Genomic DNA, 144,179 nt, shown 5'->3' on the forward strand with positions numbered 1-144,179 from the left:
ATGATCACTTACATGTATAAGATGCCTTTAAATCATAAAACAAGTCATACTTTTTTGTGTGTTATGTGTTTTGTGAAGTATTGGATAAGAATTCTTGTGATCCCTACAGATATTCAGTAAGTTAGTTTTGAGATATAGATAAGTTTAGGTTTTTAGGTTTAGGTATAGAGTAATCTTTTAAAAGGTATTTTCATGTAAAATATTTGTCATTAGACTAACTGACATAGCTTGGGTTTCATATGTTCTAGTAAATAGTCCACTTGGGTCTATGTCAGAAGATGGAATGACCAGATTATCAAAATCAGGAAGGTCGAATCTTGTAACATCAAACTAGCTTTTCCTCTGGAAGATGGCATCACAAAAAACAGGGGTTTTGCCCTTTCCCCAACGTGGAGCATCAGAGTTGGTATATATAATAGGCAGGGGTATGGAGGAAACAGTCCCCCTCATGGAGGTTGGAGGTGTTCTTGCCCCCTGCAAAAACACTGTTCTTGTGATGCCAAATTCTAGAAGGGAAGCTGGTTCGATGTTCTGAGATTCAGTCTTCTCAGCGACAATAATGTGGTCGTTTGATCTGACAGAGATCCATCCATTTTCATGCAGAGGTCTCCAGTCCATCATTTCTACTAATACTTTGTTCTCCACATTGCTGACACTTTCTTGATTATGGCCTTTAAGGCGAAATACCTTATATTCAGATGTTCTACTAGTTAGCTAAATTCATTTTTGCCATATAATAGATGTGTCTAAATTATGACATTGTATTATAGAGATATCTGAATTATGATTTATTCATTTCATTATGATTCTAAATCATTTTATTTGCTTTGTTTGTACTATTTGGTATTTTTGCCACATGGCCTGATAAGTAGCTGAAAACGGTTTTGTGCCAGCCAGCCCACACAAGTTAACAAACAATAAATAAATAAATGATAGTTTACAGTGTATGTTAAGGTGTAAATTTGTAGTATAAGAGTAAAATGAACGTAGTTAGTTAAAGTACATAGTGGAGGGGAAGGAGCTAACAACAGCAAGCCAAATGTAACAGAACAATGTATGAAGAAGGAAGAACGTAGCTTCGTTAATTACCTACACTTCTGGTAAAGTCTCAGTTTCACACTCCGTGTGTTGTATGCTGGTTGGAAGACATTGTTACTCACTTCTCTGAATTTCATTTTGCTCATTACAGTCGCATGTCTCCCAGTATCTTAAAAGTTCACAGACACTCCTAGTTTCATTTACACTCTCTAAATGGATTTGATTTTGACATATTCAGGCTTTGCACCCAATGCAAAGTAAATGGTTGCTCTATCTTACTTGTGCTTTCATGTTCCTGTAGTGCATTTCACCACGTTTATGGTATGTTTTTTCAAAATATTTGGGTTTTTTTTGTTCCTATGAGCTCTCCTTCTATGTCCAAGTTTACCAAATGCATGTCATTTGTCTTGCTTTGCTATGCTTGTTTATTTGCTGTTCCCACAACACACTTATCATGCAATACTTGTCCTGCCTTTATTACATTTTTTAAAGTTCCACACCCCTTCACTGTCCTGTTCTTGCACTCTGCTGCATGCCTGTGTAATCTGTCATACATATATCCCTTGCACGTTTATTGTTTGCTGCTTTATCTCCTACAGCAGTCTTTAGGCCATTTTCAAAGTTTGAATTTGTTTCAGAAAGTAATCTTCTCTGTATGCAATAACTATTTAGTCTATGAACTGTCCAAACTCTCAACGTAATGTGATGCCTCTCTATTATAATACTGGGATCATTTTCTCAGTGTAATCAAACATTCAGGAAGCTTCCTTGCACAAGAAGCAAACTTACATCTTTGAACTATTTTACAAGGTTTAAGGTTAAAATGATTTTCTAACATAATTACACGCAGCATATATTTTTCCCAACTGATTTTCCCAGAGTTCAGTAGATTTTTTATTACCTCATTAAACTGTAGGTCTAGGCCACATATTTACTCATGCAGGAAAGGAAAGTTATCTTCTTCTTCATCTTCTTTCTCATTCTCACTGACAAAAATAAAAAGTTTTCAGGATTTCATAGGAATCATTTCATTCTGTTCCTGGATTTTTATATCATATGCATAAAACAGTCAAAATGTCTACAGTTCCTATTTTCTATATTTATTTCCACATCATTCAAATTTCTTGTAAATGCTGGACGTCTCATATACCATAGAAAATCCATTGCCAAAATGCCTTCATTCTATTTTAGATTAAAAGTCAAACACCTTAAAAAGTTAAAAGCTTTAGTAACTGTCAAGTTCTGTTTGGCACAGGAGATAAAGTCCTAACTACAATCAGGTGACAAGTTCAGCTTGTTGCTAATGTATCTCTTGGAATAGATATGAGGCAGGAGGAGCAAACAGATTCCATCTGCCTGCCTTTTTCATAGGGAAGGCGTAAAGAGCATGCTCAAGGCACCAATAAGGGCATGAGCCCCAGTGGCAATGCCAGGATCACTATAAGCATAAGTGCTAAAGTAGGGGAGGAGGCAAAAGACGAGTATGTCCCCACATAGGTGGAATGGACCATTCATGGCACCATTTCTTGTCACTTAGATGACCTATCCCAGTACAGGTCACAGTATCATGGCTTCTCACCTGGTACCATACTGCTCTGAAGTAAGCAGTGGACAGACCCCAAAAAACCTACACATGGGAAATGAGACTCTCATGTGCATGGCTGCCCTGCTATGGAGAACCTTTCCTGGTATTTTTCAAGCCAAGGTGCTTTACAGCATGCAAACCTATGCAAATGGGAACATCAGGGAGCTGAACACAGAGAAGTCTGATGTCAGTACCAGGTAGTATAAAAAACAGGCAAAACAAATGCTTCAATAATAATAATAAATCTAAACTCCATGACAAGCAGCAGCAACAAGCATAAATAGATCATCAAGCACAGCAATTTCAATAAACAAGAAATAGAACAGGATAAACTTGAGCTTTTCCAGTTTCAAGTACATCATTATTGAAATTGTATTCTACAGCTGAGGCATCATGTAGTGGCACAACACATGAATACATTAGATGCCACAGAAAGACAAAAAAGAAGGAAGAAAAGCCGAATGTCACTGAATACAGCTGTGGATAAGATGAAAGGGTGCTGACTGACTGAAAGAAAAATGTGGACAGTAAGTTATGGTAATGTGCTCTGGTAATATATGAAAAAAAGCTAATGGTAATAAGGCAGCCAACAAACACTAAGGCAAATATTAATATTTAGTGCAGAGAGTTAATGCAAATAGTAGCTATATTAGAAAGAAAGTAGTTTGGAGGAAATTGGTTTCTGTATAGGCTTCATCTAAACTGTGTTTTTTGCAGGAAGAAGGAAAGAACGGACTATGAAAATTGACTTGATAGGTATGATATTAGAGCTGAAGGTAAGGAAACTGACAAGCCTGCTTTTTAAAAAATGCAGCCATATTTAGATAGTTGACCAAAAAGCGCTGAGCCAAACCACCACGGCTGCAAAACCTTCAATGTAATGTATAAAACACACAGGAAGAGTAAGCGCTTTGATGATCACACTGACCGCTTCAGCAGACTAAATGCATCAAACATAACTTTCTTTTAAGCACAATTACTCACACATTAATCAATTAAACAATTAATAAAACCATCATGGGTATATGTACACATAAAATAAAATACTAAAGTATAAATAAATGCCTGTCTTCTATTAACCCTAGTACTGAAAATATATATTTAAATAATGCTTCTCTTACACTGGACCTAATGTTTAAGTGTCCTAGCTTAGAAAGGCTTAAGTGAGACAGTCTCATTAATCCCTGGTAATGTATGAGCATTTAGCTTAAGAATCCACCTCTGCTCTGCTAGCTCCATTCTGTTTTTAATATCCCCCCTCTTAAGCCTTCATCCAAAATTTCTAATACAAAGAATTTAAAGCAGTGTGACAATCCTTCAGCCTCAACGTGTTTAGCTAGACCACTGGTTACCTTCTTATTCTGGATGTCCCTAATGTGTTCCTGAATGCGTTCTTTTAGCATTCTGTTGATCTTCCCAACATAAAAAGCTTTACAAGCTTCACAGAATGCAAAATAAACGATATTCCTTGTTCTACAATCAGCATAATACCTAGCATGTATCTCCAAATGTAAATATGGATGCACAAAGATAATACAAGAGTAAGCATATTTGCAGGCAGTACAATTCCTGCAAATATATGTACCCTTTCTCTGAGATAGATCATTAAATCTACCCTCCAGGGCTCTGTAACAAAGCTGACGTTTTAAAGATTTCTTATTCTTAAAGGAGAAGCTAGGTGCATCATCTAGTATCCTCTCTAGTTCTTTAACTGTATTCAGGATATTCCAATTGATCTTAAAAACATCACAGAAGATGTTTATATCACTGCTATAGGTAAGTGGAAACCTAAGTTTATTCATTTCTTCTCTATCACTCTGGGGCGTACTATCTTCCCTCTGTGAGTAATGTGCTCTCCCCTTACCATCCCTTTCTCTAAGTAATTCAACTACATATTTATCAAACTTATGTGTGGGATACCCTCTCTCTATAAAATCGTCTCTAAGTGTATCCAGTGCCAATTTAATTTGTACTTCATCGTTATGTAATCTCATTACCCTTAGGATCTGTCCTTTCACTACATTTTTCCCAATAAAACTCGGGTGCATGCTCTTTCTATGAAGCAATGCATTTCTTCTAGTAGGTTTCCTATACAGACTAGTTTATATTCCTAGGATGTCTGATTTCTTCACCCTCACATCTAAAAACTCAATTTCATCTGTTGAAACTTTACAGGCAAACTTTAGAAACCTAGTAGTCGAATGTAGGTATTCCAGGAACACATCAAGTTCTCTTTGTGTACCCCCCCATAGAAAGAACATGTCATCCACAAAACGAGTATACCAAATCAAAATTTTTCTATATTCTTGATTCATTAGAAAAGTTTCACATTCCCACTCAACTAACACAAGATTGGCATAGCTGTTGGCACAAGGTGTGCCCATTGATATGCCAATCTTTTGAAGATAGTACTGTTCCCTGAAAATGAGGATGTTATTTTCTAAAATAATCTAGCATAGTAAATTCACTTTATCATTGGTATAACACCGTTTGGCATTCAATATACTTTGAATATTTTCAATACCCCAGATGTATGGGATAACAGTGAATAATGACACAATGTCTAAGGTAACAAACAAAAACTCACATTCAATACCCCTGGTCTTACTGTACAATTCCTGTAAAAATGACTTGGTGTCTTTAAGTATACTTTCACAGGTTTCTAGTACTGGTTGTAGACATTTTTCTACATAAATCAACAGGGGTTCAGTGGCCCATCCTTTACTAGAGACAATTGGTCTCATAGGTGGATTATTTAAATCTTTATGTACCTTAGGCAGTCCATAGATAGTCGGATATAAACGGGTATCCACAGTAAAATATCTAAATAGTTCCTCAGAAATCATTCCATTAACAAAGAGGTCAAATATCATGACAGAAATTCTATCTATAATGGCTTTTCCTTGCAATCGTGTTATCCTCTGGTAAGTGCCTTCATCATGCCACAATAAATGCAATTGAGTAACATAAAGATCTTTATCAAGGACCACAATGCCTCCCCCCTTATCCGCAGGCATAATCTCAATAGACTGTAGGGATTTTAACTAAACCAGTGCATCACTTTCATCTTTACTCATATTAAAATAATGAGGTGTTACACTTTCATCAAATATCTTTCTAATCTCATTATCACAGACAGCAATAAATGTTTCAACAGTCGGATGCATCTTAGGAACAAATGTACTAGGTTTTAGCAAAGTTAAAGCAATCAGTACTAGTATTTTTAAAATAGTTTTTAAAGTAAGAGTTCTACCAAACAATCTTAGTTCCTTCAAAATGTTTAATTAATTCAGTCTTTTGCGCTGGAATAAAAGACAAACCTTTGCCTAATAATGATACCTGTGTGTCAGTCAAAGGTATACTAGAGATGTTCAGGACCAAACCTTCGAATTTTGTCTCCTCGTGACCCTCTGCTGTGTTTCCATTGCTTCTTGTAATTGTGGAGCTCTGCCCCTTCTCCCTCGGCTCCTCTGTCTTTCTTTGATGGGTAGCGCTTTCTGCAATTGGAACGGTGCAATAGGTGTCCCCTTTTGCACTCGAACCCTCGGAAAAAGGAATCATTTGCATATTCTGTTCTAACTTATTTCTTACTTCTTTAGTATTAATAGCTTTATGCTGTCCCTTCTTAGCAGTACTAGGGTTAATAGAAGACAGGCATTTATTTATACTTTAGTATTTTATTTTATGTGTACATATACCCATGATGATTTTATTAATTGTTTAATTCATTAATGTGTGAACTCTTCTGTGTGGTTCCAGAGTGATAATTCCTTCCAAGCTATGAAGCAATGTCTTAGAGGTATTCACTAGGTATATCCAGGAAGAGCAAATATGAAGTCACTGACTTGTAGTTCTTAAGGTAGCCAGTTACAGGCAAGCAAATGAAGATAAAGCAACAATCTACTTTTGAATTGCAAATGTTCCAAGATGCTGTCATCACAGCTGCATTCTTTCTGATGGATAGCAGGTGACATTTTCCTCAAGGACCATTCATGGGCTGTATGTTTTTAATTGCAGTTGATCTACATTCCAAATGGCCAGGTGTTGTCTGTATGGAATCTTCTGCCTCTGAGAAGACAGTTGCGGGACAGTGGGCATAATTTGTGAGAAAAGGCTTGTCTGCAAACAATTGCAGTGATAATGCAAGTCACATCACACAAATTCAAAGCATTCACAAAGCAAAACATATTTGCACATGGTCCCCATCATCTAACTAAACACACAATAGCTGCCATGTCTGTGGAAGTTTTTAACAAAAACATTCACAGCCTAGTAGATTGTGCTGAGTGCCTTCCACAGATTCACAATACACACTATTTTTCCAGAAGGAGATGAATGACAGCCTTCTAGTATCAACACCCTTTTCATCTGTTTACAGTGCACTACCACCTGGCAAACTACTTTGGCTGTCCAAGAACACAAACTATTACTTACGCCTAAAATAATACCAACTTTTGAAAAGCTAAGTGGCTTCAGTAGATTCATCAGTAACCCTTTGGTGGGCAGATGCCCACAGTTTGTTGTACATCTCTTCAACAAGCATGCGTTTCAGCTAATGAAAAAATAAACCAGCAACATGCAGTTAAAATTAAATAATAAATTGTTTACTTAGAATAATTACACTTGAAAAGTAATTATGCAAATAGAAATATTATCTAATAAGGACGCTAAAACACATTTCAGACTGGTGACAGACTAGCTTTCAAGCTCAAAAATAGAATTTTATAGAACCCTTATAGACAATATAATGCAGAAGGCTATCATCCATCCTCTTCTAAAAGTATTGTGTATGTGTGTGAACATGTTTAATTTTAGATATGGTTCAGTCACTTTTGGTAAGATTGCACTGTTCAGTTGTGCATGTTCTAGCAAAAGATTTTCCTGGTGGCAAAGCAGTAACCCTCAATTAACAGTGGCCAGTATTGACTCCACTGATTGTTAAATTTCTTTTTAGCTGCCTTTTAGTATCATAAGCATGCCTCATGTAATAAAGGCTGTCATATATTTGTTGCAATAATTGAGGAAGTATTAATGATTACGTTTTATGCATTAGAGTATTAATAGCTGTGGGTTGTTTATGGATAGTAAAAGTCAAATGTGCTCATTGATACTTTTATATTGCAGAACAGACAGTGAGGGTTTCTAACTGTGAAGGAAGGGACATAGTAAAGAACACAGTCTATAAGTACTGATGGTGCAGTTAGCGTTGGAAGAATGTGAGATGAGTTGTAATAGATATACAGAGTAAGATAGGGAACTGGAGGGCAGATGGTATTTCATATCATCATGTTGGAGGCAGGGCCAATACAGTAAATAAAGATGGGACTGGGACATAGGTATGTGTAGGGCATGCTGACATACATGGTGGGGAGGTTTTTCTCTCTGATTGATAAGGGTTCCTATGGAAATTGAAGGTAGGACATGAAGCACTGTGGAAGCTCGTTAAAGGGCAGTAGATTGGTGGTTGACAGCAGGTGATAGCTGGGAGGATAAGATAAAAGAACTACTAAGGCTGGAGGAATGTTCTGTGGTGGCCAAGACTTATTTCTGCCAGGGAATGATACATTGAAGGGCCTGATGTTCTCACCCAAAAGGTCACTGGAGTCCAGCTATGTAGTAAGGAGGTCAGCTAGGTTGAGGGGAAGAAATGGTAGTAAAAACTGCAGCATGAAATATTCAAGAAATTAACAATCGGATCAAGACAGAGAGAGAGAGAGAACGTTATCATAAAGTTGGTTACAGAAAGGGTAGCTGTGGTACTGTTGCAGGAGTGTATGCCTAGAAATAGCAAGATATGGAAATTACAGACATAGGTTCATAGGTTCATAGGTTCATAGGTTCATAGGTAGGTACTAGGTTATCTGCCCGAAAACATTTATAAGCCTAGCCAGAGTGTGTCGGCTTTTGCCGCCCCATTGATTAACTGATCCTCTGTCAAGCAGAGCCAATGAAGTGATCCCAGGGGTGTATTTTTTGTTACCCATCCACTCGTCAAGGTTTATCTTGAAGAGTGTTAGTGAGGGGCTCTGCTTGATGTAATTTGGAATTTTGTTCCAAAGCATGGGGAGTCTCTGTGACAGGAATCTATCCCTCTAGCATGTTCTATTTATTGTTGTGGCGAGGTTTAGCTCACTAGAGCACGTGGCTCACAATGACTTGGATTTCTTTAGGTGTAGCATGTCCCTCAATTCTGAGTTGGACATGACTTTGTAAGTCAGGCAGAGATCACCTCTGAATAAGCGATATGCCATTGAGTACAGCTGGATTTTTTTCAGTTGGGCTGCATAGGACATATGTATAAAACCAGTAATCCTCTTGGTGAGGTACTTTTGTGGTCTTTCCAGCTGTTGGAAGTGTCTTGTGAGGTACATCCCAAATGGGGCATTGTACTCCATGATGGGTCTAATGAGTGACAAGTAGAGGGGCACTATAACCTCTTTATTTCTAGATGCAAACCCTTTAGTAATTAGATGGGCCACATAGCAGTATTTCCTAACTACTTTGGTGATATGATTGTCAAAGGAAAGATTACTATCTACCTGGGTCCCCAGATCTTTTATTACCTCTTCTGTATTAAGGGGGCTGCCATCTATGTGGTAATTCGTGGGTGTTTTGTTTTTCCGAAATGGGATGACTATGCATTTTTTGGCATTTAGCTTGAGGCCATGACTTTGACACCAGGTGTCCATCTCAGTAAGGTCCTTTTGGAGGATGTCCGTGTCAGCCGGAGAGTCAATTATGGCTCCCAGTTTGCAGTCATCGGTGAACTTGATTAGCCACAGTCCTCCTATGTTTGCTTGTACTTCTGAGAAGTATATGCTCAACAGTAGGGGTCCCAGGACCGAGCCTTGCAGGACACCACTTGTGACTGGTTTAGATTCGGACCTGGAGCCCGCTATTCTTACCATGTGAGTTCTGCCTGTAAGCCAGTTGGCAACCCATCTCATGATGTAGGGGTTTATGTTCAGGCTGGTGAGTTTTTCTGTAATACCTGAGTGGGGAAGGGTGTCGAAAGCCTTGGCGAGGTCAAGTTAGGCTGTGTGAACCACCTTTCCTTCGTCTATGGCCTTAGTGACTGTCTCAAAGAAATCAACCAGGTTTAGTAGGCATGATCTGCCCTTAATAAAGCTGAACTGGGTCGGGTCAAATGTTTGGAGGTTCCCAATGTCATTGTTAATAAATTCCATGATGATGCACTCCATAGCCTTGCAGACAAGGCTAGTCAGGATTATGGGGCGATAGTTACCAGGGTCAGTTGTGGCCCCTCCTTTGTAGAGAGGAATAACCATTGCTGTGCACCATTCTATGGGCGCGTAGCCTGTGGAGAGGCTGAGGTTGAACAGCGTGTTTAGGTGGGGGGTTACTTTGTTCTGTAGTTCGTGCAAGATGCAGCCTGGGACACCATCTGGTCCCACTGATGCTGTGTTTTTGGCTTTTGAAAGGACTGTTTTCACCTGTGCGTCTGTGATTTTTGGAACACTACACTTTTCTGGTACGGTTGTGGGCCATTTTGGAGGTGAGAAGGGGGTGAAGTTTGCACTGAATCTATCTGCCAGGATGTTGGCAATATCAGTAGGGATATAGGTCGGTGGAAGGCAATTTTCCAAGGTGAGGCAGGGGCTGTGGTGTTAACTACGGACAAATTAGGGGTCAGAAATGCAAAAGATGCAGAGCAGGGAGAATGGGAAGTGGATGGTGGGAGGGATCATCATAGAGTTAACAGTCATTGCTGTAGGATTTTACTAAGATCCAAATGAAGACAAGGAACAAATAATGGCAGCTTATTTAGATGCATTGAGAAAAGTGCTGGAGGGAGCTACTAGGGGGTGTTTTTAATATAACATAGGATCCAAAAACGGATAGGTTATTTGGGGCGGTTGAATTTTATTGATGGTGTTAGAACATGTTGAAGAGAAGGGTGAAGGAATTGAGGTTGTTAGATATCTGGAGGAAGAAGTGGGGAGAGAAGAAACAGTTTACTTTTTCTGGAGATTAATGTAAGCAAGTGAGCAAGTTGGATACAGAGCTGGATAAGGTGATGGTGTGGCAAGTGAATAGACCTGATATTTTAGACATAATAATTTCAAACCATGTGATGATACTGGTATTATATCAAATGGGAGAGCAGAATAGAGGAGTGCATAGCAAACCAGGTAAGTAAAAGTACTAGGATCAGATGAAGGTTTTAAAAGAAATGACAAAGTGTGAGCTAGTGGGTACTACAGTGAACACAGGATAGGGTCAAATGAAAGGGATGGAATTAAAGCACCTTAGAGAAGGAATTCGAGAGGAATTAATGGCACTGTAGTAACTAGGCTAGGGCAAAGGGGACAACTGCCCAGAGCACAATCTGTAGGATGGCATGATTGTCAATTGCCAATGGTAACAAAGTGCAGAAATGGAATTAATTTATGAAGATGAGAAAGCATTGTGGCTTTATAAATTAATCCAGATACTGCATCTGCTGTTACAGCGGAAACACTCCATGTGTTGTACTTTAACTGTGCTGCTTGTCTGCTGTTACAGCGGAAACACTCCATGTGTTGTACTGTAACTGTGCTGCTTGTCTGCTGCTACAGCTGAAACACTCCATGTGTTGTACTTTAACTGTGCTGCTTGTCTGCTGCTACAGCGGAAACAGTCCATGTGTTGTACTTTAACTGTGCTGCTTGTCTGCTGCTACAGCGGAAACACTCCATGTGTTGTACTGTAACTGTGCTGCTTGTCTGCTGCTACAGTGGAAACACTCCATGTGTTGTACTTTAACTGTGCTGCTTGTCTGCTGCTACAGTGGAAACACTCCATGTGTTGTACTTTAACTGTGCTGATTGTCTGCTGCTACAGCAGAAATACTCCATGTGTTGTACGTTAACTGTGCTGCTTGTCTGCTGCTACAGTGGAAACACTCCATGTGTTGTACTTTAACTGTGCTGCTTGTCTGCTGCTACAGTGGAAACACTCCATGTGTTGTACTTTAACTGTGCTGCTTGTCTGCTGCTACAGTGGAAACACTCCATGTGTTGTACGTTAACTGTGCTGCTTGTCTGCTGCTACAGTGGAAACACTCCATGTGTTGTACTTTAACTGTGCTGCTTGTCTGCTGCTACAGTGGAAACACTCCATGTGTTGTACTTTAACTGTGCTGCTTGTCTGCTGCTACAGTGGAAACACTCCATGTGGTGTACTTTAACTGTGCTGATTGTCTGCTGCTACAGCAGAAATACTCCATGTGTTGTACTTTAACTGTGCTGCTTGTCTGCTGCTACAGTGGAAACACTCCATGTGTTGTACTTTAACTGTGCTGCTTGTCTGCTGCTACAGTGGAAACACTCCATGTGGTGTACTTTAACTGTGCTGATTGTCTGCTGCTACAGCAGAAATACTCCATGTGTTGTACTTTAACTGTGCTGCTTGTCTGCTGCTACAGTGGAAACACTCCATGTGTTGTACTTTAACTGTGCTGCTTGCTACATGTTTTGCCTTTTTCTTTTCCATGGGGCACTACTTTAAGGAACTGCACAAGACATGCTAGATATGCTATATAAAGGGTTAATGAAAACAGAATTTCTGGAAGTTATTAAGGAAAAGGGTGAGATCTACAAAAATATTTAATATGAACTGGGAGAAGAAGAGGGAGTATGGAAAAGAGGAAACAGATTTTGGAGCTTAAAATTTGTTTAGGGGATTGAGGAGTCACAGACTGAATCTGAACTGGAAAGGAAGGAGACAAAATGGTATGCGAAGGGGAGTTGGAGAAAAAATGCTGCTGTGGAGGATTAAAGAACTGAAGAAACAGGCATGAGATAGTGTAAAAGAAAACCAAGGAGAAAGAATGGCGATGAGAAATTCAGTGCATGTTTAATGATTTTATAATAGTCTCTATATGGATTTCATGCTTAGGTGAGACATTTTTGAGGAATAACAGTGGTCTTTGGAAGCTCAGAAAGGCAGATTAGAATTGTATAAGGAGGTGTGGACTTTGAGAGGTTATTGCAGTGATTACATACATGACAAGAAACAAGGCAGGTGGGCAGTATGTTATCTCTATGCATTTTTACAAACAGGCATTAAAATCAGTGAACCACTGGTAGAGATATAAAATATTATACCATGCAGAACTCACTATGTCTCTGTGGTTGTACTGATAAAAGGCAGGTGTTAACCAGAAAACAAGGCAAATGTTTATCTAATTTTTCTCTGCAATGCTAATGCCAAAGTAGTGGAAAGGGTGCTAAGGGCTACATTAGAGGGAGTTCTCCCCAAACTAATTCCAGAGACTAAGGCAAGTTAGAGATCATCAATGGACCATTGTAAATTACTGGTGGATGTTGTGCAGTGAGCAGAGAAAGAAGGATATGATCAAGCAGAGAGAGAGTTTTGATGGTTATACAGTAGACCTCTGGTGCTGTTTATCAGTGATTTGTCTTTTATACATTAGAACAAATGGTAGGGGAAGTGTGATTTATTTAAGGAGTGCAAGATCTATATGATGGCCCATCGATAAAGGTTAGGCACAGTAGCAAAGGGTAGCACAGCAACAAAGGTGGCACAGTGGCACAGCATATAGCTTTGTTGCCATGCAGCAAAAGCTTTTTAGGTTCAATTCTTGCATGGGCTCTTTCTATGTGGAGTCTTTATGTCCTCCCTGTACTCACATGGGTTTTCTCCTGGTGTTTCGATTTCTCCCACATTCCAAAAACATGCAGTAGGTAGATTGGACACTCTAAATGAGCCATATGTGTGAATGCATGTGAGACTGTGTGGTATGGAAAAAGAACCACAGCAGGGCTAGCCGCCCAGTGTGTGAACCTTGGCTCTAGGTAATTGTTAATGGTGAAGTGATACCCAAATCCCATGTGCAAAATGGGAAAAGGGGTTGTGGATGGATGGATGGATGGATGGATGGATGGATGGATGGATGGATGGATGGATGGATGGAAACAAGTTAAAATAAATGAAAGTTCCTAAGAGAAGGTTAAGTTAGAAAGATAAATCTGACAAAGGAGCCTTTTGTCCTCCAATGCCTTTTTTGAGTCATAATGAAAAAGATGGCTCAGAGGATCCAAACTTTTCAGAAGGGGTGAGAAGAAATGGATACACAGCAGTCTAAGTATGCTTGTAGACAACTACATTGTTTTGTTAGAAGATGTTAACAGAATGCTGCTAGGATTCCTGAAGATTTTCAGCAAATGTGGGTAAGAGTCAAAGCCACTGTTTCATCCACAAAAGTCTATATTATTTGGAGTCAGGATGACTGTATTCAAAAGGCACCAGTAAGTATTTGAGGGGAGGATTTATTCTTTCAGTTATAGATAACAAGGAGCACAACTAATTTAAATTAAGAGAAGGAATAGTTCCAATGCTAAACAGATAGTCTAGGAAAATCAATTTACTGGGAGGAGAGACAGCAGTAATATGGGTACTGGTTTTACCAATGGTATTATATCTGCTAAGGCATGTTAGAATGAACCCTCATAAAAGAGTGCTAACATATATGCAAAAGCTATGTGATAAATGTATATGGAAAGGGAAGACAGGACACATATGTAAGTGGCAGATAAGGATAAGTGAACAGTTGGATGGCTGGGTATAAGTGACTTTAGAAGATATGCAACAACAATAAATATAGCTCAAATACTGAGAAGGATGGAAAATCCAATACTAAGATTTGTGGGATGGTAGACAGGTTATATAAGGATCAAACAGGGATGGAGGCGTTAGAAAAAACACTGATAAGGAAATGCACATGTGAATGAGATGGTGAATTGTAGATGGGAATGTACTAGATGGGTATAGTATAGGGGGTTAAGAGTGTGGGGGAAAGCTGAAAGAGAGGAAGGGTAAAGGGGGTTGGAGCATGTTGAGGAGTTTTTGGAGAAAATTAATCGGGCATTAAAAAATGTTTACTTTTAAAGGGAAACTAAGTTGTTTTATAAGGCAAGTTTGAATCATTTAACCATAGTGAATAAACTAGCTAAGGGGAAGAAAAGGTTGTGAAAGATCAGTATACAGATAAATAGCATCAGTTATAGATGAGGACAAGTTAGATTTAAGTTATCAGGCTTGGAACAGAAGGAAGGAATATATGAGGAGCCTCTTGGACAAGGGGCTTAATTTGGACATATGGCACAATATATAATGTGCACCTGGGATACTTACTTTAAGTGGGATGTGGTAGTGAGTGCATGATGTTGGATTATTTGGACAATTTTGCTGCTACAGGACCAACCACAAGGAAAAACAAGAAGAGAGATGCAAGAAGAAGATGTGTGTTGGAAGTGTGTGTTGGAGAACTTTATATATGTTTATATATGTTGTGGTTTCTGTGATGAGGTTAGGAGGCATTGAATCGAGACCAAGAAGGTTTAGTGTAAACCTAACACATTAGTAATAGGTGTCTCTATAGTCAGGCACACTGACGTCCCACTCACTAGGCTGGACAAGCAGAAGGTTACTGTTAGCTGCCTGTCGGGAGCCAGAATTGAATACCACATAACACACACTCAGGTCACTCCAGAACAAGTACCTAATATGACTCTGTCATTGTTCATGTGATGAAACCTGAGATCATGGAGCTCTCTGAAGAAGTGACTCCTGATGTAGAGCCCTGACCTGAGTCACATCACCCCTCACCTGACCCTCTGCCTCAGCATCTCTAAAAATTTCAAATTTCAGCAAAAGGCATAATAACCAACAACTGGCTAAGCTTCTCAGGTCAGCCTTGGGGTCATTCAAAGGCTCAGCCTGGGCGACATGTTCGACACATGAGAGGCGGCTTGCACCTATAGGCGGCTTTGGAATAGGTAGGCCTTTGAATACTGGCCCCGCCTCTTGTTGCTGCCATAGTGCCTTTTTTTTTAAGCAAGGCTCAAAAACCAAAGCCACATTAACAAACAGCAGGAAAAACAAACTCTGAGGGTAGGGCTACTCAACGCCAGGAATGCATGCACTCAAAGCATCAAAGCAAAGCACTCTCAGTGAGAGCATCTGTCAACATCTGTCCAGTAAACCGAAACCTGGTTCAAGCACCCCAGCACCCAGCACTACCGGGCTACAACTCGCACACGTTCGCCACAGAACACGGACAGAAACACAAAAGGAGGGTGTATCATATATTCATCAAGGATACCTACACTCCAGGTTAGTGGCGCCAGCATGTACCTCTGAGATCATCCATGTGCAACTAACATCGGGAAATCTGCAATGCAAATTATGGCCTGCGCATGAAGGTCCTACCAAACACCCTGATACTGGGTAATTTCAATTACCCTGCCATTCACTGGGAAAACTACTCACATGCAAATTCCCAGGCCTAGTGCTTCCTGGAATTCATCAACTCAAATGCCCTGGATCAGCTGGTAAACTCCCCTACCAGAGGTGAAAACATATTGGACCTGGTCATCACCATCATGGGTGAGAGGTGTTCCACACCAGAGATCAACCCATCACTGGTTAGAACAAACCATAAACTAATCACTCTGGATGTCCACACCCTAGCACCACCCCCAACTAAGGAAACCACAGTAAAAAACTTTTCTAAAGCAAACATCACCTTACTTAAGACAGAGGTGGTAGGTTTCACAGCCCCCACGCTAAAGGATAATGCTGCCCAAGATGCAGAAACCTTTACAAATGCACTCTATGAGCACCTACATGGATGCATGGATTGTGCAATCCCTAGCAAAACCAAGAGTCACTCCTCTAAGAGAAGGAAACCAGTTTGGTGGACCCCTGCAATAAACAGGCTATACAATAGAAGGAGGAAACTAATGCAGAAAAAAAGCAAATCCCAAGAAGGAAAGACATCCCTGATCAGTATCAGTAAGAAACTGATGTCCCTCATGAAATCATCCAAGGCTAACTTTGAAAGAAAAATAGCCAAGGATTCAAAAGATAACCACAAAGCCTTCTTTAGCTATGTTAAGAATCTAAGTGGCAACTCACAGATATGCACTGAACTAGTGCAAAATAGCACAAAATATACTAAACCTACTGATATTGCCAACATCTTGGCAGATAGATTCAGTGCAAAATTCACCCCCCTTTCACCTCCAAAAAGGCTCACAACAATACCAGAAAAGTGTAGTGTCCCAAAAAAATCACAGATGCACAGGTGAAAACAGCCCTTTCAAAAGCCAAAAACACAGCATCAATGGGACCAGATGGTGTCCCAGGCTGCGTCTTGCATGAACTACAGAATGAACTAACCCCCCCCCCACCTAAACACACTGTTCAACCTCAGCCTCTCCACATGCTATGTGTCCATAGAATGGCGCATAGCAATGTTTATTCCTCTCCACAAAGGAGTGGCCACAACTGACCCTGGTAACTATTGCCCCATAAGCCTGACTAGCCTGGTCTGCAAGGCTATGGAGTGCATCATCATGGAACTCATTATCAAAGACATTGGGAACCTCCAAACATTTGACCTGACCCAGTTTGGCTTTGTTAAGGGCAGATCATGCCTACTAAACCTGGTTGACTTCTTCGAGACAGTCACCAAGGCCATAGATGAGGGAAAGGTGGTTCACACAGCCTACCTTGACCTCGCCAAGTCTTTCAACACCATTGCCCACTCGGGTATTACAGAAAAACTCACCAGCCTGAACATAAACCCCTGTGTCACAAGATGGGTTGCCAACTGGCTTACAGACAGAACTCACACGGTAAGAATAGCAGGCTCCAGGTCCGACTCTAAACCAGTCACAAGTGGTGTCCCGCAAGGCTCAGTCCTGGGACCCCTACTCTTCAGTATATACTTCTCAGAAGTACAGACAAACACAGGAGGACTATAGCTAACCAAGTTCACCAATGACTGCAAACTGGGAGCCATAATTGACTCTCTGGCTGACATGGACATCCTCCAAAAGGGCCTTACTGAGACGGACACCTGGTGTCAAAGTCATGGCCTTAAGCTAAATGCCAAAAAGTGCATAGTCATCCCATTTTTGAAAAACAAAACACCCACGAATTACCACATAGGTGGCAGCCTCCTTTATACAGAAGAGGTAATAAGAGATCTGGGGACCCAGGTAGATAGTAATCTCTCCTTTGACAATCATATTGCCAAAGTAGTTAGGAAATCCTTCTATGTGGCCCATCTAATTACTAAAGGGTTCACATCTAGAAATAAAGAGGTTGTAGTGCCCCTCTACTCATCACTCATTAGGCCCATCACAGAGTACAATACCCCATTTGGGATGTACCTCACAAGACACTTCCAACAGCTGGAAAGACCACAAAAGTACCTCACCAAGAGGATTACTGGTCTCAAACATATGTCCTATGCAGCCCGACTGAAAAAACTCCGGCTGTACTTAGTGGCATATTGCTTACTCAGAGGTGACCTCTGCCTGACTTACAAAGCCATGTCCAACTCAGAATTGATGGACATGCTCCACCTAAAGAAATCCAAGTCACTGTGAGCCACGCGCTCTAGTGAGCTAAACCTTGCCACAACAATAAATAGAACATGCTGGAGGGATAGATTCCAGTCACAGACACTCCCCATGCTTTGGAACAAAATTCCTAATTACATCAGGCAGAGCCCCTCACTAACACTCTTCAAGAGAAACCTTAACGAGTAGATGGGTAACAGAAAATACACCCCTGGGATCAGTTCATTGGCTCTGCTTGACAGAGGATCAGTTAATTAATCAATGGGGTGGTAAAAGCTGACTCACTCTGGCTAGGCTTATAAATGCCCTCAGGCAGATAGCCTAGTACCTACCTATGAACCTATGAACCTATGAACATGAAGAATTTGCTTGTTTTTCTATTTGGGACAGAAGAGGCTAAAAGAGAGGAGTTACAACATCCAAAGAAGAGAGATTTTGCTGACAGTGGAGTAGGTGAAGAGGATGATGTGAAATTCTCGAAAAAATAATATTTAGATGTGATTAAAAAGTGTGATATAAAGAAGTGGACATGGAAGCTAATTTGGAGGGTGGGAGAGAAAAATGGGGAACAAGCCGGAGAAGTAGAGGATACTTTTAGGAGCAAGAACTTTAGGAGTGATAGGGTATTAGAAGAGCAAAGGGAGGTGTCAGTTGTCTTGGGTTAATGTCAAAAGATAAAGGGGGGCATAGAGTGAGCTGAAGGCCATACACTTATGAAGGTGTCAGTAAAAGGGCCACTACTACCAGAAGAGTTTGTGAAGGAGTGATGCTAGTTAGGGCTTAGTCTGTGTGGTGTAACAACAGAATGGTGTGTACCTAAAACTGATAATTAGCTACTAACAGCATATCAGGGAAAGAGGCATAATTAGTGATGAACACCCAGTAACAAGAATGTAAGGGCAGGAATATAAAGTGGTGGCTGTTATTATAAGGAGCCACAGGTATTTTAAGCAGGAGTGATCTAAATATGGGTATAGTAATGCCTGCTGTGGGACTAACGTAATGGATGAGGTTGGGAAGTTCCCTAGCTATGCATGATACTGGTCTGAGAGCTTGAACTGTCACAGTAGGAATCACAACCAAAGCAAAGGTGGGATGAAGGGGGCAGCCACTTCAGGTAGAAGGAGTTAGGGTGCATGCAGTTCTTGAATTCCTTTCTGGGGTTATCTTGTTTGGAGCACCAAAGTGGAGGAGCAAACCTGGAGGTGGGGAATATAATTTTGTAATGGAGTGCTAGACTGGAGGGCCAGACTTTTTTGGGAGGAGCAGGGTGCCAGATCAGGCAGCCTTCTATGGCTGTAGTAGGAGGCAATCCCAAGGTTTCATTCTTGCATATTGATTACTTCATCTCTTGTTCTGTAAGATGGTTCTGAAATTCACTTGTATTATATATGAACGATTTTGATGAGCCAGAGTTTATATCTATAGCCATGTTATGGTAATGTCATTGTATAGAACTGTTAATTCAGAAATATAAATGTTTTCTTTCATATCACCTGTGGTTGCAATTCTTAATGCAAAATAAATAAAAGGGATTTAGAAAAAAAATAATTTTTAAATACATGTTAATGAGCCAGGTAGATGTTCATCATATCAATCACTGCTGTAGTAGCCTTAGCTATATGGGTTATATTCTGCATAGGATATAACAGCCATCCAGCTTCTAAAGCTTCAGGGCACCTTCCATGTGCCCAAACCATCAGTCAGCTCAAGCTGAGCTGACTAAAACGACAGGTTTGAGGGACAATCCCTTCAGAGCTTTCCTGCCACATTACAGTATGCTCCTCTGAGGCCTCCAAGGATCGACGCTCACCTCGTCTTTTTCCTTTGCTGGGCAGATAAGTTCCCTTTGAGGAAAATCTTACATTAAAAAAATGTTTATTTATTAACACGTTTACATTCAGGAAAGTTATTTAAAGCTAGGACTATGTGTTTCAATAGACTATCACGAGACTGTATTCTACTTTTAAATGAGAGCTCTCTTTTTCCTGTCAGTTTTTAAGTTGTTTAAAGTAACTGAAAACTGTTTTTCTTTGGAAAAATTATGTTTATTTTACTTTTGGGGATTGTTTAACTGTTTCAAAGTGCTTTTACAGCATTTTTATGTTAAAAAGTGATGTTTAATGCCATTTAATTTTTACTGGCTTTTGCTGTATGTTTTCCATGGAGAAAGAGGCACTGTTTTTGGAGTGACCTTGGAACAAACTACTGGCCCCACAGTTGGTCCTTCTTTCAACCACAAAAAGAAGAAGGTAGGCTAACAACCCTTGTCACCACAGCAGGCTAGCAATTTTCTTTAGCTACAGATGGGTGACTTTGATGTGGCCATTAGTTGTACCTTACACCACTCATCTTTTACCCGGATCCCTCTGCTGAATCATCTACAGCCACTATAGACCAAGGGTTAGCCACGTCCTCTGCATCTGTTGGGGTCCATTCAGGGAGTAAGGGATGGACACTCTTGTCAGTCCTGGGAGAGAGAACAGGAAAGGCTTCCCTGTTTTATCAGAATGTTGTGCCCATCCCTGGGGAAGTTGCCACTGTCATTATTAACACTGTGGGAGTGATAGAACCAGTTTTGCCTTCCCTGGTGAGGAAAGGTTTTTATTTGAGAATGTTTTTAGTGCCAAAGAAAGGATCTTTCTTCCATAAACCTGTTTGTGATATTGCCCAAATTCAAAATTATATAACTTCACAATCTGTCACCTCTTCTTCCTCATTCAAGCCTCCTGGTAGATTTAAAAGATGCTTATCACATTCCTATTCATCCAGACTTCAAGTGTTTCTTAAGGTTTTGTGTGTCTGGATCACATTATCAGTGTTTTGCCTCTCCCTTTGTCCACTGTATTAAGCGTATTCACAGTTTGTCTATTTCCAGTTATAGCTCATTGCAGGCTATAGGGTAGCCACATTTTTCCATATTTAAATGACTTGCTTATATTTTGAAGTCTTTTTCAAAGTGTCAGGAATCTCTCAAGTTGGGATTCTAAGAGAACATTCAAAAATCTTTTTGACTCCATCACAGAGGATTGCCTTCCTGGGGTGTCAGCTAAATACCTCATTTCAAAGAACTTTTCTTCTACGTGAAAAAATAGATCTATATCTAAATCTATTGCTAAGGTTTTCCTCTCAGACTTCAGTCACTTCAAGGGAATAAGTCAAGATTGTGGGCCTCATGACATCTATGATTCTCATGAAACACCTGGCAAGATTCCACATGAGAAAGATACAATGGTATCTGAAGTCTCTTTGATCCCAGCACCAACATCCTTTGTTTTTTCAAATCCCAATGCTGGGGGGTTTCAGAAGAGAAATCACTTGGTGGAGACAGCAAATATCCTTAAATCCAGGTCTCCCCATTCCCCTCCCTGTTCCAAAGCAGTCCGTCACCACAGACGTCTTGGACTTTCCTTCAGGAACAGTTTCAGGAAGGATAAAAGTGTGAGGTGTGTAGGGCACAAAGAACAGATGCAAGCATATAAATAAAAAAGAGATGCTTGGTCCCTGGGACCTCTTCAAGTTGTTACATAAAATAAAACAGTGATTTGCTACATCAACAAGCAAGGGCAAAGCAGGTTGTACCCCCTTTGCAGACTAACCATATTAGCTTGGGATATAGATTTACAGCAGAATCTCACTCTACAGGCATCCTACATTCTTCCAAAGCAAAACTGTGTGTCAGACAAGTTGAGCAGGATGAAGGCAGACCCTCATGACTGGAAAATAGATTGGAAGGGTCTTCAAAGATTTGATCCATTTATGGGGAGTTCCTCAAGTAGACTTATTTGCTTCCAATATAAACAATCAGCTGGCAAGATTTTGCTCCATAATTTCATACAAGAAGGCATGGAAGACAGATGCCTTTTCTTTTCCTTGGACAGAATGTTCCTGTATGCTTTTCCACCCTTTCCAGTGATATCAAGGTACCTCTAAAATTTCAGGAGGAATCTCCAAGATCATTGTGGTGACTACCTTCTGGCCCAGGCAGCTGTGGTTCAACTTTCTTCTGGAAATGGTCAGAAACAATTACCACAAGCTTTCTAATAGACTTGATATACTCACAAAAGAACAGGGGTGGTTGATACACCGCGACCCCAATCAACTTCAATTAACTGCCTGGATGATATGGTCTTAATTCCCTTTAGGCACCTGTTTACTGGTGATGTGCAGCTGGTACTAACAGAGACAAGAGAGCCTGCTACTAGAAAATCATATATTAGTAAATGGAAATGGTTTTCTAGTTGGTGCCAACAACATGACTGCACCCATTCAGGGTTAGTTACTCACTGGTTTACTATATTTGTTATTAGCCATTTCAGCATGTCTGCTCATGGATCCTCCTCTTTAAATGCATTCTTATGTCAAAATGTTTTTGAAAGGGGTTTTGCATAAGAGGTCTTTAAGAAAACTGGCCGCCCCTCCATGTGATCTTAATTTTGTGTTAGAGAAACTAACATTTGCGCCATATGAGCCAGCTAATGTGGCTGATTTGAGGTTCTTAATATAGAAAATAGCTTTACTGATTGCTCTGACTTCTGCAAGAAGTGTATATGAGTTGCAAGCTCTTATGGTGAGTCAACCCTGTCTCATTTTCCACAAAGACAGGTTTATTTGAAAATTAATGTTTCTTTTATGCTTAAAGTGGTATTGAAGTTTACTTTAAGTCAGACTATTAATCTCCCTGTTTTCTTTCCTGAACCTAAAAATGAGGGAATAAGAATACCCCGTACCTTGGATGTCCACAGACAACTCAGGTTCTATCTTGACAGAACTAAATCTTTCAGATCTTTAAATCAGTTCTTCATTTCTTATGAAAGTAAGAAGAAGTGACAACCTGTGTCAAAACAGACTGTTTCCAAATGGCTGTCAAAGGCTATTACCTTCTGTTATACTCACCACTTTGAAACTATTCCAGGCAGGGTTATGGCCCACTACGACAGGGCCTTGGCTTCATCTATGACTTTTTGAAAATGGTTGGATTCTAGAAGTAGTCTAGAAGCTGCAACTTGGTCTTTTGTAGATACTATTACAAAATACTTGAACCTTGGGTTTTTCCAGTATTTATTTAATGTAGGTAGACCAGGATGGGGGCACCGGGTGGTGTGGTAGGGGACGCCGTGGAGCCCTTTTGCCTAGGGCACCAGTTGACCTAAGGCCACTCCTGCGTGCAGGATAACACCCATATAGCTAAGGCTACTGCAGCAGTGATCATTCGAACATCTACTGTTAGGGTAAGTTTGCTTACACAATTGTAATTGTAAAGTATCATGAATAAAATGTATTTTTTATAGAAACAGATGTAGCTTTAGCAAGATATACTTTATCAAATGTAACACTCTGTTTAACTTATTACAGTTCCTTTACTTCTTAGCTGTCTACACGGAGGCAGCTTCTTTGTAGAGAATTATTTTTCTCCCCCTTAAGTCATGGTTATACATTTGGTTTATTTAAAAAAAACTTCTTGCACTTCAGTGTCTTGCAAAGGATCGTAGGACTTACAACACAAAACCTTGTTGTCATAGTAACAGGGCGAAGTCTTTCTTTTTCACTGTCATCACCCCTGAATGCAGTCCAACTGAAGTGAAATGGATTAGTGGGCAAGTTGTTTAATGAATTTGCTGCAGAAAGTAGAACTGATGGATCATCACTGCCTTGCCCATCCCAAGAGGAGGGATGCAGCTAAGACCACTGCAGGTCTGACACCAATCACAGATTGGCTGTGCCAGCCATTAGTATACAGACCAAGGATGAATATCTACCAAGAATTGTACACACTACAGCCAGGGAACAGGCATGCTAAGGTTTACGAAAGTGCAGATTGCACTGTGGGTAATAAAGAGTCAGAGCAAGAGGAAAACCCTGAATGCTGCCTAGATGATTGGTCCATCCCCTGAAATAATTGGGTTTCCAAGCAGAAGCTCAAGGCTGTAAAACAAAGTAGAAAAAAAGGCCTAACAACATTGATTTTCACTATCCTCAGATCTTAACACAACTTACAACATTTTCAGATCAACAGTTATATCCTCTGGTAAGGCTAAAAAGGAGGGTTGTTATTTCACTCAGCTTAATTTCCTACTATATCATGTTTTCTTTACAGCAGATTCCTTTGTATCACTGTTCTATTTCATTTTATTTTAGGGCTCTTTAATAGTCATCATTCAGATGTGAACTATCTTGATTTTATCCCTGCTTTTGGTAAGTGCACTTGAGGTTTACATTTGCAACATTACAGTTAGAACTTATTAAAAATTAATTTGATTTATAAATGAATGTGATCTCAGCTAGTTTAAGCAAAAAGTAATTATTTTATACTGATTTTTTTGTTTCTCTCTTTTTATATCTCTAATCAATGTGAACAGATCAAAAGGGTTTTAATTCAGGTTCAGCTAACAGTCTGCACTTCAATTTTCTCATTATTGCACACAAGGAAGAACATGTTATTACAGATGAGTTGTGCAACATGTTCTGAATATCATGTAATTAAAATTACATAAGCATTTCCAGTGAAAGCCTAACATTTTTACAATATTCCAACACTCAAAATAATAACACTGCAGTGTTATTTTTACTGGTCATTGAAAAACATCTTGTAGTAGTAAATTATAAAGGGAGTACATGGACAACCTGATAAATGCATATTTGCTTATTTAAATTCATTCAAAAATAAAAGCTGACGTTCTGGATTAAACTCTGAAAACACCTGCACCACTGCAATTTGGCTAACTACACGGTCACACATCTGCGGGGAAAGAACACTCCAATTTAGTTACTTGCATGGTCACACAACTGTATGGAAAAAAGAAAAGAATGCACACAAACTGCACACAAACTGCACACAATCTGTAAAACAGTCAAGGGGTATTTTGTTTGGGAATTGTGATCGGGGAGATTGTACTTCACTAAGCAGTTTTGTTGACTGGTAGATGCCTTTTAAAATAAACTTAGGGTACCAAAACATGTCAAATATGGAATACATGCATATGGTCGAAGATGACATGCCCGATGGTTACATCCTCCGAATATAAATGTCGAAACTCGCAGGCGTATGTCATGCAAAACTGAGTTTGGCCTCTGAAAATTCGAGGTTTACCAAATTGTGGTCACTGCTTTCGGGTTTTGTAACGTCGGTATATTGACGTTCGACCATATGCATGTAAACCGTCAAATATATTTTGGAAACATGGCTAGGCTTGAAAAGGTCAGGTTATTAGCCTAGCATTCACCTACAAACCATGGTAAACCAAATAAAGTAGGTTATCTTGAGCTACATATTTAATTTACCATCATTCAAAAATGCATTTTAGGCTGTTTCTACAAATGTCTGAATTTTGTTTGAGGTAGTCATGTGGCATTAGGCTAATATTTGTTTAAGTATAAATAAAAATAAAATAAATGAAAGTATCTGTTTGATGAATCATGGCAAACATCTGATTTTGTTTCCACTATTAGCACTTCAATTGAATGGCCTTTTATTTCCATTTTGCATCAGATAAAGTTAACGCAATACCATTCCCTTTCAGCCTAGACTGGAGCTAAACAAGGGTGCAGGCTTTACAGTCAAACAGCTATGCTTATTTATTTATTTTGTAATAATTAGGCACTTATGCTGTCTTCTTCATTATGGTATATGTGGCAAAGTTTGGTTGCAAGACTACAATCTCTTTGTAAGACTGCTGTCTCACTGTAGGACTACCACTTCTCTGTAAGAGTACCATCTCTCTGTAAGACTGCTGTCTCTAATTTTACATATTGAGAAACAGAAATACAGCATTTGCCAGCCTGTAAAGGAGCACCTGGCCCACCTACCCCACTTCTTATCTTACCCAAGGGGGTTAGTGTCAAGTCCTTGCTAGCTGGTATCTTAATTTTTCTTATAACCCACTAGAACGGATTTGTGTCTATGCCATGAGACTATTGAATGCAATCATATTTTTATTCTGTTACTTCTTCAGTAAAGTCATTCACTGCCTTTGAAAAAAACATTTGTAATTATTTCTGTCCATGCCTCCATGCACATTCCACTCACCCTCTGAACATTAAACATCATGGAGAGCACTGACCTTTAAAAAAATCATAGCAGAGAGTCAGAAAGATAAAGTCTTTATTATTTGTCACTAAAGAAAGTCTTTATATAATAGTCACTATATAGTTTGTGATAAGGAATCTTTATATGGGCTTATTTTGTTTATTTAATAGCATATGCACTTATAAATAGCTCTAACTTTATGAGGAGCATTAGTAAATCTAGCAGGAGCAAGGCTAAATCTGAGGGCAAAAATCATTATGCTAAGCCAAAATAATTGCATTGAAGAGGTATGGCTCTGTATCTTTGTGTAGGTCTGCTCCTCCTATTTAGATGATCATCTGAATAATGATGCCTCATCATCTTTTTTAAGTTATTTAAGCATTTCCATCTAGTTCCATCTCATCTGTCATCTGCCCGTGATATATGAATGCTGGTGGTTGGCCTATACCATTGTTTTTACTTTCCTTTGCACAAGATCAGTATAGCCACCAGCTCATGATTCTACACAAATATATTTGCAGTAGTTGTCTATAAAAATGAAGACTGTCTTCTCTTTTCTATTGGTGGTACTGCTCAATTCTTCACTTTTCTTTGCTAGTACTGCTCATGTCTTCTCTTTTTTTTGGTGGTACTGCTTTTGTCTTCTCTTTTCTATTGGTGGTACTGCTCATGTGTTCTCTTTTCTATTGGTGGTACTGCTCATGTGTTCTCTTTTCTATTTGTGGTACTGCTCATGTGTTCTCTTTTCTGTTGGTGGTACTGCTCATGCCTTATCTTTTCTATTGGTGATACTGCTCATGTGTTCTCTTTTCTATTGATGGTACTGCTCATGTGTTCTCTTTTCTATTGGTGGTACTGCTCATGCCTTATCTTTTCTATTGGTGGTACTGCTCATGTGTTCTCTTTTCTATTGGTGGTACTGCTCATGTCTTCTCTTTTTTATTGGTAGTACTGCTCATGTCTTCTTTTTCCTACTGGTGGTATTACTCCCTTTGTGTCGCAGAATCTTTCCAATATTCCTCACTGCTCTTTCACACTGACTGAAACAGTTGCAGAAATCCCAGAGGTTCCTAACAAAGAGGATTACAGACTTAAAATAAGTGAGCTACCAGAAAAGATTAAAAGTACTGTCCCTCTTTCCTGTGTCTTATAGACTTCTCAGAGGAGACACATGCCTTGCCTTTTGAGCAATTGAGGACTGAATAGTCTAGGATTTCTTGTACTTTCAAAAATCAAAGTCTTACAAATACCAGAACAAGGGATCTAAATCTGCTTCAGTGGTTCAATAAAATAAGGTGGAAAGACAGAATTAACTACTTAGGGTCTCCCCTTGAAGAGCAAGCAGTGTGATAGTCTATCTTACTTCAAACAGGACCTGGATAATTGGATGGATATTCATAAATTCACCCCTTTCTTGACTGGCCTAGCCCTCCATGAGGGGGGTAGTACAGTACAGGGTGGTAAATGGTAAAGGGTAATGGTTGCATGATTCAGTAGCCTTGAACAGCCTATAAGTCGTATGATTACAAGAGAGAGATTATGCATTTGTTACTGTTAGTAGCTCACCTCTTTCTGTGTAATCTCCCTGTGGAGTTTTATTACTCAGGTACATATTAACCTGTATTTGCACTGAACTTAAGTTGTTAAACATTTGACCATTCATGTAACTCTGTGAGGTATCAGGTTATCATTTCCATCTACTATTCTCTACTGACTAGGCATATGTTTTTCTGTAGGTCATAGGTAGTGTTACTTATATCAATAATGAATATGATTAGTCTCAAAACAAAACAGTACTTCACTACATCACATGCAATTCCTGTTTCTTCCTAGCGGAATCCATTTAATTTCTGTTTGTAATCTGCTTTATTTATTTGCCAAACAAGAAAGTGAACCAGCCTCTCCTTATCATTTTTTTAACCACAACTCCAAACACAAGGGCAAAAGTAATATATAAAGACAGTTTAGAACATCTAATCAACCAGCAGGTTACTGAGAAGCAACCAGAGTACCTGGAGAAAACCCCCACAGACAGGTATCACAATGCATATTCCATACACACAGGTATCACAATGCATGCTCCGCTCTGACAGATACCACAGTGCATGCTCCATACACACAGGTATCACAATGCATGTTCCACACAGACAGGTATCACTATGCATGCTTCAAACAGACAGGTATCACAATGCATGTTCCACACAGACAGTGACCAGAGGTCAACACTGAACCTTAATCCCTAGGTTGTGTGTGAGGCAGAGGTCTTAACCAGTAAGTCAGTGTACAGATATGTATTATTACCTTCTGTATCCTGTTGACCACCCTTATTTTAAGGTATACCATACATATAGCAGGGCCCAATAAAACACTAGTATAATACAATACAAATAATTCACATAAACTATCAATGAGATAGCTATGTAAACAACATTACACAAATACATAACTGACAGTAATTATATAGCGTGTCAAGAGCTGCCCAGACAATGTCAGAGTAGCTAAACATCAAAACATCTTTAAGTATTAGGGATGCTGATGATAAAACTAAAGAAGCTAAAAGATCAAATGTATGTTACCATTCTACTCTGAAGCTGGAGGAACAGATACTGCCATTTATTATACCAAACAGACTCCCCGTTTTTTGTGAGTAAACTGCATTTACTTATTCTCAGAAGCCAGGAAGCCTTATTTTATTCCTTCTAGCAAATTTCCAGTTTCTAAAGATTGCCACTATAGAAAGCAATTAGCATTGTATGACCTAGTCAAGAGCTGTTCTATGGGCTTTGTAATTGTGGGCTGAGGTGCTTAGATGCTAGATCAGAAATAAGGTTACACAAAACCTTAGTATATTCAGAATTAAGATTGTCCCAAATGGGTCTAGCTGTATGGCATTTGCTGCCTGCCTTTACAATCATCAGTCCTGACTTAATTTCTAGAGTTCTGAAAGTTTAAGTCCTACATGAGGTGTTTGCCTTTGGTACACCCACCTGAACTGGGCATATTCTTGCAGAGGGTCAGTACTGTATAGTCACCAACTGGTCTGTATCTCAACCTTTCAACATTTGTCAAAGTTTGCTCTACAGACCTTTCCCAGAAATTTCACTGTGTAGCAAAAAGGGCATTTAGTTTAGGCATAAAAGAATTATTTAAAAAATGCATTTCTAGCTTTATCCAGTTTTCCAGTAAGAAACTCATGACTAAGGGGAGAATGAACAATTCCTAATGCATTTCCTTTTTATTTTTGTGGCAACATAACCAAAGCTAAAGTTTCCCAAAACTATAAACCTGTAGTTCAAAGCATTTCCTTAAGAATAGCTAATAAATCAATGTGCGTTATGCTTGCCAAGAGACTTGGAAAGTAAATATACCATTAGCTCAGCAATATTCCCAGTAAACTGTCATTTTGTCTTTTTCAACTTCTGGACTGTGCCAGATCCTAGAAAGATGGCCCCAACCCTTTCCTATCCTGAGACATTTGTTAATTTGACATTGGTCAGTCTTCCTGTAGTACAGACTACTCATGCCATCATTTTATTCCTGCTAGGCAGTCTCTGTTGGCCTTCAGCATGGTCTGCCCTCTGATCCTGCAAAAATGGGTATTTTTACTGATTTAAGAGTTTTATGCCACATGGAAAGGATGACCTCCCAGCTATAACACAACATGATGCACACCCTTCCCACCTTTTTCGTTCAAAGGTTGAAACTCTATTCTGACAATTCTGGATTTTTTACTGTCCCAAAAGAGCTAGAACATTAACTTCTGAAGCTTATCAATCAAAAAGACTGCAGTATCTGTGGAAAGTGCTACGAAGAAATTATTTTCAGAAAACATAACATTTTTGTTCAAAAGGAGAATTTTTGAATTGACTATTTTTGACATTCATCTGTTAATTAATGCTCTCCATTTTTCTTTTTTTTTTATTCACATTAATTTCAGAAAAGTTGTGCTTTGCTGCGATTCATCATTAAGACTGAGCAGTTATAACTGACATTCAAGTCTAAAGGTTTAGAGAGCAACGTGACTGTGGATTTAATTAAGGGCAGAACCATCACAGTATCATTTAGCAGCATCTCACACTTGTTTTCACTACACTTAAATATTAGCCAAGGGGTGAAGCATGGATATGTATTATTATCAAGGTTAAATTCATAGACAGGTTGTTCATATGTCATTGGCTCATATAGACAATGCAGGACTATATCCCAGGTCACTGAGAATATTTTGGAAAGCTCCATCTCCAACTATCAAGTTAGTCTTACTGTGTCCATTTTTCCATAGCCAGTATATAACTACCATGACTACATCAAATCAGAGCTCAAACATGGCACCATACTTTTTATTTGGTATGCACATCCAGGCCTTTCATTTTGCTTTTCTCATGACACTGAGTATGTGTCAGCTATATGTACTGCAACAGACCACGCTGCCTCCCTTCCTCCCACGGTAGGAGAGAAACATTAGCCATTCCTGTCCCCCATTGGCTTATCCAGTCCTGGATGAGACAGTGACCACAGCTCATCTAACTTTGGAAGAGCTTCAAACCTCTGTACTACAGAACTGAACGGTAAACATGTTATCGTCTTGTCATTTCCTTGGCCTGGAAAAGGGTGTAACTGAGATGAGAGAAATATAGCACCATTCTGGGGTCCTACTGAAAGTATGACTGTTTTGTGATCTGTCCCTATGCATGCAGTCACAAAGCAGCACAAATATTCAAGGGTGAACAAATGTCAAAAAACTGATAAAAAATGTTACTACCTTGTACTCCCCCAGCCCTGCCGTTTATATATACCAGGTGAGACTGCTGTACCTTTAGTGAGGGAAATCGCAGTGGTGCTACAATTTCAGTCTTTAAATGCCAGTGCTGTTCTTTGCACTTTAATGATCACACACAGGACTGCAGATTGCTATTGTGTAAAATACAAGCTTGGCACCTCGCCATTATATGCATACATATTGGACCATCTACTAGATGTATCCCAGCATGACAGAACAATAAGAAAATGTTTCACCTGCTTAGGCTCAAGGATATGTAAAATACTTGCAGTGAAATATGTAAATAAATTTCATGAAAAAAAGAAGCCGTATGAGCGAGTGTACAGTAATATGTAACAGGGCAGGCATTAACAATCAAGCAGCCTCTAACATCCAAAATATTTTCCAGTTTGCTTGTACCTTTGTTTCAAAGACACCTTCTACTGGACTGTGTTAACTAACAGTGAGATCTACCACTGTGTTACTGTTTATGTTGTCTAGTCTTTGAGTAACTAATGTAATTAATGTATGCAAAGGCACAGACATGCAGCTATGAGTCCAACTGATGAGCCAGCAAAGAATAAAAATAAAACCCTCTGACAGAGCTTGTGCAAATATTAGATTATAATAATGTAACAGAAGAGTTTGCTGTTTTCCATGACCTTAAAAACCACCAGATAGTATAAAATGTGCTTTTATTCTGCACATTAAATTATCTGTTGACAGTGCATCAGTGCAAGATTGACCTGATTTCTATTTCTGTTTATTCGTGGAGTACTTTGGAGATTGAATAGTTTCTGCCATCCATAACTTGATTTTAATGTGATTTTTAGAACTGCAGTAAAGAGTTTCTTGAGCACCTAACTTTTTGCAAATTTTTTTTATGACAGGTTAACATTTATTAATATAAGACACTGCAAATTTAACGGCAGGCTTGGTGTTCTCCTGGCTACATTTTCAGGAATGTTGCATACAAATAAAATGCACTTCCTCAAAGTTAATAAGAAATAAGAATGTGTTGTGTTATGTTACATTTTAAGTATAATTAAAGGGAGACCACCCTAAGGCACAGGAGAGATATAAGCCATTTGTAGTTAACAGTAGTATGTCAAAAACCTTTTTTTAGCCATTTGAATTGATTCTAATCATACTTTAGACCTATGAAGATGAGCTATTCTTTAGAACATGTTGTTCCAGGCATAGCTTGGGATTACAACTGCTGAATAGAGAGTGAATGCCCATTCTGACAGAAAAAGTGCATAATATAAGCTTCCAGATAATGACAGACTCAGAGATGGTGACAGAATTCAAGAATCCATGGGGAATAGGTAAGGCAGTTGTTATGCTGGATGGAAGACAAAAGAAGTAACCTTTTGGGAAAGCAGGATTTTCAGCTTATCCAAAAGGTAGAGAAAAAGATAAATGAAAAGTTGCAAACAATTCTATTTACCTGTATTTATAGTCTGACTTTGTATATCCTATTTTCTGTTACATGAAAGTCTCTTACCTATTTCTTATAAGGGCTTGGCAACAGAGGACTTCCATATCAGTGATTGTGTTTGTTAAAAGAGGAAAAAAGAAAACAAAAAGGACATCACGTTTCAGTGTTAAGAGATGTAATACCATCTGTAGAAGCCATTGCCAGTGTCTTTTTATAGTTGGGAAATAATAAAGAAAACGTACCAGGTAGCATTTAATGGTAGTTTAGTATAATTAACATGTAGTCTGGCTTGCCTTCACTCTCAGAAATTCTCATCTTAAGGATTAATAAAAAGTGCAAGCATAGTTAAATTAAAAACAAGAAAAACACTTTATTCACAATCCACTTCAAATCCTTCCTGAAAAAGTTACAAACTAGATTACTGTATGCTTACTCTTCCTTAGACAGTATGTACTTAGAAACATATTGGTAATTTGACAGCAAATTTCCCAAAGGCCTTTACCTTGAAGTTAACTCACTGAATCTAGTTACAACGAACTTCAGACTAAGGCTTTTTGTAGGGACCAAACATTCCTTCATCCCTCATGTGACAGGGCCACACATACCCCTGATCTTATATGTACTTAGTTGAAGACCAGACAACAGTGGAGAAAGGAAAAATTCCACTGCTGTTAAAGCAATTTCTTTCATCTATTGGCATTTGCATAAACAGTTCTCAATTAAGTGACACGCCACCCCTATACTTTTATCACATTGTGCCACAAGTCATGTACCAGAAGTTTATATTGGCTTTGCCATGTAAAATTAATGTAGAAGTGTGTCTATGAATCACATAGCTGCGTACTATAATGAAAAAAGTCAGACTTTAATATACAGCTGGCCATACTCTTAACAGGTTTTAGTTGAAGTGCAAGCTGTACGTAGTATATTAATTTATTTCTGAAGCTTCTCCATATTGTTTATTTCAACAACTTCTTTCACTTTGATATGTTTCAAGGGCTTACTGAACTTCAGAGACAAAGTAAAAATTATATTGTTTTCCTTATATTCCTTATATAGGGCCGCACTTCTTTTTTACTGGCATCAGATGTCAAAATCCACATATATCTACTTAACAGCATATACAATAGGTATTATCCTTCCTCTTTTTTTATAATTTATTTCTTGCCATTTCATTTTACTTGTTTTTGTAATAGTTATACACCCAGGAGATCTGCTGTATTTTAATTATTGCAGATATTTCTATTTCAATATGCCAGTTCATTTCATTTTTAACAGTTATTCATGATTTGAAACCATCATTATTTTATATCCCCACATGGCCTTTGTATTTACACTGTAACATGTTTATTACAGCAATAACCCATGTCTGGTTGTGGGTAATGCTGGATTTACCCATGCTTGGTGTGGTTTGGTCGTGAGAGTGAAGCCCGAGTGACAAAAGAAACCCAACCGTGGGTAAATCCAGCATTATACACACTCAGCCATGGGTTATTGCTATGACATTATTTAAGAAAAAACCTCACTTACTTTTCTTAAATAATGTCTTTGTATAATGGTGCTGTGGTGCTCTTCTACTTTTATCCCATATCATGAGGCTTTTTTGATGTAAGGCGCATGCATATGGGTCTCACATTCCCACACTTATGCACTACATCATTGCTTTGGAAAGGAAGCAATGGAAAAAAGAAGATCTCCATTGTTTTTTTTCCATTTTTTTTAATTTAAAAAAAATTAAATCTGGAACAGTTCAGACTTACAAGAGAGATAGAGATAGAGACAGGGCAGAGAAAATGCAAGGATAATCAGATACATTTCTTCAGTTTTGCATAATATATGGTGGTGGTGCTGCGGTAGCATTGTCACCTCACAGTAAGATGCTGTCCGGTTCAATTCTCAGCTCGAGTGTCTTCTGCGTGGAGACATGCGTGAATGGGTGTACCTTCGTTGAAGGTTGTGCATCAGGGCTGGTAACTTGGCACGTAAAAATCAACTGCCAATCATTAGTGGACCGGAGTTCCGCTGTGGCGACCCCTAACTGATTATTCTTCTATTTTCTCTGTCCTGTCTTTATCCTACCTGTTCAGATTTCAAAATTTATTTCATTTTTTTTTTTAATTAAGGAAACTGGAAATCTCCACAGCATATATTAATAAAGGAAGTCCAGGTGACCGGACTTTTTTCTATTGGTATATGTTTGATTTTACAACAGGCATGCAAGTTTTTGAATGTTAATGGCCAGTCATTGTATAACCTATCTTGCCAATGTTTATTTATGTTTTGTTTTCAGATTCCTTCACTAATTCATAAGTGACTACAAACTGAGCTAGTTTAAGCTGTAAGTGTATTAGTACTTTAGTTTTTGTCTTTTCTCCTCCTCCAAGGAACAAAAACTATCCTCTATCTTTGCTGCTAAATAACTGTAATGATTTTTTAAAGGGGTTCTTTATTCATCTCTTCTAAACTGTGATTAGTAACATAAAGTAATCTGCAAAATCTTACAAAACTGAGATGAAGGACATGTCAGTGTATGCAAGGATGCCATCTTGCTACAGGGTTATGACACACATTCTGAAAATGAGATTATTTTGACACTTTTTTTTATCTGAGGCCTTGCAGTAATAAAGGTAGGCATTTTAGTTTGCAGCTGGCAAAGTATCTTGTAGTAATGCATCTGTTTCATTACAGTAAAAAAAATAACAGGAAACAAGCTGCTACTGAGCGAAACAGCTGCATAATTATTTCCTCGCAAAGTTATAATTTTGCTGCTACTCACTGCTCAAATAAAAATATTGTGGTTCTGCTGTTTACTAGTTGTTAAAAAATATCTTTTCCCAGTAGATGACAAAGGAGGGAATTGGTAAGTAAAGTGGAAGCAGATTCAGTTTAGCAATATCCAGAAAAAGAACTCAGGATTTCCTATACAACAATTTTGCATTTTTCAAGTTTTTGTGTGACAACAAGATAGCACTTGTTTAAATATATGCTTGATACATGGTAAACATGGCTCATATGTTTAACATTGTGCCTGGGTTTAGTACTACCAGTGAATTCCCTTTCATTTGCATTTTCCATTAAACACTGCTGACACATATCTCTTCTTTTCTGAAATAAAAGGGAATAAAGTGTGCAAGCCATACTGGTAAACAGTCATAGATTTGTTAGAAACAGAATACTGCTGTGTTTCATTTGTTTCAGATGCATGAGGAAAGGTGACACAAGATCACTTTTCTTAAAGGTCACTGTCCTGCACTTAGCCTACTGAAACACCTGGTCTGCCCACAATTCTGCTTAATGGTGTCACAGCAGGTGCCAGCCTACTGTTTCTTTTGTTTCAGTAGAAGCACTTTATGTCTAGCCTGTGTAACATTGGAGCATCTATTAAAAGTGGATGAAATACAGTAGCACAAGTGACACTTACCTGATGAGTGGATGCTGTCACATTGTAAAATTATCAAACATCAGTTGGCTGTAAAGATCAAAACATCAACAATAAATTCATTGACTGCTAGGCTAATGTAATGTGAGTGTATGCCCCCTGCTATGTATAGGATGGTCGGCAAAGAGAAGCAACCCCCCAGCCTACATATATAACTAACATGTCACGTGAGTCTTGCCAAAGTCCAGGAAATCAATAATGAAAGGTGCCGATTTTTAATCTGACCGCACTGGTCTTACAGCAAATGCCCCTGGACAAAATCAGTGTATTCAATGGCAAAGAGCCAGCAAAAATAAGCCCATGTTTTTGGTGGATGATTACATGTTTCACCAAGAAAAGCAATGCATATGGTGAGCCTGGTTGGGCTCTGTATTGCAAAGAACATAAAGTTGTTATGGCAGGGCTGTCACAATTGAAGCGCAGCAGGGTGACAAATTCATTCCTGAGGTACACAGCCCACTGCTATGCACCATGGCCAGAGGAGGTGCTGGCAGCCAGAATAGCAGAAGCTCTGATAGAGTTGGCAACAATACCCACTGATGTCCATGCTGCAATAGTTTAGAGGTGTGTGCTGAGGAATCCTGAAGTTGATATGCAACAGATGCCCAGGAAACAAACATTACAGCAGTTGATAAGGAGAAACCACCACAAAAGAGCTCCCATTGAGAGAAGGGCATGCCATGCCATCATAGAAATCACTGAGAATTCCATCATGCTCAAAGCTGGTACCTGCACACTGAGGCATGATAAATGCATACGATGGTGGGGAACATCATCTCTGTGTGCTGACCACTGCAGCAAATATAGAAAATCTGTCAGCCAGTGTGATATGGCTCATGAATGGAACATTTGCAACAAGGAGAACAGTGTGTAGATGACAGTATATGATACATGCCATTATAGGGCTTGGTGAGGATGTTAGGAGGGCCCCCACTGATATATTGCTTCATGGGTACCAAACACCAGGCTGCATATTATGCAATGTTTAGTGTAATAGGGCATATCAAAACAGAAGATGGTTGAAAACTGCAACCTAGATTTGTAATGATGGACTTTGAGCAGACATCATACAATGCCCTGCATTTGGCATTCCCTCATGTAAAAGCACATGGCTGCCTATTTGATGTGGGCTAGATCTTATGATGGCATTTTCAATAGTTAGACCTACGCATTTATTATGTTGCCATGTCCTCCTTCAACACTGAAGTTATACAATTACTTGCACTAACATACTTCACACAAGCACACACAAGTCCTGTGTATGACAGATTCCATGAGCCCATCCCACTGTACAAGTAGTTCAATGACCCCACCACATGCATGGGAAGCCATGGCAGAATGTCACCTGCATCCTTCATGAACAGTGGTCTCCCCTATTTTCCCTCCAGTTTTCTGTTCTGTGCAGGAATTAATATCTCTGTCACTGCCATGTATGCAGAACCATGTTGGGGGGGGTAGCACCACCATCTTGGGGTACTGTGTAGATCACGTATGGTGGGTTTGAATGATTTGCTACATGTCCTAGTTATTGAACAGGACTGTGTTGACAGATCCCATGAGGCACTTGTGCATGGCTTATGCTATTGTCAAACAGAGATTGCTGGTTACAGTGGAGGGATGCCCATGACAGCTCATGGAAAGGAGGAGGGTCCACAGTGATATAAATTTCATCCATGCTTTAGTCCACCACTTGTAGGGCATTCATTGTTGTATGCTCTGTTAATGGCATACATTTTATGGTGCCATAGCATACAAAACATCATGGGTTTTGTACATTATGACAGGACATTTCACAGGGCAGCACTCTTCCTTTTATGTTAGCAGGACTTCTTTTAATTTTTCAAACCAACATGACTGTGTTTATCTCTACTGAACCGCAGCTGTGCACACTTTGTTTTACAGTGGTATATGTGGTCTTTCTACTAATTATTTACGTGGGATATATCTTTCCGTTGACCTCATTTGTGGATGACGAGGATTTCTTCTATCATCGGGGAAGTATTACCATATTATCATTGTGGCTGTGAGGGACTGCAGTGGTGGTGCTGCGGTAGCATTGTCGCCTCACAGTTAGACGTTGCCCGTTCGATTCTCAGTTAGAGCGTCTTCTGTGTGTCGACATGCATGAATGGGCGTTCCTTCATTGTAGGTTGTGCGTTAGGCCTGGCAAGTCAGCACGTAAAAATCTACTGCCAATCATTAGCGGACTGGAGTTCCACTGTGGTGACCCCTGACCGGGAAAAGCCGAAGGACACACACACACACCATTGTATGACTTTTGTTGCCATCATTTTGTTTCTCATAATTTGCTCATACACAGTATTGCCTACTGTGGATTAAACCTTTGTGCATCGGATATCACTTTGTAGAATGTGTTTTTCCTTTACATACATGTTTGCAACAGTAAGGAGGTAATTACCTGCTTTACTGCTGTTGGACTACCTGCTGACATCATACCTATTGTGAGTGTTTGCTCAGTCACAGTTTATATTTTCAAGTCTCGTTCATTTGTAGTTTTTTTGTTACCTCAACTGCTGGTGTTACAATCAGCTATGTTGATACATTCATGTACCTAAGGCATAATCTTCTGTTTGTGTTGTACAAATGCCATCAATATCTCAGTCATTATTTGGCTATGTCAGGTGCACACATAGCATTTACCTCATTGCACTTGGCTGCTACATAATAGTTTCCCTCTCTTTATGATTATGATTTTATGTTCCAATATCATATTTTGGTATATGTGACAACATATATTTGCTCTTTATTTATCCCTCTTTATTTTTTATGACATTCTTTATATTTTGTTGTGCTTTTATGCCCTTTGTTTTTGTGTTATGCCTGCCTGTTATTCAATTGCTTTCTTCTGCCTTCATTTTTGCCTTTGTTGTCTTGTCTACTTGCATAACTGCCTTTGTTTTTCTTTGTTTGTCTGCCCTACTACTCTGCCACCATACTATTCCTGTTTTATAATGTGTTCCTATCTTTTTATTATTTTGCTGAAAATGTTCTTAATTATTTTTAGATTTACAGTTTCAATCTGCTGTTTATTCCCCCAAGTGCAGTAGCAGGTGTGCTATAGATTTTCAATTGCTTCTTTTTCACTTCTTTTTCTGCTTTATGTGCTTAGCAAGTTCAATGTGTTCCACAAGCTAAGCAATGCTCACACATTGAGTATTTCAGGTTTTAGGCAGCTTACGACCATTCCATGTTTGTCCTATTGGCTTGGTCATCTTATTCATCATTGTGCACATTGCATGCACAGAATATCTTCTCACCTACTAGCAGGTCAACCAGTCTTCAATTACACCATGGTTTTTGATACCTACTTTCACAGGAAAGTCATACAGTGCATCTGCAAACTTCTGTCTGAACAAAAGTACTTACATCACCTCTGAGTAACCCTTCCTCTATCTTTAAATAGACCCTTTATTCTTGTATAGCACCTGTGTGTCCGCCACACCTTGAACTTAATTCTTTGAGGTAATAAAATATTGCTTTTCTGAAGTTTTCTATAAAGCATGCACAATTTCTGCTGCTCTCATTTACACAGGTTTCATTATTTCAATGTATTTCTAAAGGTGGAGTCCCCATAACATTGCACACTTGCATTGTGTGGGGTCTCAAGAACTCTGAATGTACACATATTTATCAACTGTTAGTATAAAAGAAGAATAACTTAATTTCTCCCAGAAAATTACTTTCATTATGAATGCTGAAGTCCTACCAGTTGTTTTTAATGCCTTCTCATGTTGTCTGCCTAGCTCTTCCCATAGGATTGTAGGAGATTACTAAGCTATAGACCTGGAGGTCATTTTAAGCCTAGCCATTTCATCCCAATGTAATACCAATGAAATGCTAGTCAATACCCAAGACTGCATTTAGTGATGACTACCCATGTCCAGGAGGGTTGTAGGCACTATCTCCGGTAAGAATTTATGGTGCCCCATCCACTCCTTTAGGTTCCTTTTAAACAGTGCTATAGACGTGCTCTGTTTCACATGAATTGGTAGCCTGTTCCAAAGACACTGCAGTCACTGGGAAATGAATCTGTCCCTCTAGCATGTCCTATTTAAGTCACAGATATATTTAGGTCCCTGGAATGGGTAGGCCTAGTCCCATTTGATTTATTGATATGTAACAAGTTCATTAGGTCTGGGTCTTGGATTGCTCTGTAGGCCAAGCATTAGTCTCCCCTAAGAAGTCTATATGATATGGAGTACAGTGACAGGGACTTTGGTCTCTGTAAGGCACATTCTGGAGCCCCTTGATCTTCTTTGTTAGAAACCTCTGAGTTTTCTAATTGCAGGTGCTTAGTACGGTACATTCCAAAGGGGGCATTATACTTAATTATGGGCCAGATAAGTGCCGAGTATAGGGGGGGGTTATAACTTCTTTTGCTCTCAAGGTGATGTCTTTACTAATCAAGTGTGCTACATAGAAAGCATTCCTTACTATAGTAGACACATGGTGGTTGATGTTAAAGTCGCAGTCAACTTGTGATCCCAGATCCCTTACCACTTCATGGGTACTTAGGGTATTGTTGTTGATTTGATAGTGTGAGAGGACATTGTGCTGAAGGAAATGATGATGCATTTCTTTGCATTCAGTTTGAGACCGTAATAATACACCAGTCATTGGTCTGCATGAGACCCTCCTGGAGTATGCTGACATCATTTTGGGATTCAATGACTGCACCTAGTTTGCAGTCATCTCCAATCTTGGTCAGCCACAACCCCTAAGTTTTGACATGAACTTCTGTGAAGTATATACCAAACAGTAGGGGGCCCAGCACTGACCCCTATGGCACTACACTGGTAACAGGTCTGTTGGCTGATGTGGAGTCACCCACTTTGATATTGTGTGTCCAGTTTGTGAGCCAGTTGGCAACCCATTTTACAACAAAGAGGTTTACTTTCAGTTGGCTAAATTTATCGGTGATGCCTGAATGTGGGATTGTGTCAAAAGCCTTTTCCAGGTTGAGGTATGCTGTGTACACAGATTTGCCCTCATCAATGGTCTTGGTCAAATTTTCAAAGAAATCCACCCAATTTAACAGGCAGGATCTGCCTTTCACAAAGCCGAATTTGTAGGATCCAGGGTTTGGAGGTCACCTATGTCTTTATTTATGAGGTCTATAAAGATACATTCCATGGCCTTACACATGAGACTGGTCAGGCTTATGGCTTATAGTTCTGTAATTCCACAGGTCTGTTGCTAGGCCACCTTTTTGGAGGGAAATAACTGTTGCTGTTCTCCTTTGCACAGGAACAAAGTCTGTGGTTAGGATATGATTGAAAAGGATACTTAGTGGTAATGCTAGTTCATGTTTTAGCCTGTTTAGAAGACAGCTTGGGGTGTCATCTGGTCCCAAAGAGGGTGTGTTTTTCCTTTGGGTAAGGCTTTGAGGACCTGCTCTTCAGATATGTAGGGTGGGGGGTAAATTTAGGGGAATGTTTATTTGTAAGTTAGGATGGGTTAAGGGGGTGAAATTTTCACCAAACCTATTTGCTAGCAGGTTTGCTATCTCTGTGAGGTCAGTGTGTGTGTCATACCGTTGACCGGCAGTTCTGCACATGGTTGCATTCTACCCTTTAGGTTATGTACATAGTGGTCAAATGCCTTATAGTTATCCTTGGCTGAACTTGCTAACTTTCTTTCAAAGGAGCCCTTGGAGGATTTTACAAGTTGTCTTATTTGCCTGTTGAGGCTAAGGAGGGTGCTTTTCCATTGCTGGGGCCCTTCACTTTGTTTTCTTGAACAGCAACTTTTTGCATTTATTGTAAAGTTTGTTGATGCTGTATGTCCACCTTGCAGCTTGTTTTTACTTGGACTTATGCAAGTGATTATACAGGGTTTAGTGTAAGCGTTGGCATAATTATCACTTCCAGCTTGGCATGGGGCTCAGAATGCATTTATACCTTCACCTTGGAGGGTATAGTTTGCCTTGGTGAAGTTTTTTAGTCTGATTTCATCATTTGTGAGTTCTGGTGTTATTGCCAGCTCAAAAGTAACTGATTTATGGTCAGTTTTAACTAATGAGGTTCTGACATTTGCATCAGCGCATCTGTTTTACATGTTGGTGAGGACCAGATCCAGAATGTCTGTTCCCTTTGTCAGGGTATGGACAATTATTCCAGGAAATTTGAGTTAACAAAGTCAAGGAACTTTTGGGCTAGTGGGTTAGGGCTAGTGTAGGTTTCCCAGTTGATGGGAGGATAATTAAAATCCCCCATGACCAAAGTGTTTGGTAATATTTGGATTATCTCCAGTGTGGTCAAGTAGGTCTCATAGGCATCATGACCCATGGAGGGGGATCTATATTGAGCTATGACTTGAATGGGGGTCTTACCCACTGTAACCTGGACCTGGAGTAATTCTATGGAATTGTCCAGTCTAACTGCATGGGAGGTGAATTTATCTCTAATATAGATTGAAATACCACCTCCTTTGGTTTTCACACATTCATTTTTCAGTCTATGGGTATGGAAGGCATTGTTGCCTTGTAAGGATGGGGCATTTTTTGAGGCCTTGAACCAGGTTTCTGTGACTGTACAGACACCTACATCTTCTAGTGATAGAAGTTCTTCCTGAGAGTGCAGTTTTTTTTGTTTAAGCTCCTAGCATTTAGCAATATGACCCTTATTTTGTTCTGATTGGTTAATTTCATATCAGTAATGTTGTTTTCAAGACCTTGCCTAAAAAAGGTACTATGGAGGAAGCAAGAGCCTTTGCCAGCAGCCAAAAGCCTAGAGGTGCCAGGTGCAAACCATCTCTGGCAAAGCAGTGAGATTTGTTGACCATGGCTTCCCAGGCTGACAAGAACCGGATCCCCTTTGAATGACACCAAAACCTAGGCCAATTATTGAAATTAATCACTTTTGTTTATACTGTGGCATCATTATAGGTGAGGGTAGCATGCTGCTCAAGGCTAGGGACATACCTGCCTGGGACATGTACTCAGAGAGCTCATTCATGTCTCTCTTCACATAGTCAACTGAGGTACGTCTCAGGTCGTTCACTCCAAATGAACTATGACAGAGTCATAATGGTACTTGGTGCTGAGAGACCTGACTGCATGTGTGATCTGATGAATTCTGGCACTGGACAGGCAGCTGACTGTAACTTTCTCCTTGTCCAACCTGGTGAGAGGGACATCTGTGTGTCTCACTGTTGAGTCTCCAATGACTAGAAAATATGTTTTTTTGGGTATTATAGACTTGGTAGGTGAGGCAGTGGCGTAGCTATGTGGCATGGGTGCTGTGGGAACTGTGTTAGTTGCAGCAGTCTTGTGTTTTGGAGGTCTCTGGTGTCTTGGTAGGCTTTTTGAGGGGAACCTCCATGTTTGTTGATTTTTGTCCTGAATGCATACTATGTGTATGATTTGTGGTACTATGTGCATGTGTAGTGGTGGGTGGGTTGACAACCTCTTCTATGCTACTGTTTTGAGTGCGAGAGAGCATGGATTCAAGATACTTGGTGTAGTCACATCTCTCACACTCTGTACTAGAGTGAGTTATTAGACCCAAGTCAACAAGGTTAGCAGTAGAAACAAGAGTGGTCCAGCTGTCTGTAATGCTAGGATGAAGACTGTTGTCACTGAGGGGAGGACTTTTCAATATCGATCAGGGAAGAGCTCAGTGGATGAATGTTTCTGCCTGGGGTTTTTTTTTGTTGGTAGTTTATGGGTTTAGCTCACTAGCAGTATTTGTTTGACTGGCAAAGTACTAAGGATGAGGACTACACTAATGTCCTACAGCTGTAACTAAAGGAAAAACTGTTGAATTAATCTGTCTAGTTATGGCGCACAATTGCATGGCAGTGCATGATGCTGGGCAACATTCAAACAAACAGAAACCTGCTCAAATGCAGGGCTTAAATAACAGAAGCTAAACTCTTGAAGAAAAAACATTAAAAGGTTCAAATGGACCAATGAGGATGCTTATTCCAAGCCCTAGACCAACCACCCCTCACTAGACAGTCAAGCAGCTATCACTAGAGGGCAGAAAGGCTCCTTCCAATCCAGGATGGCCTGTAAAACATGCTCAGAACAAACAGCCATTACAAACAGACCCAGATGCAGCAAACTTTGGACTTTGCTACAGATACTAGCTACCCTAGTTTCAGCAGGAACCACTAGAGAATGTAGAACACAGCAGAAAAATAGCAGTAAGACACTAAAAAAAACATTCAAAACAGCGGAAAATCAGCAGGACAGACTCTAAATAATGTTTTAAACATCTAACAAGTCAGTTATTATAAAACTGCTTGGCAAGAAAACCAGAACAAACAGAAGAGATTGCTTTGCAACAGTGAAAAAGACCAGCAAATACTTAACCAGTGAAAATAGCAAAAAGAGCTTCATAAACAGTGAAAACAGCAATAAAATCCAATTTAACAGGCAGAGTAAGGCATTGCAGTACAACAGTGTATATTACACAGTATATAAATACAGTATTAAAGTAGGCAGCAGGTAATAAGAAAGTGCAGTTAGTATAAATAGTCAAAAAAGCAGGCAACTTATGGCTTTTTAGAAGCTTAGAGGCCTCTAGCCATCTGGTATCTCAGTTTACAGTTGTGGCTGGTAGCCCACCTCAGTTTAGCCCACCTCAGTTCAACTAAAAAATAATATATATATATATATATATATATATATATATATATATATATATATGGGTACGTGTCACTTCACCTAAAACCCATTTCACCTAAACTCATTTCACTGAGACCCAATCATCTAAAGTTCATTTCACTTAAAACTCATTTCACCTAAAATTAATTTCACTGACAAGTAGTACTCTAACGCAATTGAAAGGTATATGTCCTTTTCCCCACTGGAGTTAGTATATATATTAAGGGGGCACAGCCCCTCACATTGGGGGGTGCAGGGCGTAGCCCCCCAAATAGTTGTCTTTTACCAAATAATGTAAAACAAAACCAGACAACATAACCCCCCCCCGTAATATATATATGTATATATATATATATATATATATATATATATATATATATATATATATATATATATATATATATATATATACATATATATATATATATATATATACTAACTCCGGGCTCTCACTACAGTGGGGAAAAGGACATATACCTTTGACTTGCCTTATTGTACTACTTGTCAATGAAATGAGTTTTAGGTGAAATGAGTTTTACGTGAAATGAACTATAGGTGATTTGGTCTCAGTGAAATGAGTTTAGGTGAAATGGGTTTTAGATGAAGTGACACGTACCCATATATATATATATATATATATATATATATATATATATATATATATATATATATATATATATGTATATATGTGTGTGTGTATATATAAAATGCATTTGACAGCACTCACTCCTCTTACACTTTACAATTGCCCAGTGTATACTTGTTTGTCATAAAATGTAACAACTAAAACAACTGAATAAGAATGATACAAAACAATTATGATTATCATACTCCTGATGTGTTGTAAAACTTTTATTCTACTTACATTGCTCTTACTGATTTATGCCTCAGACACTGATAGTACTCCCTTTAAAGTGTAGACAGAATGTAAACAGTAGGTTGTTTAGACAATATCATTGCAGTTAATTGCCCCTTATGTCTAATTCTATTGTAAATACGAATCTTCAGACATAAAATCTAAGCAAACAGTTGTAGTTACCTTTATAGACTCTGGCACAGTGCCTTTGAGCTGTCAATATGGCAGCACTTTAACACATACCTGCAGGTAATAAAGTGAATCTGCAGCAAACGGAAGCAGTCGCAGGCAGCAGTGTGTGTCAATAAATTGTACTAGCATAAGAAATCCATTGCAGACACTGTATAAAGAGTTCCAGTTACAGCCATCACAGATTGTCACGAACAAGATGGATACCTAGCCTAGCAAGAATAACTGTTTATGGAATAAATGTATTAATGTTGTTCATTTTTTGCAACAGATTATTAAATGAACAACTAGTTATCATACCCAAGACTCTGTCATCCATATATTATTAGTGATTGCTAATTATTAATAATGCATATGTTATCTACGGTAAGTTCATTGATGTGTAGCTTTTCTTACTGGGCATCCAATGAAAATGGGTCCTTTGTTGTTATAGTAACCCTAATAACAAATTAAACAAATGCATAAAGAAATAAACTGTTATAATTGTATTGTCAAGTATCTATGAACAACTTTTTATGATTAAATTTAAAATATCTTGTAAATGGAATTATGATAGCAAACGTAAGATACTTGTTGCCATCTGAAAATAGCACAGTTCAGCACAAGATACAGAGTACGTTTACTGAGATGTAAAATAATTGTAAAAGGAAGTACATCAAAAGAATTTACTGGACTCATTTCAAAATCATTTTTAAATCCCAGTCGGTGCAGATATAGTTTTACATCCCCCATGTGTCCTCTTTCTTCAACTGGCATCAACTCACACCTCCAAATATGCATACTGTCGCAATCTTCTGTTAGTAATCCAGCTATCAATCACTGTTTCAGGCATGCAATCGACACCAGAGTAGCAGATGAATTTTGTAAGCGGTGTCCCCAGTAACAGGTTCATACAGGAGGGAAGAAAAGTTTCTCTTTTTACCTCCAGATTAATTTGTTTTATAGACACAAACATATCCACTGGTATGGAATTCCAGGCTGATTTCATGCATTTTATATTACTGTATACAGAACATTCCCTCAGCATATGTGACTTCTAAACTCTCTTTAGAGAAGACTTCTATAGACACACTTCCACTCTTTATTCTAACAACATGAATTCTTAAGTCTGATTAGTTTAAGCTCTCCAGTCATCTGCATTTGCTGTTCTTATAAGAACAGTAAGTTAGGCAAGTAACTGCTTATCTGTATGCCACAGTCAGTCGATGTGAATGTTTTTCTTGCAGCTCAGCCATCTATCCACTCTGAAAAATGGTAAAGAAGCTTTCATCCTCACAGCACAAAGAGATTATATACAATAAGTGCATTTGTAACTTAGCTGCTCGTCCCATCAAGCCAAATTCCAGCTCCATCCCCTTCATCTAGATTCAGGAACTGAATCCAGGGGCAGACTGGACATCTGGTAGTTCTAGCGAATGCCAGAAGGGCCATAGCCAAAATGGGCTGGTGGGCCGATGCTCTTTGAAATTGTACTCATAAAAATGTTTAGTTAAATCAGTATCTACAAAATCACAACTATCATTGTCCATTGTCCAAATGCATCCAAAACGTTATTAGTTATAATCAAATGTAAGTCAGCAGCCTGTCACATAATCTAAGTATGTGTGCGATGTGGCTGCTAATTAGTCCTTTTACTTTCACATTCTCTTCCTGCGCTTTAGATGCGAGTGAGAGAGTGGAGAGACAAGCATCCAAAGAAGAGAAAATCAGCTATCTGAATAGCTTTCTTCTTCTTTTTTTTTTTTTTGCTGGCAGAGCCAACCAGATAATTTCTGCATTTTTTTTCTTGGCAGGCTCAACCAGATACTTTTTGTATTTTTTTTTTCCTGGTAGGGCCAACCAGATACTTTCTACAGATTTTTTCCTGGCAGAGTCGACCAGATAATTTCAGTATTTAATTATTTTCTGGCAGGGTCGACCAACTATTTCACAGTATACCTCGGTGTGATTTGTCTTAAAATCATATTCAATCCAGTATTTCAAGTGCATGATACAAAAAAATTCTTAATGGGCACACACATCTGCAAAGCTTCTAAAATGTTGATATTTTCTATAGTAATCTTTGTTTGCTGATACTATATTTGATTTTGTATATGTTTATAGGATTAGCCCACTGCTCTGCACCATTCCCTAAACCTGACATGCAATGTCTTAATAATATTGTCTGGAGTTCAAGTGCAAACCATACCAAATATTTAAGAAGGAACTGCAAACCCTTCAAACATTATCAGATTTTTTCCCTTTCTACCATTAAACTGTGACATCTTTGTATGTGCAAAAGGCTAAAATTGATGGTCCATTAGAAATGCAATACATTAATGCAGGTGTTAATCAACCAACTGAAGGTAGCTACCCTTTGCCAGTTCCAGGCCTGGACCCTTTTTTGATTTTGTGCTCCCAGGTTTTCCTTCTTCTTCTCTCTCTGTCCTCCTCCTCCCCAGCCAGTGAAGCCTCCTCCAGCAGCTCCGCTTTCACTGCACTGCAGCCAGGAATCGAGAGGAAATCATACACTCTGCAGGGTCCCAACACCCCTCCTCTATAGAACGTAGGGCACTATGGTAGTGCTTAGGCCCTTCTTGCTCAATATACGTCTGCAAGAGACAATGTATATGTAGCACAATATGTTTTATACACAGGCATCGCCCTCCTTAAGTGTAACAGCAACTGCAGTGAATGATAAATCTTTATAACTTCTTAACTTGCTTGATAATAGATTTGAATGTCATAAGTCCCACAATGGCTACACATATATTATTTCTGTTAAGAAGGGGTAAGATGGCTTAACCCATGTGCGCTGTAAGGTAGTATATTCCTTCTCATGCATAGTGATCCAGAGGGACTGCTTCCAAATGTAAATTCTAGGCACTTAGACCATTCATTGCATTTTGAGGAACAGAGTAACATTTCAACCCAACAAACCCTTGACAATTAAAATCAGTGAATTTTACACTACTGCCATACCCTTGGCTAGACTACAGTTATTCAGAAACACTAGTTAGTGAAAATGGGTAGGTGGTTCTGATGGTGCCAGAGCATAATTCTTGTCCCAGTCCACCCCTGGGTATATCATAACATTATATAAGGCCAAAGTTCCTTCAGCATTCCTTCTCCTTGCTGTCAGTGTATTCCTCCACTGCACACTGAACAGTGTGAATATAGCCATGATTTTCCTTCATCTCAGTGGGATCCAGTTCCTTACTTCCTCAGCCCTGTGCCTGTAAAACCTTCTATATACTACAGTTGTAAAGTTCCCCTACCTAATGGAGAAATGACAGAGAGCCCACATAAACATATGCAAAACAGTACCCTCCTTCAAGAACATCTCAGCCATGCATACATCCATTCATCCATTTTAAACTACTTTTCTTGGTGAGGGTCACTGTGATAGGAAGGTATGTAAGATAGACCAAAATCCTCTGTCCTCACAAAATATCTCCAGCTTATTCTGTAAGATTCACAGCTGCTCCCTGGCAGGCTTAAAACATATCATCCCTTCAGCACACCCTCTATCTTCTCTGAAGCACCTTCCCAGTGAACAATCCCTAGTACACCTATGGTGAGAGCCCAACAGTGGTAAATGATGTCACAAGTGTGTTTGTTCCATTGAAACTGAAGCTGTATTGTAAGATGCTCCAAAATTGCAAACCTCATAGAAAGTAAGCCCAACTTCCTCATCAAGGAATATTATTTGTGCCGCTTGCATGCGTGATCACATCCTTTCAGTTACTAACCAAACATAATAGCCATAGATGAGAATGGAGACACCGCCTTACATATATCCAGAATGATTTGCCCTAGAAAAAATGCTCTCACTTCACCACCACTGTCTGGTACAACTGTCACAGTACTGTTGCTGACACAGCCATTCACTGATCAGTTTTCCTGTCTCCATTCATGAACAAAGCAGCTGCATATAATAATCCTATTTATTAACAAGGTAGGACCACTGGACACAGTCCCTTTTTAGGGGCAACCTGGGAGCAATGGCTGGTGAAGTGCCTTGCTCAAGCTCACAAAGTAGGCAAATGAGGGCTGAAGGAATCAAACCTTTAACACTGGAACTATAACTTGCAAACGTTACTTCTGCACCAACTGCCAGGCTATCACAGCAGTGTTTTAAATACTGAATGCATCTGCCCTTTTCCTCACCAAGAACTATTTAAAAGCATAGTTGTCAGGAACTACATTCACATTATTCTGAATTATTTTTAGCAAAGTATTCCATTTGCAGCAGCATATGAAACCTCATACAAACAAAGATTTATTGCATAAACATATGCTATATGTCATGTTTCTTTAAAGTGGCAGCATAGATATTCTAATAATATGTGGGAGTATTGTTTGTTTGGAGTTTTTGTTTACAGAAACAGAAAATAATAGTTAAATTTTAACTTGTAATGCAACCCGCACAGCCATCTTTGTTTGTTTGCAAGCACTCTGCCATTTGCTCAGACATTGCTACAGAAGACCTTAGAAGAAATAACAACAGTTACATCTTTTGCTGTGATAGTTTAATGCAAGACCATAAATAGTAGTTGCAGAGCAAATAAAGCACACGCACGTGCCACACGTGCTCTGCACACGCTCACACACACACACACACACACACACACACACACACACACACACACACACACACACACACACAGCAAATTTTACATTATTTGTAAATACCTTAAGATCTGTACCATGAACATCATTCATATCCCAGACCACATGTGTAATTTAACAGCACAGGTGTTATTTAACAGCAGAGGTATAATTTAACAGAAGCACAACAAGTCTTTTTACTCACTTGTAAGAAATCTCTGAGTTTAATCATCTACTACATAAAACTAACAATATATGTTTACTAACCAAGGCAGAGCATTGATCCACTCAGAGCCATTCCAGGTTCATCTTGGGAGCATTATCTGTTAAGTGACTTGCTCAGAGTGCCACAGTAGCTAATGTCAGCAAGTTTTATAGTTGGGTAGAGTAACTTTCACTGATACCCAAACATACGAGAGAGGCAGTAATCTAACTCAAGCAATAGAGATTCTGCCCTAATGCCCCACCACACCTCTGTAAATAACTAGTGCAATTCCAGACTATTGTTCCTGGTTGCAAAGGAACCAGCTCAGCTGTTCATTGCCCTGCACTTACAAAACAAAGCATCCCGGCCATACCCAATGAGCAGACCATAATTATATCCACTAAATGATTTGAATGAAGTCATAAACAATTGCTGCAGAGTAGCAACAACCACTTCAGTACAGTGGCACTGACTTGTTACAGGTACCCATAAATAAATAGGTAAACTTTCAGAATTTCCAAATTCTTTCAGAATTACCAATATGGCTGCCTCATGCACTCAAGATTGTTACCACCATTCTAACAGAAGAAGTTTCAGTTTTATTGTGCAGATGTGTCTGTGGCGAAATTACTTTGTTGAACATTCTTATCAGTGGTCAAAAGTTTTCTTTATTAGCCTTAAACAGATATTATGAATGAGGAAACCATGTTCCTTACTTTCCAATCAATTATTCAGAAATAATACGCACATCCATTTTCGGTGTTACTAGTAGCTAATTCCTATCCTTTCAGTAATTACAAAATTAGAAGTTATGTACCTACCATAACGTTCCATGTTAGTTGTCTTCTCTTGCCTTCTTTCTTGCTTGATGGGTTCGGAGCCAATCTGCTAAGCTCGAGAGTCACTTTTACCAGCTCGAGGCAGCCCCATATCCCATGATGCACAGATCTCGTTTGGTATCTAGAGGAAAAACTGCCTACCAAAAAACTTTCCATTATGGAAAGAGGACAACTAACTTAAAAGGCTGTAAAGGGAAACCAGGTAATCAAGGCCAACTAACTGGTGTCCAAGGAAGAAGAATCTTCCAGAGAAAGAGAAATCAAGGTCTGTCCAGGCAAGCGGGACAGGAGGGACATCGAAGAAGGCGAGAAGACAACTAACATGGAACGTTATGGTAGGTACATAACTTCTAAATGTTAAGTTGTCAATCTCGCCTTCATTCTTGCTGGATGGGACCGTCCTAGCACCTCTATCCTGGGTGGCTCAATGGAACAGACTCTTGAGAACTGTGGAACCAAAGCTTGCCCTATCCCTGGAGGCCAAATCCAATTTGTAATGAGAAACAAAGGTATGAGGAGTGGCCCAAGTGGCTGCTGCACAAATAGTATCTAAGGGCAGCCTAGCCTGAAAAGCTGTAGAAGTGGCTAGGCCTCTTGTGGAATGTGCTTTAGGTTTTGAGCTGAGTTGTTTGCCCCTAAGTTGATAAATGTCAGAAATGGTGGAAGATAGCCATCTGGATAAGGTCACTTTAGAAACAGGGAGACCTTTTTATTTTCAGCATAAGAAAGGAAGAGTTGATCAGATTTCCTAAATTGCTTCGTTCTGTCCAAGTAATATCTAAGTTGGCGGTGAACATCAAGGTAATGCAATTTTGTTCCGCCTGTTAGAATAATTTGGAAAAAATACAGGAAGATCAATGGATTGGTTTAAATTTGTCTTAGAAGCAACCTTGGGCAAAAAGGATGGATTGGTTCTCAAGGATACCCTGTCCTTGTGGAAGACCAAATAAGGGGGACGAACAGATAGGGCATGAAGTTCCGACACTCTTCTAGCTGAGGTAATGGCGACAAGAAAGAGTGTCTTCCAAGAAAGAAACTTTAATGAACATGAAGCAGCCGGTTCGAAAGGGGGAAGTATCAAGGATGCCAGCACTAAATTTAGGTTCCACTGTGGTGGAGGATCCCTAACAGGGGGCTTTAAAAGGAACACCCCTTTAAGAAAGGCTTTACAAAGCTTGTGGGACATAATGTTGTGGTCTGCAAACCCGACATGAAAGTTGGAGATTGCTGCCAACTGAACTTTGACTGTGGAAGAGGAAGAACCTGAGTGAAAAATTTCCGCTAGAAAATCCAAGACTGACGGAACCGGGGCAGTAAAGGGATCTATGTTCTTATCTTTCGCCCAGAGGGAGAAGCGTTTCCACTTACTAGAGTAAATCCTCCTGGTAGAGGATTTAAGAGAAGCTACTATGATGTCTCTAACGGGGTTAGAGATCATAGGAAGCCTGGCTAAGGAAGGAAGTGGAGCAACCAAGCTCTGAGGTGGAGGGAAGGAACAGACCGGTGCAGTTGACCCGACTGGTGGGTCAGAAGATCTGGTACTGTGTCCAGATGCCAAGGCTGCACCAAGAGATGGCGATGAAGGAACGGGAACCAAATTTGTCGAGGCCAGTAAGGGACAATGAGAATCATTTTGGCTCTCAAAACGGACACTTTCTGGAGTACCTGTGGAATCAATGGAAAGGGGGGAAAAGCATAAAGACGTCCCTGGGGCCAATCTTGGGTAAGAGCATCTCTGGGGGGATGGCCCGGAAGTGGGAAGAGAGAAAAGAAGTCTGGGCATTTGCTGTTTAGAGGAGTAGCAAAAAGATCGCAGCATGGGCGGCCCCACTTCTGAAAGATCTCTTCCACTATGGATTGCTTGAGAGACCGCTCGTGAGGCATGAGTATAGCTCTGCTCAATCTGTCCGCTATTATGTTGGTTTTCCCAGGGATATGTGTTGCTACCAGAAACCGATGAGAGGAGATTGCCCATTGCCAAAGTCTGAGAGCCTCTCGACACAAGGGATAGGACTTGGTTCCGCCCTGCTTGTTGATGTACCGCACCACGGACATGTTGTCCGTGTGAACTGCAATAGTTCCTAAGGGAAGAAAGTCATTGAGGGCTTGCAACATTAAAAGCACTGCTCTCATCTCTAGGACATTTATGTGCAGGTGGTATTCGAACGATTGCCACATGCCATGAACCATCCTGCCCTGATAATGCCCCCCCACCCGATCAGGGAGGCATCTGAAGTGACCGTGGCTACCGGGGCCGGGGGAACAAATGGCCTGCCCTGCTGGACTAGAGGAGAGGAAATCCACCAGGATAGATGGTTCTTGCAGGTCTGTGTCACTAGGATCTTGTGACACATGGGAAGCTGCTGGAAGGACCATTGTGTGAACAACATCCATTGTAGAAGACACATGTAAAAACGGGCCAGAGGAAGGAGTGTGATGGCAGAAGCCATGAGGCCCAACACTTTCAAAACCAGCCTGGCTTGTACCTTTTTGCTGGCAAGGATGATCCGAACGTGGTTTTTGGATATCTAGGATTCTCTGACTTGTTAGGTTTGCTGACATCCGAGTAATGTCTAGATTTGCGCCTATAAAGGTAATAGATTGGCAGGGCGATAAGGAGGACTTTTCGAAGTTTACCGAAATTCCCAATTGACTGCCGAGATGTAGGGTGTAGTCTCTGGCTCGGATGAGTTGATGCCTGGTGGTGGCTGAGAGGAGCCAGTCGTCGAGATACGGAAACACCTGGAATCCTAGACATCTCAGGTGACCGCTGCCATGCATTTGGTGAACACTCTGGGGGCTGTAGTGAGACCAAAGGGCAGGGCTCTGAATTGAAAATGACTGGTCCCCAGCCAAAAGCGGAGAAACCTTCTGGAGCGTCTGTAGATTTTTATGTGATAGTACACATCCTGAAGGTCTATAGAGCACATCCAGTTGTCTTTGCCCAGAAAGGGCAAAATCGATTGAAGTGTGACCATCCAAATCTCGCCTTTTGACAGACTTGTTTAGTCTGCTGAGGTCTAATATTGGTCTCCAGTCTCCGGGACCAAAAGAACCTTGAGTAGATTCCGGACTCTAATTGATCTTTTGGTACTGCCTGGATAGCTTTTTTCCTTAGAAGATTTGACACCTCTAATCTTGCAATTTCCCTTAGACCGGGTGGTATGTCTGGAAGGGAACCTTTTTGAGGGAAGGGAAGGAATTTTGTAACCCTCGGATATGATCGGCTGTACCCATTTGTCTTGAGAAACGGAAAGCCAGGCCTCTGGGTACAGTGACAATCTTCCCCCGACTGCCACCAAGGGTGGGCAGTTGGGCAACACCTCAGAAATGCTGGAAGGGCTTGTCAGAGAGAGGCTCTCTGGAGCTCTGGTTATGCGGACCCCCTCTGCCCCAAGGGCGGCATCTGTTATTATTACCCCCTCTGCCTCTGGGGGTAAACTGACCACGTGCGTCAGGCGTGACTCCTTGTGATTTTTGGAACCACATTTTCCCTCCCTTCTGACCTTTGGAGTAAGGTCTAGAAGGAGTGGAGAAACGGACTCCTACGGCAGAAAGAGTCTTGCCGTCTTGCTCACACCTGGTCAACGTGTCCTTCACCTGAGGGCCAAACAAGGTTGACCCATCAAAGGGAGAGTTTGTGAAGGACTCCTTAAAAGGGTCTGCAAAATTACAGAGCCGCATCCAGGACTGGCGTCTGAGAGCCACTCATGTGCCTGCAGCTCATCGGCTGCATAAGAAATGAGCCGCATGGAGGAGTTGGTTATGGAGTTAAGGATTCCCAGCTGAGAGGCAATCTTTTCCTGAGCCCCTGCTGCTGAAGATCCTGTACCACTTCACCTAATTCTTTAAGGATGTCCCTTTGAAGTCTGGTGAAGTGACATAAATAATTCAGCATAGCAAAGGTCGCTGAGGAAAACATCCGTCCATAGTCCTGGACTCTTTGTTAGGAGGATGGACTGAAGGATCTGCAAGTTCCTTCTTAGTGGCGGCCACCACCACCATGGCATCAACCGGGACACCTTTAGTAAGAAACTGCTTTTCTGCGGGGGCCGTAATAAATTTTGAAGGTCTCCTAGGGACTGGTTCCACGAATCAGGAGATGCCCACGAGCTATAACCTCCATGAGAGGGTTGAAAGGCGGAGACACCCAGGAGGTGGAGGGTCGAGATCCAAACGCCTCCAGGTATACCGATTTATCCTCGGAGGGGTTAATGGAGGGCCAGTTCCCCCTCTGTTTCAGGAGCTCAAGGATGTCTGAAAAGGAGACATCCTCAGAGGATCTTGGGGACCCCTCCGACTCATCTAAATCAGTATCCGAGGTTGTAGACTCAGGAGTCTAAATGCTTCCTCTTACAAGTCCTCTTATTTCACCTGAAGGATCAGGAGAAACCTCGGAAGAGGAAGTTCTTCCCAATGGGGAGACCTGGGGCGAAGGATCTCTGGGTCCGGGAGCAAGAGAATGGGAAGAGGCATCTACAGGCACCGTAGAGGGAGGAGCTAAAGGAACCGACTGCTGGCTAAGCTCTGGGGCTAGCACACTCCTCATCACGGCTCCCTCCCAGGGAGGGCCGAGATCCCGCTCCGAAGAAACAGGGATTCCCGGTCCCACCGAAAGGGAAGGCTCTGAAGCAGATGTTGGGGCTGAGCTCACCAAGGCCGAAGCCCCGAGAGGGAGAATGGGGTCAGACAAGGGTCTGATGCCACTCGCCCCCTCGGAACCGACCAGGAAGCCCGCCCGGATCCCTCCAAGGAAGGTCTCAAGGAGGAGATAGGAGTTTGGCCGAAGGTGTGGCATCGGCTCAAGCAGCAACAGTCACGGTACCAATAATCGGCTCCGAGCTCTGTAGGAGAGTCAAGGAGGAATTTCAGGGGATGTAGAATAGCTGACGTCTGATGAGATGGGCTATGGAGCATCTGGGCTAGCGCCTGTGACTTTAATAGCCTACTTACCACTCTCTCTAAATCGTGGTCTGAAAGCCTGGAAGACCTCGATGATCGGCTCTGATGCCTCTGCTCCGAAAGCAAGGGAGAGGCTGGAGCTGAGTGAATAGATTCCAAAGAAGGAGATCTAGCCCTCTTTTTGGGCGGAGCCATTGGACAACTGTCAGCTCTGAGAGGAGACAAAGATACCTCGGCCCCAGCCGGAGCCGAGACCTTCTGTTGGAGCGGATGGAGCCGACACGGTGCCAAAGCCAAGGAATCGGTGCCGATGATGATCGGCGACATAGGGGCCTCCAACAAGGAAGGATCGGCCCGACGGGGGCCCCGTCGACTCCGGCAGAGTCGGAACCAAGACCACAGACTTGGACACCGAAGCCTGGGTCTTGGAAGGTTTAGAGGACTTCCCGGAGCTGAGTTTAGCCGAGGAGCTCTCTGGTTTAAGTAGACCCCTAAGGATCAACTTATTCCTATGTTCCTGCAGGACTCTCTGGCTAAAAGAATGACATATAGCACAGGAGTCCTGCAGGTGTAGGGGTCCTAGGCAATAAATACAAGAAGTGTGACCATCTGTCAGAGACATCTTCTGACAGCACGAGTCACACTTCTTGAAACCTGAGACCCTGGTATCCTTAGACATATCTCGGTGTTTAAAAATTGCACACACCAATCAGTCCAACCAAGATACTAACACTAAAAAATGTTAAACACAACTAACAAAATTAGTTATTAATTATAGAGATACAACACACACACACACCTGAGGGAAATCCTGACAGGAACTGTGAGGGTGGGAAAAGCCTAAGGCCCGAAAAAAATTAAGTAAGGGAACTAGTGAAAAAGGGGTATGGAGCTAAGTGAATACACTTAGGTAGACTAAAAGGAGCAAAAATTAGTTTTTTAAAGTTTTAAACCTGAGCAAAAGCTAGAAAATTATCACTTACCAGGAGCTGGTAAAAAAGATGACCTCATTAGCGAAGCGGCAAATGAGATCTGGGTAATTACCGCCTTGCATCATGGGATATGGGGCTGCCTCGAGCTGGTAAAAGTGACTCTCGAGCTTAGCAAGTGGAGGATCGGCTCTGAACCCATCCAGCAAGAATGAAGGCGAGATTGACAACTTAACATCAATACTTTCAGTCCAAATTATAAGACATCATAAAGTAAATATTTTTTTCAATCCAAACTATATCATAACACAAAACACAACATGCCTTCATCAGAAAGGTCCATAATATTATGAGACCAGTCCTAGTCATTAAAATAACACAGAATGAAAAGTATAGCATTACTAGAGAAGAAGAGCTTACCTGACCTGATTAGTTATTTCATTTCTGCAGGTGAAATGATTTTCACACTCCTGTCTCAGTTATGCTGTTCACATTTTAAAAAGTTGTTCCAGATGTTAAGCACAAAAGCTCCACAGAGGTAATATTCTACAGGCCACACCGAATGCTGTTCCCACAATGATAATCTACCAGACTAACTGATTTTTTTCAGTGTAGATGCTTCCATGTGATAGTGCTACATCCCTTTTCCTCTATTTCTCATCATTAATGGCACTGTCAACATTAACCAGACTGTCTTCTCTTTGGTATTATACTCTGCGTGCACCTATCCTCAGTGATTTACTCATGTCATATAATGTTTACTGATGCCAAACTTATATTAATAAAGCCATGACACATAACTGTTACTTTCGTCAAGAAATAATTCTTGATGTAAATATGAAAGCACTTTCATTAATGCTCTGAATATCATAGTCAGTAATTACTTTGTATCTCACATAACATAACGTTGTAGATAATTAAAATGTGAGCACTCATTAGGCAGTATATTGTTTTTATGTTGTAGACACTCTTATTATCCGTATGTACCATCAGTGATTTCCAGTTCTCTGGTATATTTCATATGTGACTGTGCATGTTTACAATCTGCAAACCCTGTTGACTATCAAGAAGGAACAAGCATTAACTTGTCTGTATACCTCTCATTTATAATGCATGTCCAGATTATAGATTCATAGACTCATAGGACCTTAGTATTGTTTTGATGCCAGAGATTGGCTTAGATATGTTCACATTATATGTGAACATTTTTCGTGCTTACTGACATTTTAGTTTGTAGGTAATATGATCTATTTTGATGCCAGTGATCGGCTTAGGTATATTTACATGATGGATGAATTGCTTCGTCCTAACTGAACATTTAGTTGTCTTGTATTATGTATTTCATTGGTTAGATTCTGATAGTGTAACCACCCATTTGGGTTTTCTTGATTTAAGCATTAAGCTTGTCTAAATGGCTTAGGTATTAAATGCTAACATATTTTGTTTCACTATAGCTGTGGTCATAATGCAGCATACTTTATATTGGTTGAAATGCGGTGATAATACAACCCACTAGGGCTCAACTGGTTAATTTAGAGTCTGTTCACATGAATATGCATGCTCTAGCTTTAAGTTACCATTGGTTAGGCTTATGGCCTTAGTATTTCCATATTCTATTTGAATATCCTATCAAATTGCTTCTGTGAATTGCATTTCTTTATGTGTTTTTTAGCTGTGAGTGGATAATGTGTTAACTGTGCTCTGTTCTGATTGGTTGGTATTTGTTATTTAAAGTTTTGTATACTATTTATTCGTCATGGTCTGATGAAGTGGTGTTATTACTGTGAAAGCGCTTACCAGTTTTTCTACATATAGTTATCCAACATTGTATTTTTAGCTGTATTTTTTATTCAATTCAAAGTTTAAATAACCCTGACGCTCACGGTTTTCTTTTTGTCATTATTTTGCTGAGTGTTTACCATGACCTATGTTCAATGGGTGCTTCGTTTTTGTCTACTTTAATAAACTAAAGTGCCCGTTCTAACTGGGGCATTACACACACACACACACACACACACACACACACACACACACACACACACACACACACACACACACACACACATCTGGTCATCCATAATGATGCTGCTTGTTCCTTTCCCTGCAACACTGAGCGAGCTGAAATCAAAGCATTACAGATGGGCACCATCTAAAATACTGGCAAGTCAGTTCCTAGCTGTTAAAATCAAATTGCTCTGCATGTGTCAGCTGGAAAATGTTAAGGTAACAGAGTGCCTAGAAAGCAGACACAACACAGCTGAGTTGGAATATTGTTTTAAAGCAGCAGGCAGTAGTAAAAGCAGGATTTTTTTTTAATTAATGTTATAGCTAGCCCCTACAGGCAACATCAAGCCTTAGGCAACTACCTAGGTTGCCTAGTGCTGGATCCGGCCATATGGCCAAGTGCATTCTTGAATTGATCAGCTGTGTTGATGGCTCCCAGGGGGGCAGCAATTAGCACATGCATCTCCCTTGCAATGTCTCATTAGCATTAAGCAAGGCCACAGGGTCAGCTCTTCATGGTGTTACACAACTTCATGTTGGAAGACCATGCAACACTGTGTAAGAGTGCTTGCTGAATACCAAAAAGGTACTGTGAAATGTATACAGCCATGCACATGTCCACGTACCTTTATGAATTCAGTCCTCTATCTATTTCCAACCTTAAATTCCCACTTTTATAAGTAAATTCTCTTTTTTCTCTGGCTATAATCTACAGTTTTCTTAATCTCTTTATTTTAATATCCTGCATCATGTTACCTTTTCTTTCCTTAAATAACAATTAAAATCACCTAACATAATTACATATAAGTTAATTATCACATTTTTTTATCTCCTCAAATATATTTTTCTCTCCCCCACAATTGTTTATACATATAGTACAAATCATCTTTCTGGCTTCATTTTTATTCTTAAATCACTTTACCTGCCAGCACTACTATGACATCCACGCGTTTCACTTCTTCAAGCACAGCAGTCATAAAACATATAGTGTTCTCTGTTGTCCACACTACTCTTCTCACCCACATCAATTCAAAGCTTTCCCCTTTAACTTGTATCAACACACCTTACATCCTGTAAACAAATTACATCCACATCAATCCTTTTACACCATTCAAACATGCAAATTCTTCTCATATCATTCTTCATGCTGTTTATGTTTAATGAAACTACAGTAATATTAACATTTAGTTTTTGCATTATTTACCCTTTTGTTTTCTTTTTCCTTCTTCTCACCCTAACTCCTATATACTTTGCTCAACTTGACCTTTTTCTTTTATCACCTTTCATTTGTTCTCTAATCCCTCCTTCATTTATAATTAAAGGGCAATCAGAACAAAATTGGTCACCCCCCCCAAATACACACACATTTTCTACAATTTGGTCTGCAATTCTTCTACGAATGCCCAAATTCTCCAGAACTGCTCACCCTGTATTGTGTTACATTTCTGTAGAACGTGACAAATCCATACAAAAATGTGCTTTGGTTTGTCCCCAATATTTTACATTTCCCCCTCTTTCCATTTACCAGTATCACTTTAGATACATGCTGCATTTTCCCCTCTTCTACATTCACAGTTATTCATACCTCCCAAGTACCAATCCACAATTATCTTTCATCCAACACTTTTTTAAGTTATGCACTTTCTGACATACTTTTGAAAAAGTGTTTTAATTTTCATATTTGCTTGAAGTTTCAAATTGTAATAGCATTTTCTTTTAATTTACATATTTAAGTTTTGGTAAACATACTCACCAATGACTTATAAAATATTTTTCACACTCAGTTATAATTTTTCAGCCAACATAAACGTTTCAAAAGCTACTTCACAAAACAATTAAGTTCCTAAATATATTAGGGCTCTAATGTCTATTAGTTTAAATCAACATTATGAGATTAATATTGTCAAAAATAAAGCACCTGTCAATGGATTTTTCTTACTTTTTAGTTTAATTCTTAACACCAGTCTTCTTCAGACTACTGGCCCCTGTTCCACATTCTCCTTTCTCCACTGTTTTGTACCTGTTGCCATTTGTTTGCTGCAACCACTGCTGCATATGTCAGTCTTTTATCTGCCATACTTCCTTCCTCATTATGTTCTTCTACTAGTTTTTTTCTACACTGCTTTTAGCCTCATACAGATCATACTCAAAGCCAGCTATTCCACCATTTGGATATACTCCCTCTTCATCTCTCCCATTCTCCTTGGCTGTTTCAGCTCCATTACTCAACTCTTCTTCTCCAAACAACCTCTTAAATGTCACATTTCAGTGCATCATTTCACCTTCTCTTGGCTTACTCTCCTCCATCGCTGACATTAATGCTGGCATTGCCAAGCTTCCTGAAGCTACATCTGTGACTTCTGTGACCCAGGTCTCCACAGAAACAGTTTTCTTCCACTACAGAGTCCTCCATGCCAACTGCAAAAACAGCATTGCCTTTCATCTCAGAGTGAACTGAAGCTCTGCCAGTAGCCCTTTGATATCATCTAGTGGCCCCAAAGAGTAGGGAAAATTTCTTGGTACTCTGGCCACATTTCTTCTGGTTACAATGGATCCCACCTCAGGTCTCTCCTGAAAAAGCCAATGACCTATGGAACTAACCTGATCAATAAAGTATAAATAAAAAATAAATAATTGCTTTTTCTCAAAAATATGAAATAGTTTTCAACTGCCAAAAACATTTGTCATTAGCTGCCTACAGGCTGAACATACAATGAATGTGTTATCATAAAATGTTGATTTCTCCACCTAATTTTAGACCCTTTCCATGTTTTTATTCTGTATTTCCCTTAAACTGTCCTATTTGGTAACTAGATATCAATAATCTGCTTTCTAATACATCCAGATAATTTACATTGCTTTCCATGCATACTTTCCTGACAAATATTTTTGAAAAACTATCTTTTTTGGATTGCTAAAAGATCATCTCCTTAATAAAGTCTTACAACAATGTTCTTTCGATGGGAATTGCTCTCTTCACTTAAACTTGTCGCTCGTCCAGTCAGGATAAAATAGATAAGCCTTCATGGGTTCTGTTCAAGCAGCTTTATTATGTACAAACAAACCAGGATTGAGGTTTAATAACTTCAACTTAGATAAACTTATAAACAAACTAGCTATCACCCTCATACATGCTCACTCTCTGGCTGCACTCTCAAAATGGTACTGAAGCTAACACGTGCTTGCTAGTTATATGCATGTGCTGTCCTTGAAATGATTCCTAAAAGTACAACACACACACACTATTCTACATCCTTCCTCATTGAGAAATGGGTCATGCAATATTGACGACATTAACTGACATGTAATTGTGACAAATAATTATTTGTCATGCAATTATACAGAGCTAAATACATATAGACAATTATGTCCAGGTTGCTGTGTATTTCACACTAAATCTGAAAATACAACCAAATCGTGTGACATAGAAATTAGAAATAGGTGAATATGAAGAAACTGCCAGGAACCACCATGGAAAGTATAAAACAGATTTATTGAACGAGCGCTTTCACGCACACACAGGTGCGCTTCATCAGGTTACATCAATTAGAAATAGGACTAGAAACTGGAACTGTCTCTGCTGAATGTTTAAACTCGGGGACATTAGGAACATCATCAGGAATGGAAGTAGAAGTTGACACATTCTACAACAGGAACATTGTCTGGATTGCTCTGAAATCTAGAGTCTGTATCACAGGAACAATGCTGTGATATCGATTCTGATACAGGAAGATGTTTGTGATTTCTCCTGTACTCCACACCCTCAGATTCTATGAAGTAGGATCTCAGATCAGCACATATACTTGTTACTTGACCAATCCGGTCGAAACCTTTTGCCGTTTGTATCCTCACTGTCTCTCCTTCTTTCAATGGACAAGGAAATCTACTCAATTTATCATTGCTGGACTTCTGGAAAGAACACTTTCTGAATAGTTGGGCTCTGATTGTTCTATTGTTCTTAGCTTTAGGCCTCAACAAACTGGAACTGATAGGCAATGTTGTTCTCATTTGCCTAGATAGAAATCTCTGAGCAGACAAGCCAAGTGTATCATCACACGTTATGTTTCTGAGATTGAGTAAATTGAAAAAGACAATGGTATTATCACACTTTGACTTCTCTAGCAATTGCTTTGCACTCTGTACTGCACATTCAGCTAGTCCATTTGACTGTGGGTATTCTGGACTACTAGTAACATGTGTGAAGTCCCATTCTTTTGAAAATTTCTGAAACAACTGACTGGTAAATTGGTCAGAAATAACTTTGTGTGGACTACCATAGACTGAGAAGTGATGTTTCAACTTAGTGATAACAGCAGTGGATGTTAGATTAGGTAGTAAATCAATCTCAAACCAGTTTGAATAAGAGTCTACCAATACCAAGTAATGCTGATTGTTCCACTCGAATACATCAGTAGCTACTGTTGACCAAGGTAGTTCAGGAACTTGACTTAGCTGAAGTGGCTCTTTTTGTAAATGTGGCTTAGTACTACTGCATACTGAGCAAGAAGAAAGTTCTTTATCAATGTCTTTTTCTAGAGAAGGCCAAAATACTAGTCTTCAAGCCCTTCTTATGGTAAATTCAGAACTTGGGTGACCACAATGCAAAATCTGGATATATTCACATTGTAAGGAAGCAGGAACAACAATTTTAGGACCTTTGAAACTAATGCCATCTTCCATCAACATTGCATCTCTGTAAGGAAAATAAGTTTGCACTTCAGATGGTACACTAGATTTCTTTGAAGGCCATCCATCAGTAACGCAGTGTTTGAGCTTTTGCAAAATAGGATAAGTCTTTGTATGATCTCTCAGCTCACTAAGTCTCGTGGTAGAAAAATTATGCACTTTCATGACATCAAAGTCAAAAGTCTCTGCATGAAACTGTTCCATTGTATTTCTGGGCAATCTGGATAAGGCATCAGCCAGATGAAGTCTGCCTTTTGTACAGACCATTTTGAAGTAGTACTTTTGCAATTTGAGCATCATTCTTTGTAATCGCAATGGAGCTTAATGCATGGGCTTCTTTAAAATAGTGACTAGAAATTGGTGATTAGTTTCAATCTGAATGGCTTGACCATAAATATAATCATGAAATTTTGAACATGCAAATAACTATTGCCAAAAGATCTTTCTCAGTTTGAGCATATTGCATTTCAGTTTGGGTAAGAGATCAAGATGCATAGGCTACTGGTCAGTTTTCTTGAAGAATAACTGCTCCAAGACCAAATTTTGAAGCATCAAAGAAAAGAGTTGCTGGTTTATTGACATAATGGTATCTTAATGTTGGTCGGGTGGTAATTTTCTACTTAAGGTCTTTAAATGCTGGTGCTGTTCCAACCAAGACCATATAACATTTTTGCGCATTAACTCTCTCAGAGGCACAGGCAGCCCACTGAAGTCTGGTATGAACTTGCCTAAATAGTTGACCATACCAAGAAAATATTGTAGAGCTTGAACATTATCTGGTGCTGGCTCTCAAGAATGACTGCTTGCTTGGATGGGTCTGGTCATAAGCCAGTGCTGGTTAATAAATATATTTAACTTCTGGTAGTCTGAATTTGCACTTTAGAGGATTGAGCTTTAAGTTCATTTCTTGCACTCTGTCTAGAACTCTCTTAAGTTTTCTGTCATGCTCTGCTTCACCATTGCATCCAACCAATAAAACTTATATTATTATAGTGCAAGTATAACCTGAAAAAATTTGCTCCATTGCATGCTAAAAGACTTCACTTTCAGAATTTATTTCAAATTGCTCCTGAGGAATTTGTATTTTCCAAATGGGTACTGAAGATGTGAGATCAAGCATCACTTTGCCAAAATTAACTTTTTGCATCTAAGACAGAAAACATGGGATGATGTGGTATCTTTAATGCTTTGCTCAAATCCCTTGGGTCAACACATTTTCTGATTTCATCTGAGCCTTGTTTATGGGCTGCTCCCATGGATGACACCCATTCAGTTGGTTCTGTAACTGGAAAAATTACACCTTGCTGCACCATTTTATCCAGCTGAGATTTGAATTTATACTGCATAGCTAGCAGAACTTTTCTTGCTGGTCTGACCACAGGACTGACTTCTGGGTCTAACTTCATAGCATATACAACTGGAAATTTACCCAACTTGTCATCGAAAACATCAGCATACTCTGAGAAAATAGCTTCAGTAAAATTGGAACTGAGACTTGTGCTTATATGATGAACTTCTTTGGTAAAGGAAAGCAGATTCATTTTCAAACTGTCTCAGAGACCCAATAGTGACTGCACAGGTTTTCAGACTACACAGAATAACAAGCTGTAGCAGTTTAGAGCCAAATAACATGAAAGCACTACTGAGCCTTTGGTTTGAATTTCTTCACTTCCATAAGCAACAAGTTTCACACAACTAGCCACATTAAGTTGCTCACCAGCTCTAACCTTAGCAAAAGTATCTGCTGACATAACATTACACTTTGAACCAGTGTCTACTTCGAGATTGATGGGCTTACCATTGATCTGGACAGTCCAAAACACTTCATTCCTTGCCAACAAATTTACTGCATCAACCTTTTCTCCAATTACTGACACAACATCTATGTAGAAAATAGAATTTCAGCTCTCTATATGATCAACTTGCTTTTTTGAGTGACCTTTGAACATGATTACATTTTTTACACTTGTGGCATTGCTGACCAAATGCTAAGCATTTTTATCTTGTAGACTCACAGTTGTGACAGTTAACAATAAAGCTTGATTTGGGTTTTGCTGACTCGCCCTTGTACTGCACTGAGCATGTCTTTCTCTTAGAACTTGCTGGAAAAATACATGTTTTACCTGCCATTCTTGCAGAGGTTACAGCTGCCATGTGCTTAGGTCTGCTTCTGCTAGTCATGTGTTGTATTCTGTCTACATTTGCTCTGAAGCCTGCTGAAACCATGCTCTTATCACTTCCAAGCATACTTGTGTGCCTTTCTGTAACTTCATGGATTTGGCAAATCTCAATAGCCTTGCTCAGTGTTAAATCACTGTCATGAAGCAAAATCTTTCTCACTGCAGCACTATTAATACCACACAAAAGCCTGCCCTTTATTAACTCATATTTTAAGTCACCAAACCTACATCTTTTAGCTTTGTTTTTCAGGTCAATAATATAAGCTGCAACATTTTCTCCTTGCTTTTGATCTCTTGTGTAAAACAAATGCCTCTCTAATGTAATATATGTCTGATAGTTACACATGTCCCTGAATTTGTGTTTCAAACACTTGGGGTCTTTCCTTGATTCAGTCTGTACAACAATATGATAGTTTTCTTTCAATGGCCTCTGACCCAGCAAAGTTTAGCAAAATGAATGCCCCAGTGCATGCATCTTTGCCAGAATAAGCTGCTTGTATAGAAATACCATACTCTTGCTCAAATATTCTCCAATTCTCTGCAATATTCTGATCAAATACAAGTGATCATTGCTTTCAAAATCCATCTGCCTTGCCAACAAATTACAGTAAAACACAATGTAGCCCAAGTCCACTTTTAACTGTAAGAACCTGCACACTTGCACATATGCCTGAACCTTATGCCAGTATTTGTAACTCTGCCCAATAGCACAACAAGCCTCCGAATAACTGAACTTTACAAACTAAGTCTCTCAGGCACAAGAATTCTCTTGAAATCACTGTACTATAGGAAATCACCTGTTATCAGTGTAAGAAACATTTCAAAATAACTGTAGTGTGTCAATAAACTGGGCAGAAGAAGCTCAGAATAAAAACATTTAGAAGTAATTGTACTTTGCGAATAAATAGTATACAACACACTGAACCTTTCCCAAAATGGCTGTATTTTGCTTATTAACTCTGTACAGTGCAAGAAACACTCTGTAATTGTGGCACCCTGTGAATAGACACACCGAGCACAAGAAACGTTTCGAAATGGCTGTATTTTGACTGCACTTTGCACACAAAAAACTCTTCAGAATAAATGCACAGTAATAAGCACACACTGTAAGCACTTTTACACAATTTGAGATACTTTGAATAACTCTAGTTATGCCCTAAAGAGCTTCAATCAATGCAAAATAGTAGTTTATGCCAAAACACAGTATCTTGCCAAAAAACATGCCGTCACCTTGCTTTATTTATTTAACGTGCCCTTTTTGCCCTTTATTATATTTATTTTGCTCATTTAATCTCTTTTCATGCCTATTATAGTTTTCTTGTGCTTGTTTTACTCTAAACATGCACGTTTTACTTTAAACATGCTTGTTTTACTTTAATCATGCTCATTTTGTAATTCTGAGGTAATTACAAACTCATAACAACTATCCACACACAATGCAGGAGTACTATTCCATGCAAGAACCAGACAACAGGCAGAGTAAGGTGATAAGTGCTTTTGTTCCCTTTATTCACAATTAAAAAAAACGGAACTTCATCAGATACAGTAACCTTACCCACTTCCTCCTTTTATACAATTCCCATGTGTTGTTTGAACCAATAAAAATAATTTACACTTAATTAGGTTTTACATTCCTCTTTATATATGTTTTCTTCACACATCTAAAAAATCATTTTTTCCAAAACAGACCAAGTTTCCAAATACTTATTTAAAAATCACATTATTACAAACCATCTAAAATTTGTAATTTGATGAAAAACTTCTTTAAAAATGTATATGTGCTTGTATATATTTAATTGTGTTATAAAAAAGGTATGTCCATTTCTTACTATCAGATCACTTCTGCCTTTAGGTGCAGCAAACTACTGATGGAGATTCTGTCATTGATTCCAGGGAATACATTGGAATTTAACAAAACCTGACAATATGTTTCCCTGTATTCCAAGAAGCAGGACCAACTACCCCCTCTCTTCTGTCTGCCCACCTTTTCCAATACACAGAAAAGGAACTTTCTGAAATCCTTACATCCTAAACTGTGTCTAAACAGGGTGTTGGTTTTGTCCTATCTCCTTATTGCATAAATATGCCGCTAAATTTTCTTTTTTAATTTATTTGCCGTTTTTCCTATATAGTATGCACAGTATGTCTGGCACAGGGCTATGCATACTACTCCATTCAGGTTACAGTTGTAGTTTCCTTGAACCAGAATGATCCTTTTGTAGCCTTCTATAACTATATTCCTGCTTTCATAAATGTACCTACACTCCCTACATCCATTACATTTCCTCATCCTTCTTGTGGGTGTCCTGTCCTTATCTTTTTTTCTTTCAAACAAGTTGTTGATATTGGGTCCCCTTCTATACACTATTTTTGGATTGTTACCCAATTTGTCCATTAATCCGAATGCCCCAAAAATACAGTTCCAGTACTTTTCCAGCATTTTGCATACTTCTGAACTGTACTGGTCAAATGTTAACACACAACAGGTAGCATCACATTCTGTTTTATTCATACCTATCACACTCTCTGGATTTCTCAACAACAGAGGGGTAACATTCATTTCTTTTACTCACTACATAGTTCTCTTGTCCTTCCAGTATACTCATATGGTAACCCCTTACTCTGAACATTTCCTTTAATTCTTCCAACTGTTCCCTGAACCTGTTCTCCTCAGTGGTTAATCCTGATATTCTAATCATCTGACCCTTTACCAAATTTCTTTTTTGCCAGAGGGGGTGATCACATTCAAAATGCAGGAAACTATTTGAGTAGGTGGGTTTCCTATATAGACAGGATTCATAACACCCCTCACTTCTATTTTTGTACAAGTTGATGTCCAAATAGTTAACTGCTTCACTCTCTATTTTACTAGTGTAGCTAAAAAATCCTGTAGAGGTGTTAATGCATTCTAGAAATTATTTTATCTTTACTGTCCCACCTTCCCATAGTACTAAGATGTCGTCCAGGAATCTATAGTATCTATAAATGTTTTTCCTAAACTTGGAACTCAACACATGTTTAGTTTCCCATTGTCATAGCATGATGTTGACAAAAACCGGTGCCACTGCTACACCCATTGCTACACCCCAAATTTGTTTAAAATATTCCCCCCTGGAACCATACAAAATTATTTTTCAAAACTAGTTCCATGAGGGTGGTCAGCACATAAATTGTATCATGTGAGAATCTAGTTCCTTCCTTCAAAGCTTTCTGAAAGTGCTTCATTCCTTCCTCATATGGTATACTCAAAAATAAGTCCCTGACATCTATGCTTAAAAAAAATATATTTTCTTTAAACTCATTTTCAGCCATACATTTTAATAAGTGCCAGGAATCCATTAACACATGGTTTTAATCTTCAAAGAATCCCTTTAAGTGTGGAAATCTAACATTTTTGCTAAGGGTTCTGTTTTACTCCCCCTTCCCGCCACTATGGGTCTCATTGGTGGATCCCCAAAGATTTATGTATTTTGGGTCTCCCAAAAAAGGAAAGAATTACAGGATTAGTGACTTTCATGTATTTTATTTCAGCTTCACTAAATGCGTATTCCTGAAAAAGCTTCTCCAAGGTCATAGCTAACCTTAAGTTGAAAATAATGAATTCATTCAATGATGCTGTACTAAAATAAGTACTGTCATTCAAATATTTCAACATTCGACTGATGTAGTCATGATGACCCATTATAATTACACCCCCCCCCCGGTCCGGCCTCATTATTCTTATTTCATAATTCCCCATTATCTCTGTTAATACTTTTTGTTCCTCCTTAGTCAAATTTTGATCAGTCTGTTTTGTTCTGTTACCCACTAAACTTCTATATTCAGTCTCATTCAGATTTTCAAATAGGGTTACTGGGGGCAGCAAAGGGGGATTATATATACTTCTTATTAGGGACAGTCTATTTTCTTCCCTCTCTTTGTCATTATCCATCAACAATTTCAAATTAATGGCCCTTGCAAACATCTTCATATCCAAAATTCTATTAACCATGTAAATCTCTTTTTAGGGATGAAATTGAACCCTTTTGCGAACAGCTCTCTGTGACTATCATTCAATGGAATTCCACTATAATTGTAGATTTTGAGCCCCTTATGTTCAAAAATAATACCACTTCTACAGTTGTTGTTAGAATTAATATTTTCCACATTTAAATCTACATTACTGAACATTTATTCCATACATTTGTTGTAGCTTGCATTGAGTAAATTTTCTACTTCTGAACTATTTAGTTCAAAAGAAACCATTTTGTTAACAACAACTTCATTTGTCACATTTAAACTGCATACCTGGTTCTTATTCCCCCAAAACCCATTGCAGAATGTCCCGTTCAGGGCTTCAGTAGAAACAAAGTCAAGATGTGGTTCAAAACAGTCAGTTATAACAAGTTTGAGTGACCTTACCACTGATAAAATGGTGCTGGTGGTCTCCTCTTTCTTCTGTTTTGGCCCTCTTGTTCCCAATACTCTTTCCAATTCTGTCCTTTGTTCCTGGGTGTCCATGAGCCATATTTGTTCTTTAATTATGCTGACCTCCTTGGCGATGGTCGAAAATCCTGTTTCAATGTCACTCTTTGCTCCCTAAACATCTCCGGTTCTTCGACTTCCTCCATGGGTTGCATTTCTGTTACCTCATCATCGGTTTCCACAAACAACACCCTCGAGTGGCCACTTTGACCTGGAATTGGGTAAGCTCTTTTTTTCTCATATTCCTCTTGGTCTCGCCTCAATTTCTTTTCCTTTTTCTTTTTGATGTTGTTCTCATGCTGCTCAATTAGTGGGAAAATGTTGTAAATCCCTACATTTGACTCGTACAACCCATGTGTAGTTATCTCTTTTTGCAGGACTATTATTTCTTCCTTAAGCATAGCCATGGTTTGTTGATTGTCCCTTATCAACAACCACATGAAGTCTAAACCTGTCCAGTCAAACAACTCAAAAAGTTCCTGGTGAAGGACCAAACCATTCTGGGTGTTGTTGGGGAACTTACAGATTCTTAATCCCTTCGGCCCTCTTCTAAGTTGAACATAGTCCTCAAAAAACATATTATTTAGTTGTAGTCCTCTGAATTTTTCAAAGTATTTTCAAATTTGTATCCTTATGTTTAAAATTTGATACAGGGTCATCGTTGTCTCTTCTCTGACCCCTGTACCCGCTCCATGTTGAAACTGGCTCTCTATTCAACCACGAAAGGAAATCTCCATCAGCAACAGGTTGGAAACTGCCCGTTACTGCAGTTCCCCTTTCATTAACATCACCAATGCTGTTCACATTCCCTTCTCTCAATAACACTCCCAAATAGGGTGTCCTTGCTTCATTAATTTCTCTGTGGAAGTTGTTGTCATTTTTATGACCCCTGTTTCCCGTCTCATCGAATGTAGGCAGTTCTTTATTTTTGTTGCAGTAAAGTAGATCAACTTTTGCATTGATCTGGGTAATAAGAGCCAACAATTGTGTTAAACTTATACTGTCCTCATTGCTCATACTTTCCATGGACCCAAAATTGTCAGCTTCCATTCACCACTCGTATAACCAGTTCTCTTATTCAAGTTTAGTTTCTCTCTTCAGAGCCAACTTCTTGTTTGAAACCAGCGTATTAAGGTCCTCACCTGGTCAAGTCCCCTGTATTCTAAATGTATACCAATGTCCAAAGAAAGTATGTAATCACAACAAATATCCACACATAATACAGGAGTACTATTCCATGCAAGAACCAGACACCAGGCAGAGTAAGGTGATAAGAGCTTTTGTTCCCTTTATTCACAATCAAAAAACACATGGGGCTTGTATAAAAGGAGGAAGTGGGTAAGGTTATTGTACCTGATGAAGTTCCGTTTTTATACAAATCAGGAACAGAAATGGTTCTAGCACACATTTAATTTATTCTTATTCTTATTAATCAGATGCCCTTTCCTTGTTATTTTGACTTCTCTCCATGTTGTGGTGTACAATGTAGAGATATGTCTACTCATTTTTTCTAAATCTCGTTAACCATTGTCTTTCAAAATTTTGTTTAGTTTTCATTACCAAAACCAGAATCCAAGTCAAGAAATAAAATACATAGCATGTGTATTGACACTTCTGTATTTTTCAAATGCATTAACACTAAACAAACATCCACCTCACTTCTCTTTGATGAATAAATAATTTGTGCTTCACGTTGGGGTGTTCTGCTTTATTGATCTTTAAATTTATTCAAATCAAAATACCAAACTGTATGAATGATTTAGAAATTAATGTCATGAAGTTCAAGGACACTAATGTGGACAAAAACACTTAAATCTTTGTTTATCAATTATTTTAGTATGTGTAAAGCATTATGCATGTTCTTTTCAATTTAACATCAGTTACAAATGTTTTATTTGGTTTCACAATTCAGATTTATCATTTCCTATCCTGACACAGTTTCAATGTTGGTGGAACAGTATCACTAATCAGTTATTTTTAAAGGCTTTAAGGATGTTATTATATACTGCTGAATGACTTTCTTTAGCTTTACATTTTAACTTGAGTTGTAGTGAAAATTGATCACTTTCTGATTTAACTGAGAACTCTAAATTATATCTTTCTTACAAATATGGTAAAATTATTCCATAATCAAGGGCAGATCCTCTTCGATTCCTTATATATGTGTAACTACTATTTTTTGTTTGCCTTTATCATTACCATTTAAAATAACTAGATCATATTTCATTATTAATTCATTTTAACAACTGTATACCTGTCTTATTCACATTTATATATTTTGAACTCCTATCCCTACAATTTGTTTCCTATTTCAAATCAAATAATTTGCAAAGCAACTTCTTGCATTTAGATCACCATATAGTATAATTTGCTATTTTCCTATTAATACTGTATATCTATGCCTTTTGATAATTCCTTCAAAATATCACTTAATTCCCCTCTCTACTTAAAATGGGAATAGACACATTAATAACGTGTATAATCTTTCACTTAAGTTTTCCCTCAGTTCCTAGTGGTTCCAAAGGGGTCTATATTATACCAGGAAAAAGGGAATACATCGAATACCTCTTCATCAGCCCATTTACAGTGAAAGCAAAACTCCAAGAACATTCATTACATCAAAATTTTTCCAATGGTAAGTAACCAGTGGGCTATTTTAGGGAATTTAGCCTTTTCCCCACTGTAGTGCGATCTCAGAGTTGGTATATTTAGTTAGAAGGGGTGACAGGTGCAGTACCCCATCAGGATGGGTTTTAATTTTTTCTGTTTTTATGTGAGCATTACTTTTGACCACTGCTTACTTACCATGGGAAAAATTTCAATGTAATGACGCTTCACTGAGTTTTGATTTCACTGAAAACAGGTCAATGAAGAGGTATTCAATGTATTTACTTTTCGGTGATATAATATAGACCCAGTTCCAACATTTCTTTGACTATATTTACTATTAATATTCCTTCCCTTGGGAATCCATACCCTATGTTCTTGACAACCATAACTGTAAAGACTATATATTTTTTATAGCAAAGTTGCTCCTGTCCATTAGACATGATTCTTGTAGTTTAATAATCTCAAATTTCTCTAAGTATTACATAAATTCTTTATCACCAAAGATGGTATCACAATAAATATCCCATTATAGCACAGACATGTTCTCACTATACTTTCTACTCCTTGAGTTGTTAAAGTAATTTTTGTTAAGTTAGAGCTTCCTTAATATTTGTGTACTGTTCTGTACTCAATCCAACCCAGTATATGTTCATTAGATGTATTGTTGTCTCTTTCTTAATAATGTCACACAGGGCTTTATCACAACACATGTGTATTTGAGTAGGACCTTATTCCCATTTTACCCATGTTATATTATTTAATCTAATGGAACTTCCAGATGATGCCTCTAACAGGACACAGAGCATTTTTCAGTGCAAGTAGAGTTTCCTTTTCTATACTTAGAACATTGAAAAAGGTCAAAACATGCACCTCCCAAAACTGTTCATCCAAAATTACTGTTTCAGTTTCCTTACCTTCTGCTCTTTCCATTTTTACAAACATTTCATCCAAAGCATTTGAGTTGTTCTTTTTTATTGTCCAGCCACATAATCTGAACAAAACTCTATACTTTGTAGTCAGCTCTACAATCAACCTGTTTTATTGGACCTGGCTCTCTTTCAGTGTTATTAAGTCTAATGTTGTTCAGTTCCAGGTTAAATTTTCAGAAATGACTGCTTTGTGGTCCTCATCAATTGTATACTTCACTCCAGTATCCATTTACACTTTTTCATAATATCCCAGTTATCTTTTTCTGCCTGGTTTTTTCTTCTATTTTGAAATTAACTTGTTCTATTTATTGCCCAAATTTACTTGGTGAGTATTTTCATACCTATTTAGATTCTTCCTTCCGTTCTTCTTTGTTTTCTATTTTCCACAACTTTGAGTAGCTGTTCTTAATTCCCTTTTCTGTAACCCATGTAAAACCTTACTTATTCACACTTCTTGTACTTCTTCCAGCTCAACTTACCATTGCACTTGATATTTTCTTCCTCTTATTCTTATTTGTTTCATCATCCTTCCTATTACCATTCACTTACTTCCACCTTCTGTGACCTTTATCTCCTTTGTATCACCTGCATTAGAACTACTTTGTATTTCAATTTCCTTTAACCCTCTTTAACTTTCTTTTTTCCCTGCCATTATGCCTTTTTGTTCTCACCCTCATCACATCTTACTGATAACTTTTTACTCATATTTTAGCACTCATAGCGTAGCTGATTTCCCTCTGGAATCTAATTTCTATACCCGTGTACTTATGCTTTTTCAATCCCTCATCTCCCTTCAACTTATATTTTTTATTTCCAACTTCCAACTTCTCTGCAATCCTACCAATAGCTTTTTAAGATCTTTGAAAGTTCATTGACTTATAGTAATTTGTTCCAATATTATTGTGATGGCGTTTCCTTGAGCCTTTAACTATTCTTACAGATATTCAGATTTGATTCCTTGAAAGGCCTTATTACAAGGTACACTACATGAATCTCAATTTTTAGTGACATACACATTTCCTCATTCCTGATTTTGCTTAAATTATTTTCATACATCTTAATATACCTCTCATCTTCAGAAAAGCTAGCATTACAAAATCTAGACACACTTCCTTCTTCTAAAGGATCATTCAATGGATTTAATGATATATATGATCATTCAACAGATTTAATGATACATATGAACCTTCACATTACTCATGGTTCTTTTCCATTTTGTTCTTACTTCCCCTCTTCTAATAAGCTCATTCTATGAAAAACATTCTTCATTACCTTTCTTTAGACTAGTATCTCATGAGAATACCTCATCTGTTTTTAAAGCTATCACTTTCCTTAGCTCTTCAGCTTTGTACAGTATTTTTCCTTTTGCAGTTTCTCTTTCATTATCATCATCATGATAGATCACTGTGAATTCTGGGCTTTCCTATTCATATTTGAGGGGTGGGGAGCAAGCCCTCTTGCACTCCCATATACCTTAGTTAATTATCTCAACTCCAGAGTCACACCAGAGTGAGAAAAAGTCAAAACACCTTCAAAAATGTATCTCTAGTTCATACCATTTTATGTAGTGTGACAAAATTATCATAGCAAGCCAAGAGTAGCACCTCTTAAGAATACCCACCAGATAAGTCTGCATAGGTCACTGGATGTTTGTTGTTTCTTGTTATTAGCAGAATTGGTCCTTAATAGTTATGTTTTAAACATTATGATTGGCTTGTTTACATTTCTTGTTATAGCATATTTGTTACTTTTACTAGTTATTTTTTAAACATTGCTTTGGTTGGCGTGCACACATGCAAGGGCTCCCCAGCCCCACCTTAGGCAACTATAGCTTGGTCACTTGCCACTAAGTGGCACAACTAATAATATACTACTTGTATCTTGTCTCAACTAAATCTGCCTCCCCATTAGAATTCCTGTAGAGTAAGGCTAGTACCATTTACTTGGCGTATGTTGTCCCCATATAGATTTGCCTTCCTTTGTTTTACTTACACACCAAGGCCATAAATATAGTGTGTCTGCAACTACCTGCTTACACTCCTACCTTTCTGCCTCTAATTCTTCCTTGCTTTCATTTACCTTATAGCTCCAAAGCTTCTACTTCTCATACTGATTGTTTTTCTTTGCACTCTTCTGTGGGGGGGGGGGTGCCAGCCCCTTCCGATCGCACTCGCTACATGTGGGCTCACTCCGCTCCCCTACCCTACCCCATTCCCACCCACCCTTGCATCACCTAGACTTAGACCAATGCTAACTACTCCCCTAACTTCCTCAATCAAGAATTAGCCTCCATCTGCCAGTCACACCTGAGTTAACCAATCACACTATTTGTAACACTCCTCCTTCTCCTCACACAACTTAACTGCAACAGTCCTTAATCATGCTACTCTCACCGCACTACACCAACACCCCTCTTTCCCTATATCTTCATCACACCATCCAGGTAACCTACTTTTTAAAAAGAATACACACCATGCTCCTTCTCCTGCTCACACTCTATGCCATACTACTATCTGCATATTATCTAACATTCTACAGTCACTTACAGATACAACATGTCCATAGTCCCACACTATATTATACTAATACCATCCACTCCTCACTTTCCTACCTTGCCATCTCCTCCCATCTCTACAATCATACACCTATTACATACTTCCACTTCAAGCATGTAGCTGTCAGTAATACCACTAACCACTTCAGCAAACACCTTCACATACTCTCCCCACACAAAAATGCATGTGTATTATCACAGATTTTCCATAGTGGTGATATACACTCCAATCCTGGGCCACATACTGCACAACATACCATCATGGTTAACATTCCACCCCTTCCTCATATTAAAACTACAGACCTACTCATTCTTAACATGAACCTTAGAAGCTAGTTAACAAGATCACAAACTTTCATGCAGTCATTGCAGAATACTCAACAGACATTCTTATAGTAACAGAAACTTGACTAAATCCCCATATAAGAGACCAGACATATTCCCACAAGGTTATAGCATACACAGGTTAGACAGGATCAGGAAAAAGGGTGGCTTGGTTGCAATCTTCTACAATTTTAACCTAAGCATGGACTACCTACCCATCAAATACCCTTATGATAAAACTTTGAAGTTCTAGTAACACAGCTCAGAATCAACTCAAAGAAAAATATTACCAAAATAGCCACTTACATACGTCCCAAAAATACTTCCACTGCCATTGAGGAACTAATAGCCTGGACAGCCTCCACCTACACCCATGAAACCATTATTACAGGTGACTTCAACTTAGACTGGAACACTTGCACTGCTGATAACCCCTATACTTTCATAAATCTAAATGGTTTCTCCCAAACAATCGAGTTTCCCACACAAATAGATAAACATAGCAAAAGGGAATCTATCAACAGTACCACCCACACTATCTCTCCGGATGCCTTCGAAATAATTTAAGTGATCATAGACCTACCTACTTAACCCGTCATCAGCTCAACTCACCCAGAACCATAGTTTACAAAGTCATACGAAATTCCAAAAACTTCTCCAATGAAGCATTCATAGACATGCTCAATAAATGCAACTGGACAACACTCTGTCATCTCCAACTTGACCAGGCCATAACATACTTCAATTACATATTTCTAGCTATTCTAAATAGCTTAGCAACAACTTGTACATAAGAAAAAAACAAACTAGTAAACCATCAAAAAAATAACATGAACCAGGAATCCAGGACGCCAAGTTGGTTATTTAAAACACACTCCACCTTTATTCACCAGACAGTTTCAGCGCTTTCATCTCTTCAAAAGAGACTTCATCAGAAACAAAGATCTTAATTAATTAACACTTTATATAGTATTACCAATTAATGACATCACAAAACCTATCAATATTTAAAGCACTAAATGCATTTTAAACCTATAATATGTTAAAAACCATGATAAAAAATTATTCTTGACATTGGCACAAAGGTCTAAACCACAATCAAATACTAAAATATAAATTTTTATATGTATTTGTTAAAATTATGTTATGTTGTGAATCTGGATATAGTTTTACAATGTTAAAACCTCTAAAATGACTGAATTGAAAAAAATATATCATAAATTATTAGACCTTTCTATTAAATAGGGAACCAATGAGACAGATTCATTAAGGCCCGGAGGATACATAGAAGCCAGTCTAAACTGCCACTGGCTTTCTTTCTTTTTCAGAACATTTTTCCAATCCCCCCCTCTAATGTCTATCTTGGCTGTGTCCAAAATACCAAACACAAACTTTTCAAAACCATTACAAACTGAACTGTGTTTATACAATGCATTTGTATTTTTACTTGTCCTTATCTCATAAAGATGTTCATAAATTCTATTTTTTAAAAGACGCTCTGTTTTCCCCACATAGAATTGTTTGCAGGTTTTACATATGGCAAGATAAATGACCCCCCTAGTGTTACAGTTGCCCTGCTTGAAATGTACCCTACTCTTCATAATATTATTCAATATTACTGTAGGTTCAATGTTAATAAAGGAGCAATAGTGACACATACCACATCTTCTAGTCCCCTCATTTTCCTTGGTTTTATCACTGATCTTATTTTGCAACAACTGTTTCATATTTTTACCCACCCTAGTCACAAATGTTGGTTGACTACCAACCTTGTTATATATGGCTGTATTAGTTCTTAAAATATTCCAATTTCTCACAAAAATACTTTTAACAGCTGGTGTTCTCATATTATGCGTAAGGACATAGACTGTATTAGAATTGTCACTAACAATGGAACCATTGTTTTCCCTGTGTTCTCCCAGTAAATCAGGTCCATTGGCTGTACCTAAAAGAGGTAGATATTTATGCTCCCAAGAATTATAAATATCCTGCAATGTAGAATTAATTAAATTCAAAGGGTATCCTCTCTCTAAAAACATTTTCTTTAGTAAATCAAATTCTAGATGCAAGTCTTTTTGATTAGAAGTCATTCTTGCAATCCTGGTAGCCTGCCCTTTAATAATACTTATTTTTTGTACTAAGGGGTGATTACTTTCAAAATGCAAGTAGGCATTACAAAATGTCTTTTTCCTAAAGATTTTAGATTCAAAACGTTTCTTTTGTATATCCTTAGTTATTAAGGTATCTAAATAGCTAATACCTGTGTCATTATATTGAAAAGTAAAGGACAAAAAGTCTGTACTTGAATTGATGTGATTAATAAAACTATGTATATCATCTTCTACACCCCCCCACAAAATAAATATGTCATCAAGGTAACGGAGATATAGTTTAATTTGTGACCAAAAAGGGCCCCCAAATACATGTTGGATCTCCCAACCAAGTAAAACCAAATTTGAATAGACAGGTGAACAAGTTGCACCCATGGGGACTCCAGTGGTTTGCTGATAAAATTCCCCCTCAAACCATAAAAAATTATTATCTAACACAATGTTCATAAATTCACAAATAAGCTTAACTCTATCATTGTCCAGATCAGAAAATTTGAACAGTACTTCTTCAAACAAAGACAAACCCTGATCCTTGGGAATACATGTAAATAAGTCTTTGACATCTACAGTTAAAAATATTAAATTATCATCAAATAAATCTTGTTTAACATTCTTTAAAAATTGCCAAGAATCTTTCAGTAAATGGGATGTCTTGCAAACTACATGTTGTACATGTGAATCAATAAACATAGTAATAGGATGAATCTTTGACCCCATTGCAGCCACTATGGGTCTGAAAGGGGGGTTAGAAACATCTTTGTGTACCTTGGGAATTCCAAAGTACACAGGTATGGTGGGAAATTTTCTAAATAAGAATTCATACTCACTAAGGTTGATTCTACCATCCAACAAATATTCATCTAGGTAACTGTCAATTCTAGAATAAGAAATGTTAATCTGATTTTTGGAAGTATGACTGTAAGTGTTCTCATCAAATAACAGTTCCAACATAGCATTAGAATAATCCATACTACGAAAAATAACAATCCCCCCTCCCTTATCTGGAACCATGATCCGGATATTCTTGTCTCTTCTTAAATCACATAGTAAATTATATTCTTCCTTAGTTAAATTCCACTCATTAGACTTACTATGTCTAAATTCCTCATACAAATCTTCCATAACCAGTCTTTCATATGTTTCCAAAAGTGGATGTAGGGGGGGATTATATGTGCTCCTTTTATTTAAGGTATTTTGACCAGTTCCAGAAAGATAGGTGTCCTTATTGTCTGTAGACTCCATAATAATAGCTAAATTCAATCTCCTAGTATACAACTTTAAATCTTCTATATTATCCACCAAGTCCCCTTTATTGGTAGGAATAAATTTTATACCCTTGGAAAAAAGTTTAAAATAAACATCTGTGATAACCCTATCTGAGTAATTGTATATAGTAAAACCTGCTTTTTGAAATATTACCTGTTTTTCAACTTCAGGAGAAAAAACTATTACATCTCTATTTAATAATGATACCTGTGATGGGGAGTCTGTTTTCTCTTCTGTGGATAATAATTCCTGTTGTATTCTCCCTCCTTGGTATAGAACTGTGCCAGTCTTTCTGAGCGTCTGAGAGTGGGAAAATCCTCCTCATCATGATGTAACATTTCCCCCTCACTATTTAACCAACCTGTATTTTCCTCTTCATGGGTGGGGGAATGAATAAAATTATGTCTATCCAGTGACACATCCCTTACATGATTGTAGTTAGAATTGGAATTGTAAACAGGCTTCCTTTTGTTAAACTTGTTGTTTTGAAAATTGTGATTCTTATTTACATAAACCACCTTGTCCTGATAATCTCGTTGGTCCCTATAAATTTTACATTTTTTCTTTTGAAAAATATTAAAACATCTGTTGTCTGTCCTGTCTAACATTTTAAAATAAAAAGCACTATATTGTGAAAACAATAAATCTTTTTTAATTTTACTGTCCAAATCCTGCACTTCTTTAAAAACATAATCCCTTTCCATTTCATAGTAATGTACAGTTTTTCTCAAGAGACCTAGGCCAATGTTATTAAAATAATTACCAAAATCAGACAAAATATCCTCCGTGTAATTAATACCAAATGGAAACTTATAAATTCTCAGCTCCTGAGGAACAATGTTTAAAGCAATGCATTGTTTAAAATATGAAATATCTATTTCCAAACTCTTACATAGAACAAACTGTAGATGTCAAAGACTTATTTACATGTATTCCCAAGGATCAGGGTTTGTCTTTGTTTAAAGAAGTACTGTTCAAATTTTCTGATCTGGACAACAATAGAGTTAAGCTTATTTGTGAATTTATGAACATTGTGCTAGATAATAATTTTTTATGGTTTGAGGGGGAATTTTATCAGCAAACCATTGGAGTCCCCATGGGTGCAACTTGTTCACCTGTCTATTCAAATTTGGTTTTACTTGGTTGGGAGATCCAACATGTATTTGGGGGCCCTTTTTGGTCACAAATTAAACTATATCTCTGTTACCTTGATGACATATTTATTTTATGGGGGGGTGTAGAAGATGATATACATAGTTTTATTAATCACATCAATTCAAGTACAGACTTTTTGTCCTTTACTTTTCAATATAATGACACAGGTATTAACTATTTAGATACCTTTATAACTAAGGATGTACAAAAGAAACGTTTTGAATCTAAAATTTTTAGGAAAAAGACATTTTGTAATGCCTACTTGCATTTTGAAAGTAATCACCCCTTAGTACAAAAATAAATATTATTAAAGGGCAGGCTATCAGGATTGCAAGAATGACTTCTAATCAAAAAGACTTGCATCTAGAATTTGATTTACTAAAGAAAATGTTTTTAGACAGAGGATACCCTTTGAATTTAATTAATTCTACATTGCAGGATATTTATAAATCTTGGGGGCATAAATATCTACCTCTTTTAGGTACAGCCAATGGACCTGATTTACTGGGAGAACACAGGGAAAACAATGGTTCCATTGTTAGTGACAATTCTAATACAGTCTATGTCCTTACGCATAATATGAGAACACCAGCTGTTAAAAGTATTTTTGTGAGAAACTGGAATATTTTAAGAACTAATACAGCTATATATAACAAGGTGGGTAGTCAACCAACATTTGTGACAAAGGTGGGTAAAAATATGAAACAGTTGTTGGAAAATAAGATCAGTGATAAAACCAAGGAAAATGAGGGGACTAGAAGATGTGGTATGTGTCACTATTGCTCCTTTATTAATACTGAACCTACAGTAACATTGGATAATATTATGAAGAGTAGGGTACATTTTAAGCAGGGCAACTGTAACACTAGGGGGGTCATTTATCTTGCTATATGTAAAACCTGCAAACAATTCTATGTAGGGAAAACAGAGTGTCTTTTAAAAAATAGAATTTACGAACATCTTTATGAGATAAGGACAAGTAAAATACAAATGCATTGTATAAACACAGTTCAGTTTGTAATGGTTTTGAAAAGTTTGTGTTTGGTATTTTGGACACAGCCAAGATAGACATTAGAGGGGGGGATTGGAAAAATGTTCTGAAAAAGAAAGAAAGCCAGTGGCAGTTTAGACTGGCTTCTATGTATCCTCCGGGCCTTAATGAATCTGTCTCATTGGTTCCCTATTTAATAGAAAGGTCTAATAATTTATGATATATTTTTTTCAATTCAGTCATTTTAGAGGTTTTAACATTGTAAAACTATATCCAGATTCACAACATAACATAATTTTAACAAATACATATAAAATTTATATTTTAGTATTTGATTGTGGTTTAGACCTTTGTGCCAATGTCAAGAATAATTTTTTATCATGGTTTTTAACATATTATAGGTTTAAAATGAATTTAGTGCTTTAAACATTGATAGGTTTAGTGATGTCATTAATTGGTAATACTATATAAAGTGTTAATTAATTAAGATCTTTGTTTCTGATGAAGTCTCTTTTGAAGAGATGAAAGCGCTAAAACTGTCTGGTGAATAAAAGTGGAGTGTGTTTTAAATAACCAACTCGTACATCTCGTGTTAAAATAAGAGATTGCCCTGGATATCAAAAGAAACCATTAAACTTCAAAAACTAAGGGACAAAACCTGATATCAATACCAAAAAACAAAAGACAGTAAAACTCTGCTAGCATACCAGCAGCTCTGCAATCCAACAAAAACACAACTCAAACTAGACAAAAAAACATATTACACAATTATGCAAAACAAATAAGAAAACAATCCCAAAAAATGTTGGCATGCAATTAACTTACTCTTCCACCCAGGTAAAGCTACAACTCCAGAACCAACAACCAATAACTAAAGCGTGAGTATTGCCTCACAAATCAACACGTACTATATAAATACCATCCTCTCCTTAGTTACAGGGAACAATTCCACCCCTCTGTCTCTTCCACCTAATGTGGACACTAACAACAACATTTTTTTACCTCAAACCTGTCCCAACTAATACCATAAGAACAATGTTGAAAAAAATGGAAACCTTCTTCCTTAGCAGCTGACCAACTCTCCAATGAGTACATCAAACTGTCAGCTGATGCCATAGCTCTGCCTATCTCCATTCTGGCAAATAGGTCTATAGCAGAACAATATGTCCCAAAGTTATGAAAAATTTCCTATATCACCCCTCTGAATAAAGGAGGAACATCAACAGAATTAAACAATTACAGACCCATAGCCATCCTTTCCCCCTGTGTCAAAATTCTGGAAAAATGTATCCACACTCAATTACTACAATACCTGTTATCTCACAATCTTCTCTCTCCCTCCTAACATGGTTTCAGACCAAAACATAGCACCACCACAGCCCTAATTAATTTCTCTAGCACCATCAACCAGCTAAAAAATTCAAACCAGCAAGTAGCATCAATCTTCTTAGACATGTCAAAAGCGTTCAACACTGTCTCCCGTCAGAAGCTCCTTAGTACTCTTACCTCACTAAACCTATCAAAGACTATCCTCTCCTGGTTCCTAAGCTATCTTTCTGACAGACAACAAGCAGTACAATGGAAGTCCGAACTCTCACCACTTCTGCCTGTCTCGGTTGGAGTCCCCCAAGGGTCCATATTAGGACCCCTTCTTTTCACCATCTTCTTTAATGATCTAGCCTCATCCACAAAACACGCTAAAGTAGTTCAGTATGCAGATGATCAACTTTAATCTGCTCAGCAGATACCTTATCAGATCTCTAAATAGTAGCCCAACAAGCTTTTAATAATATAGAAACATATCTAAGTAAATCACAACTAATCCTCAACCCCAAAAAGACACAGTTAATGCTATTTACCAGTAGCAAACAATCACTGAGCACCCCTCCTTTCATTATTCTCTCAGAAAACAACACAGTCATCCAATCAGTTGAGCATACAAAACTCCTTGGAGTGACAATTGACAACAAACTCAGATTTGACCAGCAAATAGCCACCACAATTAAAAAAGTTCACATCAAACTTAGCTCACTGTACAGAAGCAAGCCATTCCTCACTGACAATACCAGACTAGCCATATCCAGAACCTTCCTCCTCTCTACACTCCTATATGCTTTCCTCCTCTTTACCAACTTAAAAAAATCACACAACCAAATTGGAAACTTGCTACAACAAAATAGCCTGTTTTGCAGCCAACCTTCCCCACCAATCCCACCATTGTATTGCTCTACATAAATTAAATTGGCTCGAGCTACCTAACCTTCTTCATCTCTACCAATTTAAATTTGCACGCAATATCATCTTCCATCCGGACAATTGCCCATCCTTTAAAGAACTTGTTGTTCCCTACTCATGCCTACAAAGTCTAACATCTTTCTCAAAGTAAACAAAGCTAACAACAATTATGGTGTAACCCTATTTTCAAATCATATAGCCAAATTATGGAACTCTCTACCCCACATCCTCCAAAACACACCTGAATCTCCCAGTTTCAAACTACTATTTGAACTTCTATCCAAGAAATGGCATTGCTCCTATGTCAAATCTCACTGACAAGATATCTATAGCTCTCTCAACTCACTGTCCACTCCTTACCTCATTTTCTCCCTCTCCTCAGTGTGTATTACTACTCAAAAATAAATATATATCAAGGAAATCACATTTGGTCATAACTATTATTTAATATGTACACACTACTAACTTTATTTTTTCTCACAGTGATCTTCACTGAAATGCTCGGGTTTTTTTCTTTTGAACCTGTATCTGCTAGAAAACTGTATTGAATACTACTTTGTATAAACTAACTAGAAGATATGTATTCTGCATCTTACTGTATATATACTGTTGTGCTATCTAATTATTGTATATTGCTTGTATTTCTGTGGAGCTTTTTTTCCGGGGCCTCCGCTGAAAATGGGCTTCTGGCCCAGTCAGGCTTTCCCGGTAAACAAATGTAAATAAATAAATAACATTACATTTCTGCACTATGATGCCATAAAGAATCACCCACCAATAAACTGTAACTATGCTGTTAGGGATTATAAATTAACCATATATAAACCACAGCTGCAAATAGCACTTTCAAATTTCTGCCATGCTTCACAATCAAAATATTTGCCTCAGTTCTGCTTCAAAAAGTTACATTGATGGTAAAAAATCACTAGATGCTAACTCACACACACAAAAATTAATGAATGACAAACTGGAAGGCCAACAAAGAAATTTCATTCAGCCATGTTCCCTCTTTAAGCAACATCTCTATTTCTTATGTCATATTACAAAGATCTTACACCACGATCTTTAAATTAGACTGCACAGCAAGGACACTTACATGCACTGATTGCATCCTCTGACCTATTCAGTCTATCTTTTTGTAAATATTTCAGCCTTCTTCACCTTGACCTACAGGCAGCCTTTGTAATATGTGTACTTCAGTATATAAAATCTTTGAAGTGACAAATTGCCCTTACTCTGTATTTACTGTTTTTCAGTTGAGTTTTTCATCTCAGTGGTTCTCTACCATTTTTTTCCTCACAGATTATCAATTCTATGCAAATCAGAAGCTAAAGTATGGCTTGGACATGGGATGGAATTTGAACTACAAGCTCTTGTTAAACCCTTCTGAAGTTATCATTTGATGTTGCCTCTTCTTTGGCATATCAAATTTGTGCCCATGCCTGCCCACAGCTAACATGATCCTACTAGCAGCTGGACACAATAATAAATAGTGGCAGCCTGTTATCCAAAGTTTCAGAAACTACACCATAATTAAATTTCATCTAAATGTTTAGCAATTTTGACCTTATGAATTAAAATTAATTGGAAAAAGTCACTCACTAAAAATGTAACCTTCTTAATGCTTATGGCATACAAAACACCAAACATGGCATCACTTAACATTATGATTTTTTTATACAAACCAAGGACTTTGCTTATAACCCCTCCAGAAACACACACACACACACACACACACACATACACACACACACACACACACACACACACACACTCACACACACACACACACATACACTCACATACATGAACCTGTGTGTACATAACATGTGCACCATCTCTCATACCCACATGTGCACATGCACACTGAGCTGGGGTTGTTCTACAAAATTCTATACATTTCCAGCTAGTTGCTCTGCAATGTGGTTAGCAAAAAAATTTGAAAAGGACAAGTTAATTATGTGATTCCTGTTATACTTTAGTAGTCAAGTAAGGGCATCACATCCAGAGCTAAGGATGTTATAACTCCCTTGTACTCATCCCTTATTAGACCATTAATAGAATACAATGGTCCCTTCTGTATGTACCTCACCAGACACCTGCAGCAGCTGGAGAGACCTCAGAGGTTTCACACCAAGAAAATTCCATGGCCTTCAACACATGACCCTAGATACTGGAATCAAATTAGATTATATTGAAAAAGAACTGTGCAAACTGCATCCAAACAAAGCGCAGGGAGGAGACGGAATAAGTAACAATGACCTGAGAACACTTCAGCAAGAACTTACACTACCATTATATCTATTATTCACTAGGTCATATAAATATGGGGAGATTCCTCAAGATTGGAGACATGCACTTATTAAACCTCTCTTTAAAGGAAAGGGGAGTAGGACAAACCCAGAATCATATAGACCCTTAAGTCTACTTTCATGTTGTTAAAAAATAACGGAGAAGGTAATACTGGATAAGTTATTGTCAGAACTGGATAGGTTGGGATTTGAAACCATATATCAGCATGCATAGGTTGAAAATAGATCTATTACCATGTGTAACTTGATGTTCTGTAACAATATAATAACAGCTATGAATGAAAAATTGTGCTGTGATGTGATTTATATAGATTTAACTTCAGCATTTGACAGGGTCGTACACAAAACACTGATCAATAAATTAGTACAACTAGGTATTGATGTACTGTTGATAAGATGGATAGCTGCATGGCTTACAAATAGGACATGGCAAGTATCACGCTCCAACTGGACAGGTGAATTCCTTGGTTACAGTCAAGGTGTCCCATAGAGCTCTGTACTAGACCTTTACTTGTTTAGATTGTATCTTTCAGACCTTACTTTTTCATCTGATGTGTTCTACAGTCTATATGCTGAGGACCTGAAATTGGGTAAACTGATTACAAGTGTTACAGATAAGGCATGTCTGCAAAATAATTTGGCTAAATTGACCATTTGGGGCACAGGAGAATAATATGTTGATAAATACATCAAAAACTAAGCATATGAGATTTGGGAGATATAAACTGAAAGGTGAATATTTAATACAGCACACGGTGATTGAAACTGTAGACTCATTTAAGGACCTGGGTATATGGGTAGACTCAGCTATGAGTTTTTCTAATCATATCAACCAATTGGCTAATGGTAGTTATAGAACTATAGGTTGGATAAAAAGATTTATAAAGTCTGAGAAATCAAACATAATGAAGCCATCGTTTGTTAGTTACATTAGACCCAAACTTGAGTATGGAATAACAATACGGAAACCCTGTAGGAAAGCAAGCATTAATAAACTGGAAAGAGTACAGTGGAAATATACCAAGGGCATCCATGGATGTAAAAATCTAAGTTATTATGAAAGACTAAAATATCTGAACTTGTACAGTGTCTCTTACAGATATTTAAGAGGAGATCTTATTCAGGTATATCGGGTATTTAGGGACAACTACCTCTGGGAATGTTTTGGGTTATCAAAAAGCACTAGAGAATCATCAGATAACCTCTGTAGAATATTCTATAGGAATGAGAAGTGTACTAACTGGTTCTCTGAGCTGATGCTTGGAACAGACTACCAAATTACATTAAAGCAAGTACTAGTTTAGAAATTTTTAAGAACAGCCTGGACATTTATTAGGGGAACAAGTGTTTTGGTATATTGGCAAGCTAGAAGGGCATTAATGCCCATGCTTGAACCATTTGTATGTATGTATGTATGTATGTATGTACATGGACAGATTGAAGGCCCTGTCACTGTACTCTGCATCTTATAGGATGCTGAGAGGCAACTTTTGTCTGGGCTATAGAGGAGTCTTGGACCCTGCCTTAATGGAAATGCTGTAAATCCACAAGTCAAATGGGACAAGATTCACTCACTCTAGAGATCTTAATCTAGCTTGCAGCATTAACAGGGCATGCTGGGCAGACAGATATGGCTCCCAGAGATTGCCACTCCTATGGAACAAGCTCCCAACTGACGACAAACAGAGCTCCGCGATGACCCTATTTAAACGTAACTTAGACAATCAGATGGGAGACTGTAAATGTACCCTAAGGATGTCACTTATGTCCTCCTGGATAAGGGTGGTTGGTGCTGATCATAGACTCACGTAGCAAATATAGACCATACAACTTAGTCAATAAAGGAACAAAGGTATAACATGGCTAGGCTTATAACGGCCCTAGAGCCAATAGCCTAGTAACCGCCTATAAACCTATGAGTGTGAAGCACACTTTTTGTCTCACATTCATTGCAAATCACATGCCTAAAATTGTGAGCTGAAAACCACCCAGACCCCCCAAAATTATATATTCCAACTCCACAGACACAACAAAGTAAAGAAGAGGGAAAAAGACTGAAAAGGGCACTGCTGGCTCACATAATACAATTAATTCTGGTGAAATTCACCATGACATTAAATTATCACACTAAAGTCACTCAGGGAATGTAGTGGTGCAAACACTAACTATGCCAGACACCACAACTCCTCAGTTCAAGAAAGGAGTACTTGCATGTAAGGACATAAGTTATCAGAAATGATCGTGCACTCAATGACTGTTTTCTATAGCATACAGACATGGCCAGGGTCATCTGTGCCTATGCTTTAAATCTATATCTGACCCAATCTTTAGGTCTTCACTTGGCATGGACCTTCTAGAAAATGGTTTTAATCACAGGGACAATGGATGTTTCTTTCAAACTCCAGCTATTAGAACATCTAAAAGAAACAGGTTCATATGCTTTTCTGTTTCTTCCTGTTAGCATTAACATCCATTCTTCATTAAGAGTCTCAATACACTGTCAGCTTTTAAAGGGAAACTTGATTTGAGGACAGGCAATTTTAAATTCTTTAATAATGTTATAGTCAGTTTTCCATGTTAGCCATTAGACCAAAACACAGCTGACTTCTAAAACTATGAAGCTATGAAAAAAGTCTGTATGCAAAGGATTAAGTTACTCCTTATGGATTTTATCTCCCATTGAATGAAATTGATAGTAATTATATCTTTCCCAAAATCACTAGGAAAAAATGATTTTCTACTATCTTGAATATAGAAATATCTTGCTTCTTGCTATTGTTGTTATTGTTTATTTATTTAGTCAAACTAAACATTTTTGACCTCAAGGACTTTAGCATGACAGGCCTGTGTAACAAAAGTTGCTTCTATTAGTTCTTGCAAATTCATATTCATTGCTTCAGTATTGCTGTTTCTCCATCTTAGCTTCTTTTCTGGATCTCTTCTTCTGCCTTTCATCTTCCACAGCATCAGTGTTTTCTCCAATGAACCCTGCCTTTGCATTATGTGGCCAAAGTACACGAGTCTAAGATTTACTCCAGGCCATCCAGTGTGCAGCCTGGGTTTATTTCCTTAAGTACTGACTGATTTGTTCATACAGTCCACTGAATTCTCATGTTTTCGCTGTTTTCTGCAGCACCAAAGTCCAAAAACATCAATTTTCAGGTGTATACCCTTACTTATAGTCCAACCCTCATACTCAAATGCTATTAGAGGAAAAAACATAGGATTCGCTACATGGACATTTGTGACAATGCAAGCTCTTTGCTGTTTCAAATCTTAACCAGATTTCCTATGGCTTTCCTTCAAAATAAACAAGTGCCTTTTAATTTTAAGGCTACAGTCATCATCTGCAAGATGTTTGAGTACAGGATCATTAAATCTGTCACTGTCTTCACTTCTTCCTCATTTATTTTCAAAGAAAATAAAAAAGGAGGACGTATTTCAAAGAATCAGTATTTTGTTACAGGTAACAAATACAAGCAAAATCACTTAATATGTCTACATATAGTTCACCCCTTCCTCATGAAGAATATTGCTATGCATTCTGAACATGGCAGCAGACAATGACTCAGTTTCATGAAGACTTTATGATTAAAAAGATGAATGCCTTGGGATGAATATTACTTAACAGAAAAACTAATAAAACAAAGGCCTTTAGTGAAATAGATTGAGCTAGCCCTGAGGCAGAGATTACGTAGACATGTCTGTACAAACATGATGGTCACTAAGGTTAAAACAGGTAGTGCAATAATGAAAGAATGATGGCAAAAATGGTTGGATTAAAGACCAAGAGGACATGAGAAGACTGGGAAAACAAATGTACAATACAGTATAAGACATGTATTGTAGAAAAGAGATGTGTGTACAGGAGTCAAAAGCAAATGCAGAAACCAGTACAATAGGACACGATGGGGAAGTCAGGAAACCAATGTGTCAGGTATGACAGAAGGCTGTACTATAATATAATCATTCTACTGACAATTCTTACTCTAATGCGTGGTATAGATTTCATTGATGAAATGCCAGAGTGGCATCTAACTAGCCTTCATTAGCAACCCTGTTCTGGAAGCTTTCATAATGTTTGCCTTCCTAACTTTAATAACAGATATAAGGAGATGCAAGTACTTCCATCTAAGGATTGATGAGTGCTAAAGCAAAAGGCAGTGAGCAAAGCTTTAGAGGCACTCAGACCAGATGATAAAGCCATGCCCATCATAACAATGTGCTCATATAAATAAAGAAAATAGAACTAGATGTGCATGCTAATAAAGAATCAATGAATATGCACAAAACGTGGCATTTAAGTGAAGACGTGTCTCTAAGATTGAATCTGAATGATACACTTGTGGGAGAGATATGTACAGAAGAGAATGAAGGGATAATATTTTTTTAAGTGAGGCCAGAAATGCATTTGCATTTTAGCTTGTCTGCTCTAGCTAGAGCATATTAATCAAGAATAGACAAAAGTGTTGAATAAAGCAAATGATGGCTAGATCCATGCAAGTAACATGGCTAATGATGCCCCAGGTAATAGATGCTATTTCTAAATGGACACATTGAAGGGGAAATTTACACAAATGTTCGATTACGTTTTGGGTTTAGTAAAGTGAGGTTTATTCTTCCGTGTGGTATATATACGGTTATGGCCATTAAAGTCTTTAAGTAGTTCTCAACCACAAATGAAATAAGATGGGTCAAGAGTATGTTGTGTATGTGTGTTACAATCACGTCTTGTATGGGGATTAATTGACTAAGAGGAGTCAAGAGCTGCAATGTTAAATTCAGGGAGGGTTTCAGTCTTTGGTGACCAATGTATGTTACAATCAGCTCAATCAATTAATACAGAGATGAAATTATTTTCAAACCAGTGTAAAATAACAGGTAGGGATAATGAGGTTGTTTTTGACTACAGGTATAGGAAGCCAATTTTAAGATGCTAGTTAGGTAGTTCTGTAATTGTAACAATTGTAACAAATATAGATTGTATGCCAGCAATATCATGAGGATTATTAAGGTGCAAGGAAGAGATTGCAGAGGTTTTAGAGTTTTTAGCCCCTATGAGAACCTTTTCTGCCCTTTGACTAATGCATTCAAATCTGAAAAAAAAAAACTTTAATTTTTAAACATAAGCCTCCTATAATGCTTTTACTAAGGTTAGGGCATATGTTTGTTCCAGGTGTGATGTTTTTTTTTTTTTGCCAGATAGTCTATGAAGGTAAATATGTTAGAATCATCAAGAAATATTGCAGGTTCAGACAGTGTTTTATTTATAATAGAACTACAGTAGTGTGTATGGTATTTTGCAGTTGCCCAAATATCTTATGATACATTAGAAAAACAGCACATAAGGTTAAGTAATGGATCCAAGAACTTAAACAAAATATAAAGAATGAAAATCTATTGACTTCATTTGCCATGCATGTCTCACAGTATCACCAAAATGTGAAAAAAAATTTCAGTGCTGTGTATTATATTCCACCAATGTTAAGAGAGGTGGAAATATGAAATATTTTTGAAAAGGCTGAAGATTCTATGATTTGTAAAGTCAGCACTCTAAAGTCATTTGGATAGAATGTTTATAAAGAGTAGAGTGTCAATGCTGATTGATTTAACTATTTACTTTATTAAATATCAATTCATATGCATTTGGAGAGTACATGTGAACATGCTGCTTGTGCATAAATCTTATCCAAACTGTTTGGCAATCACGGGTCTTTAAATAATAATCTTGCAACCCCTCCCATTTTCCTGATCATCTGTGTAAGTAACTGGCTACGTAATCGGTACAATGTAAAGTCTCAGCTTCGACTCAGTGAGCACCTTTCTTCACAGTGCTGGTATGCGTCATGTTCTAAGACTGTGAAGACCAGTGAAAAGACATTGGTAATGTGTTATATTTGTATTGATTTCATTCAAGTCAGATAAGCTTTATGTACAGGTTCATAGGTTTGCAGGTAGGTACTAGGCTGGCTGCCCTTGCAGGCCATTTTAAGCCTAGCCAATTTCTTTTTTTGTGCTTGATATAACCTATCCCATTAATTACAGATTGGCCTTACCAATCACATGGTCGATAATTATATATTACTCTTACTGAGAATAACTGGCATCATACAATAGATAATATGAGGGGAAACATGCATGGAATAAAGCATTTAGGAGTTGCCTCTGTCCATTAGTAGTACAGGGGGCAGTCCTGAGGTAAATTTTCTGTTTCCCATCCATAGATTTCAGGTGTGCTTGAAAATGGACAGTGATGAACTTTGTTTTATGTGGATAGGGAGTCTATTTCATAGCAGTGGTATCCTCTGTGAAATATACCTGTTCCTCAAAAGCATTCTGTTGATACTGCAGAAGAGGTTTAGATCCATAGATTGAGTATCTCTCTTGCCATTTGACTTGCTGATGTGCAGTAAATCTATCAGTAATGGGTCAGAGGATGCCCTGTATGCCAAACACAGGTCACCTCTTAGTAGTCTGTAGGATACCGAGTATAGTGACAGGGCTTTTGAGTAGGTCCACGTATGACATGTTGTATAAGTTTTGTATCCTTTTAGTAAGGCACCTCTGTGGGCATTCCAGCTGTTGCATGTGTCTGAACAGGTACATGCCAAAAGGGCATCATATTCAATGATTGGCCTAATGAAAGCTGAATAATTGAGATCAATAACATCCCTAGATTTAGACACAATCCCTTTGTTTATATGCTGTGCAATATAGAAGGACTTTCTTACAGCAATAGATGCATGTTGGCCAAAATTTAGGTCACTGTCCACATAAGTTACTAAATCCCAAACAACTGAGTCAACTCTTAGGGGTGTATTGTCAATGTGGTAGTTACCTTGTATAGATGACTTCCCAAATGAAACAATAATAAATTTTTTGACATTTAATTTCATACCATGATTTTGACACCAGTTATTTATTTGAGACAAACCATCCTGTAGGATGACTAACTCATTTGGGAATTCAATGACTGCTGCTAGCTTGCGGTCATCTGCAAATTTATCAACCAGAGCCCTTTTGTACTGGTTTTTACTTCAGAAAAGTAGATCGCAAACAGGAAAAGTAATGCAGAACCCCAGGGGACTCCACTGGAAACTGGTCTCTTTGTTGAGGTAACTTCCCCTATTTTGATTATATGAGCCCTATCTGTGAGCCAGCTGGCAATCCACTGGGTAACACAAGGGTTTATTCCTAGTTTATTTAACTTTTCTACTGTGCCTGAGTGGGGAGTTGTGTCAAAAGCTTTGGCCAGGTCAAGGCATGTGATGTGTGTCATTTTGCCATCATTGCTTTGAAGACCTTTTCAAAAAAAATCCTGCAGGTTGAGTAAACTTGACCTCCCCTTGATGATTCCAAACTGAAAAAGGTCTAGTGCTTGGAGGTTCCCTATGTCCTGAGTGATTAATTCCATTGATAAATCTTTCAATGGCTTTGCATATCAAGGTGGTCAGACCTATGGGTCTGTAATTGCCTGGGTATGTGGAAGGTGCTCCCTTATGCAGGGGAATGACTGTAGCTGTTCTCCATTCACTTGGTACAAAACCTGTATGGAAGCTGAGCAGTGTTGTTAGGGGTGAGGCTAAATCGTGCTTCATGCTATTTCAGATACATCCAAGGATATTGTCAGGATCCATCATATGTTGAGCCTGTGCCCTTTAACAAGTATGCATGTAATGTCAGTTGCTGGTGCTTTGGTATACATATCTATATATATATATATATATATATATATATATATATATTGTGACAAGCAGCACAAAAATAGAGATACTTTAAATATTGCTCTTATAAACTTAGAAAGTTGTTAGAATAACAGGACCTGACTTGGCAACCAGTTTCTCGAAAAAATGGCAATTACTTTTAGAGATGTACTAGGCGGACAAACAGCACAAACACAGAGACACTTTAAATATTGCTCTTATAAACTTAGAAAGTTGCTAGAATAACAGGATCTTTCAGAGATGTACTAGGGGGACAGGCAGCAGAAACAGAAACACTAAATATTGCTCTTATAAACTTAGAAAGCTGCTAGAATAACAGGATCTGTGCTAACATACCAGTTCTCAAGCAGAGATAACCATTGCAGCTGAAACACTTACCTCTGTCTATGTAAACAGCACCAGCAGCTCACCTCAATGCAATCCAAAGACTCCAAAGAAGTAGCACAAATAATCCACGAAACAAACTGACGATCCCAGTTGTCCAGCTCCAGCAAGCAGCAAATAAAACTTCATCCTTCTGACCGATCTTGAGCCACCAAAGCCCTTCAGCTCACTGACTTCTCTCCTGGCAGGCAGGCTAGCTTCCAAGTCCCAACATCCCCAAACTGTAGCTGCTCCTTCCTTCCTTCTTCCCAAATTCCGTTTTTCTTCCAAGCAAGTTGTTCAGAAAGTAAAATCCTTGCTTTCTGGAAGCCTTTTTCAGCCATTATTTTCGCACGAAAAGGCTTCCCGGAACATGATTGGCCTGTATTGGGGAGCTCTCATTGGCTGCCTTCCTCATGAGAAGATTTACTTGATTGGCTCATAGACTGCGTTCACAATTGGCTGTAAATGCGGTCTAGGAGCCAATCAAAAACTGTGGAGCACAGCCAACGCTGTCTAATGTGGAAGGACAGCAGAGCTATTCATTGGTTTGTATACCATGATGCCAATAGGCAGTAATTGTGGTATACAAACCAATCAGAATCTGTGTAGTGGTGTCACAGCTGTTCAATGCAGAACAGTGCCTTCGCTCGTCATTAAATTCGGAGTGTTCCACATAATCCGGAGCACTTGGATGTTCAGCAAAGTAAGCACGTTCTACATGAAGAGTCTTGATGTGAGCTCATTACAGCCAAGTACACCTCCAGACGTTTATGCAGTTACCTCCTACTGACACCTCTAGGTGTCAAATGTTGCTTGTTCATATTTGCATTAGTAATTCTAAAACCATGCTACAAACAAGGTATCAGGAGATTTCATCTTCAAGCATATATGATAGCAAACACAACTGCATTGATATATGACCTCTGTCTAATGTAGCAAAAGAGATAGTGAGTATTATTTTTATACTGTGTGTCTGTATCATAATCAATTTTCATATTTCTCTAAATATCTTAACATTTAGGTAACATACAGAACTGCATAGTCTCATATGAAAGCTCATAGCTGTAGGAAGAAAATCCTGCAAGCATTATGTGTCTTGCTTGAATGGTTATTAAATATCAGAAGCTATTTATACAACATTACATATTTAATATTCACTGCCTTTATTTTGGTGTATAAAAGCCATTTTAAAGCATCAACCTGAATAAATGCCACTAATGTAAAGATTAATTTATCCTGAAGAGTTTCTCATTTGCAGTTTTTTAGTAACTCTTATGGTTCAACAGATATGAATTTTTGTTTGAACTGTAAGGGGATCATTTATTTTTTTAAAGGCTCAAGCCACACCCACTGGCAGTTAAAAGTACACACTCAAAAGAGCTGTACTGGAGGGAATGAGTTAACTAGTCAAATACATGCATACTTCTCAAGCACACCTCATTATGAGGAACGGACCTCATTTGCAGTCTTAAAAAGTTCATGTTCCTCAAAGTTCCACATTAAAAGGGTCTGTCACACATTCAGTATTAGGAAATTTTTAACTGATATTCATGGTAAAGAGAAATTAATCATAATAATTCATTAAAAGATCTTTTTTATAAGTAAAAGGAGTGTATTTAAACCATACTATGATCTTCCTAGTTGAAGCTGTTAGTAAGCCATTAGTATGTGTTGTACATTTTCCCATTTGTTCCACATTATAAGGGCTAGTGTTCCTCATTTTGGAGATGGAAGGTTGAGAGCTATGAATACATGTCTGCCCGGTACTGGAAAGTGGTTGTAATATTCCCTCAAAGGAGCAGTCTTTGCACTCTAAGGACCACTTACCATACATCTCAATCTCTTAGAGTAAGAAAGCTGGACAAAGCCATCAATAATGGGGGGATAAATGTCCAAAAATAGGGACACTTTTTAAATGTAGCTCTTACAAACTTAGAAAATTGATAGAACAACAGTTTTTTTTTTATCAGCATGAATTTTCTGATGGGTATGAAGTCTGAAACCTCAAATGTCTGTCATTATTTTCTTTTTTTTCCTCAAATATTTTTTTTTTAATTTCAATTAAAATAACATTTGCATCAGATTTTTAAATATCATTTTAAACAACTATATACACTATTTACAATAGCCTGACTTTCAATTATATACACTGTATGTTATTAAATATAGAATTAACAGATCAGTTATCAGAGATACAATATTGATTATTGCAGAGTGTCTAACAAAGATATAACTTTCTTCCAAGGATTATTTACCAATGGCTTGGGATAGATTCGTAGTTCTTTGATTTTTATTTCCATCGATGCAGTTGTCGTTAGTAAAGTGTGGAATTCTTGCAAGGTTGGGGGTGTATTTGAATTCCACCTTCTGATTACGCATTTCCTAGATATAGCAAGTATTGTCCATAACAGATACATATTTGCCTTATTCAGATAGGGACCTTCATTTACATTTAGTATAATCAATTCTTAAGTTAAGGTAAAGGATTCATTAAATAAAGTTTGTAAAAAATGATTGATTCCATTCCAGTATGATTTAATTTTATTACAGTCATAAAAAAATATGAATCCAATCTGCTTTATTTGACTTTTCACACATCCAGCAAAAAACATTTGTAGTAGTACTGATCTTTTTAATTCTATCTGGTGTTAAAAATGCTCTGTGTAAGTATTTCTAGTTAAATATTTCCAATACTGTGTGTTAGAGGTGTTATTAACTGATAGTAAGATGTTAGTTTTAATTTCTTCTGTTAACTGCAATGACTGACCTTTTGTTAAGAATTGCCAGTATGATGGTTTGGGGATTGTTTACATGTTATTAACTCTTTATATAGATTTGAAATGGAATTTTTATTTTCACAACTATTATATATAAATTTATACAGAAAATGTATTAGATTTGGAATATCTTTAAATGAGGAATTATTAATTAATCTGCATAAATCTTGAGTGTACATTAGAATGCTTTGTAAGGTTAATCAGTCCTGTGTTGGAATATTGTAAGCCGTTTTTATCATATGTATATCTAAAACATTTAATTTATTTACACATTGAAACCAGCATAAGCATCCATTTTGTTCCCAGGAGGTTATTGTTTCCCTATAGATTTTGTGAGGAAAGTTCTTAGTGATGGTAAATGGGGTTAAAAGGTCAAACCAAAGTTTTAGATCTATGTTTGCATTGATAAGTTTCCTAAATTGATGTAACGATTAATCAGTGTTGTTTTAGAAGGTTTTGTTATATTATATTGTATATGTATGCATAGTATGTACCAGGGTTTGTTTGATTTGTCTACTATTAAAATTTTTTTTTAACAGTTTAAATTCATTTGTTAATATAGCCGTTGTTAATTCTTTCCAGCTGGCAAAATAATTTGGGTTTATCCAGTTTATTGTAGTTTTAAGCACAGATGTTTTGTATATGTTTCTATTTCTGGGAAGTTCAATCCTCCTTGTTTCCAGGGTCTAATGTGATGAGTTAGAGTTACTCTATTCTTTTTGGGATACCATAAAAATTTTATTAAACATGAGTTTATGTCTTTAAGAATGCATCTTTCAGGAATTAACTGTATTGCTAATGCTACATATAGTATTTTTGGAAATAAGACCATTTTTATTAATTGCAATCTGCCTTCAAAAGTTAATATAATTTTGTTCCACTTTTCTATATATATTTTTATTGTTTCAATAATGTTTTTATAATTTATTAATATTGTTTCATTTATATTTTTGCATAACACTATTCCTAAATAATTTAGCGTAAGTTCTTGTTTTCCTATGATAGATTTATCTGTAACTTGTAGTTCTTTTTTCTTATTTAAAAATAGCCATTTTGATTTTGATCTATTAAAGTGTAGGCCTGAAATCTTATAAAATTTCTCCATTGCTTCTTCTAGGTCTCCTAATGACTCCCTGGAATTTGATAGAGTTAATAAAATATCATCATCAAAAAGCATTATTTTAGATATGTACTGGTCATAGACTTCTATTCCTTTTATTCGTGGATTATTGTGTATTATTTCTGCAAGTATTTCTATAGCCAAAGCAAATAAAATAGGAGAAAGGAGGCATCCTTGTTTAGTACCTTTCATTATATGGATAGATTCTGAGGTGAAATAACCTAATTTAATGTAGGTTAAGTTATTAATATATATGTTTTTTAGTAATAAGATGAAGGGAGGAGGAAATTCAAATAATGCTAAAGTTTTAAATAGATATTCCCAGTTGAGGGAATCAAAGGCTTTTTCTATGTCTAATCCAATTACAAGTTTCTCTATCTTCTTTATTCACATAATCTATAAGAGTAAGTATCCTTTTAATATTATCATGTGTGTGCCTGTTATATAAAAATCCAGTTTGATCATTATTAATTGTCTTTGAAAGTGGGATTTTCATTCTGTTAGCTAGGATTGACATTAATATTTTGTAATCATTATTCAGTAATGATATAGGTCTGTATGAGGTGCAAAGGTCTGATGGTTTATTATCTTTTAGAATTGGTGTTATGAGAGAATATTTCCATGATGGTGGTATTTTTGCTTCTGACTGGACTTCTAACAAAGTTTTATGAAAAAAGGAAATTACTGTTGAAGGGAAGAGTTTGTAAATTTCCGTAATTATACCATCTATCCCTGGAGCTTTGTTAGATTTACTTTCTTTTATCTTGTCAACATTTTCTTTGTAGGTTATAGTTTTTTGTAGGTCTAGTTTTAAGTGTTCAGGAATTTTTTTTATATTGATAAGGTTTGTATCTAAGTTTATTTGGTTGTTATCTAAATCTTCTTTTTTGAAGTGTTCCATATAATGGAACCGAAATGCTTCAAGGATGTCTCCTATATCTGATACTTTTTCCCTTTCTTTTCATGATATATACTACTAATGTTATTTGCTTTATATTGTATTTTAATTCTTGGAGAGAAGTTATGTAGATATCTGGGGGAGGTGGCTAATGAGTTTATTTTAAATTTTTCCAAGGCTAGACAAGTTTTGTATGTTAGAATTTCATTATATTTTTTATTCAATTCCTCTATTTCTTTTTTTACTTCTGGACAATTTTGATTTTTTTTAGATTTTGCTGTCAAGAGTCTGGTTTGCAAGTCTAATTATTCAGATTCCCACCCTCTGACTTTGTTTTTGTACCAGCTAAGGGTCTTACCAAATAAATACGCTTTTAATGAGTCCCAAGCTATGACTATACTGATTTCTGTTGTATTATTAATTTCAAGAAATAATTGTAGTATGACAACATCCAGGGTCTGAATTCTTTCATTTTCATGATATATGATGGAATTCTAGTTGAGAGGATTAAAGGTTTAAACTCTATTTGGAGCTTGTAAAAGAAGAATACACTGCAGGGGTAAAGTGCCTCCAAACAAAAACTTGGTAAAAAATAACAGAAGAATGATAGGCACACCATGACAATCGAAGCAAACCTTTAAAAAGCATTAAAACAAAGTTTTATTGTAGCAAAAGTAAGCACTTTCGCATCTCCAAGGATGTTTCTTCAGACTTTATAACAATTAACAAACAAGAAATCCTTAAATACTATTTCCTTTTAGTGTAGACCAATAAAAAGGCTGTTGCATAACACATGACATTGTCATCAATAAAAATCATTAAAAAGTTAAAATTTTTACTTCTTACTGAATATAAAATGTTTTTAGCATCAATATATGTAACTCTCAGCAACTCAAATTGTAAAAAATATACACATATATATAATATACTATTAAAATATGTGAAAAATGTGTGCATAGATAAAAATTGTAAAGAGATGTTAACAAACTATATTAATGACACTTATAACTGAAAGATCCAGAGTGACTTGCAATTATGTATAAATTCTTTATTCTTTTTTACGTTTATGTAATTATATCATTTTAATGTTTTAATACCTATACATCATGTATAACATTCAGTGTCTCAGGAGGTGATCCTTCAGAAAGGGCTTCAATGAGATCCTATCATTGAGACCATGTCCTCTGTCTGCTTGTAACTTTATTATCCATCTTCCCTCCTCTTTCTCTGTGTAATTGCCTATTTTTAATGATTTTTATTGATGAGAATGTCATGTGTTATGCAACAGCCTTTTTATTGGTCTACACTGAAAGGAAATAGTATTTAAGGATTTCTTGTTTGTTAATTGTTATAAAGTCTGAAGAAGCGTCCTTGGAGACGCGAAAGCGCTTACTTTCGCTACAATAAAACTTTGTTTTAACGCTTTCTAAAGATTTGCTTCGATTGTCGTGGTGTGCCTATCATTCTTCTGTTATATTTTTCTATTTGGTGCTTCATTATCAGGAAGTCATGATCTGAGAAAGAACATGGAACTATTGAGAAGTTAAGGATTTTTGTTTGCAAATCTTGAAGTATGAATAATTTGTCTGTTCAGGTATGTGTTCCAAATCTATGGTCTTTATGGGAAAATAATAAGGATTTATCATCTTTTACTTTAAATGTGTCTATTAAATGAAATGAATCAATCCATATTTTTAAGGATTTTGAAATAGTTGCTATGTGAAAAGACTTCTTGGTGGTTTCAGAAGCTTCTAAGGTACAATTAAAGTCTTCTCCCAGTATAAGATTTTCTTTATAATTGTTGGAAATAAAATGTAGGTGTTTTTTAACAATTCCTGCTACAATTCCTGGGAACCAATATAGATTAGCTAAGGTTCATATTTGGTTATTAAATTTAATTATAACAAATGCTAGTAGACCTTCTTTGTCTTCATATTCATAAATAACTTTTGGAGTGATTATGTTTTTCTTCCAGAGAATTGATACTCCTTTTGTCTTTGCTCTATAAAAGGATTGAGCTAAGACTGTATAGTCTTTAGGGTTCCAAATAAAGCTATCATTAGTCTTAAAATGTGTTTCCTGGAGAAATACTACTTGTGCCTTACATTTATTTGCATTATTTAAGCCATTAGTATTTAATGATAAGAAAGTTAAATCCATTTCAAGTTATTGTTGGAAGAAACTTTTTGCTTCTTTTTTTATTTATTTTGATTATAGTAGTTATACCATATTTTCTGATAAAATTCAATGTTATTTTATGTGTGTAAACATGGGAGTGTAATTTAATGTTTTTTCTTCTTTAAATACAAGTAGGGTAAAATTCTGGTCAGGTTTTACAAAAGTACTTCTATAAAACATTAATTCTAAAGTATCAAATACAAGTAAATATGAATTTCCCATTAAACATGGAATGAAAGTCATTCTTAATCCAACAGATAAAAATAGATCTATTGGATTATCACTCATACCTTTAACCAAAAATATCAATTGAGCTCCATATGTTAAATTATTATATGGAGAATTTTCTTAAAAGAGATATGAAATTCTATATTATTCTATTATTGTTCTATAGTATTTTATATATCAGGATGGAATGTTAGTAGTGTAAACAATTATTAAGTTGACTTAGAAAATATCCAGTATTTAGTTACCCTTAAGAGATCCCAAATATGTCAGATATGTCATTTTGGATAAATTAAATGCAGCAGAGGAGCATACACTAAATAAGCCAACAACAAATAGATTATTACTAAAATAATTTGACTAAAACGACTCTACAGGAGACAGTGAGTGATTACCAATGAAATATGAATTTACTGTAGGTGTACTGTCTTCCTTTACTTTCCCACTCTTCAGCTCACCAACTTCAACTTACACTTATGAAAAGACATGGCTTATCAGTGGTATCCTGACTCACAGTAGAGGTGCCCTACATTCTAGTGTGCAGTGCTTTTACATATTTATAGATTTACAAAGCAGAGTCTAAGAATGAACTATGATCATCCTGACAATTCCCATCCTGCATAGGGCACCTCCTGCTTCCAGAATGGGTAATCACATCAGGTCTAGAATGAATGGAAAGGTACCTATATGGTAATCAAGACTTACCTTAGGTAAGCATGAATCAAATAGTATTTCGAGCATTTTAGAGAGTTCTGGGGGCAGTTAGAATACTCTTAAGCCTCTCCTCCCTTGACCAAAAACAGAGATTTCCCTTCCCTTCCCTTTCTTTCCCTTGTTTTAAATCAGTACTAATAATCGAAATTCAGCAAACATAGATAAACAGAAATAACATTCAGTAGTCCATCTTGTACATGACTTGCAATCCATTAAACAAGTCACTGACTAACATCACTTTAGTAAACATTATAAAGACAAATTAGAAATAATTTCCTAGCTCTTTATATTTTTTGATAAAGCAAAAAGTTAATAAGCTATTTTAACTAAAAGTATAAAGCATTTCAATTTTTCCTTGCATGTATACATTTCTACTTATATTGTAGTGTTAATAGCTGTCTTTGAAATCTGTACAATACTTCACTTCTTCAAATCATTCCTTTTTCAATTCAGGTTTTGTTTTATCAAAACGGCAACAATATTTCAAGGGTACAGTTAATATTTAGACTGGTGTTTCAAATAAATAACTTGTCAGTTGCCAATTGAGTTAGTTTAGAATGTATGGTTAGTGCAAATATAGCATGTTGCAAAAATAATATGTATTTTTTTTGTGTGCTCTAGAGCCTGTCATATGCAAGTGGCATATATAATATAGCATATATAGAGCAGATAGCTTATGGATTCAGGTTGTTAAAGTAAGTTATGCTTATTAATCAGGCAGTTTCATTTAAATTCACAAGTGATATGGGGACAATTCAGTTGAGTTTCCAGGAATGTGTAGTCCGATGTGAATAACTGAGTCCACTTTTCCTCATAAACATATGTCATAATTCATTAAACTAAGCAGAGTCTAACATCTGTCTAATAATCATTATAAAGACAAAGAATAGTAATTTCCTAGCTCTTCAAATTTTCTGATATCGCAAAATGTTGACAATAAGCTATTTTAACTGGAAGACTAAAACATTTCAATACTTCCTTGTGAATATATATTTTTACTTTTACTGTAGTGTCTGTCATTATTTTCTGACTTCAACCCTCAATGATTTGCCAATGATTTGCTAGAAAACCACAATTTTATGAGAAGCGAACGCAAAATATGAGGCAAAGATCTGGATATTCTGCAAAAATCTGTACAGTTGAAAGGTATGCCACTTAGAAATTTGGCCACTGTCCCTCCCCTTGATGAATAGATTACCCTGTACATGCTAGTTACTTAATACCCCTAGCTTCCTGGTATCTGAATTCAGTAAATGAAAGAAACCCTATTCTACTTTATACCTCCTTATTAACTGCTTTCTATGACTATAAACTGATTGCTGTCTGTAACAAGTGACCTGAGGGTGGAAAGCCCACTATGCTCCTCTACCCAACCACAATTCCCACCCCCCTTACTTTATCATTATACTTCCTACATATACATTTCACCTTTGACACCTATTCCCTAACCCTCCACAAACAACCTTACTACTGTCATACAAATACTTCAGTTTGCATTTTCCTATTCCCCTACTTCTAACATTTAGCATCATTCCTAATAACCCTTCTCCCTCCCATACTGATTTGCACTATATCCATTCATACTCAGACCCCTTCCCAACAGTACCTATCTATTCTTCTACATTTCAACTTGTACTTTCCCCAAATAAACCCTCACTACTTCCTATCTTAACTACATCCTCATATTCTAACCCCTCTGTTTCTCACATTTCAGAAACACACAACAAGAAACCAGGACAGCCTAACTCTCTTTCTTCATAGAAAAAACTTCCTTCTACCTATCTTCTACTAGCTTTCAGACTCTACCACCACTAAATATCCTACAGACCTGGAACTTCTTGTTTCCGTCTTGATTCCTACTTCACCACTACCAGTCATCAATATACACTATATTACTTTGATTCCCCGATATACAGTTCCATCCCTGCCCAAAAGCCACATGTCATCACATCCAGTTTCATCTTCAAATCTGTTCCCAGATTCTATATAATACTACTCCTAAACAAACTCAAACCATTAATCTGATGGCCTTCCATGTGAGTATTTGAAAATAGCAGTCAATAGCATAGCCTATCCTGTCTCAATCCTTATAAATAGGTCAGTCCAGGAATCCCATATTCCCTTTTCCCCGGTGGCCACGGTGGTGCAGTGGTTAGCATTGTCTCCTCACAGCAAGAGGTTCTCCGGTTCGATCCTCGACTGGGGTGCCTTCTGTGCGGAGTCTGCATGTCCTCCCTGTGGTCGCGTGGGTTTCCTCCGGGTGTTCCGGTTTCCTCCCACATCCCAAAGACATGCAGTAGGTGGATTGGACACTCTAAATTGGCCCTAGGTGTGAGTGTGTGTGTGTGTGTGTGTGTGTGTGTGTGTGTGTGTGTGTGTGTGTGTGTGTGTGTGTGTGTGTGTGTGTGTGTGTGTGCGTGTGTGCCTTCTGTGGAAGGTTGGGCGCTGGGCTGGAAACTCGACACTGTAAAACTCCACTACCAGTCATGAGCAGACATGTGATCTGCTGTGGTGACCCCTAACCGGGAAAAGCCGAAAGAAGAAGAAGAAGGCTTTATGGCACTGCCATCCTTACTAACTTTCAGACATCACAAAAATCAAAACATGAACAATGCTATAATAAAGTGGCTAAATTTGCAGCAAATACTCCTTTCAGAGCCCACTACTTTTAGCAATAAAAACCTTAAAGTGGTTAAAACTACCCCATCAACTAACATATACAATATGCACAGCTTCTTACCACCTATAAAATTATCTAGCATCCATCTGCTTGTCCAGCACTAAATACCATTCTGCACAACCAGTTCTCAATCATTCATTATGATCCAGAGACAAAAAAAAAACTCTTCTCTGTCCACAAACTTATCAAATCTGCTGGGCATGGTCTGTAATCTTACCATGTTGCTAAAGTCTGGAAGTCCTTACTGGTATCCATCAAGTCAATGGGAGCATGTCACTTTGTCAAAGGTGGTTTTAATGAATGCAAAGAAACCAAAACCAGTTCTCTGAAACCACTTTCAATGAAAGTGGAAATTGCCTTTTTCTTTACTGTTGTGCAACCATGAAGTTGGTATATATAATTCTGGGGGTTGTCCCCCAACATGAGATATCAGTTGGGCTTGTCCCTCACAAAAAAAAAATTGTTTCAATGTTCGTTGAAGATGGTTTCAGTAAACTAGTTTTAGTTTCCTTGTGTTCACCGAAACCACCTTCAACAAATTGACATGGACCCCAAGTCAATCCCTTCCCTCCTCTCCTTTAAAACCATTCTGAAAGACTTCCCAGCAAAAAACTGCCTCTGTTCTCGCTCATCCCTAGGTTAAACTATATCTGTAAATATAACTAAGTACCTATTCATACCTTACTCCTCCTTACTGTCCCTTCTTCACTCACGTCCTTACTTCAATCAAGTTCTCTCCCCAATTCACTTTCTAAATATGCCATCACCTCTTTTTCTCTCACTCTGTATTGTAATTCCTGTTTGGATTATGCTAACTTGCCTTTAATTTCTCTGTAAACTAGCTACAATTTCTCCAAGTTTTAAATCAATGTCATATAAATTGTATTTGTTCTTAATCGATGTTTTCATATTATGCCTACTTTTGGTATAATTATTTAAACTGTTGATGTTTTTGTATTATTTTGGAAGATTGTGAAATTATTGTTATTAAAATGCTGTTGTAATACTTTGGAGTTTTTCTCCTCAGGCTTCCACTGAAAATGGCTATCTACCCAGCTGTACTTTCCCAGTAATCAAACATCAGTAAGGAAATAAAGTGATTTTGTTTCTTATCTCAGTCAAATCCAGGTCACTAACAGCATAGGCAGACACCTTGCACCTGCCAGCAAACCCTTCTTCCTGAGTTGGTAGAAGAATCCTTCAGACAATGCCTTTTTGACATATTGTTATAATAAACAGGATTTTTTTCTCAAGTTTATAAAAGTATCTTGATTGTTTGCTGTTTGGTTGCTATTGGATGTGTCTAAAAAGGACCATGTAAAATACATATGTTCAAGTCTTACTTCAGCCCACGACACCTAACCAGACTTTTTCAAGTGGACCTTTCCTAACAGGTACTATTCAGCAAGTTATACAAGTAGTCAGTTTAACTATTTGTTTGCCTTTGCAGTATGCTGTTGACTTTGCTGTCTGGAAAAAATAGCTTGCTGATCAAAGGCATTTCGATTATTTTCTATTAATGCTGTCTGTGAGTGTTCTGCAGTTGTTAAATTATTATAAAACTTGGTGGTAGAGATATTCCAGTACATCTTCAGATGGTGGTAGTAGCAGGACTAAATAGCTGTTAGATTCTGTTTTTTTTTTACATGATCTTTCTATTTAAACCCTTTATGTTGTATCTATTTGTGCATAAATGCAGACACTTCTATATTTGAGTTTCAAAATGCACTGCTTAATTTTATTTCAAGTAAAGACTTATTTTACTTAAAGAATTCGATTAATCAGTTTCTAAATCTTGTGACTGACTTTATAATGTACGTAATAACATTTATCAGAAACTGATGAATTATTAACTGTTGTCATCACCCTTCTGGAGAATGACTTCTTTTTTAAAGCTTCCATTATCCAATGTGCTCTGGTTGGTTCATGTTAAGAGTGTTTAGTAATTAAAACCTTTAGTGAGCCAGACAGGTTTGGCTGGTAGTAGAGTGTTAACATAACATTATATGTATGTGCAGCACGTGCGCGCTAGTGTGTGTGTGTGTGTGTGTGTGTGTGTGTGTGTGTGTGTGTGTGTGTGTGTGTGTGTGTGTACAAAATACGCTTTGGAAGATTCAGTTATTGTTGGTAGGATTGCAGTGAAAGAGTACAATGAGAGTGTGATGGAGGAATTTTGGTAAATTCAAAGAGTTAATTCCCCTGCTGACTTGTGCAGCCCATAGGTTATTTTGGTATGGTAGATATTTGCTCACTTCAACAGTGTAAATTTACTGTATGCTCTAAAGACCAACCTCATTGCATATGAATTGATAACAGTGATGCAGATTATGGGTCCATAATCCCTATAGTCACAAGGAAGATGAATCCAAGAACAGTTGGGAGGGTGGTCTAATGGTTAAGGTGTTTGCCTTACAAACACAAGTTGCAGGGTTTGAGTCTCACAAGAGATAATTGGCTAGGCTTAAAATGGCTCACAAGGGCAGTTAGCCTAGTACTAATCTATGAACCTATGAGCATTGTTTCAGATGAAGAAATCTGTAAATCAGGGTGCAGAATAGCATCTTTGCTCCTTGATAACTGACCATACACAGGATTTCTGCAGTACAAATCACTGGTCTTCAAGTTTGGGCATACATATTAAATCTTATTTATTATTATCTCTTATTCATTATTTGAACAATAGATCTTGTGTAATGTCATTTGTATATAATATTTTGTTATTACAGAAGTAGTCAGAAGTAGTCAAATATATACTCTAGATCTATTGTGTCTTGACTGTATTTACTGGACAATCTGCTTCAGGATGGTGCACCCTATAGGATCTTCAGGTCTACCTTCCCAGTTTAACCACCACAAAAGGGGGTTGCCAGTCACACATCGTGGTGGAGCAGATCACTTTTGTACTGGAGCTGGGTGAAGGGGGATATAAGAAGCATTGGTTGCAGTGCCATCATCACTTCCACAGTTCTTTTTCTATGAAGCACTATTGTTCTATACCTTCTTGTGGCTTCAGTACAATGATGTATCATATACACGCATGCATCCTAGTGAGTATGCAGCATATAATGTCTACTAGCCTTCTTATGAGCATTACCATGCAGTACTTTGCCTGTCCCTCATTTCACTACTTGACAGCAATATTATGGCAGATGAAACACTTACTCTCTTTGTGGGGTAGGTGATGTGGCAATCAGGTCCTCAAGCCTGTCTCCAAATATTCCTCTGGCATCTCAATCAAATCTGTCACCAACAGCATAGGCAGACACCTTGCCACCTGCCAGCAAACCCTTCTTCCTGAGTTGGTAGAAGAATGCTTTAGACAATGACTTTATGACTTCTGTTACTATTGAATAGTTATATTTTTGTCAGGTTCATAAAAGCCTCTTGATCTCCATTGGCCTTTGGAGAAGACATTGGCCGGATCCCTATAAGTTGCTCAAACTGCCAAAATGCCAAACGTTATATGACCGAGACTATATAACTGACATTATGGAAGTTCAAACATAGTGAATGAAGATCACTGCACATTGTGGAATGGGTAATTTGCTGTTTTCTTCAATATAGTGTGATCTCTGAGTTGGTATATTTAAGTACCAGGGGGTGTGGGGGTGCCCCCCTGCAAGAAACAAAAAACAAAAAAACATTTTTTTTGTTTTTTATTTTCATTTCAAACTTCCAAAATGTTAGTTATATGGTCTCAGCCATATACTAACGTCTTTCGGCTTTTCCCAGATAGGGGTCGCCACAGCAGAACTCTGGTCCACTAATGATTAGCAGTGGATTTTTACAGTGCCAAGGTGCCAGCCTGATGCCCAACCTTCAAAGAAGGTACACTCATTCATGCACGCACCTACCTGCATGTCTTTCAACATCACTTGACCACGGGGAGGACATGCAGACTCCACACAGAAGGTGCTCCAGCCAAGAATCGAACCGTTGACTCTCTTGCTGTGATGCGACAAAGCTAACTGCTATGTTCAGTATTTTGGCAATTCAAGCAACTGATAGGGATCCCATTGGCCAGGGGTCAAATATAGGGCAGATTTCTATATTTTATGGCAGGGCTTTTAAAAAACTAACATCAAAGATTTTAAAGCAAGGAGAATTTTGGCACAATTTTTATGTAGAAATCTAGATGGAGATGGCCTTCTCGAGATCCTTAGGTAACACAGAAATAAAAGATATTGTGAGGTAGCAAGTAAGAAGCCGAATGGTATACATTTAGGGAAAAGAATAACGGTGGCTAATTCCCACAGAGAGAACAACTGTTGATATGGATATGGCAGACAAGTGCTGGAGAGGCATAGATGTAAATGTGCAAGCCTTTAAAAGCATAAGGATCTACTACTACAACCTACAGTATACATATAAAAAAAAGGTTTGCTTTTACAGCTGAAATTTTAGTGTGCCAGAATGAAGTCTCTATATTGTCTACTGATTTCAGAGTTAAAAATCTGGTAATTAGCTGGCAGTGTGCCTTATTTCTCAATGTCAGTGAGCTACAGATGGTCTGTTTTGTTTTCCAAATTTGATTTTCCCAGACTTTCATGCCATAGTATGTGGCCAGATCAATTCTTCCAGTCATTCATTAAAATCAACAGTTGGGCCCTCATCAATTTTCTTAGCAAACAAAAAGAAAAACATAAAGAGATAATTACAATGTGAGCACTAAGGACAGACTCCCATGTGATATATTTGCAAACTGTTAGTACAAAGTGACAATATCCTTACCTAGTGTAGTTACTGTACTGTTAATTTAAGTATGTGAAAGAGCACAGTTTAAGAACATTAGTAGCTAAGTAGAAATGGAATAATAAAAACACAGTTGCAAGTTCTGCTTTGCCTAACCAGCCCAGCATGTAGCAATAAAGATATGCAGACCAGCTGACTTACCTGATTAATAATGAAAGAAAGAAAGAAAGAAAGAAAGAAAGAAAGAACAACATCAAGAATGAGAAAAAGAAAAAGAAAGAAAGAAAAAAATTAGGTAACTGGCAAAAGAAGCCAGCCATACAGAATTATTTTATTTGCCACTTTTTGTTCAAATTTGTATACAAATCTTGGTTAACACAGTCGAAGTGTGCCAAGGTTTTCAGGCATACCATTTTATAAAATGCATATAAGGTCATGGTTCAAGCAAGTCATGCAGTGAAACCTCTAATAGAAAAAGGCTGTATGCAAGTAAGCAAAATTCAGCAGTGTACTTTCAAGTGTGCTGTCTTTATCAGTGTGTAAGGAGTTAATGTCCACCTAGCAAGGTTATTCGATCCGTAAATCTGATCCTAATAAGCAGCCATTTTCAGGAAACTAGTGATGTAAAGACATCTACTTGTACATGTAAGGCATCGTCCTCATAAAAGGTATTTCTGAGTATTAATTCTGTTTTAGCATTGCATATAAACTTACAGAATGAATACTAAATGCAATGCATATTATTTATTATTTATCTGTTTTTCAACAGCTAATTGATACATTATACTTTATGAGCAGTTTGTGCTTTCAGTTTCTTGCCTCTTTAAGGGAGTTGCTTGGTTTATAGTTTCACAACTTAGAATTTGTGATTTAATTTGCTGGACTACTCAAGTAAACTCTTGTCTTTAATTATACATAATATCTTCTGAATTTAATTATTTGGGCAATAAAATAGCATCTGTTCATGCTGCTGTTGCAGTATGAAAGCATTGTCAGTTTTACAAATCCAGATGCTTAAAATATCTATAACAGAGACTGATGTTTTTACTTATTTGTCAACAAAACAAGATTCTTTAGGCATAAGTGTCCTTGGAGATTTGTGCTGATTGTGGTATAATATATAAGTGGAGTTTAATGGAATCACGCCCAGGACTTAAGAATATTGCCAATTAATCGTATAAGCTTGGTCCTTTGTGCTATACTGCTGCTTCAAAAACAGTTGGTAATATCAGTTGTATAAGGGCTTTTGTCTAGGCATGTTGGTCATGCTTGGGATTTTATGCAGATGTGTAGCATTTTTGCTAGTGAATTACTTAAACATTACAAGTTGAACTGTTATGTATGACTTAAATGCCTTAGTTTTAGGCATATATTTATTTGTGTTTTAACTGGGTAAATACAATGATCCTTCATGGACCCATTTCAGTCACAATCTGGGCTTTAAGGGCAAGGTTAAATTATATATAAATATATATATATATATATATATATATATATATATATTTACTATCGCATGTTTATTCGTCTTTTAGATGAACGAACTATGTGCAAAAACCACATAGCGGAACCGTTAGTGCAATCACCACAATGTCGAAGCTGACAAGAGCGAATGGCCGCTGTTGCCAGCTCCAACATTGCGGTGCAGATTGCAATATAGTGGGGATAGGGAAATTTACCCTTACCCTCACTGTAGTGCGATCTCGGAGTTTGTATATATAAGTAGGGGGGGTGCAGGGGGGCTTGCCTCCCTGCAAACAACAGTTGTAGTATGTTAGGTAGGTAGGAGCATTTCAGTGTAGTCGACAATTTTGAACTTCAAATGCACTGAAATGCTCGGTTCGACATTTACACTGTTCGGTGTACAGATTTCTGAACATTTGGTTCGGACATCTGTACATTTGAACAATGTTATGTCGAACATCTGATAGTAAACCTATATATAGATACTTCATTTTATTTTGTAACTTTGGATGTTACAAGTCTATTCACGGTTATACCAAATGAAATTGGTGCGAATACTGTTAATGAATATTTGTGTATCCACTCTAATATGGACTCCAAACAGATAGATTTGTTATGACTATTTTAGAAACAATATTAGAGAATGTCTTTATATTTTGTGACAATATTTATTCCCAGTGTGATGGCGTAGCAATGGGGACACCATGCGCGAATAGTTACGCAAATATCGTCATGGCCCACTGGGAAGAAAATGAATTATTTAATATAGATAGTTTTAAGAGATCAGTATGTTTTTATCGCAGATTTGTAGACGATTTGTTTCTAATTTGGAATAATGATGAAAGTACATTGTTAGAGTTTTATGAAGAAATTAACATCTTATCTAGTTTTTTGAAATTTACTTTAAATTATTCCACTACAGAGATTTCTTTCCTTGATGTCAGTATCAAGAGGTTTGATAATGGTTTAGTGAATACAGGAATACATAGGAAAGCATGCTTTCGTAACACTTTACTACACAGGACAAGCATGCATCCGAGATATGTTTTCAAAAGTGTGGTTAAGGGCCAGGTAATAAGAGCCTCCAGGTTGAACCCTTTGGACTCAGGATATATAGAGGAATTAGAAGATCTAAAATGCAGACTTTTAATGAGGGGATATAGTACGACAGAGGTTGAGGAAGCAATTATTGGTATAGAACCTCTTAGAACAACCACAACTTGTCCCTATTTTTCTGAGAATCTAGTTGCTAACAACATGGATAGTCCTATAATAGGAATTTTTGGAAGCAATGGGAAATATTACTACTTGATAATACTATTAGAAATATAGTAGGTGAAGAACCTAGGTTTGTATTTATAAATAAGAGGAATCTTAAACAGTTACTTTGTTGTTCCCATAAAATGTTCGAATTTAATAGTGTAGAACAACAGCTAGGAACTAAACCTTGCTTCAAATGCAATCAATGTACTTACATAGATGATGCAAGAACTTTTGTGCATCCAACTACACATGTAGTATATACTCTTACTGCTACAGCCAATTGCCAAACACGAAATGTGATTTATTTGGCTAGATGCATAAAATGTAGCGCATTCTATATAGGTAAAACTAATAGAAGATTAAAAGAAAGAATAAGAGAACATAATTATAACATCATATTAGAAAATATCCATTATGCACATGCAAAACATGTAATGGATACTGATCCTACACACCAATTTTTATTTTCAGTATTACAAGTTGTACATCCCAATGCCCATGGTGGCGATATTAAAAACTACACCGAACGATGTGAAATCAAATGGATCATTAAGCTAAGGGCAGATAAGAACCCTGGCTTAAATGATAAAGTTGCACTAAAACTCATCTTGGGTAATAGGAGGCTGAAGGCACATAATAATAATAATAATAACAAATTATGGTTTGCCTATTCCAGCCCTTTGCTTCCTGTGTTTGTATTTTCCTCTTGTTCTTTTTTGGTTAGCCTTATACACGCATTGCATACATAGATATATACGCATTAGCGTTTTTCCTTTGAATGCAATGCGTGAATATGTCAATATTTTTATTAGTCTTATGGACGGATTTATATGTTAATAATAATAAAAATGATCGTTTTATACATATATATCTTTATATGTTATTAGAAGTGTTGTAAGAAAATTTTTTAACTATGATTGCTATATATCTGATAGTAATTATATACGTAATGTTATTTAATTATTAATTATATATTAGGTATACTATTTGAGGTTTTTTAAATCCAGCAGGAAATGATGCCATGGGTTTTAATTAACTATGAGTATTTAAATGTTGACTTCTGTGATGTTTGTAAGTCTGAAGAAGCCTAAGTGGTGAAAGCGCTTACTCTGATTTAATAAAAGTTCGGACATTGTTCTTTTGGCAATTTCCTAGTAGTTCGTTTTTTTAATTGTTTATTCATTCATTTATTTGTTGTTTTATTTGCTGCTACATTGCTATTGTGAAAGACTGTACACAAGCCGTGGCTGTCCCATGTATGCAATCTACAGCTTTAATTTATATATATATATATATATATATATATATATATATATATATATATATATATATATATATATATATACACACACACATATATATATATACACACACACACATATATATATATATATATATATATATATATATATATATATATATATATATGTATATGGACATCTTGCACTAGCCAGTTAAGGAGCCTTATTGGGAGGTGAGAGGAACCAAAACTGCATAGAAAAGGACAAATGTATCTCTTTCAATGACATACTACCCGTAAAAGCATGCGTGTTGAATAATTTACACTATTACTTTATCATAACTATTAAGAAATTTCCTCTAATTTTGAATATAATTATATTGAGAGTGCTATGTAGTAATTTGTCATTTGTATACAGACACATAGGAAATAAAACTAATCCACAAGGAAGAGGAAAAAATAGTCCTCACATCAAGGCAAAAATCAGTTTACTGGTCATGGAAAAGTTGACAATCCCATGTGCAGCCCAATTAAGTTATGTCTCTAGACAATAAAGAGTAAGAAAACTTGTTAAATCCTCACTGCTCATTCACTGTTTAAACACCTGAGGTAGAATCCATGGCACCAGACCAAGTAAGACCAGCTGTCATAAGGATCTTGCATATAGATGATGTCCCAGTGCAAGCTGCTTCAAGATTTCTTATATGGATGTTATCCAGGTCAAAATCCATCCATCTAACACAGGTGTAGGAATTGCAAGATGTAGCAGAAGTAGGTGACAGACAGAATTCTAGATACAAGTAAAAGATGCATTACATGCTGTCCTGGCTTAGGACAGGAGGGCAGCTTGTATTGGCATATACTGATATTGATGAAAGCAAGTGTGACCTTTCAAATGTGAAAGTAGCAAATTATATGCAGATGCCTTCTGGAGTACATAGCTAATGGGCAGGTAACATGAATCCACTAAGTAAACTAGAGTGAAGAAAGGAACCTGTAGACATATTGATTAGTATCACAGTAAGAAGTAAAGAGAGATGCAATGGCTGCTGGTGCACATATTGCAGCAATGCCAGTACATATGTCTTATGTGCAGGTAGGACATAAAGAGTTGAAAGAGGCAGAATAACAGAGACCTGTGCATTATGTAAGAATTTCTTCTGAAACTGTAACAATACAAATAGACACAGCTGACATCTTAAACAATAATGTATGTCCTAGCCATTCCCTATTGGTAACCGATATTACATGTAGACCTAAATAATGGCACCACCTACTGAAGCACGACTACGTATTCTGCTGCAGTACAACCTGCAGCACTGGGGTGCTGCTCGTAGGCATCATCCACTGAATGTAAGGTTATTATATTGCCATGCGCTGATGTAGTCAGCGCATTCCTGATTTCAGTAGATACCACCAGTGGCATCATGTGCTGTCTGTGCCACTTCAGTACTGCAGGACATAACCACATTTATGTAACACCCAGGGCACCACATCGCATGATTCACAGGGCACAGTGTACAAGTACAACAGGGAGTCTACAGGACAGCATGGGCCAATGTCTTACTGAGGCTGAAAGTTGCACACATAATTCTCTTAAAGACAGTGTCACAGACAAATATACAAGCACATACATAGTAGGTACCAGACACATAGACCATCATATGCTGAGGTTCTTAAATGTAGTCTTCCTAAATTCTAAAGACCTCCCAGACATTGTACTTACAATAGGTATCTTCAGCAACCACAAAAGAACTCATACAACACATACAGCCATGTCTCATGATGTCTTAACTTCTCAGCCCACAAGGCAAATCACCACATATCCCAATACTTTGATCATAGGAGACTCTGTTGTGAGACACACAGATGTCCCACTCACCAGGCTAAGTAAGGAGAGAGTCATGGTCAGTTGCATATTGTGGACCAGGATCTGCCAGATCACCATGCACTCAGGTCATTGATCCACAAGTACCAGTATGACTCAGTCATAGGTTCGTAGGTTCATAGGTAGGTACTAGGCTATCGGCCTAAGGGCCTGAGTAAGCCTAGCCAACAAAGTTCACTGGCTTACGCCACCCAAGAAAGTTAATTTCCTGTGCCCCTGTTGAACAAAGCCACAGAAGTGATCCCTGGGGTGTATTTCCTATTCCCCATCCACTCATCAAGATTTTTCTTGAAGAGTGCTAATGAGGAACTTTGCTTGACATAGATGGGTAGCTTGTTCCAGAGTAAAGGAAGTCTCTGGGATAGGAATCTATCCCTCCAGCATGTCCTGTTTATTGTGGTGACAAGGTTTAGGTCTGTAGAGCATGTAGCTCAGAGGGATTGGGATTTCTTTAGGTGTAGCATGTCCAACAGTTCTGGGTTTAACATAGATTTATATGTTAGGCAGAGATCTCCTCAGAGTAGGTGATATGCTACAGAGTAAAGCTGGAGTTTTTTGAGAAGGTCAGTGTAGGGCATCTGTTTGAGGCCAGTAATCCTCTTTGTGAGGCACTTCTGTGGCCTTTTCAGCTGCTGCAGATGTCTTGTGAGGTACATTCCAAAAGGGGCATTATAGTCAATAATAGGTCTAATGAGTGCTGAGTAGAGGGGGACAATGACCTCTTTTTTCCTGGATGAGAACCCTTTTGTGATGAGGTGTGCCACATAGAAGGATTTCCTAACTACTGTGGTGATGTGATTATCAAAGGAGTGACTACTGTCCACCTGCGTCCCAAGGTCTCTTATCACACATTCAGCATTAAGTAGACTGCCATTTATGTGGTAGTTCATGGGTACAGAGTTTTTACAAAAGGGGATGACAATGCACTTTTTGGCATTGAGCTTGAGGCCATGTCTCTGACACCAGGCATCTGTCTCACTGATACCCTTCTGTAGGATGTCCACATCATTTGAGGACTCGACCATGGCTCCTAGTTTGCAGTCATCAATGAACTGTGTTAGCCAGAGGCCTTCTGTGTTAGCCTGTACTTCAGAGAAGTAGATACCAAACAGGAGAGGTCCCAGGACTGAACCCTGTGGTACTCCACTTGTCACTGGTTTGAAGTCAGATTTGGAGTCTGCAACTTTTACAGTGTGGGTTCTTTCAGTGAGCCAGTTGGCAGCCCATCTTATGATGTAGGGATTTATACCTAGTTTAGTGAGTTTAACTATAATTCCAGAATGGGGGATGGTGTCAAAAGCCTTGGCGAGGTCAAGATAGGCTGTGAGAACCACCTTACCCTCGTCTACGGCTTTGGTGACTGCCTCAAAGAAGTTGATCAGGATCAGAAGGCATGAGCTGCCTTTCACAAACCCGAACTGGGTGGGGTCCAGAGTTTGGAGGTTACCAGTGTCTTTGTTTATGATTTCCATGATGATACGTTCCATGGCCTTGCAGATCAGGCTTGTCAGGCTAATAGGGCAATAGTTCCCAGGATCAGTGGTGGCTCCCCCTTTGTGGAGTGGGAAAACTGTTGCTGTGAGCCATTCAGTGGGCAAAAAGCCTGATGTGAGACTATGATTAAACATGGTGCTTAGGTGGGGAGCCAGTTCATTCTGAAGTTCGTGTAAAACGCAGCCTGGGATGTTGTCCGGTCCCATGGATGCTGTGTTTTTGGTTTTAGAGAGTGCAGCTTTTACCTGCATTGATGTGATTACAGGGACTCTGCATTCTTCCTGTATAGATATGGGTCCTTTAGGGGGTGAGATGGGGGTAAGGTTAGCACTGAACCTATCTGCCAGGATGTTGGCAATATCAGTTGGTTCTGTAATTTTCATGCCATTGTGCTGTAACTCAGAGCACATCTTGGTGTTGCCATTGAGATTCTTGACATAGCTATAGCATAATTTGTGGTTGCCCTTAGAATCATTAGCAATTTTGTTTTCATAGCTAGCTTTGGAGGATCTTAATAAGGGATCTCAGCTTCTTACTGAGGTTGACCAGGGAGCTCCTCCACTCATGGTATTTTACTCTCCTTTGCAACAGTTTCTTCCTTCTGTTGTAAAGTTTGTTTATGGCAGGGGACCACCAGATTGGCTTCCTTTTTTGGAGGATAGCGTCTTGGTTCTGTTTTGGATAGCACGATCCATGCACTCGTGTAAGTGCTTATAGAGTGCATTTGTGTAGGATTCAGCAGGCATAACTGTATTGTCCATCTGTATCGGTGTCATGAAGTTCACCACTTCTGTCTTAAGAAGCATGAAGCTGGCTTTGGAGAAATGTTTTACTGTGGTTTCCTTAATGGTGGGTGGGGGTGGGATGTGGATATCTAGGGTGATTAGCTTATGGTCGGATCTGACCAACGAGGAGTTAACTTCAGGTGTGGAACACTGGTCACTCATTTTGGTAATGACTTGGTCTAGGATATAGTTGCCCCTGGTGGGGGTGTGGATAAGTTGATCCAGGGTATTGGAATTTATGAATTCCAGAAAGTGTTGAGTGAAGGAGTTGGTACATGAGTATTTTCCCAGTTAATGGCGGGGTAGTTGAAATAGCCCATTATTAGGGTGTTTGGTTAAACCCTAATATATTCCAGTATATCAAAAAAAGAGGAGTGGGAATCCTGGGGCATGGTGGGGGATCTATAGCAAGCTACAATTTGGATTGCAGTTTTGCCCAGAGTTAGTTGCACTTGGATAACTTTGGATGCATTATGCTGCGCAACTAGCCTGGAGGTGTGGATATCCTTAATGAATATGGACACACCTACGCCTTTGGTGTTCTGGTCCAGGTTAGATGGCCGAAAAGTGTGGTATGAGTTATAGCCTGGTAATGCATGGGTGCTCTCTAGAACCTTGAACCTGGTCTCAGTCACTGCACAGATATCGATGTTCTCCATTTTAAGGAGTGCCTCAAGTGAGTGCATTTTGAGATTTAGACTTCTAGCATTGAGTAGCATTACCCTCAGTTTTTGCTTGCCTGTTCCTTTTACCATGCTGAATTTGTCATTTGAACCTTGCCTAAAAAAGGCACTATTGGGGTGGCAAGACCCTTAGCCAGTATCCGGAATCCCAGGGGTGACAGGTGCAGGCCATCTCTGACAAAGCATCGTGGTCTGTCGACCATGTCATCCTAGGCATACAGATACTGGATCCCCTTAGAATGACACCAGAAGCTTTGCCAATTGTTAAAGTCAATCATTTTGTCCTTGTACTGCGGTATCATTCTGGGTGATGGCAGGATGCTACTCAGGGCTAGGGTCATACCTGCCTGGGCTACAAGATCAGACAGCTCCTCCATGTCCCTTTTCATGTAGCCCAAGGAGGTACGTCTCAAGTCATTCACACCAACATGGACAATGACAGAGTCATATTTGTACTTGTTGTGGAGTGACCTGAGTGCGTGGGTTATGTAGTGGATCCTGGCACTCGATAGGCAGCTGAAAGTAACCTTCTCCTTATTTAGCCTGGTGAGTGGGACATCAGTATGCCTGACTATAGAATCACCTATGACTAGTGTGTTGGGTACGTTGTTTTGCCTTATGGGCTGTGGTTTATTGGCACACTGAGTCTGTGGGCTATGTGTCATTTGTGTTGTGTTGGGGGGTGGTGGTTGCTTGCGTTTCTGCTTTGGAGGTCTCTGTTGCTTAAGCAGATTATTATTGAGAGCCTCTGCAAATGTTTTTGTGTTTCTATGTGTGGATTTTGGTGGTGTAGGTTTAGTGGGACTATGTGATGAGTGTGGTGTGGTGCATGTGTTTACCTTCTCCTCTTGACTGTCAAGATCAGTCTTGGTTGGGGAGAACTTTACCTCCAGTTTGACTAGATAAGTGCCTCTCTCACAGGCTGTGGTATTGGGTGGTAGGAGGAGAGGGTTGTCTGTGTACATGAGGCAATTGCTACATTGCCCCAAGATGCCCAAATTCATCAGATAGACATGAGAGAACACTGGGAGCTGACCCTTGGACACGCCTGAATAAAAGACTACTTTCCTCTAGACAAGTGAGGAAAGTGAGTATAAGAGCTGTTTTTCTCTAAGCAAGTGAGGAAATTAAGTACAAAAACTGTTTTCCTCTAGGTAAAGAGGAAGGTCGAGTGCTGTAATAATTTGTAGCTTATTTAGTGCTAACAACAAGTTCTGAACAAGTGCTGAGCACGAACAAGCAAGTTCAAGTGCTGAAACTAAGAATCTGTACCTGGATCTTGTGGTAGATAGGCTACCTAGTGCTTACCACTCCCACTGATAAGCTAGAAGGCTTCCCTCCAACACAGAAAGGCTTGGGGGGCTCAGAAGCTTACAAACAATCCTGGATACAACAAATCTGTATCTGGACTAGACTAGTTACAGGAAAGGTGGGAAACAAGCGCAAACATGGGCTTTTAAACCAGAAAGTTGAAAGAGATGGAAAAACTGCCAAACGGCCAATAAACTACAATTTCTGGGCCAGAAACCACTCTTGTGGTAGATAGGCTATTTAGTGCTTACCACCCCCACTGATAAGCTAGAAGGCTTCCCTCCAACACAGAGTAGTCCATATAGATGTAAATTACCTGAAATGTACCTCCCTGGTCTATATAAAGTGAGACATTATGGAGCTCCCAGGCAATGACTCTCAGGCCATTCTTCCTTCTCCATTGATGATATCACAATATGAACAAAAGATAATTATTTGTTTTGATAGGGATGGTCTGCACCCATTTCCTCTAGGCTTTCAAATATTGGTCAAATCCTTGTTCACCCCAATCATGCCTTTTTTAGGCACTGCCAACCTGATAAACCTTCGAACATAGCAAAACCATCCCAAAAAATCTAAAACTGTTACTGTTCATTGTCAGGAGTTTAAACAAGAACCTCCATTCCCTGTAAGTTCCCCTCACCCTTGCAAATGTAGACATCTGTCAAGCTACTGAAACTTGATTTAATGCCATGGAGAACACCCTGGAAGTGTAGGCTATAATGCTTTCCACACATTCAGGCCTGCTACTGTACAGTAATGGACAAAAGGTAGACGTGTCTCAATTTACATCAAAAGCATGCACACCTCATGGCTGGTCAAACAATATGATGCACTTGAGCTTCTTCATGCCCAAAGTACCATAGGCAATGTCCCACACCATATATCCTTGCAACCTGTAGGTCCCCCTCTATGACTCAGGAAAAAAAAAAAAATATATATATATATATATATATATATATATATATATATACATACATATATATATATATATATATATATATATATATATATATATATATATATATATATATATATATATATATATATATATATATATATACTTAAATATACTAGAAACACCTCCCATTCAATCCAACACCATATGCATGGGTGACTTTAACCAGCCCACTATAAACTGAGAATCATACATGACCCCCAAACATGCAGGCCCAGAGATTCATGGACTTTTTTAAACATAAACACCTTGGATCAGTTAGTCTACACACCCACTAGGGTACTAACATCCTTGACCTGGTCCTCACAAACATGGGGCAATGTTACATCCCCCCCCCCCAGTATAATGTCTTCACTGGTCAGGTCAGATCATAAAGCTGTCTCCTTTGAAATAAAAATAAAACCTAGAACCACACCTAACCCTGGATCTTTTAAAAATTATTCTAAAGCAAACTTCCTACCATTAAGCCCCCACCCCAAACCCTGGTAACACCACTGCCTATTTGGAATTGTTCACAGAAACCCTAATTATGTTAATAAGTGCACAGAGACAACTGTACCTACTCAGAATAAGTGCAGCTCAAATTAAAAAAAAATCCATCCTGGTGGAATCCCAGCATCATTAGGTCATATACCAAAAGAAACAAAATCATGGCAAAAATTAAGAAATGTAGTGCCCAACAAGGTAAAATCTAGTTCATCATCTAAACAAGCAAATCAAAGCCAAAACTGAGGTAAAAATAGCATCCCAGGCCAAGGAGTATAACAAGTACTTCTTCAGCTATGTCTGCAGCATCAAAGTCAGTACACAGCAATATGCAAAACTAACTGTAAATGGAGCCATCTATACTGAGCTTGAAGATACAGCAAATCTACTGGCCACAAATTTAGCTCCATTTTTACCCCCAGAAACTGCTCAGGAAATGCCCTCAGCCATAACTCCCCGTTCCTCAATGCACACAGCATGGCCAAGAACACTACATCGATGGGCCCTGATAAGATCACAAGATGCTTCCTTAATAGCATAAGACATGACCCATCAGGATCACTAGAATCACTATTTATCTGTAGTCTCCAGATATGCTTCATGCCACGTGAATGTAGGACTGCAACTGTCATTCCTCTGCCTATGGCCAGGCCATCTACAGACCTCGGTAAGTACAAACCTATAAATCTAACAAGTCGCATATGCAAAGCCATGGCAAGAATTGTCATGGAAATGATAAACAATGACATAGGAACACTTCAGATACTGGATTCAACCTAGGTTGATTTTTTTCAAGGGCAGGTTATACCTACTGATCCTAGTGGACTTACTCAATTAAGTCACCAAAACAATGGGCAAGGGCAAAATAGTGCACACTGCCTACCTTGTCCTGGCCAAAGCATTCAACACAATACCCCACTCACGCATTGTAGACAAACTCACTCAATTAGGTATAAACCCCTATGTCACCAACTGGATAGCCAGCTGTTTCACAGATAGGACCAAAGAAGTTAGGATAATTGAGTCTTCCTCCACAAAAAGGTCGGTGACTAGAACAGTCCTCAAAGCTCAGACTGCTCCCTTCTGGCATCTTATCTCAAGTCAAGGCCAACATCAAAAACATTTGCTATGTTTTCAGATGACTGCAAACTGGGTGCACAGAATTCCCCCAAAACCACAAATAACTTCCAGGAAGGCCTGTCACAGACAAATAATTGGTGGCAGAGCCACTGTGTAAAACTCAGTGCCAAGAAATGCATAATAGTGCCTTTTAGGAAGACAGTTCCCCACCCCCCTAGAAACTACTATTTGTAATACACATCCCTAAGGGTGACCCAGTGAACAGGGATTTGAGAACACAAGTATGCAGCAAACTGGACTTTGACCACCTTGTGTCGACTGTAGTAAGGAAATCATTCTGTGTTGCACAATTTATAAGAAAGGGTATGGCATCTAAGTCCAAGGATGTCACTGTTTTGCTGTACTCGGCCCTCATCAGACCAATAATTGAGTACAACACCTTCTTTGGTATCTTCCTCTAGAGACATATACATCAACAGGAGGGTCCACAGAGGTTCCTCATAAAAAAAGAATACATGATGTAAACAATATGTCCTATGTGGACACACTCAAAGCCCTTTCCCTGTCCTCAGTATTCTACAGACTGGTCAGAGCCAGTCTATGCCTCATCTACAAAGCGTCAGCTGATCCTACTCTGATGGACCTGCTGCACATCCACAAAACAAATAGCACAAGAATTACCTAAACCTCATATTCAACATAAATAGGACATGTTGAAGGGACAAGTATAAGTGCCAGAGACCCCTTCTCTAGAAGAGGCTTCCCATGCATGTGAAGCAGAGTTCTTCCCTAAGCAAATTCAAGTGTAACTTGGATCAGTGGATGGGGAATCCAGAATGTACCTCTGGTCTGGTGCCTATGTCTCTAGTAGACAGACAACCTGTAAATGCTTGACCACCTTTGCCAAACCTACATATACCCCTTAAATAACCCTGGGGTATCAGACGTCAGATACATTTGGGAATCATGATTAGACTTAAAAAGCCCCTCTGGGGCTGTTAGCCTAGTAACCACCTACAAAGCTATGAACCTATAGTCCATCAGTAAGAAGCTTTTTACATGTTTCTGTACAAGGGCAAAGCCAGACATACTGAAAGTGCTCCATGATACTTTTTAGATTTAATTTATTTTTTAGTATCTTGGCCTAAGCAAATGATGCTCACTCAGAACACTCTGTATCTGCTCAACATTTTTTATCAATTGCAAGGTGAGATATTTAGTAGAATTGATGATCGAGTTCCATTTTACAGTCTGAGTACACAGTTCCATACAACAAGGTTGGAGACATATTTGAGAGCTTCATGTATTTTAGTACATAAACTTATATATAATTCAAAAAAATCTGACTAGGCAAACACTTCTAAAATTCTACAACAAATATAAATATTCCACCCAACTTCACTCTAAAGGGCATTTCTAAAAGTTTACTTTAAGAAGCGTTCCATATGTATTCCTAATATAAGGCAAGGCAGAGACCCATAGGAAATGCAAGTATTCATAAACAAAATATGTGAAACAGCTGAGTGTTGTATTAATAAAATAATAAGGTTTTGCAGAAATAGGATTATGCTGCAGACTCCTAATGTTAAAATAGATTTTTACAGCTTATAACTGGTTCTAGTTATACAACATTTAGAGACTATTCTGTGTATCTAACATTGACATGCCATGGATACGTCTGTGTATCTAACACTAGCTCATCAAAGACTAATCTTTGTATCTAACACTGGCACATGAAGGACTACGCTGTGTAGCTAACACTAGAACATCAAGGACTAATCTGTATATCTAACGCACAAAAAAGGACTAGTCTGTGTATCTAACCCTAGCACAGCAAGGACTAGTCAATGTATCTAACACTAGCACATCATGGACATCGAAAACTAGGCTGTGTAGCTAACACCAGCACATCAAGGATATCAAGGACTAGTCTGTATATCTAACCTAGCACATCAAGGACTAGTGTGTGTATCTAAAATTAGCACATCAAGGACTAGTCTGTGTATCTAACACTAGCACATTAAGGACATCAACGACTAGTCTGTGTAGCTAACAACAGCAGCACATCAAGGACATCGAGGACTAATCTGTGTATCTAACACTAACATATCAAGGACTAGTCTGTGTATCTAACACTAGCACATCAAGGCCTAGTCTGTATATCTAATACTAGCACAATGAGGTCTAATCTGCGTATTTAACATTAGCACTTTAAGAACTAGTTTGTGTATCTAACAATAGCACATCAAGGACATAGAGGGCTAATCTGTGTATCTAACACTAGCAAATGAGGACATTGAGAACTGATATGATAATCTAATACTAGCACATCAAAGGCTAATCTGTGCATCTAACACTAACACGTCAAGGACTAGTCTGTGTATCTAACACTAGTACATCAAGGACTAGTATGTGTATCTAACACTAGCACATCAAGGTCTAGTCTGTGTATCTAACACAAATCATCAAGGGTGAGTCTGTGTATCTAACATTAGCACATCAAGCACATGGAGGGTTAGTCTGTGTATCTAACACTAGCACATCAAGGCCTAGTCTGTGCATCTAATGCTAACACATCGAGGACTAGTCTGTGTACCTAACACTAGCACATCGAGGACACTAGTCTGTGTATCTAACACTAGTGCATTAAGGACTAGTTTATGTACCTAACATTAGCAAATCAAGGACATTGAGGGTTACTCTGTGAATCTAACACTAGCATATCAAGGACTAGTCTGTGTGTCTAACACTAGCACATCATGGACTAGTCTGTGTGTCTAACACTAGCACATCAAGGAGTAGTCTCTGTATTTAACACAAGCACATTGAGGACTAGACACCTTGGATGACTAGCTGCAATAACAGGCTGTATCAGTCCCCTGGATGTGAAAAATTATGAAACTGGTAACAATATTGTCATCAATCATAAAAAAATGCCAAAATGTGTGACACACTGTTTTGCAACAAAAAAATTGTGGCTAAGGGACAACTTGATAGTACAGATTGATGGAACTATGATTGCAGTTTTACTGAGATGCCAATGAGCTGACTTTGACTAGCCGGCCTGGAATAGGTAAAAGCTAACGTCAGCGGAGGTGTGAAGGAATGACTGATAATAGACTGCTCACCTTGGTGGGTTTGATTGCAAGGTGACTGCTGCAGAATTAGTCACTCTTGGCAAAAGCTGGGAAACAAATTCCCAGTATTAAGAGATTTCAGGGTATCATGTTATACAGCAGGTAATATTTTTCTAAAGTGCATGTATAAGCAGACATGCATGTCTCATTCATAGAGCAAGCCGCACAGCATGCCTTGTACAGCATGCATTACACACAATTGTACTGCAAAGCATGCATTATACAGCATACATTACACATGATTGCATTGTACAGCATGCATTATACAGCATACATTACACATGATTGCATTGTACAGCATGCATTATACAGCATACATTATAACTGCAAAAAGTCATGCAGGAAGACTTTTTCTCTGTTGAAACTTGGTTATCCGATGCCCAATTAATACTCAACCAAAACAAAACTAAACTACTCATCTTCCAAGCCACCAAACATACTCAAAACAACTCTTACTTTAACATCACAGCAAAAGACAACACCACTATATACCCAACTGAACACACCAAATTGTTAGGAGTGGAAATAGACAATAAACTAAAATTTGACATTCACATATCCATGACCATAAAAAAAGTCCACAAAAAACTAGGAGCATTATACAGAAATAAGCAACTTCTCACCAAAGCAGCAAAGATTTCAGTAGCAAATTCCCACCTTATCTCCACCCTACTTTATGCCTCTCCAATATATACCAGCCTAAGGCAATGCGATCTAAACAAGCTAGAGACCTGCTACAACAAAATCGCCAAATTCGCCACAGGGGCATCCTACCGTAGTCACCACTGTCTCTCACTTGCTGAACTGAGCTGGCTTGAACTCACTCACCTCCTTCAATGGTATCAACTATCCCTCACCCACAAACTAGTAAACCATCCACTAAATGTCCCATACCTCCAGAATCTACTCCAACCCTATCGCACCACCAGGCCACTAAGATCCAGCAACAAAAATCACTTGCAGATCACTAAAGCCAATAACTCTGCTGGTGAAGCACTATTCTCTTGCGCCATAGCCAAATTATGAAACTCCCTCCCACCCACAATTACCTCCAAACCATCATGTACCCACTTCAAAACTTTACTAAAAGCACACCTAAAAACATGCTGGCTATACCCTTGCAACTCCCACTCTAATATCACCCACCCCATCCAACTACTACCTTTCTTTCCACCCTACTAATTACCTTGATTATAGCAAGCTCAGATGCTCATAAGCCTAGTTCTTATTATACAGCAGGAACTTCTTATTGTAACATTTGTTAATGTCTGTTATGTACTTCGCAGATAAAGATTCTAGTTGTCTATTGATGTACTATGTTCTTCATCTGTAAATATGTTTGTAATTAATTGCTATGTTAAATTGTTAATCGCTATGTAATCCAATGTAATTACTGTCTGTTTATTTTAACTGTGGAGCTTTTTTCCCCAGGCCTTCGCTGAAAATGGACATATGTCCAGTCAGACACTCCCGGTCAACAAATGTAAATAAATAAATAAATAAATAAAATTATACATGCTTGCATTATACAACATGCATTGCACACTTTGGCACAAAGTCATTAACAGAAGGAACAATAAAGTAAATTTCTCCAGCTATAAAATCTACAGATGTGTCTTGCAGTGTGCAATATCAGGATACACTTTATTTCCTTAGTAAATGAACATTCAGTTTTTTTTTATTTTGTGCATAGCAAATGAAGGTGAGTGTCTAATACCAAGGGATATAGAATTCTCGTAAAATAAGAAAGAGTATATGCTCTGTCGCAACCAGCCATGCAGATTCTGGGAATACTAAACTTATGATTATCAGTGGATATTAGCCCCTTTGGGGGGGTTCCTATTGCTTAAGCATACCATCTTTGTATTTATAGGAGCTGTACAGTTGTTTGAAAATGGCTTAACGCCACATAGAATAGCAAGACATTGCTGAGTCCCATGCCAGTTGAAGAGAAAGACAGTTATACAGTCATGTGCCCACCAATCAATCCCGGTGCAAAGCTTTGCATGGTATGATAAAAATGCTAAGAATTTTATGTGTATTGTTAGTTAACTGTTGTTAAGTAATACTCCTCTCTAAAGGGGGACAGGAAGTGCTAGGGTGTTGGTGACAAGGAGACAAGTGGAGAGATGAAGCATTTCCTCAAGCTTATTAGGGAGTGCTGAGCTTCCTGTTTGCTTAACATGTACACAGTTCATTTGGTCTTTGTAACCAAGGCACTGGTTCAGTACTGCCTCTAGGTAGTTAAAATACTGGGCTAACTAAGTGTGGGACCCATTAACAATTGTGATTTAAAGTAGAGAGATCCTGTTATTACATAATTTCTTTCACCAATCAGGACAATTTTGAGTACAAAATGGCATTACAAAAGATCTGTAGAGACATATCAGTTTTTTGAGATGTCTCTGTGAAGATATTTATGGCTGTGATATTGGATTATGTTAAGGTTCAAATGGCAAAGGTGAAAATTAATTTCTTATAGTTTATTTGCAGAACAAATAGGCCTACTTTGCAAGTAGTGGGGGGCTTGGTGGACCAGCAGCTATAAGCCTTCGTTGTCCACCTGCAGATGGTCATTATGTGGCTTACATGGTCACAGGATTGCCTGGCTCTGCCTACACTACCTGAGTTGGGGCACAGTGGAGAGAGTGGTCAGGGCCATAACTGACCTCTGTATGGATCTAGCTCAGACAGTGTGGATAAAGGAGGGTTATACCCACTATATTTCCCATCCTAGTGTTCTCCTTCCTTGTGTGTCCTCTCTCTGCCCCTGTTTGTTGTTGTGTCCTCCCTAACCCCTTGCCCTCCCTTTGTCTGTATGTCTATTATTCTACAGTCACCCATTCAGGAGTGTTAGCACCTCTTCTGTCAGTTTCTGTTTGTTTGTGTACACGTTCCCAACCTCACCTTCTTTCCATTCCTTGTTTTGCTCTTACACCCTTTGCCTGCTCCTGGTAACAAAGTTATACCCTTCCTCCCCTTCCCTATGCCCATTCTTACTTTCCCTGTTTCTTTGTGCATGTTCCTCTACTTGCTATACACTGACTTCTACCCCTTATAAGGATAAGAAGATCGATACAAACATTGCTACAGTCCCTTTAACATGCCATTTAAGCTTTCTGATAGCATTGCTATAAAGTGCATTTGTACTTCAGCAAGTGTCTGCTTCTTGCCTGTCTGTTCTTAGTGCATCATTCCCAGCTGCTGCCATTTCCACATACAGCTTTTTTTAAAATTAATGGTGGCTTCGTCTGTGAAATTCTACCTAACTAACTGATAATTAGCTTTGGGTCTTATCCTACTACAAAACATAACAATGGGAGCATCAGTACAGTAGGTGTGTTTCTGTATTCCAGAGCTTGTGCTTCAGTTTATTTTTCAGTGTTTTTAGCATTTATCTTTATTTTACAGGGACCAATGTTATAATAATTTGTGAAAATCATTCTGTTATTCAGTAATTAATATCACAGATTCTGCTTCAGCCAACAGTATTAGTGTCTGTTTTCCTTTTTTCATAATTATTTTTCTCCTTCACTCACTGGAAGTTAATAATGCTTTCCTTTAATTATATACAAAGTCAGAAAGCCGTTAGTAGTTACACTTTGGTCATTTTTATGTAGAAGAAGAGCTGTGTTTTTGTTATTGTAGATGTTCCTGATTTTAGTTGGACTTTCTTAGTTGAGATTCTGAGTAAGCAATTGTGGTTCAGAGTAGCTTTGCATAGTTTTATACAGGTTTTTGTTTACGTTAATTTATTTTTAGTGACAGCATCTTATAACTGTGCTTTGAGTGAAAGTTGGGGGTCAAAAGCCATCAACATTTGTCAAAGCTGCACACTGTATTCTTTAAGAAACACATTTCTCCCCAAATTAACGATATGTTTCAATGACTGCATACTTGCAAACATGCTAGGTCACAGATTATTGATATAATAAGTTAGCAACATTTTAATTGTATTACTATTATTATTTTTGAGGTGCCTTTCCCCAAGTAAGCAAATAGTTTATATCTGAGTATCATCTGTCACTACTAACTTCAAAGTGAAGCTGGAAGTTTTTAATTTTTTATGTCTTGATGATGTACTGAAAGTGAGATAGATCAACATCTATAACTGGTCCAATGTGTTTACCAATGATCAGTCCGTGGTTGAAGGTGACTTGTTCAACTACAAAAAGTGCAGTTACTTAATTAAATGGTATGAGGTGATGACAATTCGCAACCAGTTTGTTGATGCTTGTAGGATGGTCAGGGCTTTAAAGGTTTGATGTCTGATAATAATGATGTCACCTTGCCATCCTTTTCAGCATTTCTTTTCGAAACTAGCTTTAAACTAAAATCTTTCTCTCTCTGATATTACTGAATTTGTTATGCATGGGTGCCTGTGCATTCTATTTCACTAGTCTGCTTATTATGTCTCAAGTTGCTTTGCATAGCATGGTAACCAGTGTAGATATCATGACTTCAGATTTAGCTGCAGTAGAGCCTCCCAACTCGTCTAAGAAGTTGAACAATTCATTACTATTGGGTTGGGTAAATGCCAAATTCGGCAGAATTTGTCTAAAATGCATAATTTTTCTGTACCTAGAAGAATATCTGGTGAACTGGCGAAACCTGTCAGGAGGAGAAGGAAACCACACTCACTAAAATTCCAGTCTCACATAGACCTACCACAACAGCAAACCAAACACATAAACACACAAAAACATACTCGGAGGCTCTAAATAAAAATCTGCCTAAGCAGCAGAGACCTCCAAAGCAGACACCCAAGCAACCGCTACCCCAAAACAAAACACGTGCAACACATAGCTCACAAAGCCAGTGTGCCAAACAGTCACAGCCCTTAAGGCTAAACAACACACCTGATACACTTGTAATAGGTGACTCTATTGTCAGGCACACTGACGTCCCGTTCACCAGGCTGAACAAGGAGAAGGTCATGGTGAGCTGCCTGTCGGGCGCTAGGATCCACCACATAACACAAGCACTCAGGTCACTCCAAGGCAAGTACAAATATGACTCAGTCATTGTCCATGCTGGTGTGAATGACCTGAGACGTACCTCCCTGGACTACATGAAAAGAGACATAGAGGAGCTCTCTGAGCATGTGGCCCAGGCCGGTATGACCCTGACCTTGAGTAGCATCTTACCCTCACCAAGAATGATGCCACAATATGAAGACAAGATTATCAATTTCAACAATTGGCTTAAGTATTGGTGTCATTCAAAGGGGATCCAATGCCTGTCAGCCTGGGATGACATGCTCGACAAGCCATGATGCTTCGCTAGGGACGGCTTGCACCTGTCACCCCTGGGCTTTCGGATATTGGCAAAGGCTCTTGCTACCCCCATAGTGCCTTTTTTAGGCAAGGCTCAAAAGACAAACCCACCTCCATAGGTATCACAAGGGATAAGAAACTAAGAGTAATGCTACTCAACGCCAGAAGTCTAAACCTCAAGATGCATGCACTCAAAACTCTCCTTAGCATTGAGAACATTGATATCTGTGCAGTAACAGAAACCTGGTTCAAGGCTCCTGAGAACACCCCAGCACTACCAGGTTATACCTCATACCATGCTTTTCAGCCCCAAAACTTGGACTGAACCAGAAAAGGAGGGGGAGTATCAATATTCATCAAAGATACCCACACCTCCAGGTTGGTGGCACAGCACGAAGCATCAGAGACTATCCATGTGCAACTAACAGTGGGTAAAACTGCCTTCCAGTTTATAGCCTGCTACAAACCACCCTCCCAAACCCAGGAACCCCACTCAGCCTTCCTGAGCACACTGGAAAATATGAAGGTCTCTCCAAACACCATTATATTGGGCGACTTCAACTACCCAAACATAGACTGGGAGCATTACTCTAGCTCCAACACCCTAGCTCAAAGGTTCCTAGAATTTATAAACTCAAATGCTATGGAACAACATGTTACCACTCCCACAAGAGGGGAAAACATACTGGACCTGATCATCACCAACATGGGGACTCTATGCTTCAGACCAGAAGTGTATCACTCACTGGTAAGATCAGACCATAAACTAATCTCACTGGATATTCACATCCCGACCCCACCCCCTGCCCAGAAAACCACAGTGAAAAACTTCTCTAAAGCAAATTTCACACTCCTCGAAACCAAGGTGGAATCCTTCATAGCCCCCGGGCCTGTGGAAAATACGGCCCAGACCGCAGAATCCTTTATAAATGCATTCTATGAACACCTTCAGGAATGCATGGATCATGCAATCCCAAATAAAACCAAGACCCAATCCTCCAAAGGCAGATGTCCTGTCTGGTGGACCCCAGCCATAAACAAACTATACAATAGAAGGAGGAAGCTACTAAATGATAGAGTAAAATCCCAAAAAGGGAAGGCATCTCTGATCAGTGTTAGCAAAAAACTACGGGCACTCATAAAATCGTCTAAGGCCAGCTTCGAGAGAAAAATTGCACAGGACACTAAGGATAATCACAAGGCTTTCTTTAGTTATGTTAGGAACCTTGGTGGGAATTCCCAGATATGCTCAGAATTAGTCCAAAATGACAAAAAATACACTGAACCCACAGACATTGCCAACATTCTAGCTGACAGGTTCATCGCAAACTTCTCCCCCCCCTCCCCACCAAAAGGGCAAATATCTATCCCAGCAGACTGCTGCCCCCCTGACATTTCAGATGCTCAGGTAAGAGCCGCCCTCTCCAAAGCAAAAAACACAGCATCAATGGGACCAGACGGTGTCCCGGGCTGCGTCCTACATGAACTCCAAGAAGAGCTAAACCCAAACATAAAACTACTGTTCAGTCTCAGCCTTACCACAGGATATGTACCCAAAGAGTGGCGTACAGCAACAGTGGTCCCTCTCCACAAAGGTGGTGCCTCAACGGATTCTGGAAACTATCGCCCCATAAGCCTGACTAGCTTGGTCTGCAAAGCTATGGAAAGGATCATCATGGACCTCATAAAAAAAGATATTGGGGACCTACAGACACTGGATCCTACCCAGTTCGGCTTTGTTAAGGGCAGATCCTGCCTCTTAAACCTGGTTGATTTCTTTGAAACAGTCACCAAGCCCATTGACGAGGGGAAGGTGGTCCACACAGCCTACCTGGACCTCGCAAAAGCCTTCGATACAATACCCCACTCGGGCATTATAGATAAGCTCACCAGCTTAAATATAAATCCCTATGTCACTAGATGGGTTGCAAACTGGCTCAAGGACAGAACTCACATGGTTAGAATTGCTGGAGCCATGTCAGACTCCAAACCAGTTACAAGTGGCGTCCCACAAGGCTCAGTCCTCGGACCTCTCCTGTTCAGTATATATTTCTCGGAGGTACAGGCAAACACGGAAGGACTGTGGCTGACCACGTTCGCAATTGACTGCCAACTGGGCGCTATAATCGACTCTCCAGCCGACACAAGCATCCTCCAAAAGGGCCTCATAGAAACAGACAACTGGTGCCAAAGCCATGGCCTCAAGCTAAACGCCAAAAAGTGTATAATCATCCCCTTTGGCAAAAACAAAGTGCCCACAAATTACCACATAGGTGGTAATCCATTAAGTACGGAAGAAGTAATTAGGGACCTGGGGACCCAAGTTGATAGCAATCTCTCATTTGACAACCACGTGGCCAACGTGGTTAGAAAAACATTTTATATAGCCCACCTAATCATAAAGGGATTCACATCTAGATCAGGGGAGGTCATCGTGCCTCTTTACTCATCCCTCATCAGGCCCATAATTGAGTACAATTCCCCTTTTGGGATGTACCTTACCAGACACCTGCAGCAACTGGAAAGACCCCAAAAGTACCTCACCAAGAGGATCAAAGGGCTCAAACAGATGCCATATGCTGCCCGGTTAAAGAAACTCCAGCTCTACTCAGTGGCATACTGCCTGCTCAGAGGCGATCTGTGCCTGACGTATAAAGCCATGTCCAACCCGGAATTAATGGACATGCTGCACCTCAGAAAATCCAAATCCCATCAAGCTACGCGCTCGAGAGACTTGAACCTCAGCACTGAAATAAATAGGACATGCTGGAGGGACAGATTCATAACCCAGAGGCTCCCTTCACTCTGGAATAAAATCCCAGTCCAGGTTAGGCAGAGTCCCTCATTGACTCTCTTCAAGAGGAATCTTGATGAGTGGATGGGGGATCGTAGGTTTATCCCGGGTATCACTTCTGTGTCACTGTTAGACAGTGGCACAGTATACTAACCTCGAAAAAGGGCATAGCAAAATTAATTTTAAAATGGGTGGTGAAAGCCAAACACACTCTGGCTAGGCTTATAAATACCCTAGGGCAGATAGCCTACTATGAACCTATGAACCTATGAATCAGATGTGTTAATGAGTAAACCAATTCCTCACAAGTGAAATAATGTACATGTTATCCTTTCCACGACATAATGCTTTCCACAGTCTAATAGCAATGCATTTATTACTGTAGATTCATTACTGGTCGGACTTAAAAAAAATTCTCAAGAAATGGTAGAGAAAGAATTATTTTGTCTTGCCCTAGAGGTGCTAGATTGGTAAACATCAAACAAGCCTTGTTTAGCTGTTGCTTTAATTAAATTAACCTGTATAATCAAAACCAAAACTAAGCAGATGCATTAAGCCTTTAAAATATGTTAAATCTGTCTAAAGAAAAAAATACAAGTTGATCTTTGTAGATATTTCTCCATCCCCTGTATTGTCTGGCTTAAAAAAAGGAAAAATACATTTCATTTTAATAGTTGTCTTAGCTGGGCATATGTTTTCAAAGACATGACTATCATCACCTTTTCTAAGTTAGGAAATATTTTTGGGGGATAGTACAAATACAGTATAAAGATTTATAGGCAATATATAGTTCCAAATACAACTTCCATGCTGAGTATAGATAGTAGTAAAATCTTATCAAATAAAGCAAAAAGTGTTGATAATATATGAGGTGACTTTCATAACACATAATAATAAAAACATTGATATTGCTGTTATAATTGTGTTTTGGTTTAAAGGAAATGTCCTTTATTCCCCATTTCCTAACCATGTATGTTTACCAAATATCTTGACCTAATAAGGTAAGAGGAAGATACTAATGCTAGTGAATAAAAACATGCCTTCTGACTTGGAAGTTATCTGTTCTCATACCAAAATGATTGGAATCGATGTTCAGCTTGGTCTGAGAATTAACTTCTTGATGGGTTTCTATATGACACCAGATTTAAATTATGAAGCACACTGAATAAAATGTCAGCTTTAAAAGGAAGATCACAGAAAGCCTTAACCATTCCTTTTTACTAATGAAGGACTTAAGTTTTAGTACTGTATTTATACATCAGTAAATAAGCTAGAAATGGTCATTTCAGAAGTTATTTGTAGAGAACAACATGTACAACATAATCATGGGATATTAGTCAAGAAAATATCTGTCATAAATTATCACATTAGCACTGTGTCCAAGAAATAGAAGGATAACAGAAAAATCAACAAACTATATAATAAAAATAAATATAATTGGAAAATATAAAAAATATTCATTTATCTGTACTCTAGCTCATGTCCTTTTAAGGACACTGGGGCAGTACTTTTTTTATTTTCTTTATTTTGGTCTAAAATAATTGTGTTTGAAGTAAGGAAGTGTGTTTAAGTGATTAAAAGGCACTTTAGCCAACTGGAAGTGATTTTGGGACATAAAAAAATGCCCATTAATGAGCAAACACAAGTCCTGGTGGGTACTGTATCTCAAACTGAAATGGAGATACAATGACACACTAAATACCTTTGCATAATGTCCATGAATACCATATGTGTGTGTATACTAGGATATACTAGTTAATCTGTAAGCGTATTTTTGAACATATTTTACTTTACTGTTCTAGTATTAAGACATTAGCATGTAATTTGGAAGTTAACATCAAATATAAATTTGTGTTATTACACTTAAAGGAAGAAGAAGTGACTGTGGAATTGTTAATAGTACCTCTGTAATTAATCATCAGGAAACATTAGAATGGGGAACTAAAAAGGATGGCATTAGAAAGACTGTCTTGTGCTCAGGGTTCCTCCATATTTGACTCCTGAACTGGAAACACATTATTAGACTGTCACTACAGGGGACATACTCCAAATACCATAAAAAATACCCAATGGATATTACACTAGTAAAAGTAAAAACACAACAACCATCCAAGTATTCCGAAACGTTTTAATCCACACACTAAGCGCTTTCACCATCAACACATGGCATCTACAAATGATAATAAATATTTTAACCTCAAAGATACTCAGTTTTATTGGACTTAGTGTTTAAACCCTTAAGATAAAATTTAAAGGATTTGAATAAAATAAATATAACATCTTCAACATTATCTGGGTTAAAGCTCAGAGATATTCCGAATATGCTAAATCAGCTAGACAAGAAATTGCCACCTTACAAGTATATATATATATATTAGTTCAGTGTGTAGTGAATGATTATCACACACTCCAGCAAAACACATGAAAATGCAGATTCTGTTTGAACTGATTGAAAATTATAATGCAAGTGTACTTTAAATTGTACCATTGTACTCTATGCATGACTACTGCACAACAAAAGCATTGCAATTTAATGCCCGGTTCTGGCTTCTAAGAATTTTAAAATGACTATTGAAGGGATAGCAAAATGAATTTTACCTAAGTCTAGATGGTGCAGAGTTTGCTTTTTGTAAATTAATGGTAAAATCAAGCCTTTTTTAGAAATATACAGACCGGAGTTCCGCTGTGGCGACCCCTAACCGGGAAAAGCCGAAAGAAGACACACACACACATCTGCAAAGTAAGAAGTCTTTGTAAGAAAGCACATGAATTAATAAGCATATTAAATGTAGACAAATTCTCTGTTATCACTATAGTCGAAGTATTGAATGTCTGTGAATTGATTATCCCACATTATACAAAATATGAATGTCTCAGATAAGCTAGAGATGTTGGAGGAGCTCTCCTTCTTGTTGATAATACTGTGCTAATTTTAAAGGATATTCTAAATGAGACAGTGGTTGAAGACTTGAAAGGTAGAACAGATAAAGAAGATATTAGGTTTATAGTCACCTACAGCAAACCATCATTGGATAAGCTATCACACAAGAACTATTTACAATATTTATGTAATAATTTAGACTATATTACTATGATTTCAGTTAGAGATCAGAATTCTCCAAAGATAGTTCTGCTTCATTATACTAGTATCCTTACTTCTAATTATGAATTTTTTGGCATCATTCTAGTAAATAATTTGTCACAGTTAATACGAATACCAACAAGGAGTCATAATATTTTTGACATACTTGTTACTAATTGTCCTCAAAAGGTTAAAAATGTCAAACTATCTATGCTCTGTGAAACGTCAGATCATAACACATTGACTTTTTGAAATTAAGTATTTAGGTACTAAATCATCTATGCCTTATGAAAGGTATAATTTCAGTTTATTGAAATACAGAGATATCATTAGTAATCAGATACATTGTGATCAGACCATTTGGGAGGACAACACAGGCATGCTAGAATATTCAAAATAAAATTATTATTGCTAATATTATTGCACATTTAAATTAGACAGAGAGACCTTATTTAAAGCAAAGACAAATGTATCATTTTTGGAGAAACAAGAGTTTATTGAAACAATGGAATAAAAATGGGATATTAACAAAAATTAAAAAGCATCCACAAGGTACAATACGTCTTCTCAACAAAATGTGTAAATAATTTAATCTGAGTTTAAAAGAGGAAAAAATTTATTATGAAAAGCACTTTATAATAACAAAAAGAAACTATATTTTAGGCATATTATTATGCTGACTAATACATGTAATCCTACAGCATACGTTAGCAAAGGAAAGCTAATATCTTAGCCATAGGTAATTGCAAATGTATTAAATCAGTACTTTAATGGTATGATTAATATATCTATTATGTGGAAATGGGATAGTGAGAGTTTTGTGATTCCAATGATAGGCACATGCCCAACTATAACTCTATGATAGACCAAACTTTAAATAAAGTTAGAACAGATATGTTGATGGGACTTGATCCCAGGAGTTTTAAATGTAAATATACAAGAAATATTGACCTTGTATTGCGTAAAATATTTTTATTATTATGAGGTACAGTTCCTGAATCATACAAAATATCCTCTGTGACACTTATCCTAAAAAAAAAGAAAAGTTTAATATTAAAAACTACAGATCCACAAATTTACACTCCATATTAGCCAAGTATTTTGAAAGGTGTATTATTCAAATTATCTTAGACCTGTAATCCTGTAATTCCTGTAATCATGGCTGCACAGGTAAAAAACACACTCTCCAATGTCAAGAACGCAACATTCATGGGACCTGACAACATCCCTGGCTGTATTCTACATGAACTACAGAATGAACTGGCACCCCACCTAAGCACCATGTTCAAGCATAGCCTCACCTCAAGCTTTGTGCTCACTGAAAGGTGCACAGCGATGATTATCCCATTCCACAAAGGGGGAGCCACCCAGACCTCGGGAACTACCGCCCCATTAGCCTAACGAGCCTGGTCTGCAAGGCCATGGAATGTATCATCATGGAACTTATAAACAAAGACATTGGTAATCTCCAAACTCTGGACCCCACCCAGTTTGGGTTTGTAAAAGGCAGATTATGTCTCCTAAACCTGATAGAATTCTTTGAAGCAGTCACAAAAGCCATAGACAAGGGTAAGGTAGTTCACACATCCTATCTAGATCTCACCAAGGTTTTTGACACCATCCCCCACTCTGGAATTATAGATAAACTCACTAAACTAGGTATAAATCCCTATGTCACAAGATGGGTTGCCATCTGGCTCACTAAAAGAACCTACACTGTGAAAGTAGCAGACTCTAAATCCGACTTCAGACCAGTGAAAAGTGGAGTACCGCAGGATTCAGTCCTGGGTCCTCTCCTGTTTGGTATCAACTTTTCTGAAGTACAGGCTAACACAGAAGGTCTTTGGCTAAGGAAGTTCGCAGATGGCTGCAAAGTAGGGGCCATAATCGTAACTCCTAATGATGTGGACGTTCTACAAAAGAGCCTCACTGAGACAGATGCCTGGTGTCAAAGCCATGGTTTCAAGTTCAATGCCAAAAAGTGCATTGTCATCCTATTTGGTGAAAACTTTGTACCCATGAGCTACCACATAGATGGTAGTCTACTTAACACCAAAAGTGTGATAAAAGACCTTGGGACACAGGTGGACAGTAGTCTCACCTTTGATATTCACATCACCACAATAGTCAGGAAATCTTTCTACGTGGCACACCTCATCATAAAAGGTTTCTCATACAGGAAAAAAGAGGTCATTGTTCCCCTCTACTCATCACTCATTAGACCCATTATAGAGTACAATGCCCCTTTTGGTATGTACCTCACAAGACATCTACAATAACTGGAAAGGCCGCAGAAATACCTCACAAAGAGGATTACTGGCCTCAAACAGATGCCCTACGTGTCTCAAAAAACTCTAGCTTTACTCCGTCGCATATCGCCTACTAGGAGGCGATCTCAACATACAAAGCTATGTCAAACCCAGAACTGTTGGACATGCTCCACTTAATTAAATCCCAATGCCTCTGAGCTACATGCTCTAGGGACCTAAACCTTGTCACCACAATAAACAGAACATGCTAGTGGGATTGATTCCTGTCCCAGAGACTTTCTATACTCTGGAACAAACTACCTATCTATATCAAACAAAGCTCCTCATTAGGACTCTTCAAGAAAACTCTTGATGACTGGATGGGAAATAGAAAATTCACCCCGGGGATCACCTCTGTGGCTCTGCTCAACAGGGGCACAGGAAAATAATTTTCTTGGGTGGTGAAAGACAGGATACCTTTTTGGCTAGGCTTATATAGGCCCTAGGGCCAATAGCCTAGTACCTACCTATGAATCTATGTAAATAGCAAAACTAAAGCTGATCTACATTAACATGGTTTCACCCCTTGCAGATCAACTCTAATGAGTCTTATAAAATTATATGACTACATTATACTAGCTATCAATAAAGGTTTGTCTGTAGGAGTTGTGTTTCTGGGACTCACCAAGGCATTTGACACTGTGTCTCATCTTGCAATATATAATGCCTTGGCTAGATATAAATGCAGCCCTTACATAATTAACTGGATTATGAATCGGCTAAATGTGCAAAAGACAATATGTGTTATTTTTATAGGAATACCATCTGAGTATTTGCCTATAGGGTGCAGGGTACCTCATGCCATCTGTTCCAGGCCCATTTATTTTTAATTTGATATTTTCCACTATTTGGTCCATAAATATGCTTATAGTTGCAAATCTGGTTTCCTCACATCATCAGATGAGCATATTAATGACACACATTTCTAATTAATGTATTAATATGGGCAAATAATTTTGGAACTACATTTAGCACTGACAAGTGTCAGGTCCTCTATCTTGGAAATATTGTTATAAAAAAAGTTCTGGTAAATGAATATATATTATTAGTTATAAATGAGTATAAAAACTTGGGAGTCATAGCTGATACTAAACTTTCATTTCAAATTCACTTATATATCTTATATATCTCCAGAGTTAAGCCACTAAGAAATTTAGGGCTAATGTTTAGGATACTCTGATTGAGAGATGACAAAAACATGGTTAACTTATACAACTCTTTTATAAGAGATATAGTGGAGTACAAGTATGGATTATGGAAATTGGAATCTGTTCAAAAACTTTTTATTAAGTGTAAAAAATATATATGTTATAGTATAAGGTACAGCTAAATTAATTTGTTTACCATACACTATAGAAAGGTTAGAGCAAGGTAATCAAGGTGTGAAAAGCCTTTAATGACAGCTATCTCAATGCATTATTATATTTTGAAAATAATGATTATTTAACTCACACACATAGGTGATTAATTTCCAAATTAAACTTTTAAAAATTATTTACATAGTAAATATATTACTATTATGGAGTTGGTTGCCATAAACTGTTGGAATAGCTATAAATATAACCAAATTACAATCTAATCTATAATCATGGATGGAAAATGATGCTTTTGACCCTCAGTTCACCGAGTGTTCTTTGAATGGCTGCTTGACCAATTAACACTGTCATATAAACTTACGAAACACATATTTGCGGCAAAACATCAGACTTAGAATAAAAGATTACTGTGAACTTGTTGGCAAAGCTTTAGCCAAGACTAATACAGTTTGCTGCTCAAATCATGATAATATCTCAGGAATACTTATCTAAAATAATGTATAGCAACAGTCATCTGGTTTTGACCTTTCTTTTCCAATGAACCAAGAATGATTTAAAGTCCTGGTTCCAACAGTCTGACTCCAAAAATAACAACCAAAAAAGATAATCCAAAAAGCAAAGTGCATCATTTCAATGAATTAATTTAATGATTAAGTGCTTCCATCTGTAATTAATACATAGACTTCATCAGAATACAAAGCTTCACCATTCATACATATTTAAATAACATAGAATTAAACACATGGATAACAGAAAATCATCATCCTCTCAAACAATCACATCATGTGGAGTTAGAGGACAGTGATGACAGTCATGCTGGTGAGGACTAAATTCTCACTGTCCTCATGTTTGATGGACATGGGGTTCTGTTTCCCCTCTCTATACCCTATTGTGGTGTCCCCAACCTTTTGTGTCTCTCACCATCTCTGTATTTTGTCTTGTTTGTCCTGTTTGTTTTCATCTGCTTCCTCACCTACCCTACTTCCCTGACCCAGAAATACATACGTCCCTTACCTAACATTCCTCACTTACTGAAGTTAAAAAAAAGAAAAAGGGCACCTGTCCCAAAAAAAAAATATCATCCCATACATAGCTCTCCACTTTACACATGTCTTCTTGACAACTTGATTTGGTCCAATTGGCTGTATGACATGATTGTGTTGTTGTCACCCCTCTTTGTTGAGGTGACAATCCAAATTCAGCTAATATTCTGTACCAAATTTTCATGTTACACTGTTGAAGGAGTGGATAGTTATGGTTATAACCTACCTCTCTCCGGCACATTGCTATATTGCTTTCCCTTTGTTTTTCCCCCTGCTTGCCCCCCATTTCACCACTTTCCTATCTAAACCATTTTAACACCTTTAATCTAGAGAAAAACTAGAATCATGCACAACACACATAAGTAAACAAAAAAGCAATGAAGGGCTTCCCTTTTTGGCCTCTGCGTTTATGTGGAGTTTGGCATCAAGCACCAGTGCCAAGTGATGGTGAACGACTTGTCATTGGTGTGTTACCTCTGTGCAATGCCACTTAAACATGTTGTGCTAAGCTAACACAAACTAACACACTGTGATTGTAGTATAAATAATTTCATTGCATTATCACTACTTATTTAAAATTATTACATGCACTTGGATTCAAAGTCTATATCTTCTGGACTCCAAAAGAAATGTGTTGATGCATTTACACCTGCTGCCACATAGTCACTAAGCAGCAGGTGTGTTTTATACACTCAATACTCAGAACTCTCATTATTTTATCAATGAGCCTCATGTTTGCTCCCTGTTTAAGTCTGGGAAAACAGGCAAAGCAATATAAATGTGTATCTTACACACGCAAACACTTTGTCATCCATCGCACAAACCCACTTCTCAGCGGTGCGCTATGCAAAGTGGACAATAGCATGTATTACTTTTGTGTACTATTTAGTCTTCATACCACAAAACTACATGAAAAAACACAAACAAAAGGAAAGCTCTATCTAAGAAAATAACACATTTACAGTGCCGACATCTCTTACCTCCTCCATGTACTGCAACCTTAATCTCTCAGTACTTGTTCACAAATATATCAACTACACTATAGAAATAAATAACAAATGCTTTCTTATATACCATCCACATGTTTATAATGTCAATACACATTCAGATTTTCCAATACTTGTAGTAATGCGGACACCTGCTTGCATATAGTTTGTAATCCTCTCTCTTAAAGAATTAATTGCACATTGGAAACAAAACAAATAATACACATTGTTCACTCATCAATCTGGTAGCATGCAAAACTTTAATATCTTGACAGTTGGACATGGCTAGCTATGCATTTTATGCAGGTCTCCAAACATCTTCTCTCCAACATCCAGTGCTGATGTCATCCACTATACGTTGTCTTACAGCCTTGTAACAGTCAGACTCATGCTGTGGGGCTTGTATAAAGTACGAGTTCTCTAGTCCATGTACTTACATAGGTAGGAGTTCTGTTCTCACTGCAGTCAAGTGTTGTGTGTGTGTGTGTGTGTGTGTGTGTGTGTGTGTGTGTGTGTGTGTGTGTGTGTGTGTGTGTGTGTGTCTGTGTCTAGTCAGAAACGCATAAGTGTGTATCCTGCAGATTCCATTCTAATCCCATGGAACACCAATATTTTGACAGGTGCACATGCCTACACAATCATTTCTCTATAACATCTACTTCTGATGTTATCCACTATAAATTGTCCTACAGCCTTGTAAAAGTCAAACATGTGTCATGGCGCTTGCATAAAGTACTGAGTTCTCTAGTCCATGTACTTAGATAGGTGGAGGTTCTAATGTCACTGCAGTCAGCTGGTGTGTGTGTGCCTGTCTAGTTAGAACAGCATAACCGAGTATCCTGTAGCTACCACTACGAACTCATGCAGCACCAATATTTTGACAGTCGCAAATGCCTACACATCCATTTCATGCAGGACACCCAACATTTTCTCTCCAACATCCACTGCTGATTTCATCCACTATAAATTGTCCTACAGCCTTGTAGACATCAAACTTGTACAGTAGCACTTGCATAAAGTACTGAGCTCTCTAGTCCATGTAGGGTGTCTAATCTTATTACAGTCAGCTGGTGTGTCTGTGCATTTACTTGACATTAGAGAGAGCATTTTGCACCAGCATGTCAGACACTGCTATTACCATCTTTCTCTCAGCAGACACTGCTGATGTCATCATTTATAAAGTGTTGTCTGACACTCTCCAAGTAACTCTTGTGTTGCGGCACTTGGGTTAAATACAGAAGTCTTTAGCTGGTGTGATTACATAAGTAGGGTTTTTGTTCTCACTGCAGTCAATTGGTGTATGTGGGTGTGTTTGTGCACTTGCTTGACATCAGAGAGAGCATTTTACACCAGCATGTTGGACACTGCTACTACCATCTTTCTGTCAACAGAATCTGCTGATGCCATCGGCTATAGCTATGTGTAAAGAACAGAAGACCATTGCACCACAAATGCTGAAACCAAGCTTAAACTTCAAACTGAAACTTCACAGTGCATTTGTTTATAAAAAAGCATAAAATATAAGAAAGAACCCTTTTTGTAAAAACAGATGGACAAGCGCTTTCAG

The sequence above is a fragment of the Protopterus annectens genome, chromosome 1.part0 (assembly GCF_019279795.1).
Source record: "Protopterus annectens isolate FY-2018-M chromosome 1.part0, PAN1.0, whole genome shotgun sequence".
NCBI classification, from domain to species: Eukaryota; Metazoa; Chordata; order Ceratodontiformes; family Protopteridae; genus Protopterus; species Protopterus annectens.